This window comes from Halichoerus grypus, chromosome 8, assembly GCF_964656455.1.
Source record: "Halichoerus grypus chromosome 8, mHalGry1.hap1.1, whole genome shotgun sequence".
Classification (NCBI taxonomy): domain Eukaryota; kingdom Metazoa; phylum Chordata; class Mammalia; order Carnivora; family Phocidae; genus Halichoerus; species Halichoerus grypus.
Window position 1 is genome coordinate 4,345,089 of NC_135719.1, and position 122,490 is coordinate 4,467,578.

Consider the following 122,490-nt stretch of genomic DNA (forward strand, 5'->3'; position numbering starts at 1 on the left):
TTTTAATTTGAATTGGTGACCAGATTTAAAATGAGGAAGATTTCACATTTAAAAAACCTAAGACAACCCAGGTTGTGTTGAAAGATCTGGCTGGGCTGCGGCCTCGTTTCGGCATGGTCTGTATCTGCTAATGGCCCTTTTCCACGCACCCGGGCCTTCTCCATGCTCTCACCCTCACGGGGCTCCCGTGCTATCGGTATCCAGGTTGCACCCCCAAGAAGACAAGCAAGATACATCACCTCGGGGCGGCTGTCCTATGCTGTCTGTGGGCCAGAGTAAGCCTTGGGGGTGGGCTGCTCCCCAAGAAGGAAAGGCCCCAGGAAGGACCCCCTGAAGGAGGGTCCCAGTGAAGCTAAACCATGAGGTATGGTTTTCTGGATGGCTGGAATAGGCCAGCAAGAGGAGGAAGGCAGATGGCTAGGCAGGAAGAGGGTAGAATAGTTGATGGGTAGGAGGTGCCAGGACCCCCTTTTGCCCAGTCCCTGAAGCCATCACCCTCTCTGCCCATGACCCCAGCAACCCAAGGAAGCTCCCTGCATGAGGACATACCTGTGAATGGAGAGTGGCCAACTTTCATTATCACTTTGAGTCCTCCTGTGGACTTCTACTCCCATCTGTTCTTACCCTGGCCACCTTCTCCTATTAATCCTCCTGAAACAGTAGGTTAGATCACTGACTTCCTCTCCTTCCACAGAAACCTGCAGTTACCTGCCCACTCCCGCCTTAGCCATTAGATCCAGGCCAGCCTCACCAGCCTGCCAGGAAGGCAGCAGTGCTGTTTTCCCAACTGCCAGGACGAGCCTTGTGCATAATAAATGCATTATAAGTAGCGTTATGATGATGAGCTAACACATGTAAAACACTTAGTAATGCTGTGCAAACGCTGGTCCCTCTCCTTCTCGCTCCCGTCCCTTGCTTCTGCTCAGCCTCTACGAAGTCTCCAGTAACATCTTATGAGACCTGATACTGCCATTCTCCTGTTTACAATTCTTAATAGTTCCTGCTGTCTGCAATATAAAGGCCCTTCACAAATTGGGCCCAGGCTTCCCTCCCGCGGTATCAGCACACATTATCCTCGTCCTGGTCAGATTGAGCCGCTCTGTTCAATCCTCCCTCCCCGCCTTTGCTTGGTCTGCCGCCTGGAATGCCATCCCCGCCTCTGCGCTTGCCTGGGGCTTCCGGTCCGCTCCTGCACCAGCCAGCCCAGGTCGCCTTTCCTGACAACAGCCCGGACCACGGCGGCCTTTCTTGTCCCGTGGCCCCCGCCCTGTCCCTTGTCCCTGAAGCTTCCTATTACAGTACGGCAGGAGCGTCGGAAGCGGTTTCCCCAGGAAACTGCGGTCCAAAGAGGACCCCTGGTGTCTTTGGAACTTTCCGGAATCCCCCGACGCGTCCCCCTTTCCAGCATACGGAGCAGCCGATCTAGGAGTCCCGGGGGCAGGGGCAGGGGCTAGGGCACCGGCGTGCAGGGCTGGCTCCCGCCCTGGAGGGGTCCCTGGAAGAACAGGAGCATGGACACGGGGCTCTACTGACAAAGCACCTCGCCGCCGCGTCGCAGGGGCTTGTAAGTCGCGCCCTAGGCGTACGGGGCGGGGAAAGTGAGGTCCCGAGGAGATAAGTGACTTGAACAGGGTCACTAGGTGAGCAGCGCGCTCGGCCGTGGGCCTCTGGCCTCCCAGGCGCTGGCTGCGGCCGCCCCCGTCCCGGAGCCCGGCTCCGGGTGGGCGGCCGAGCCCTCGGCCCGGCCTGCCGGGAGGGGCGGGGCGGGCGGGGGCGGGGGCCCGGGCGGGGCCGACACAGGTGCTTCGCATCCGGCCCGGGGGGGGGGGGTGCGGCGGCTCCGCGGGGGCTTTATAAGCGGCCAGGGGCGCAGCACTCTGCGCTGCTCGCTGCAAAAATAGTGCCCACGTGTCTGCGCGTCCCTCCCCGCGCCGGCCCGCCGCCCGCCGGCCGTCCCGCCCGTCCCGCAGGGCCACGCCGGCCCCATGGCGTTCCCGCTGGTAAGAGCCGCCCGCCGCCTGCCGCCCGCCGGGGCGGGGCTGGGCGGGGCGCGGTCCCGGCCGCGGCAGCTAACGGTCCGCGCGCAGCCTCGGCCGGCTCGGCGGTCCCCTCCTTCCCGCTCCCCTCCCCGTGAGCGCGAGTCCCGGGCGGGGCGCGGGTCACGTGCCCGCGGGCGTGGGGCCTCGTGGAGGGGCGTGTGGCGAGGGGGGCAGGGAGCCTCCTCGTGACTCAGGGCCTTTGGGCTTAAAGGCGCCGCGGCCCTCCGGGGGCGGCCGGTGGGGCCTCCAGGCTGCGCTGCGGACTCCGGTGGCCTCGAGTGTATGTCCAGACGGGAGCCCACGGGTCGGAGGGGCGCCTCGGCGCCGGGAATACTTCCTTCTCCCGCAGCCGTCGCACGTGAGACCCGAAGCCGCCGGCGCAGGGAGCTCACGCGCTTCGCAGCGCCCCCCGCGAGTCTCGTTCGTATCCAGTGGGCGGCGGGGGTGGGTGGCCCGGGTGGGGCGGGGCTGCGGGCGGCGGAGACCCCCGCGCCGGGGCTAAGTTGCCTGGAGAGCGCCACGACGGCAGCGGGCGCGGCTCCTTTAAGGCGGAGGGATCAGGCCCCTCGTGCGGGGGCCGTGCTTGCCCGGCCCGGGAGGTCACGTGGCTTCACACGTTCGACTGTGCTGGAGCCGCGTTCTGGGGGCGGGGTCGGCTAGGTAGGGTCGCACGCGGGTGGGTGCTCGGCACGTGCGCCGGGGCTTCGCGCGGGGGAGGCCTGAGGCCGCGGCTCTGAGGTGGGTCCTGCGGGCCGTGGCGGGCGGACGTGCAGCCGTGGACGGAGGGGAGACCGCACCTGCCCTTGCTTTCCTGACCCCGCCGCCTGGCGAGAGGACAGTCGTGCATGTGGCCCTGGCTTTGTCATTGTCTCGTCAGTGCAGCTCCTGGCCAGGTGCACCGACTTGGGAGGAAGGGCTGCGGACTCTGCTCCGGCCTCCGGTTTGGCGGAGCTGCAGCTGGGGGGCAGCTGGCCAGAAAGGCCTGGGCCAGTCCTGAGCCCCGCTGGGGCGGTGGGGACCCTGACCAGGGGCAGGTCACTCACCTTCGGCTGCGTCACTCGGGTCGCTGCCTGGAGCGGGTGCCGTCTGTCGTTCAGTTGGCCCTGACTTTGGAGCCGCGTGGCAGGGGGTCCCCCGGGCCAGGCCAGAGGCCTCTGAGGGGCGCAGAGCTGCCCAGGGCCGTGCGGGAGGCCGAGCACACCTGGCGCTGGCGGCTGGCCAGGTGCACCCTGCAGGCCTCGGCCCTCCGCACGTGCCCGCCGCAGCCTCCGCGACAGCGCTGAGAAGCCGGGGGCCCCTCCCCTCCCCCACGCGCACCCCCTTCCGGCCCGCAGCCTCGGCGCTCAGCGCCGCATTTCTCTGGCAACTGCCTCTGGTCTCCCTGGCTACCGCTCCGCAGCCTCGCTCCCTGTTCTGGCACCTGAGTAAGCTGCTGCTCTGCGTCATTGTCGGGGCGAGGGGCGAGTGGGCCAGTGGGCTCTCGGGGAGGCCCAGGTGTGCCGCCTGCCTCGCATCTGCGCCCCCCCAGGTGACCGAGCGTGCCAGCTGGAAGTGCGGCTGGTGAGGGGAGTTTGCACCCTCAGGCTCCGTTTGATCCTGGGGACGCTCGCTGGCTTAAAAGTAAGAGTAAATCCAAACAGGCAGCACAAAACCCTGGAAACCTCGGGTTGGTGATTGTTTCCCTGCTTGGTTGGGTTTTGTCGTAGGTGGGAGAGGAGTGAAGAAGTTCTGCTTCTGGAGCTCAGGGGAGCTCTGGCCTGCGGGGAGCCCCTCGGCATAGTGATGCCAAGGGGCTCCCCCCTGGTCTTCTGTGGTTCCTGGTGGAGCTGGCTTTGAGCTGCCCTGTGTTCCCAGAGCACGTTGCTGTAGAGTTTGGCGTTTGTCACAGCGATTGAATTGAAACTTGAGTGGCCTGGCCATGCACGTTCGGTTTGTAGGACTGGCATTGGAAGTTGGCCACCCTGTGTGTAAGTCAGTCACGGTCATATAAAAATGCTTGCCTTCCCCCCTCCCAGCGCTTCTCTGCACAGCAGAGCTGGTGCAGGTGGTCAACGATCACGGAAACATTTGCAGTTGGGGTTGGGCCAGAGGCACCTGATCCAGGGTGGGTCTTGTGCCGTGGTACACCTCCCATGGCAGTGATCTTGAGGCAGAAAGCAGAGGAAGATGGTGAAAGCAGGAAGAGCCCAGGCTTCACACCAGGCTGGTTAGCAAGTAAGCTCGTGATACTAGCTGTCTCAGTAAGTATTTTCGTGAGTCATCAAGCTATTTATTTTGTTTTTAATCCTTAAAACTGGTTGTGTGCTCAGATCCCTGCAGGGAACTGAGGTGACATAAATGAGGGAAGCAGGGAGAGAAGAGTAGTGCCTACTGAGCTATAGAGTTTGTGTCTAAAGGGAGCAGCAAGGAGCTGGTTGTTGCCACACCAAAATGTGGGCCCAGAGTTGATGGATCTTTGACTTTTTTCCTAGTTAAGCTACCAGTCTCGGTTATAAATGTAGCGCTTAAAAAATTATGAACAGTTTAAGGATCAAAGGTAACATGTCTCTGAAGATGAGAGTCAAGCTGAGGGCTAGTTTGGGATCTCAGTCTTCAAATCATCCTTTTAGATTTTCCCCCTATTTTGCAAATGAGACCAGGCTCAGAAATCAAGTTACGAGGCTGTTAAGGGATAAAACCCATTGTGAACCTAGGTCTTTCCGGTGCCATAGCTCAAGGTATGATATTGCGTGTGTTCTGGTAGGTCAGAGGGGTCAAGGAGTTATTGGTGATGTACATTGTCTAGGAAATGCAATGCTTTATGGGCTGGTCCCATTTATAGGCACAGTAAACCTTAACTGCACTGGAGGGAATCTCTGGTTGTTGTGGAAGTCAGTGTGGGTCTTCTGAGCGTTAGTGCAGCGGTGTTGATGTCAGGAGGAATGTGCTGTGTCTATCATTCCTCGATGTGTGTCAGAGCAGTGAGCTGATCCTGAGAGCCAGAGGTCTGGAGAAATCAGGCTCCTCCCACTGCGGGGGGTGACCCTCCCAACTCTGCACAGAAGCCTTTCCTTTTTCAGGACGGTTAAAATTTCAATAACTTTCTTCTTCTGAGATTAGGCAAATTTGAAATTACATAATTGTTTTAAGACCTCTCAAAGTAGAATGTGGCTTATTAAATCTCACCTTTTCTCTCTTAGCTAAAGTTCCCATAATCATGCCTCTTAGATTTCCAGGAAGAATTAATAAGGGTTTTAGCAGTATGTGCTAAGATCTTCTGGAATAAGCTTCCAGGACCTAAAATAGCCCTATGCCAGGAATGAGAGACTGGGTTTTCATTCTGGCTGAAAGAAACTTAGACTCACAGCAGTTTACAGAGCCTCACTTGCAGATGTAAAGGGTTATGTACCTTTATTTCTGTATTTTATTTCCAAAAGATTTAAAGCATAAAGCAGTAAGAACCATATTCAGAGCCTTTGCCAAAGGGATTTTTCTGTGAAAATGCAGACTCAAATACAAACTAGATAATTTTTTTTTTTTTTAAATAAATCTCTGGGAAGTTTTTGGAAAGATGCAAACTTTAGAATGTTACTTGGGTCTCCAGCTGCTTCTCTAGCAAACGTTTTTAGTTCAAGCACTCAGTTATGAGTTAAGTATTTGTGAATTTGGGGTAGGGAGGAAGGGTGAAGTGACCAGCCTCTTGCTGGTATTTTAGTGTTTACGTGGTAGGCAATATCTGAGTAGACTTTCTCATTCAGTGGTTTCAGGTCCCTTGGCTAAATGACCATTCCTTAAAGTAATGTGTTTGTTTAAAGTGGAAATTAATTAGTGGGTTTGTACTTCTGGCTTGAAGTTTGGGACAGGACGGCATCCCAAACCTGGATATTAATGTGTAGGCTGTTGTCTTCAGTAGGTAGTGGTGGAGTCAGTAAAAGAACCCTAGGATCAAATGACAAATTATTTTCTTTCCTATGGAAGAGCTGTGCTAATCCCATCCTGTTCTGCAAATCTGCTTTTCCTAGGCAGTATCTAAGCTGTACTGACTCTGGGTAGAGCTTGCCAGAAAGCCTGGGGACAGGGTGAGGAGTAGGAAGGGGTTGGACCCAGAGGTTGGAGGAGAGGAGGTTAAAGAGTTTTTGCTTCTATCTGTTGTTTGGTTTAAAGCCAGGAAGTGTTGATTGCACCCTTTCTGTGTTGATTAAGTCTTCTGGGTACTGCCGACCCCGCCTCCTTGGCCCCCCACATTGCAGCTTTGGAAATGCTCATTGTTTTCTTTCCTGCTTTTGTTGCTGCCTGGTTTGGTTATACCTGCTCATGAGAGCTCATCCCCTTCTGTAACAGCAGATTCCAAGTGCTGAAAGTTTTTATGTTCAAGATAGGACCTCCAAAACAAGGCATATCTCAATTACAGTAAACTGCTGAAAGTATGGAATGAAAAGATACACCAAGTTTGTAATATTTTGTATTTTTCATGGGAAAATTATCTGACTTTCCATAAAAAGTCAGTATCCAAATTTCAGTGATAAATTTGCATTGTAAACATAATTTTCACTGTTTTGTTATTGGGATTTAAAAAGTCTCCTGTCAGGGATTATTTCGCTGCTTTAATGTATAATGGGAGTATTTTTAAATAACAGGCGTGGGGGGAAAATTCCTGACTAAATGGGGTTGAGCTTTGCGTTCAGTAGTACAGAAGAACACTTAGACATGGACAACCTTTGATTTCCACTTTGTTTTTAGTATTCCTGTATGGTTGGAGCACCCTTTAGATTACAGTGAGTTAACACTCTTTTGTTTTGATTTTTTTGAAGGCATTTTGTGATGACAATTGTAGACTCCCCAGAGGACAGGTCTAAAGATTGATTTGTGTTTTAAAAATGGGTCACGGTTGCACCTAGCTGTTGATTCTGGGAGTAATTTAACTATAATAGTGTTACTGGTTTCTTTATTCTTGGCCAGCATTATATGCAGATATATGTACCATCCTGATGGTTCAGCATCATGGCCCAGAGTCTCCTTGGATAAAGGTGTGGGAGTAGCTCTCTGTTGGAGGAAGGCAGTTACCTTGAACGGCTGGTTGGGTTTTTTTGTCTTTTGACAGAACACTTAATCTCTTACTACTTAACACCTGTGTTCTCTGGTTCTGGCTTTGTGTTTCTGGCTTCTGGCTCTGACACCATTGGTCTCCTGAGTCTGTCCTTTCTCTTGAGACTTTCCTTTTTGTTTGTTTAAGCTGTAATTTTGGAATTGTTATGAAGCTTGAAAGCTATCAGAGACCTCTTTGTCTCCCAGACACAACTCAGAGTTGACAACAAACGCAGATTCTAATGTTTATTTTCTCAGACAAGAGAACTAAGCTTAGCATGAGAAGTGACTGTTTTAAGTTAATACAGTGAGTGGATGGTAGAGCCAGAACTGGAACACAGATCTCTTCATTTTGTAGAATTTGTAGGTATTTTGTAGGTATTTGTAGAATTCATGTACCTCATCCTTTGCTATATTGGTCTCGGATTATCTCATTCTACTTAAAATTTCCACTTGTCTCGAAAGACTCTATAGCTCCCCCCTCCTTCTGTCTGATAGGTCTTTCTTGTCCTGGTACTTACAGGCCTCCTCCCCCAGAATGCCACATTCCCTGTGGTTCATTCTGTTGGCTCATCTGTCCCCTTATACAGAGGGCCTGTGTATTCCTGCTGCACTAGCTCTCTCTCTTTCTGGGACCAAGTTTTAGGTTGAGCTCTAGCCCTGCTTGTTCTTAGAACCCATGGTTCTGATTGGCCTACTGAAGGAGTTCTGTCTGTCGGAGGCATATTAAACCCAGCAGGTTTAAACACAGAACCAATTTCTTCCCTCTACTCATCTCTTGAGGCTAATCTAATTCTATCCCCTCCACCCAATTAGTCTTTTTTCCCCAACTATAGTGTTCTCTTGGGGGAGAGAACTGTGTTTGGGGTGTTTCGGTTTTTTTTTATTTTTTCAGTCACTGGAGGCCCCAGTACAGAAGGACGCTAGGTGAATGCATACTTGTAGCTTTTCTTTTGAAACCTCTTCGCAATATCTGTAACTATAAAGCCTTGATATGGTTTTGTGTGTCTCCCTTGGCCCCTGCATCCTTTCATTGCTTCTTTCTTACATTGCTACTGCTAGGTCAGGTCTCCCTTGGAGGAGTCTTTTCAGTCTGCTCTTTCTACCTTCTTCCTCAGTTGTTTTTGCCTGTTCACACCTATTACTCTGTGCAGAGCTCTATCCTACTAGTGGTCCTGTTGTTCCTCAGACCTATCCTTCTGATCCTTGGTCCTTGGTTGGGTGTGTCTCCCTAGCTCATCCCTCTGTGCCCCTTGCCTCCAGAAATGACTACTGAGGGTATTGCTTAAGTCCAGGAGGTTTTGTTTTTGTTTTTTAAGTAGGCTTCACGCCCAGCGCAGAGCCCAACGTGGGTCTCAAACTCATGATGGTGAGATTAAGACCTGAGCGGAGATCAAGAGTCGGATGCTCAACTGACTGAGCCACCCAGGTGCCCGTTAGTCTAGGAAATTTAAGATGAAACTCAAACTTGCCTTGGATTTTGGACTTCACAAAGCTGAATTTAGCTCTGCTGGTCAGGAGGTTATGTTTGTTCCACCATCATGCTGCTTTTCCTGCATATGTTGCCCTACCTGAGTTTGGGGAGGTCTCTCAATGCCAAGGCTTGCAAACGTTTCAGGTGAAACAGAAAACCATATTTCCCTGTCCTTGTGAGAGCCTCCCATACAGCTTCAGAGTTGCCACAGAGTGGTTCGCTGTCCTGCTCTATCCCCTCTCCTGCTGTTTCTCATGCTGCCTGAGGCAGAGGCAGAGGAGGAGATTTGGAGTCTGGGATCCTGATTTGAGTCCTTGTGCTCTGTTAACTGGTTGATTTTTGAGCAAGATTTTCTATTTCTCTAAGTTTATCTTCTTTGCAATGTGAGACTGACACAGGCTCATACATTCTTGTGTGGACCAAAAGCTACTCTGGGTTCTGCACAGTTGGTCATCTAGGTCCTATTCTTTCCCTCTCCAATTGGACTTGGCTCCAATTACATTCTTTATTTTGGGCTTTTGCAGGAGTGGCCTCCTCCCTATTCAGAGAGCAGTTTTGTGCGTTGGAGTCCATCTTTCTCACACCCTCAGGACCTTGTGGTACGTTGTTCCTGCCACACCTTTCACCTCTGTCTGTAAACACGATCATCTCTCTCCCATGTTTAGACCTATCTTAGTATAGCACTCCCCTCAAGCAGCCAGCCTCACTGGCTTTGCTTAGCTTTTTCTCATCAAGCTTTTGTACAGAGTAGCTCCCTCCCCATATGGACTGGCCCACCCTTTGCTCATCTCTTAAATCCTTGAGATCTGACATCAGAGCTCCTCTCCCTTCTCACACGTGCATTTCTGAGACTCTTTTTCCCAAGTTCACTGTGCCCTTAGGAGCATTTCTTCAATCTTTCAGGATGTTTGCATTTCTGCCTGGATGTTCCTATAAGATCTTTGAAAAGTGCCAGTTTGATCACCTACTCCATAGGGCAGAGGTTCTCAGACATTTTCATCTCAGGACTCCGTTACTGAGGACCTCAAGAGCTTTAGTGTATGTGGATCGTATCTATCGATATTTGCTCATTAGAAATTAAAACTGGAAAAATAAATTAATCATTTAAAGTTACAAATCCATTACATATTAACACAATTAGATTTTTGAAAACAAAGGAAAATGAGAAGGGTGAGCATTCTTTTACATTTTTGCAAATCTCTTTAGTATCGGATTTATTAGAAGGTAGTAGCTTTTCTTTTGAAACCTCTTCACAATATATTTTCCGTCTGTTCCTATATTTAATCTGTTGCCACATGTTGTTTCTGTTGAAATATATGAAGAAAATATGGCCTCGCATGGATATGTAGTTGGAAAGAGGAGGAATATTTGAATAGCCTTTTCATTTAATTGTGGCTCTCCCTCTTTGATACTACACCAAAACTTGACAAGTGTTAACTTCTTAAAGGTCAGTTGCAACATGGAATCTGAAGCCATATGGGTGTACTGTTCTTACTGTTACATTAAAACACATTGATCCCTCTTGTACTTTGGATAGATCATTCACCCATGCCTGATTTTGTAACACTGTACTTCAGTCATTTGACAAATACTGGTTCACTGTTGTGCAATATTGCATAGTGAATGTATTATATATACACATATGCACACTATGCTGACATGCTAGTTAATAACACCACCAGTCTCATCAGAAAAGTCTTATTAAAGTATTGATGAAGGGGGCAGATGGAGGTTTCCCAGAGTTCTGTTTTTTCCTTCGAAGCTCAAATTTTAATATATGGCAACAAATACTGTTAGTAGTTTATTTGAAGCATCTAGCTTACCTTGTTTTCAGGAGAATGTTTGCCAAATACCCAGTTTGATAACCATAGTAGGTCAGTTCTTTCAAGTAAAAAAGATGTTTCAAAAAAAAAAAAAAAAGGCTAATTCTTTCTGAAACTCAGTCACATAAACACTTTTCCTTGAGACAACTATTATACATCAGTATGCTGCAAGTGGGCTTCATGCTAACTTCCCATTTGTCTCACAGAATATTGAAGGCCTGTACTCAAGGGTCAAGATGTAATACGTTTTTACTGCTTTCTCAAGGACCTCGGTAAGAGGTCCTGGCTGTTTCTGGGATTGCAGAGCTTGAGGAGTACAGTAGCTGCTTACTGTAGTGGATTGGCGTTGCCTTGCTTCCTGCTAAGGTGCCAGTTTTACCCACTCATTATTTTTGTACCATCACTGCAAACGTCAGCATAGTGAAAAAAGAAATTGGTGTCTTAGAATTATGGAAGTAGTTTTGGCTTTGTGGACCTCTGAAAGGGTCTTGCAGACCTTCGTGGGTCCACAACCCTCCCTGGAGAACTACCACCACACAGTAAAGGCCAGGTCCCTTAGTGGTAGCACACGAAGCCCATCAGGATCTGGCTTCAGTTTAGTGGCCGAGTTTAATCCCTACTGGTCTCCTCTTTAAACTTTTTTAAAATTGAGAAAGGGGGGCGCCTGGGTGGCTCCAATCGGTTGAGCATCTGCCTTTGGCTCGGGTCAGGATCCCAGGGTCCTGGGATTGAGTCCCGCATTGGGCTCCCCACTCAGCGGGAGTCTGCTTCTGCCTCTGTGTCTGCCCCCACCCTGCTCCTGCACTCGCGCACTCTCTGTCTCTTTCTCAAATAAATAAAATCTTTAAAAAAAAAACGATAAAAATAAAATTGAGAGAGAACATCCATATAGTAAAAGACACTAATTTTAAGTGTATAATGTGGTCAATTTTTACATATTTATATTATTTTTATACACCTAAGTAACTACCACACTGGTGAAGATACAGAACATTTCCAGTACTCACTAAGGTTCCCTTGTGCCCTTTCTCACTCAGTATCTCTGCCCCCCCCCCGCTACCCCCCTCCCCCCCCAGGATTAACTCCTACTCTGACTTCTGTTGTCCTCAATTGGTTTTGCCTATTTTTGAACCTAAAATGAAATCCTGTAGCGTGTACTCTTCTGAGTCTGACGTTTCCCCCCAACTTAATTTAGTATCTGAGATTTCTACAAGTTGCAGTGAAGTCCAAGTTTATTGCTGTAGTCCCACCATTCCCAGAACCAATAGAGTGACTTACACCTAAACTGTGCAAACAGTGTGATTGATGCTGAACACCTGCTCTCCTCCTGGAGTTTGGAATTTGGGCATATTCCAGGCAGAGGCTACCTGTGTGACCACCCCTCCATAAAAACCCCGGGTGCCAAGTCTCTAGCAAGCTTCCCTGGTTGGTAACAATTCCTGTGTGTAGCCCCAGCTTATTGCTGGGGGAGCTAAGCAGTAAAGCTTAATCTTGTGTGACTCCCTTGGAAGAGGACCCTTGGAAGTTTGTACCTGGTTTCCCCCACACTTTGTCCCATATACCTTTTCCCTTTGCTGGTTTTCCTCTGTATCTTCTGGCTGTGATAAATGTTAGCCGAATGCGCTCAGTACAACTATATGCTGAGTCCTGTGATTCCTCCTAGTGAATCATCAAACCTGGGGGTGGTCTTGGGGACCACTAACACAATGGGCATGGTTTTTGTTTCTCTTCAGAGTTTGAGTATAACCAAATCTGCTGTGACTGTTCTTGTACGTGCCTTTTTATAGTCCCGTCTTTTCTCTTGCATGCAGGAGCAATGCTGCGTCATAGGATAGTGTCCCTTGTGCTTAAAATCCTAGCAGTAGTGTACCTCTAGTTGCCTAAAAGCATCCCTGTTTCATACCTCCTTGCCTTTTGTACATGTTGTTCTTTTTGCCTAGAATGCCCTCCCCACTCCTACTATGACTGTTTGGTAAAACCTTTTAATCTTCTCACCTTCCTACTACTCTTGTTATTTCTGTTTATTGTTGGGCTTATAGTACAGCATATGCTTGTTTATGTGCTTGTGTTCCCATTAGACTCACTCCTGGGGTGCAGGGATTGTCTTACTTATCCTCTGTCTCCAGAATGGCTCCTAGCATATGATGCAAATACAGTCAGTAAATGTAATTATAACCTTTGGGTCTGCGATCACCAGGTTATGTTGTTTATGAGTTCTTTGTTTATTGTTCATGTGAATTGTCTCTGGTCCAAGGGGTTTAAAACCCCAGATCCTGAAATGACTGTGAGTGGCTTAGAGCTTTGACAGAAGGGATAGACTTGGTGACTGAATATGGATTTTGATCTTAGCATTGAAGAAAGGAGTCACTGCCGTTGGTGGAGGTTGTGATCGAGGTGGTAAAACATACCCATGAAAGCGGTGTGATATGGGTTTGCCTCTCCTGTGGTGTCTGTGTTGGGTCCCTGCAAATGCTGCAGGTAGTTCGCTGAGTGCTGCTTAGAGACCTTGGGGGACCTTACCATTTATCAGACGCAGCGCTAACAGCGCATACAGCTAACAGTTTGACAGGTAAGTGTGACGAGAGCTACGGCTGCAGTGACCAGGTGTTCTGGATATTCTTGAGCAGTCAAGGTATTAAATATTCCCTTAATGTTCTCATAAGCCTGTCTTGGAAATTGTAGTATTTCCTTTTCCAGAGAGAGAGAGAGTGTGTGTGTGTCTGTATTGCATTGGATGTACCCTGTAGAAACTGAAAACTAACCAGAAAAGTAAAGAGAGATCCGTGAGAAGGGGGTTCCTGAATTCAGTGAGTGGAGAATAGTTAAGGATCAGATCCCCAAAGATACCAAGTAAGATAAACCTGAAATATTGTTTGGGTTTGGCAATTGTGAAGTCATTAATTTAGCAGCAGTTCTGTAGTGGGTTTGTGTGTGTGTGTGTGTATGGGGAGGGGGTCATGCTAGCAGGATATCATGGGTTGAGAGGACAACAGGAGGTTAAGAAGTAAGTATAGCATATTTTCTAGAAGGTTGATAGTAGAGCAAGAGAAAGAAGGCAGTGGCTTGGGAGGAGTTTTAAGTCAAGGAAGGTGTGTTTAGGTTTTTAGGGTGAGAGCGCCTTGGGCATACTTACAGACTGATGGGAAGGAACCAGTGGAGAGGAAAGAGGAAGGTCAGATCATGAAGGAAGAGAAAGAAGGGGTGGCATCTTGAGTCTTGTATCTGGTGATGGATTCACTTTGTCTTTCTGCAAGTAAGGACCTGCAGCCATTTCTCCTTTATTCCTGGTGACCCTCCCTGTCCAGCCCTGTTCTGCCACTTCCTTTTTTTGAGTTTACTGTGTTCTGTATCCACTCTGTGCATGTTCTCTGCTTGTCTGTCCTTTCCCACACTTAGAGAAATTCTGACTTTTCATTCTCTAGCTTAAAAGTCTGAGTTGTCAAGCCATTCCAGATACTTTAATTTACTCCTCTCTTGTATATGTAGCATTTTGTACTTACTTGATCTCCACTTACCTAACTAGATTTACTTCTCCTGCTTGAGTAATTCTCCTTAGGTCAAAGATTATGTTTTATCTATCTGTAATCTCAACATCTAACCAAACAGGTTTTTAGTAGTTATGAAATATTAGATTGAACTGTGTGAAATTGCTGTTTTGTTGGTTGCAACATGTAGAATGTTGACAGTTTTGTATGGACCAACCTAATAAATTTTAAGTTCTTACAGTGTTGCACAGAAGACTTGAGGTGGAAGTTCAGTTCAGAATGGTCAAGGGTCAAGGAGAAAATTAAATAGAGAAGCATTTCTTTTTTTTTTTTTTAAAGATTTATTTATTTATTTATTTGAGAGAGAGAGAATGAGAGAGAGAGCACATGAGAGGGGGGAGGGTCAGAGGGAGAAGCAGGCTCTCTGCTGAGCAGGGAGCCCGATGCGGGACTCGATCCAGGGACTCCAGGATCATGACCTGAGCCGAAGGCAGTCGCTTAACCAACTGAGCCCCCCAGGCGCCCAATAGAGAAGCATTTCTTAACAATTGTAGAGTCAGTAAAGTTCCAACCACAAACTGACTTTGAATGACCAGGTGACACACGGGTATTTGGCTAGATGATTTACATTCTTCCATAAAGAAAACCTACCAGTTCCTCAGGTGAAACTGTAGCATTTCCTAGTCTTTGGTCTGAATGACATTTTTCTAAGTGGGTGTTCATAGAAGGGCTGTTCAAAGTTGTAGTTAAGTAGTATTTTCAAAATCATGAGTATAAATGCTATAGACGTTTTGTTCAGCTTTATTACTTACTATAAAAATAAAGGCAAATTGCCAAAGTACACCTCCGAAACCAGTTCTTTGGGGGCATCTAAGTATTGCTTTCTGTTGATGTGTCTTGTCTTTCTTTCTTTCTTTCTTTTTTTTTTTTTGCGTAATCTTTACACCCAGGGTGGGGCTTGAACTCACAACCCCAAGATCAAGAGTCAAGTGCTCTCCTGACTGAGCTAGTCAGATGCCCCTCTGTTGGTGTGTCTTAACTAAAAAACAAAATCTAAATGTTCAAGATTAATGCTTTCATCTAAAAAACCTCTAATTAGAAAATCTTATTCTAAGAAAATTTTTTAGTGTGAACACTGTTTTGCTGGAGGCTTAGTAGATTCCAGTCTATGTACCCCAGGTTAAAACTCCCATCTGGAAGAATAAACTGTGTGTCCTTCAGACAGTCTTCCATAAATCTCTCAACTGGCTTTTCATGAAGCCATAGTAAATGATTAGCAGGAATAGTCTTGAAGGGGCCTGTGATCTAGGTATTGTGTTTTTGATTAATGGCAAACTGAATTATAGTCAACCTAGAGATTGTAGAGTTGGCATTCATTTATGACCATTAAATATTCCCAGACCAGGATTTTGACCTAAAGAATGGCCATCCCATCACCATGTTGTTGCTGGATTGTATGGTCTCCAAAGGCCTTGCCAGAGTTTCCAAGTTAGGCAATTCTAGCATACAAATAAGTATAAAATTTGGGGATCTTAGTCTTTAAGTAGAAAACATAGCTAGGTGGTATGGTTTCAGATTTTTAAAAGAGTTAAGAGTGATCGTTTCAAATCACAAATGCAGAAAAACCTCCAGTTAGAAGTGCTAAACAAGTGAGTGAGCTTCTTGGTGAACTTGACTGGGATGAGCCTATCCATGCACTTTATAGATTTCTCATTACTACAAAGTCTGCAAAGTGGATGGTACTCCATTTTATACCCGAGGCAACCAAGGCTCATAGAAGATGCTTAAACGGTAGAGTTAGTATTTATACTCCAAGGCCTGTGCTCATTCTGCTTTGTGAAACAGTGATTCAGTTTTGGGAAAGATTCTTCCCTTGTGGAAAAGGGGAACGCTTTTTTCTGACTGTTGTCTCCCTCCCCCTCCCAGCTGAGAATTATTGCTGTAGGAGACCAGTGTGTCATGATGGGAATGTCAGCTTTTACCTGTTGAAGAGGAGAACATTGAGACCTGCTATAAAATAGCTGTATTAGCAGAGATTCCTCATGAACTGTTCTTTCTGACAAGAAGGAGGTATAACTAGTTTTTTGTTTTTTTTTTTAAGATTTTATTTATTTATTTGACAGAGAGAGAGGGAACACAAGCAGGGGGAGTGAGAGAGGGAGAAGCAGGCCTCCCGCCGAGCAAGGAGCCCAATGCGGGGCTCGATGCAGGGCTCAATCCCAGGACCCTGGGATCATGACCTGAGCCGAAGGCAGACGCTAAACGACTGAGCCACCCCGGCGCCCCGGTACAACTAGTTTTATCTCGACACCATTCTTAGCCAGTGACAGTTAGAATTACTGTTTCTCTTTTCTAGCATTGCCAAGTAATTTGCTCTTTTGATCCATGGTTCTCAATAGTATTACGATTTGCATTCCAAGTCTCTGATCCTCTTAAAGCCTCCTTTCCTGCCCATTGTGAAAGACCAAATAAAGATTTAAATAAAAACCTGCAAATGATCTCACTTTAAGGCAAAATATGCCAAAAATAACCATGAAAATTATCAGACAACAGTGGTATAACCAAGGGGGTGGGGACTTTTTCTTTATGGTGAAACATACGAACTCAGACCTATACATTGATCAGTTAAGATAGAATATAGAGTAATGGGTGTGGATAAAAGGTCTGTGTTTTGAAAATGAGAAACTGAATTCATTTAGCTGGAGAGTTTGAAGGATCACTAAATTGTGTTGTTAGGTACACGTTTTAGGCAGTTCAATTTGTATCCTATCTTTAGTCCTTTTAATTAAGCTTTCTAAATGAAAGGATTAGGAAAATTGAGCATGGAAGGGCCTGGGGTCTTCAAAAGAATAGTTGGCTTGTGTCCTCAGTACTTTTTCTCCTTTAATGAGCAAATAGTCTTTTCTTCAGGGATCCTTGTGGTAACCTCTGACCCCTTGCTGCAATAGTAATGATCCTACCCATAGCCAGCATTCATCTGCTCAGCGTGTGATTATGGGCCAGGTACTGTGCCAAGCACGTTATGTGTATTAATTCACAAAAAGTCATATGAGGCCATAGTATTACTTTTATCCCTATTGTGCACATAAGCAAAGTGGTAGATCTGTTTCCCCTCGGGCATTGCTAGCTTTGATCTTTTTCTCCCCTGCCTTCCAAATTGGTTATTCAAGGCAAACAATTGGGACTTAGTGATGTGATTAAGCAGTTTGGGATATTAATCAAACACTCCATTTCCTTTTGTTCTAATTACCCAAAGTCTTCTAGATAACTGGTTTGGTATACCTGAGAGGAAGGGAGAGAGGGAGGGAGGCATTCTAGATCTCATTTGCCTTGAGGTTCCAAGTTATGGTATATGTTCCTAGTGGGATTTGCAGTGGGATAGCATTGGCCAGGTGTATTTCTAAATTGGGTTTTTTTCAGGCTGCTTGAGATGGTAAGATTCTTAGACCTTGCCCTTCTCCTGGGGAAGCAGGTTTCTCCCAGAGGGCCTCTGGGCCTGTGTCTTCCCCGGATGTCTGTGACACTTCCCTCGGTGGTTCTTCCTGTGCTCTTTCATGGTCTCCTGAGACTCACATACAGTATTTACTCCTTGCCAGGATCTGGGAATCCATAGATCTATAGCACATCTGTACTAGTAAATAAAAATCAAATTAGTATTTGTGTATTAAGAGGGGCCTTTTAAAATTTGGAAACCTCTGATGTAGGAGATAATTCTAACTCCTTAACCTAGCACGAAGCCTTCTTTCCAGTTTGCTCTCTTGTATACCCTGTGCCCTGCACATTGGACCACTTTGGATAATGCCCCTCTGTTCTCTTTGTGCTTCAGACTTTCTTCCTACCTTTACTTTCAGGTACGTTGTCTTCCTCTGAGCCCCCTTGGCTGAGAGGACAGTGTATGATCACAGCAAATTGTAGCTTGTGTGGTGGCTGTTTACAGCATGATCAGATCTTAGTTCCCTTTCTGGACTTCAGAAATCTCTTTTGGCTGAGTCTGTCTAATCTGCCTACCCTTTGGGGCTCACTGTACACAGCAGGCAGTTGGTTAATGTTGATGGGGCAGCGAACGAGTGAGGGAGCTTGCAGCCTTAAGATCTGCAGTTTGATTGTAAATGCTTGCATCTTAGCCTTTGTGATGTTGCCTTAGTGAGGTTGAGAATCATCTTAGAAATCTACAGTTGTGAAAAGGGCCTTGTGTGTGTGGGTTTAACTGCTCTCAATGGTGGCTCTCTGGAGGGCTTGGGAAAACGACCTTGCAGGACTGTGTATTCTGGTCCTCCTCACAGCTTGCAAAGGATACCAGTCTTTTCAAGAGCTTGAGAATGATATGGGACTCAGGTTGTTCCTTTAAGGCCATCCTGCAGAATTGATAAAACTGCAAGTGCTTCTGGTCATTCTCATGCTTACCTGATTTTTAATAGGCTAAACATAAACACGCAGCTTTTTAAAGTTGTTTTGAGGTGACCAGCTGTAAGATCCTAGGTGCTAGTTTCCTTACTTGGTGTGATTTTTGTTTCTTTTCCTCAAGGTAATTGGGAATTGTAGAGCTGATGAGTCAGACTCCCCTTAGAAATGACTCTGTCGGGGCGCCTGGGTGGCTCAGTTGGTTAAGCGACTGCCTTCGGCTCAGGTCATGATCCCAGGGTCCTGGGATCGAGTCCCAGCATCCGGCTCCCTGCTCCTCAGGGAGCCTGCTTCTCCTGGAGCCTGTTTCTCCCTCTCCCTCTGCCTGCCGCTCCACCTGCTTGTGCTTTCTCTCTCTCTCTCTCTCTCATGTCAAATAAATAAATAAAATCTTTAAAAAAAAAAAAAAGGAAATGACTCTGTCAGCCACTATGTCCTTGCTTACTGTGCCAGGCATCGGATGGGATGTGCTGAGTGAGGGAGAGTGAAGAATGGTACCACATTTCTGTCTGGACACCTGGTGGATGGTGGTGTTGTCTACTGAGCTAGAGAATACCAAGAGAATCACTCTGATTGGGGGGGGGGGGCCTCAGGTCGTGATCGTATATCTGGCAGTGCAAGTTCAGAGTCTTAGACGAGTTGTCTGTACTTTTAATGACTATGTTGAGTTGTACACTGGAACAGTTCCTTTGGGGGGTGGTGTACCGCTCTTGGTGCTCACCATGTCTTCTGCTGTAATGGTGCCTTCTGGTGTAGAAAGAGCGGCTGCCATATGCCAGGCACCATGTTAAGTGCTTTATTACATCTCGTCAAAAGGGTGGTAGGTACTCTTCCCATTTCACAAATGGGGAAACTGAGGCAAAGAGGTTAAGTAACTGACAATAAAGGGCAGAAACAAACTTTCTAAACAACTGTATAGAGCTATAATTCACATTACTATAAAATTCAGTGATTTTTAGTGTGGTTACAGTTTTGCGATCATCACCATAATCTAATTTTAGAATATTTTCATTATCTCAGAAAGGAACCTTGTACCCCTTAGCCACCATCTCCACACCTCCTCCTCTCTCCACCCCAGATGAAGGCAACTCCTCTAAATTAGATGAGATTTGCCTGGTTTGGGCATTTCCTGTAAATGGGCTCATAATAGGTGGTCTTTTGTGACTGGCTTCTTTCACTTAGCATCGAGTACGTGAGGTTTATCCGCTTGAGGCACATATCAGTGCTTCATTAAAAAAAAAAAAGATTTATCGATTTGAGAGAGAGAGAGCAGGGCGAAGGGCAGAGGGAGAGTGAGAAGCAGGCTCTCTGCTGAGTGGGGAGCCTGACGTGGGACTCGATCCCAGGACCCTGAGATCATGACCTGAACCAAAACCCAGAGTCAGACACTCAACCAACAGAGCCACCCACGCGCCCCAAGTGCTTCATTTTTTAAAAATTTCCAGATAATATCCTGTTACATAGATCTACCTCCAAAATTTGAATCAGGGATTTCTGGTTCTAAAACTCCTGCTGCTGCCACACCATGCGAATTCCTATACATGTCTCATTAGATTAGAAGGTTCTTGGGGCAATATCTTGTGGTTCTGTGTTTTTCTTTCTCCCTCTTACAGTTCTCTCAGGAAACCTTGCTCATAATAGCACTCATTAAGTATTTTCATATATAGGCAAGAAATTGAACTCCTTGTTACTTTATCTAACTCACAGTGTTGGATTGGGAGAAGGGGGGTTATTTATCATAAAGGACTGTAGAAAAACCTAAGTATCTTTTTTTTTTTTTTTTCCCTAGGACGAAAACCTAAATATCTTTTTTCTATGTCTAGGAAGAAGAAGCCGGGAGGATAAAAGATAGCTGGGACAGCCAGGAAGCACCTGCACTCTCCACGTGTAGCAATGCCAATATCTTTCGAAGGATAAATGCCATATTGGATAATTCTCTGGATTTCAGTAGAGTCTGCACTACACCCATAAACCGAGGAATTCATGATCATTTGCCAGGTGACTTAGATTTGAAACCTTTAGTGTATGTTTTTGTACATACACTATGTATGTACGTAGACCTGTTTCTAGGCAGCTTTCTTGTGAAGCCTACGAAAAATGACCCTGAATCTCTGGTAATACTAGCCCCTTTTTGTAGCTTACTTTGTGGATTGGGTTCCCCTCTGGATGAAGACTGCCTTCAATTTATAATGTACAAATCTATCTTATGACCTATAAAAAGGCTGGATAAAAAAGGATAGGTCAGAGGTAGCAGGACTACTTATATAGAGAATTATAATGTGAGTCATAATGTAATTACAGGTTTTCTGGTAGTCACATTTAAAATGTTTTTTTTTTAAAGGGATATTAATATTTTATGTAACCTAATGTATACAAAATATGCTAACCATAGAGTCAATATAAAAACTATTAATGACATAGCGTATTCTTAGTGTATTTCACATTTACAGTGCAGCTCAGTTGGAACTAGCTGCATTTCAGGAGCTTGGTGGCCATGAGACTAGTGGTTGCTATATTGGACAGTGCATCTCTTGAATATTTTAATCGCTTTTAACCGTGAATGCAAGTCAACAAGCATTTAGTTCTGATGATATGTAGGCTATCCCATAGGATAGTGGAGGGGAGAGGGTAGCATACCCAAAGATGGCACTTCACAAGGAGGCTTGGAAGTCCTAAAATGTGTTTCATAATCTTCTGTGGAAGTTGCAACATGTTGTAAGAATGTTGATGGAATGTTTCTTGTTCGAGTTACTTTAGTTGAAAGTGAACATGTTTTTAATTTTTTAAATGTGCCTTGAAGAAATTCAAGTAGTGGGGTTTGCAGAACAAGGACCGGTAATTGCTGTTTTTTCATCATAAATTCTTTGATTTACTTCCGACCTTGACATTGGAAATAATTCCCATAAAGATGCAGGCCTCCGTGAACATATGTGTAGCTAGACGTCTGAAGGAGAGATTTCATTACAAACAAGACTGACTTGTGGTAACTGTAGAATTTATTTCTATTAAATTTTTCTAACTGGAGGGCAGATGGGAGAAGGGCATAGGGGAACTAAGAATGCTGATCGGGCTTGTCTCTTCAAACTTCCAAGAAAGTACATGTGTATGATTTTCTGTTAGTTGGTGTATGTCATGAGCTAATAACCCTTATTGTCCTTTAGCTTATGCCAAGTTTTTAAAAACTCAGAAAATCTGCTTGGTTCAACATATGTGTTCTGTTTTTCTTTGAGAAAACTGCATGAATTTTATTCCAGTATGAATGACAATCAACGATGGCTTAAATCTCACTGGGTTGCCTCATACACGCTGGGAACTTACTCAGGCACACCTCGGAGAAATTGTGGGTTGGCTCCCAGACCGCCGCAGCAAGGTGGATATTGCAATGAAGCGAGCCAAAGGAATTTTTTGGTTTCCCAGTGCATATGAAAGTTATGTTACATCATCCTGTAGTCTGTTAAGTGTGCAATAGCATTATGTCTGAAAAATGGTACATACTTCAGTTAAAAACTACTTTATTGCTAAAAAACGCTAGCCATCATATGAGCTTTCAGCAAGCCCTAGTCTTTTCGCTGGTGTGGGGTCTTGTCTTGATGCCGCTTGATGGCTGCTGACTGTCGAGGGTGGTGGTTGCTGAAGGTGGGGTGGCCGTGGCAGTTTGTTAAAATAAGACAACAGTGAAGTTTGCTGCATCGATCGACCCTTTCAGGAATGAGTTCTCTGTAGTGGCCAGTGTGACTTGATAGCATTTTTACTCACAGAACTTCTTTTAAAATTGGAGTCAATCCCGTGTTACAGATGAGGAAACCAGATTTCCTCTGGTTGGAGGACTTGTGTGAGGCTACGTAGTCAGTCAGGAAGTGGCTAATCTCAGACTCAGACCAGAGTCTGCTGTCACAGTGCATGTTGTTTGGCACCAGGCCACTTCCTAACGCTCGGCTCCCACTAACAGAGCATCTTCAGGTGCATGCAGGTGTACATCCAGCTTCAACTTCTGTGTCCGTTCCGGTCTTGGTTTTATTTGGGCTCCAGTGGATGCTGTGGCTACTGAAGGTCACATTTCCGCTGAGCCAGGTGCTTCCTACATAGAGCCCTGGCCTTTGCGCCTAGATCACACTGCCCCAGCCTTGGGATGGCTTGGTTGGCTGTTGGGCCAAGCATACATCAGTATTTCATTCTGAGACATACACAGGTTCCAAGGATGAAGACATGGACATCTTTGGAGACATCATTCAGCTACCTTATCAAGTAATGCAGATCAACTCAACCTTGGACCTGTAGTTCAGGTCCATCCCTGCAAAATCTGGCTTCAGATTCCACATCTCTTACTACACACTTGGTTCCACTGCCACAATTGGCCAAATTCACCAGAAATTCAACAGCAAATAGGGAATGCCTACTTCATGCCAATCACTGTTGTTAGGCTCCAAGGATTCCTGACTTTATGTGGTATCTTCAGAACCTGCTCTCCCAACATGGATGGGAAACAGAAAGAAGAAAACTAAACAGAGAAATAAATAAAATAATTGCAAGTTTTAGTAAGTGCTATGAAGTAGTAACATTTTGAGTGACCTAGGCAGGAACTCTCTAAGGAGGTATGTTTAAAAATGGAGTCCAAAGGAAGAGAAAGCGCTAGATCACATAAAGAGTGTGGGGAAACATTTCAGACAGAAAAGGTTGGACTAAGGCTTTTGAAAGAGCTTGGCAGGTTTGGGGCACTGAAGGAAGAGTAGGGAAGGGGGAGTCCCGCACAATGGCTGCAGGGGTGGTGGGGGGCTTGGGTGGGCGGGTACTGTGGGCTGCGCAAAGCCCCTGGGTGTTCTTGAGAGTTGTCGGAGGTCTGTGGCCAGTGATATTAAAGGAGTGATTTGTCCTCCAAACTTACCCATGTCTCCAACAAAAAGGTGGAGGACAAAATGGAAGCCACACCTCTGAGCGGGCTGCCTTCCCATGATGGAGAAAATGAGTGTCGACTCGGTTTTTTTTTGTTTTTTTGTTTTTTTTTTTTTGGTGCTTGGGAGAGGTTCCTGGCATTGCTCCTGCTCCTGTGTTTGCTGGTGCAGCCTCTTTACAACTTGGCCTCAGTGATCACTTTTTTTGCTTTAAAAATCATCATGCTCTTTGACTCATTATGTCCAGATCTGAGATGCTCTCCTAAGGAGTAATAATCAGTGCAAATAAGGATTTATGTAGAAGGATACTTAGAGCATCATTAGGGTGGTGAAAATTTGGGAAAGAAAAAAACCCCAAAAAACCTGAGTGTCTCCTAAGAGGAAAATATTTATTTGTATGTTAAAGTGATGGAGTATTTTGTAGTTATTAGAATAATACCTTTCGAGAATAATAGTTTTCTACATGTTCAGTTACATAAAAATCTTCATAATATAGCATGAAATTAAGATAGAATACTAATCCATATATACACATTCTCAATTTTGAGACATAAAATTAATATAAAAATATAAATACAGTGGAAAAAAATTGGAGTCTGTCCTCTCAAACCCTGCCTCTGCCTTATTGGCAACTAAGTGTATGTAATATTCTAAACCTTTGTTGTCATCCCAGCAATCTCCACAGCCTCTCCACCAGGAGTCGATCCCATCTCAAGAAACCACTTTCTTTGCTCTTCCACGAGAAGCAGCTCCTCATCCGTTCAGGTTTGATCATGAGATCACAGCAGTTCAGTCCTATCTTGAGGCTCCACGTCTATTCCTAGTTCTCTTGCTGTTTCCACCACATCTGCAGTGACTTCCTCCACGGACGTCATGAACCCCTCAAAGTCATCCACGAGGGTTGGAATCAACTTCTTCCAAACTCCCGTTAATATTGATACATTGATATTTTGACCTCTTTCTATAAATCACGAATGTTCTTAATGGCATCCAGAATGGTGAATCCTTTCCAGAAGGTTTTCAGTTTACTCTGTCCAGATCCATCAGAGGAATCACTATCTATGGCAGTTATAGTCTTATGAAATATATTCAGTAATAAGACTTGAAAGTCGAAATTACTTCTAGATCCATGGGCTGCAGAATGAATGTTGTATCAGCAGGTGTGCAAAGAACATCTGTCTCCTCATGCATCTCCGTCAGAGCTCTTGGGGGACCAGGTGCATTGTCAATGAGCAGTAATATCTTGACAGGAATCTTCTGAGCAGTAGGCCTCAACAGTGAGCTTGAAATATTTATACCATGTTGTAAATATAGGTACTGTCCGGGCTTTGTTGTTCCATTGATAGAGCACAGGCAGAGTGGATTTAGCATAATTCTTCGGGTCCCTAGGATTTTCAGAATGGTACACGAGCACAGGCTTCAGCTTAAAGTCAGCATCTGCATTAGCCCCTAACGGTAGAGTCAACCCGTCCTTTGAAGCTTTGTAGCCAGGCCCTGACCTCCCCTCTCTGGCTGTGAAAGTCCTAGATGGCATCATCTGATAGAAGACTGGTCCACACTGAAAATCCATTGTGTAGTGGAAGCACCTTCATGAATGGTCTCCGCTAGATCTTCTGGAGACCTCGCTGCGGCTTCTCCATCAGCCCTTGCTGCTTCACCTCGCAGTTTGGTGTTATGGAGACGGCGTCTTTCCTTAAACCTCATGAACCAACTCTGCTAGCTTCAGACTTGTCTTCTGCAGCCTCGTGCCCTCTCTCTGCCTTCACAGAATTGAAGAGAGTGAGGCCTTGCTCCGGATTAGGCTTTGGCTTAAGGGAATGTTGTGGCTGTTGGAGCTTCTGTCCAGACCGCTAAGTCTTTGTCCATATCAGCAGTAAGGCTGTTTCACTTTGTTATCATTCGTGCGCTCACTGGCGTGGCACTTGTCATGTCCTTCCAGAACTCTTCCTTTGCATTCACAACTTGTCTGTTTGGGACAGGTGGCCTGGCTTTCAGCTTATCTAGACTTTCAACACACCTTCCTCTCACTGAGCCTACTCGTTTCTAGCTTTTGAAAGTGAGAGATGTGTGACTCTTCTTTCACTTGGACACTTAGATACTTAAAGGATATTGTCGGGTTATTAATTGGCCTAATTTTGATATTACTGTATCTTAGAATGGGGAGGCCCAAGGAGAGGGGGGAACAAAAGGGGAATAGCTAGTTGGTGGAACAGTCAGCACACACATAACATTTAGCAATTAAGTTTGCCATCCTGTGTGGGCATGGTTTGTGGTGCCGCAAAACAATTACAGTAGTAACATCAAAGATCACAGATCATCATAACAAATACGATAATAATGAAAAGGTTGGAAAATATTGCAAGAATTACCAAAATGTGACTCAGAGACACGAAGTGAGCAAATGCTGTTGGAAAAATGGCACTGATAGACTTGCTAGATGGGGTCACCATAAATCTTCAGTTTATAAAAAATCAGTATCTGCAAAACGCAATAAAACAAGGTATGCCTATATTTGCCTTTTTCTATGTATCATATTTACAGTGTGTTCATATTGATATTTTTAAGTCAAATCAGTATGTTTTAATTGCTGTTTAGTAGTAATATTCTACATAAATATCTACAATATTTGATCCTCTATTGGTAAATGATTTTTGCTATTATAAACAGTATTTTGGTGAACATCCTTGTATATATCTCCTTGTGTGCATGTAACAAGCACTTCTCTAGCCTACATACCTAGAAGTGAATTGCAGAGTGATTGGGTATATAATCTTCAAACTGTTAGGTTGCTAACTTCTTTCTTAAAGTGAATTTATCAGTTTGCAATCCTGCCAGGATTTCATGAGAGTTTTTTTCCTACATCTTTGTAGACCTTACTTATTGTCATAATTCAAAATTTCAGTCAGCCTTGGGTGTAAAGCTTACTTGTTTTTGTCTATATTGTGAAATATTTTCTACAGTTAAAAGAACACAGGTAGCATGTATGATCTGGCATCAACCCAGGAAAGCTCTCTAGAACCGGGCCTCAGTGTTCTTTTCCTTTATGCTGGTGTGTTTCTTGAGATTCCATTATATATAATTAAAAATCACTGGCTTAGATGAAATCATGCAGGAAATGCTGTTCTGCTACATAGCTGAACTGTTAAGCAGAATACTAAATTGAATGTTCTCTGCCTAGAAAAATCCTTCTCTTTTTCACGAACAGCTTCATTATCACCTCTGAGAACTTTTTCTCACATTCCCCTGCCTCTGTTAGATGTGATGAGATCATTCTTGGCTATTTCAGATTGTTCATTGACCCCACTGTGTGGTGTTCTAAATGTAAATATATGTAGTCTCAAAACAGGGAAGATAAGGTATAGTCTTGAAGAAAGCATGTTCAGTTTGCCCATGTCATAATAAACCTGCACGAAAGCGCAGGCTCTGGATGCAGATTAACTTGAGAACAGACCCTGGTTGTGCTGCTGACTTGCTCTAATCATGGCTAACTCTCTGAGATTACGTTTCCTGAACTGTAACACGGGAGTAATAGCCACACCCGTCTACAGGATTTGGAGGAGGTTGAATAAGCTATGTGTGTTGAATTTGTAGAATAACGCCCATAAGTGCACTTACACACTGTGTGGTGGTGTGGATATATAGACAGTGCAGTTGTGAGAGAGCTTTGCGTAGGATCGTGATGTTGCAAAGTTGATTTCCTGGTTTCCGGTTTAGACTGTCAAAGACCAGGCATTAGACACCCTTGGGTTCCCTGACCCTCAGTACTGCGTCTGGCACAGGGTGGGTGTCCTTATACAATTGCTTGATGTATACATTCTCACAAACTGGGTACTGAAACTGAAAGAGGCCCTAATTTTATGTTCAGATAAGTTCTACTCTCCCCACATTCTATACTGATTAATGTCTAGGATTTTTCTTCTTTTTTATTGTGGTAAAATAAATTTACCGTCTTAACCATTTTTAAATGCGCAGTTCAGTGACATTAAATACATGCACATTGTTGAGCAACCATTACCACCATTCATCCCTATAATTCTTCATCCTGTAAAGCTGAAACTCTGTACATGTTGAACAACAACTCCCCATTCTTCCCTCCCCGCCACCCCCTGGCACCCGCCATTACATCTTAGGTCTTCATGATTCTGACTATTCTAAGTACCTCATGTAAGTGGAGGCATACAGTGTTTGTCATTTGTGACTGGCTTATGTCCCTCCCTTTTGCATGATGTCCTCAAGGTTCATCCATGTTGTAGCATTTGTCAGAATTTTCTTTCTTTTTAAGTCTGAATAACATTCCGTTATCGTATATATCTCATTTTGCTTATCCATTCATACATTGATGGATACTCGGTTGCTTCCACATTTTAGCAGTTTGAATAATGCTACTATAAACATGCGTGTACAAATCTCTTCAAGACTGTGCTTTCGATTCTTTCAGGTATATATCAAGAGAGGTAATTGCTGGATCACATGGTAGTTCTATTTTTAATTTTTTGAGGAATCACCATACTGTTTTCCACAGTAGCTGCACCATTTACATTCCCACCAAGAGTGCACAAGGGTTCCAGTTTCTCCACACCCTCACAAATCCTTGTTGTTTGTAGTACCATCCTAATGGGCATGAGGGTTATCTTAATTTTGATTTGTGTTTCCCTAATCATTTGAGATGTTTAGCACCTTTTCACATGCTTATTGCCTATTTGTGTATCTTCTTTGGAGAAACATCTACTCAAATTCCTTTGTACATTTTTGAATCAGGTTGTTTGTTTTTTGTTCTTGTTGCTGAATTTTAGCTGTTCTATGTTCTAGATATTAATCCCTCATCTGATATGTGATTTACAAACTTTCTCCTATTCTGTGGGATGCCTTTTTAACAACTTTATTTTTTTTTAAGATTTTATTTATTTGAGAGAAAGAGTATGAGCAGGAGGAGGGGCAGAGGGAGAAGGAGAGGTAGAAACAGACTGACTCCCCACTGAGCCGGGAGCCCGATGCGGGGCTCAATCCCAGGACCCTGAGACCATGACCTGAGCCAAAGGGAGCCACTTAACCAACTAAGCCACCCAGGCACCCCTGTGGGCTGCCTTTTTACTCAGGAGAGTGCCTTTTGATGTACAGAACTTTAAAATTTTAATGAGATCTAATTTGTCTGTTTTTTTGTTTACTTGTGCCTTTGGTATTGTATCCAAGAAAACATTGCCAAATTCAGTGTCATGAAGCTTTTATCCTGTGTTTTCTTCTAAGATCTTACATTTAGGTCCTTACTCCATTTTTGAGTTAATTTTTGTATGTGGTTTTAGATAAACATCCAACTTTATTTGTATGTGTACATCCAGTTTTCCCAGCACCATTTGTTGAAGAGACTGTCCTTTCCCTCATTGAGTAGTCCTGGCACCCTTGTCAAAAAATCATTTGAACATATATGTAAGAATTTTTCTGGGCTTTCTGTTCTCCATCAGTTTATATGTGTCTTTATGCCAGTATCACACTGTTTGGTTACTGTAGCTTTATAATAGGTTTTGAAATCAGGAAGTGTGAGTCTTCCAACTTTGTTCTTTTTTTTCCAAGATGCTTTGGTTATTCAGGGTCACCTGAGATTCCATATGAATTTTAGGATGGATTTTTCTTTATGTATTTTGGTTATTAATTCCTTATCAGACATGATTTTCAAATATTCTCCCATTTGGTAGGTTACCTTTTCATTTTGTTGATAGTTAGAAGGTTTTAGTAATGTATTCCCATGTGTTTATTTTTGCTTTTGTTGCCTTTGCTTTTGGTGTCAGGGTTTTTTCTATTTCTGCAACACTGTCATTGGGATTTTGATATGAATTGCATTGAATCTGTGGTTTGCTTTGGGTAGTATTGACATTTTAACAGTATTAAGTCCTCTAATCCATGTAATGGACATGGGATGTGTTACCATTTATTTGTTGTCTTTAACTTATTTTATCACTGTTTCTTAGTTTTCATTGCACAAGTCTTTCACTTTCTTGGTTAAGTCCGTTCCTAAGTATTTTATTCTTTTTGATGCTATTGTAGATGGAATAGTTTTTGTAATTTCCTTTTCAGATTGTTCATTGTGTCTAGAAATGCAACTGATTTTTTTGTGTTGACTTTGTATCCTGATACTTAGCTGAATTTATTCTAATAGGAGTTTTTTGTGGACTCCTTAGGGGTTTCAACATATATCATTTACAAACAGGGATAATTGTACTTCTTCCTTTCCAATTTGGATGCCTTTTATTTTCCTTGACTAAATACTCTTGACAGAACTTTCATTGTGTTGAATAGAAGTGGTGAAAGTGGGCATCCTTATTTTTTTTCCTGATCTTAGAGGAAAAGCTTATAGTCTCCCACCATTGAGTATTATATTTGCTATGGGTTTTTTTAATACAAGGCTTTTATTATGTGAGGGTATGTTTCCTTTTATTCCTATTTTGTTGAGTGCTTTTATCGTGAAAGTATCTTAGATACTTTCTCTGCATCAAGTGAAATGGTCATGTGGTCATGTGGTTGTTTTTTTTTTTTCCCCTCTTTTTGTTGATGGAGCATATGGGTTTTTTTGTATGTTGAACCATCCTTACATTCCAGGAACAAATCCAGTTTGGCCACAGTGTGTAATCCTTTCAGCACACTGTGGAATTCTGTTTGCTAGTATTTTGTTGAGTGTTTTTGTCCAATTTTTGGTTTTGATCAGTGTTCACACAGGATGTTGGTCTATAGTTTGCTTGTAGTGTCTTTGGTATCAGGATTATGCTGCTTTCACAGAATGAGTTGAGAAGTGTTCCCTGCTCTTCAGTTTTTTTGGAAAGTTTGAGAAGGGTTGGTATTAGTTCTTCTTTAAATGTTTGATAGAGTTCACCAGTGAAGCCATCAGGTCCAGGGCTTTCCTTTGTTGGGAGATTTTTATTGATTGATTCAATATCCTTACTAGTTATAGGTCTATTCAGATTGTCTATTTCTTTGTGATTTAGTCTTGGTAAGTTTTGTGTTTCTAGGAATTTGCCCATTTCATCTAGATTATTCAATTTTTTGAAGTACAGTTCATAGTACTCTCCTACAATCCTTTTTATTTCTGTAGGGTAAGTAGTACTGTCCCCACATTTGTTACTGATGTTAGTAATTCAGTCTTCTCTCTTTTAGTTCATTTAGCTAAAGATTTGTCCATTTTGTTGATCTTTTCAAAGAACTAACATCTGGTTTTATTGATTTTATTTTTTTCCTGTATTTTTTTTTTTTTTGTCTTTTATGTTGTTTATCTCTGCTCTTATTTCCCTTCTTCTGCTAGCTTTGGGCTTAGTTTATTCTTCTAGTTCCTTACCTTGTAAAGTTAGGTATTTGATCTGAGATTTGTTTTTTTGATGAAAGCATTTATAGCTGTAAATTTCCCTCTTAGCACCACCTTTGCTGTGTCCCATAGTTTGGGTATGTTGTGCTTTCATTTTCATTTGTCTCTAAGTATTTCCTAATTTCTTTGTGATTTCTACTTTGATCCGTTGGTTGTTTAAAATAGGTTTAAAAAAATAGGTTTAATTTCCACAGTTTAGTGAATTTCCCAGTTTTACTTTTATTATTGACTTCTAGCGCCATCTGTTGTAGTTAGAAGATACTTTGTATGATATATATCTTTTTAAATCTATTGAGGCTTGATTTGTGGTCTAACATATGGTCTGTCAAAGAAAATGTCGTATGTGCACTTGAGGAGAATGTGTATTTGTTGTTGTTGGGTAGAATGTTCTGTATATATCTGTCAGATCTGGTTGGTTTATTGTGTTAAGTCTTGTATTTCCTTCTTTAAATTCTTCTTTTTGTTTTTTCTATCTGTTATTGTGATTTGGGGTATTGAAGTGTTGAACTCCTGTAGACTGTTTCTCCTCAATCCTGTCAGTATTTGTTTCATACATTTTGATGGTCTGTCACTAGGTATGTAAATGTTTATAATTTTTGTATTTTGATGTATTAAACCTTGTATTAATATATAACATTCTTCTTTGTCTCTTATAACCTTTTTTGGCTTAAATCTGTTTTGTCTGGTATTAGTATAGCCACCCTGCTCTCTTTTGATTACTATTTGCATGGATACATTTTTCTATCATTTCACTTTCAACCTGTCTTTGTGTCTTTGGATCTTGAGTCTTTTGTAGACATCATGGAGGTGGGTCATGTTTTTTTATCCATTCTGCCAGTGTCGCTCTCTCTCTTTTTCTGAGTAGGCTCCATGTGCAGTGTGGAGCCCAGCATGAGGCTTAAACTCAGAACCCTAGGATCAAGACCTGAGCTGAGATCAAGAGTTGGACACCTAACTGACTGAGCCACTCAGGAACCCCCAATCTGTCTTTTGATTAGAGAGTTTAATCTATTTACATTTAATTACTTACAAGGAGGGACTTCTGTCATTGTGTTGTTTTCTATATGCCTTACAGCTTTTTTTTGCTTCTCATTTTTTATATTAATGTCTTCTTTTATGTTTAGTTTTTTTTTTGGTAGTGAAATGTTTAAATCTCTTGTTTCCTTGGTGTGTATCCTATAGCTTTTTTCTTTTTGGTTACTGTGGGGTGGTTACATTTGACATCATAAAGTTATAACACTCTAATAAGGATTTATACTAGCATTTTTCAATAACATATGAAACCTTTGCTGCTTTACAAGTCTTTACTCACCCCTTTCAGTTGTTGTGACAAGATTACATCTTTATGGAGAAAACAAGATTTCAAATTACAAACCAAAGTTAGTCATACTAACTTTTACAGTAATAATTATTTTGTTTCTTTAAATGTGGTAGTCTTTGAAATCATGTGGGAAAAAGGGTTATAAACCATTATTACAGTGATCCCTGCTTTTTTTTAAATTCCAATATAGTTAACTTACAGTGTTATAGTAGTTTCAGGTGTACAATATAGTGATTTAGCACTTCAATGCATTACTCAGAACTCATCATGATAAAGGTGGTATTAATCCCCTTTTATCTCTTCCATTTTCCCACTACCTCCCATTGGACAACCAATGGGAGGTAACTCTGGAGTTAAATGTCTGTTTTCTTGTTAGTCTTCCATTGTTTCTTAAATTCCACATATGAGTTGAATCATAGGGTATTTGTCTTTCTCTGACTGACTTCTTTTGCTTACCATTATACCCTCTAGTTCCATCAATGTCATTGCAAATGGCAAGATTTCATTCTTTTTTATGGCTGAGTAGTATTCCATTGCAGTGACACTTTTGTAATTGCCCACGTGATTACTCTTATGGAGATGTTCACTTCTCCACAAAGCTTCAGGTTATAGTTGAGTGTCCTTTCGTTTCACTGTGCAGAACACCCTTGAGCATGTTTGCAGGTCATACCTAATGGTCATGAACTTCCTCAGCTTTTGTTTGTCTGGATATGTCTTAATTTCTCCCTCACTTTTGAAGGACACTGTTTGTGGATATAGGATTCTTAGCTGGTATTTTTTTTCCTCTTAGCACTTTGAACATATGGGCCCATAGTTTTCTGGCCTCAAAAGTTTTTGATGAGACACTGCTGACAGTCTTACTGAGCATCCTTGAATATGGTGATTGGTTTCTCTCTGCCACTTTCAAGATTCTCTTTGTCTTTTTTTTTTTTTAAGATTTTTTTTATTTGACAGAGCACAAGCAGGGGGAGCAGCAGGCAGAGGGGGAGGGAGAAGCAGACTCTCCGCTGAGCAGGGAACTCGAACAGAACTCGATCCCAGGACCCCAGGATCATGACCTGAGCCGAAGGCAGATGCTTAACCAACTGAGCCACCCAAGTGCCCCCTCTTTGTCTTTTGAAAGTATGATTATACCGTACCTCAATGTGGGTCTCTAAATTCATCCGACTTGGGGTTATTTTGTGCTCCTTCAGGGTTCATGCTCATTTTCATCATATTTCATAAGTTTTAGGCCATTATTTCTTCAGATATTCTCTCTGCCCCTTTTACTCTGTTCTCCTGGGACTCCCATGATATGCATAAGTTAGTCTCCCTGATGGTGTCCCACGTCAGTCCCTGAGGAGCTGTTCTCTGAAATCTTTCTTCAGCCTCGATCATTTCTGTTGTCCTGTCTTAAAGTTCACTGATTCTTTCTTCTGCCTGCTTGAATCTGCCTTTGAATCCCTTTAGTGAAATCTTCAATTTCAGGTATTGCACTAAGCTCCAGATTTTTTTTTTTTTTTTTTTGGTTTCTTTGTAGGTTTCCTGTCTCTTTATTGACATTTCCATTTTGTTCACACATTGTTTTCTTGACTTACTCCACATCTTCTTTTTATTCCTTTATCATCTTTAAAGCCACTGTTTTAAAGTCTTTGTGTAACATATTTTCCAGGGTCTTTTCAGGGACAGTCTTGTTGATTTCTTTCTTTTCCTTTGAATAGGCCATACTAGTTTCTTTGTGTGCCTTTCAATTTTGTTGAACACTGGATTATAATGTGGTAACTCTGGAAAACAGACTCTTTGCCTTTCCCAGCGTTTTCTTTTGTTTTTGTTTTTTGTTTTTTCTTGTTACTGTTTTTGCTGGGTTCGGTTTTTGTTCTGTGGTTTGTGGTTTTATTGTTTTTGTTTTTGTTTTTTTTTGGTTGTCGTAGGCAGTCTCTGTATTGAGGATCAGCCTGAGGCATGTTTATACTTAGGTGTTTTCTCAGATCTTTCCTAAGCCTTTACCTGGGCATGTGCAAGCACTTTGTAATTTTCTCCATATAGGTGGTTATCTTAGAGTGTCCTAGCCAGTGTCTGGCTCCTGTAGGGGGAAAAAGTGGAAAATGAAGGGGGGAAATGACACCTGCCCTTTAAATCCCCTGGAAGCTATTTCAGCTGGAGGGAGAGGGGCTAGGGCTTGCCATGCTGGGGCAGGGGCAGCAGCAATGGCTGACTGTCTCTGTGTCGGCACCTCTGTGATCAGTGTTCAGAGCACATATCCCCAGTATTTGGATGACTGGTCCTTTTTGCCTGCCTTAACTCTTCCAGACCATATACAGGCTGCTCCAGGAACATGTGCACAGATAGCTGGTGGCTGGGGTGAGTGTAGCTGCTGTGCTGGGAGCTGAAATTGGTAAAAATTGAGGCAGTTTACCCTCAGGTTTTCCCTTGGAAGTTGTAAGGCTTCATCAGACTCCGGAGTTGTGAAAGAGTTACATAGGGGCCTGGGTGGCTCAGTCAGTTAAGTGGCTGACTCTTGGTTTTGGCTCAGGTCACGATCTGAGGGTCGTGAGATCAAGCCCCGAGTTTGGCTCTGGGCTGGGTGTGGAACCTGCTCAAGATTCTTTCTCTCCCTCTCCGCGCTGTCCCCCCACCCCCTGCTAGCACGCACATGTATTCTCTCTCTCTCAAAAAAAAAAATTAAAAAAATTAAAATTACATCACATGGATTGTGTTAGTATAAATAATGGTGCTTTCTATACCTCCATTTTCTGAAAATCCTCCTAGCATGTAGGGTTTTAGTTTTGTATGTTTACACATCATCACTTATTTTGACTTTATTTTTACTGGTTTCTTAGATTACTGTTGTTGTTGTTCATTTTTGGACTAGTTTTCTTGACTTTTCAAATCACTAAGCATAGCATACATGTATAGGAAATTGCTAAACCATTGTTTTACTCTAATAAATTATACAGTAAACACCCACATAGCCCTTACCTAGGTCAAGAAATAGAGCATTATTGGGGCGCCTGGGTGGCTCAGTTGCTTAAGCAGCTGACTGTCAATTTCAATTTGGGTCATGATTTCAGGGTCCTGGGATGGAGCCCTGTGTCAGGCTCTGTGCTCAGCAGGAAGTCTGTTCTTGAGGGCTCTCCCTCTGCCTCTCCCCTTGCTTGCTTGAGTGCTCTCCTTCACGTGCGCTCTCTCTCTCTCTAATAAATCCTTAAAAAACAGAACATTACCAATACTCCAGAAGTTCCCCATGTTTTCTTTCTTTATTTTTTTAAAAGATTTAATTTATTTGACAGAGAGACAGCGAGAGAGGGAACACAAGCAGGGGGAGCGGGAGAGGGAGAAGCAAGCTTCCCGCTGAGCAGGGAGCCTAATGCAGGGCTCGATCCCAGGACCCTGGGATCATGACCTGAGCTGAAGGCAGACGCTTAACGACTGAGCCACCCAGGCACCCCCCATGTTTTCTTTAATGATCATGTCTCCATTTCCCCAGATAGAACCATTGTCTTCCTATGGTTTTTCTCTTAATATTTCATCCCCATGCATATGTCCCTAAAAGGTATTTACATTTTGAACTTTATTCCATACTGTATTCTTTTATGACTGCCTTGTTTATGAAACTAATCTATGTTGTGTGCAACGGTAGTTAAAATTGATGGGTATATATATAGCATTATAAAATACCTCATAACTTATCAATTCTAGTGTTTAACATTAGTGTTGTTGCTGAGCGTTCTTGTGGGTGAGTCCTGGTACCCAAATTCTCTAATATTTAGGAATGAGTATCTTCAAAATTAATAAGCAGTGCTCAGCCTTTCCCAAAGAGGTTGTACCAGTTTACTTCCCCACTAGCAGAGAATATGTCCGTGCAGCTCCTTCACACCCTAACCAACTACTGATACGGTCACTCTTTTCCATGGGGCTTTCTTACTGAGTGTAATACCTCAGGTGGTTTTAACTTTTGTATCTTCCTGATTTCAGTGAGGTGTTCAGCATTTTCAAGATCTTTATTGGTGATTTTGAATATTATTCTGCACTGTGCTTGTGCAGGTATTCTTTTCTCAGGTGGTAGAATCAGACTTGTAGGGCATTATTTATTGTGCATTGGAGACCTTTGTCAGATCTGTGCACTGCCAATCTCCAACTTTCTGGCTTTTGTTTTAGTCTTCCAGTGTTGTCTTTTGATGAACGTAAGTTCTTCGTTTTAAGATAGTTCCAATTTCTTGAGCTTTTTCTTTACTGTCAGCATTTTCATGCTGTATTTAAGAAATCTTTTTTGAGGAAGTGATATTTTTTGTGTTATCTTTGAGAAGGTGTCTTGGTTGATTTTTTTTTTTTTTTGGATAATATCAAAAATTATAAATTTTTATTTTTTTAAAATTTTATTTCTTAATTGTTTGCTAGCACATAGAAAGAATAGCTTTTTGTATATTGATAATGTATTCAGTGACCTTGCTGAATTTACTTTAAAATACTAGTCATTTTAGAGTCCTGTGGATTTTCTACATACGCAGTTGTCTGCAAATTATGAATGTTTTGTTCTTTCCAGTCCTTCTGCCTTTTTTTTCCATAGCTTATTTCAGTGGTTTAGATTACACAGAAGAGTATTGAATAGAAATGATAATAACAAGCCTGTGTGTATTATTGCTAGTTTTGTGGAAGGGGTTACAGGAATGGAAATCTTCAGCATTTCATTAATTGTTTCAGCTGAAATTTTTGAGATATTTTTGAGACTTATTTTTTATCTGATTAAGGAGATTTCAGAGTGGTGGAGGATATCTGTGTGTGTGTTTTTTTAAATCATGAATGGATCTTTAGTTTTCTTCAGTATTCATTTGACTTTTCTCATTTATTATACAAACATAGGGAGAACATTCAGGAAAGAGTACCAAAATAAAACCAACTTGACATTCCCAGAATAAACCCAATTTGGTCATAATATATTTTATTTAGTATATTGCTGAATTTGGTTTGCAAAAAAAAAAAGCTCAATAAATTGGAACTATCTTAAAATAAAGAACTTAACGTTCATCAAAAGACAACACTAGAAGACTAAAACAAAAGCCAGAAAGTCGGAGAGATTAGCAGTGCACAGATCTGACAAAGGACTCCAATGCACTTTAGGGTTTTTGTATCCATGCAGGTAAGAGATTAGCTTGTAGTTTTCCTTCCTTAAAATATGTTCGGTAACAAGGTTATGCTAGCCTCTTGAAACTGGGAAGTTTTTTTTTTTTTTTTTTTCTGTTCTTTGGAAGGGCTTGTATAAAATGTACAGTGGGCCTCCTTAAATTTTGGTATAATTTAGTAGTTAAGCCACCTGGGCTTGGAGTGTTTGTATTGTTTTGTTTTTTGAGGAAAGGGTTTAAATTATGGGTTTAGTTTCTTTAATAGATACAGAATTATTCATACTTTGTTTCTTTTGAGTTTTTCTAAGAATTTCTCCATTTTCATTTAAAATTTGAAATTCGTTGGCATAAACTTACGTATAATAGCCTCTTAATGTTTTAGAATTATCAATATTCTTTCCTTTTTTATTGAGATGCAGTTGATGTACAGCATACTAGTTTCAGGCATACAACATAATGATTTGGTATTTGAACATACTGCAAAATGATCACAGTAAGTCTAGTTAACTAACCTCCATTATCATACATAATTTTTTTCTAGTGAAGAGAATTTTTAAGATTTACTCAGCAGCTTTCAAATATGCAATACAGTATTAACTCTAGTCATTATGCTGTACATTATATCCCCATGACATAATTGTTTTATAACTGGAAGTTGGTACCTTTGGACTCCCTTCACCCATTTAACCCTTTCTGCCGCCTCTGGCAACCACTGTTCTATTCTCTGAATTTATGAGTTTTGTTTTGTTTTTGTTTTTGTTTCTTAGATTTGACATATAAGTGAGATCACACAATATTTGTCTTTCTCTCTCTGACTTACTTGACATAATGCTCTCACATTCCATTCAGGTTATTGCAAATAGCTAGATTTCATTACTTTTTATGGCTAGATAATATTCCATTATATTTGTGTAGCCTGTTTTCTTTATCCCTTCATCCACTGATGGACACTTAGATTGTTTCCATGTCTTGGCTCTTGTAGATAGTGCTGCAGTGAACATGGGAGCATATATCTTTTCGAGTTAGTGTTTTCCTTTTCTTCGGGTAAATACCCACAAGTGGAATTGCTGGATCATATGGTATTTCTACCTTTAATTTTTTGAGGAACTTTCATAGCATTTTCCATAGTGGCTGCATCAGTTTGCATTCCCACCAACAGTGCACAGGGGTTCCCTTTTCTTCACATCCTTGCTAGCAATTGTTATTTCTTTTTCTTTCTTTCTTTCTTTTTTTTTTGACAATAGTCATTTTAACTGCTATGGGGTTAGAATGGGGTTAGATAATCTGATTGTGGTTTTGATTTGCATTTTCCCAATGATTTAGTGATGGTTGAGTATCTTTTTCATGACCTATTGGCCATCTGTATGTCTTTTTTTTTTTTTTTAAATAACTGTTCATATCCTCTGTTTTTAATTGGATTATTTGGTTTTTTGCTGTTGAGTTTTACAAGTTCTTATATATTTTGGATATTAACCCCTTACAGATATATGATTTTCAAATACTTTCTCCCATTTAATAGGTTGCCTTTTCATTTTGTTGATGATAGAATTATTGACATCTCTTGACATTGGTAATTTGTGTTTTTTTCCTTTTTCAGGTTTATTAATTTTTTTAAAAGATGAACTTTTGACTTTGATTATTCCCCCCACTCTATTATATTTTGCTTTTATATGTCGTTGATTTTTTTTCTTCCTATAGTTTTATTTGGTTTAATATACAGTTCTTTTTCTAACTTCTTGAAATAGAAGTGCTTTGATAATTTATTTGGAGATAAAATTTGTATATAATATATCCATCATTTAAAATTTTTACAATTTAGTGGTTTCAGTATATTCACAAAATTGTGAAAGCATCACCACTAATTCCAGGATCTTTTCATCATCACAAAAAGAAAACAACCCATTAGTCATGACTCCCCTCCATTATTTCCCCATTCCCTGTCAGTTACTAATCTTTTGGTCTCTATGGATTTGCCTACTTTAGATATTTCAAGTAAGTGGAATGATGTAATATGCAGTCTTTTATGTTTGGCTTTCTTCACTTAGCATAGTATTTTCAACATGCATCCATATTTACCATGAATCAGTGCATAATTCCTTTTTCTGGCTGAATAATATTCCATTATATAGTTATGTCACATTTTCTTTATCCATTCATCAGTTGGTGGACATTTGGGTTGTTTACATTTTTTTGGCTATTATGAATAATACTCTTAAGAACATTTATTATGGAAGTTATATACCTAGGAATGAATTTTTGGATCATGTGTTTTAACTTCTTGAGAAATTGCTGAACTGTTTTCCAAAGCAGCTGCAACCATTTTACATTACCACCAGCAATGTATGAGGGTTTGGATTTTTTCCATATTCTTATCAGTACTTTTTATTTTTTAGATGATAGCCAAACTCGTGGGTGGTAAAGTTGTATTTCATTGTGGTTTTAATTTCTCTAATGATGATTAACCTTTGGCCATGTATATTTTCTTTGGACAAATGTCTCTTTAAATCCTTTGCTCATCTAAAAATTGGGAATTTTTTTTTTTTTTTTTTACTGTTGAACTATAAGAGTTCTTTTTATATATTCTACATGTTAGACCCTTATCAGATATATGATTTGCAAATATTTTGTACATTCTGTGGGTTGTCTATTAGCTTTTTTGATAGTGTCCTCCCTGTAGCACAAGGTTTTCTTGCTTCAGTTATTACGTTTAGCTCTAATATTAATTTTGAATTAATTTTTGCATATGGTGTAAGGTATGGGTTTAAATTCATTTTTTTTCCATGTAGATATTCAGTTGTCCAAGAACTATTTGTTGAAAAGAATATTATATCATCCTTGAATGGTCTTAACATCCTTATAGAAAATCAGTTGGTCGTAAATGTAATGATTTATTTCTGAATTCAGTTCTGTTCCATTGATCTATGTCTATCCTTTAGCCTGTACCACACAGTCTTGATTATTGTAGCTTTGTGTAGTAAGTCTTGAAATTAGGGAGTGTGAGTCTTCTAACACAAATCATTTTAGGTATTCATGGTCACTCGCAATTCCATATGAATTTTAAGATCGGCTTGTTGGTTTATGCAAAGAAGACAGTTGGGCCTTTGAATCTGTAGATCAATTTAGAAACTATTGCCATCTTAATACTAAGTCTTTGAATCCATGAACATGAGGTGTCTGTTTTCTTTCAAAAATGTTTTGTAGTTTTCTTTGTACAAATCTTGCCCTGTATTTGTAAGTATGTTTATTCTTTCTTGATTCTGTTGTAAATTGTTAATTTCATTTTCAGATTATTCTTTGCTAGTATATAAAAATACTGATTTTTGTTTGTTGATCTTGTACCCTGCCACTTTACTGAACTCCTTTAGCCCTAATTGTTTTGTGTGTGTGGATTCCTTGGGATTTTTTTATGTCCAAGATCATGTCTTACTTGAGTAGCATTTAACTTTTTCTTTTCAATCTGATGTTTTTTGTTTCTTTTCCCTGCTAGTTTCCCTGGCTATAATCTTTGTACAGTTTTGAGTAAAAGCGACAAGAGTAACATTCTTGTCTTGTTCCAGCCTTATGGGGAAAGCTTTCAATCTTTGACCATTAAGTATGATGTTAGCTACGGGGTTTTGTAGAAACCCTTTATCAGGTTGAGGTTGTTCCCTTCTGTTGCTAGTTTATTGAATTTTATTTTGATCGTGAAAGGGTGTTCAATTTTGTCAAATACTTTTTATGTGTCTTAAGATAATCATGTAATTTTTGTTCTTTATTAATATGGTGTATTTCACTGAGTGTTCTTTTTTTTTTTTTTTTTAATTTTTATTTACTTGACAGAGAGACAGAGCAGGAACACAAGCAGGGGTGTGGGAGAGGGAGAAGCGGGCTTCTTGCTGAGCAGGGAGCCCGATGTGGGGCTTGATCCCAGGACTCTGGGATCATGGCCTGAGCCGAAGGCAGACGCTTAACGACTAAGCCACCCAGGTGCCCGAGTTTTATATGTTGAACCAACCTTGCATTCTTGGGAAAAGTCTCATTTGGTCATGGTGTGTGCAGTTCTTTTTATGCACCATTGCATTTGGTTTGCTAGTATTTTGTTGAGAATTTTTATTTATATTGATAAGGTCTATATGTCTATGATTTTCTTGTATGTCTTTGTCTGCTTTTGGTATCAGGGCAGTACTGGCCTTGTGACTGAGTTGTAAAGTGTTGTCTCTTGCATTTTTTTGTAGGACTTTATGAAGAATTGGTATCGGTTCCTTTTTTAAGCCTTTGGTGGAATTCAGCGGTGAAGCCACCTGGTCATGGACTTTCTTTGTGGAAAGTTTTTGATCACTAGTTCAGTTTCTTTCCTCATTATACGTCTACTCAGATTGTTCTTTTTGTGTCAGTTTTGACAGTTTGTTTTTGTAGGAATTTGTTCATTTCACCTAAGTTTTCTAATTTGTAGGTAGTTTTCCCCTTTTTATTTCTATAAGGTTGGTAGTAGTAATGTCCACACTTTCATTTCTGATTTTAGGAATTTGAGTGTTTGATCTTTTCCATGGTCAGTCTAGTTCCAGATTTGATAATTTTGCAGATGTTTTCAAAGAACCAGCTTTGGGTTTTGTTGATTTTTTTTTTTTTTTTTTTAAGATTTATTTATTTGAGAGAAAGCACAAGCAGGAGGGGCAGAGAGAGAGGGAAGGAGAATCCAAAGCAAGCTCCCTGCTGAGCAGGTAGCTCCATGTGGGGCTCGATCCCAGGACCCTGAGACCATGACCTGAGCTGAAATTAAGAGCTGGATGCTCAACCGACTGCACCACTCAGGGGCCCCATTGTTGATTTTTTTCCTCTATAGTTTTTCTAGTCTTTATTTCATTTATTTCTCCTTTAATCTTTTTTTTACTTTTTCCTGCTTTTTGTTTTTGCTTTTTTTCTAGTTCCTTAAGGCAGAATGCTTAGATTATTGATTTAAGGTCGTCTTTTTTAATACAGCTGTAACTTTCCTTCCAAGTACTACCTTCACTGCATGTGATATATTTTAGTATGTTGTCTTTTCCTTCATCTCCCATCCAAGTACTAACCAGGCCCGACCCTGCTTAGCTTCCAAGATCAGATGAGATCGGGCATGTTCAGGGTGGTATGGCCGTAGATGTATTTTCATTCATCTCAAAGTATTTTCGAATTCTTGTGTGATTTCTTCTTTGATCCATTGATTGTTACTTCATTTCCACATATTTGTGAATTTTCCAGTTTTTCTTCTGTATTGATTGCTGATTGCATCATGGTCAGAGAACATACTTTGATTTCAGTCTTTTCAAACTTATTTAGACTTACTTTGTGGCATTACATATGTTCTGGCTTGTAGAATATTCAGTACGCACTTAAGATTGTGTATTCTGCTTTTGTTGGATAGAGTGTTCTACAGATATTTTTAGTTCTAGTTGGCTTATAGTGTTCAAATCTTCAGTTTTGTTGGTCTTCTGTCTTTTTGTTCTGTCCATTATCGAAAATGAAGTATTTATGTTTCCAGCTATTGTTGAAATATGTTTTATCCCATCAATTATCTTTTTTTTTTTTTTTAAGATTTTATTTATTTATTTGACAGCGAAAGAGACAGCGAGAGAGGGGACACAAGCAGGGGGAGTGGGAGAGGGAGATGCAGGCTTCCCGCCGAGCAGGGAGCTTGATGCGGGGCTCGATACCAGGACCCTGGGATCATGACCTGAGCTGAAGGCAGATGCTTAACCGACTGAGCCACGCAGGCGCCCCCCCGTCAATTATCTTTTTACTTCATATATTTTGGTACTTTTTTCTTAGATTCACCTATGTTTATAATTGTTACATCTGCTTCATGGATTAATCTTTTTTCATTATAAAACTCCCTTCTTTGTCTCTAGGGACATTTTTTAGAGGGGGGAGGGGCAAAGGGGGGGAGAGAGAATCTTAAGCAGGCTCTGCACTGGGTGTGCCCTATGTGGGGCTTGATCTCATAACCCTGAGATCATGATCTGAGCCAAAATTAAGAGTTGGACACTGAACCAACTGAGCCACCCAGGTGCCTCACCAGGGACAATTTTTGTTTTAAGATTTATTTCATCTGATGTTAGTATAGCCACTCCATCTCTTTTGATTACTGCTTTCAGGGTATATCTTCTTATATCTTTTTACTTTAAACCTATTTGTGTCTTTGTATCTCAAGTGTATCTTTTATATAGTGTATATTAGGTTCATGGGTCTTAAAAATCCATTTTGCCAATCTCTGCCTTTTTAGTTGGAGAGTTTAGTACATTTATATTTAATGTAATTACTGGTAAGGTAGAATACACGTCTGTCATTTTATTATTTACCATATTTCTTATGTCCTTTTTTTGTTCATTAATTGCCTTCTTTTGTGTCAAGTATATATTTATTGTACCATTTTAATTTCCTTGTCTTCTTTTACTATATTTTTTGAGTTTCTTGATGGCTGCCCTGGAGATTACAAAAAGCATTTTAATTTATAAAAATATAGTGCATATTAATACCAATTTAATTTCAGTAGTCTACAAAAACATGGCTCCAGTATTGCTGCATTCCCTCCCTCTTCTGTACTGATAGTGTCATACAGATTACATATTTATACATTGTATGCTCATCAGCCCAGATTTATAATTACTGCTTTTATTCAGTTATCTTTTAATAAGATAGAAAAAATGTAAACAAAGACACAGTTGTAGTCTATTTTTTTTACCTGTGTACTTTTTTGGTGTCTTTGTTACTTTGTGTGTATTAAAGTAACTGTCCAGTGTCCTTTCATTTTAGCCTGAAGGACTACCTTTTGTATTTATGTAGGGCAGGTCTGCTAATGATAAATGCTTAGTTTTTGTTTAATTGGGGAATGTCTTAAATTCTTCCATTTTTCTTTTTTAAGATTTTTTATTTATTTAACAGGGAGAGACACAGCAAGAGAGGGGACACAAGCAGGGGGAGTGGGAGAGGGAGAAGCAGGCTTCCCGCCGAGCAGGGAGCCCAGTGTGGGGCTCGATCCCAGGACCCTGGGACCATGACCTGAGCCAAAGGCAGACGCTTAATGACTGAGCCACCCAGGCACTTCAAATTCTTCCATTTTTGAAAGGATTGTTTTCTTGTCCATAGAATTCTTGGTTGAGTTATTTCTTTCAACCCAGATGAAACCCTGAATGTTTCATCTCACTGCTTTTGGTTTCCATGGGGTTGCTGATGAGAAATAAGCACTGCCTTAATCTTTTTTTTTTTTTTTAAGATTTTATTTATGTATTTGAGAGAGAGAGAGAGATCACAAATAGGCAGACAGGCAGCAAGAGGGAGAGGGAAAAGCAGACTCCCCCAGCTGAGCAGGGAGCCCGATGTGGGGCTCGATCCCAGGACCCTGAGACCATGACCTGAGCCGAAGGCAGATGCTCAACCGACTGAGCCACCCAGGTGCCCCAGCACTGCCTTAATCTTTTTGAGGATCCCTTGTACATGATTTGTGAGGAGTTGCTTTTGTCTCGCACATTCCAAGATTCTCTTTACTTCTGGCTTTGACAGTTTGATTCTGATGTCTCTGTGTGACTTCCTTTGTATTTATTCTACCTAGACTTTATTGAGTTTCTTGAGGGTGTAGATTGATATTTTAAATCAAATTTGGGAAGTTTTTTGTCATTTTTTCTTTATATAATCTCTCTTCCCCTTTTTTCTCTCCTTCTGGGACTTTTAATGTATGTCTGTTAGTACACTTAATTATATCCCATGGGTATCCAAGACTCCCTTCACTTTATTTCATTATTTTTTCTTTCTCTCTCTCGAACTGGATAACCTTAATGTACCTATCTCTTGGTTTGCTCATTCTTTCTTCTATTTAAATCCTGAAATGCTGTACTTAATTTTTCATTTGTTATTGTACTTTTCAGCCACAGAATTTCTAATTGGTTCCTTCTTATAATATTAACTCTTTATTGTTTGGTGAGACATTGTTCTCATACTTGCCTTTAATCTCTTAGATGTGGTTTCCTTTTAGCTATGTAACCATACTTAAATTGCTGAATGAAGTCTTTGTCTAGTGCTTGGAATATCTAATCTTTGTAAGGTAATTTCTTTTGATTTCCTTTTTTCCCCTGTGGATGGACCATATTTTCTTGTTTCTTTGTAGATCTTGTAAACATTTTGTCAAAAAGCGGATACTTAATTTAATATGACAAGTCTAGAAATCAGATTACCCCTCTTCCCAGGGCTTGTTGTTCTGTTTGTTGTTCAGTGGCTTTCCTCAACTTCTTCTGTAGAATCTCTACTTAGTTATCTTATTGGTCAACTAATGACTACAAAGAGATTTCCTTACATGCTTGGAACCAATAAGTCTCCAGCCTTTGCTAAGGCGCTCAGCATACCTTCCATGCTGAGCCATATAGCCTATGACACTGTTGTAGCCTTCACTTGCCTGCTTGTGCAGAGCTTTAACCTTAACCAGAAGTGAGCTCTCAGGGCTCTCTTAGGTCTTAGCATGCATGTGGCCCTCTAGATGCCCAGAACTATGTTGAGCTTTTTAAATCCCCCTATAGATATCTCATTCCCTAGCTTTTCCTTGTAAGAATTTTTTGGCAATCTGTTGTTTGCCCAAATTATTATTTACTACTTGAGGCACCAGATGTTTAACAGTTGCCTTTGATTGTTGAACAAACTTCCTCTGGAGAGAGGCTATTAATACTAGATGAGAGCTGGGGCAGGTCAAGCAAAGACAGCCTTAATAAAAATGAGAACTTGCAGGGAACTACCAGAAAGGTCAAGAAATGGCAATCTCTGAGGATGGGATTTGAGCTCTGACCTTGTTCTGTCCCTTACAGTGGTTGCCAGGCTGCTAATTTTCACTGTGATTGTGGGCTGTTTATTTTCAAGGTGACTGCAGAGCCGAGGAGGAGGAGATGGAGTATTGTAAGTTAAAAGGCCACAAAGCATACTGATTTTACCAGGATCCAGCTGATGTTCCTCAATTACTGTTAAGCCTTTGTTTCATTTCCAGAGTTCTGAAAAAGTTCATTCTAACAGTTTTTGCCAGTGTTTTCTTTTTTCTTTTTATTTTTTTTTAGATTTTATTTATTTGAGAGAGAGAATGAGAGAGAGAGAGCACGTGAGAGGGGGGAGGGTCAGAGGGAGAAGCAGACTCCCTGCTGAGCAGGGAGCCCGATGCGGGACTCGATCCTGGGACTCCAGGATCGTGACCTGAACCGAAGGCAGTCGCTTAACCAACTGAGCCACCCAGGCGCCCTTTGCCAGTGTTTTCACTGCTTTTATAGAGGAAAGAATTTTTGGAGGTACTTGGCCATTTACCTGACATCATCCTGATCATCGATTTTTTTTTTTTTTTTTTTTAATATTTCCAGTATGTGCATCAAAGGCTCTAAGTTTCCTTCCAAGTATGGGTTTAAGTGCATTCTGTGACTTGTGGTGTCTTTTTAATTATCACTTAAAAATCTTTTCTGATTTCCATTGGATGTCTTGTTAACCCCTGAAGAAGTGTGTGGTTTATTTTCAAAATACTGGGGACTTCTTGTTGTCTTTTTGTAATGGAGTTGTTCTGTAATCATAATGGAATGAAGATGAAAATCTTCCATATGATTTCATCTTGAAATTTGTTGAGGCTTTCTTTATGGTCTAGCATATGCCTTAGTTTGTTAAATGCTCTGTGTACATTTGTAAAGAAATTGTATGGGGCACATGTTCATGCCTTGTTCTTTTTATGTCTGGAAGGTCCGGTTTGTTGATTTGACATTTCACATCTTCTGTGTTTTTTTATTTTTGGTCTGCTTATCTGACCAGTTTCCAAGAGAAATGTATTTTTTGTTGTTATGGACTTTTGTAGATAAAGTTTTAGAATTATAGCCTCCTTATGGATTGATTTCTTTATACTTACGAAATGTCCTGTTTTTATCTCTTATTTTTGCCTTAAAGTTTACTTTGAGGGGTGCCTGGGTGGCTCAGTTGGTTTAGCGGCTGATTTTGGCTCAGGTCATGGTCTCAGAGTCCTGGGACTGAGCTCCACATCAGGCTCCCTGCTCAGCTCTGGGAGTCTGCTTTTCTCTCTCCCTCTGCCTGCCCCTCCCTCCTGCTCGTGCTCTCTACCTCTCTTTCTCTCAAATTAATAAAATAAAATCCTAAAAAAAAAAGTTTACTTTGACAGTAGTTTAGTTACACCAGCTTTCTTTGCTTAGCTTTGGCATGGCCTGCCTTGTACTGTGTATTTCAGCCTGTCATTGACCTTATATTTTTAAGAACTGATTCTGTTAAGCAGCAGATAATGGAAATTTTGAATTTTTTTTTAAGTCAGTTCTTCCAATAAGTGTCTTAATTGCAGTTTGGGGGTTTTTAAACATCTGTTAATATACTTAGGCTTTAATCTGTCAACTTTATTAGATCTTCTCTTTGTCCTTCATATCCTGTGTGACTGTCTTTTAGATTAATCAGGTATTCTTTATTCAGACTTCCCTTTTCTGTTGTTTGATTAAACATTCTTCCACTGTTCTACCCTAGTTTTTTCATCCCTTCCTGGAAAATGCCGGAAATTTCTAGAACTCCGATTACCTTGTCCCCACAGTTTTTGTGGTATTGTTACTATGCATTTTAACTACATGTATGTATATTTTTAAACTCAAGAAAGAATTACTTTATATAACTATTTACTTAGTTTAGCTCACATAACACTCTTTTTTTAATTCTTTTCTGAATATATGTGGGTTCACTTTCCTGCTGCCAGAGGAACATCTTCAGTGTTCTCTTCAGTGCGAGTCTACCAGCAATCAATTTTTTAAAATTTTCTCTGAAAATGTCTTTATTTAACTTTCATTTCTTAGGACATACTTATCGGTTATAGAATTCTTGGTTGCCATTTATCATTCCACTCCATATATGTTCATTATTTTTAGGCTTTTAAGGTTTTGTTGAGAAATCTGTTGCTCTTTTTTGAAATCTCTTGTTATTTAATGTTTTGCGGTTTGTTTTCATTGTCCCCATGTTTTCTCTGCTGTTTCACTCTGAGTCTGCATACGATATATTTTTTTTAATTTTTCTTGCTTGTGGGTTCTTGGGCTTCTTATATGTATGGATGGGTGTTTTCTCTGCTCAATTCACAATCATTGTCTATTCACGTATGTCCTCTGCTTCATTTTTCTTTTCCCTGTGACTGCAATTAAACATTGAGTCCTGTTACTCATTTGATCCTTGGTCTCTCATCCTCTTTCTAGTATTTTCTTTTTTTTTTTTTTTTTTTTCTCTCCCCCTTGTTTTGGACATTTTGGCCCTGTGTGGTAGTCACTTCTTGTCCTGTACTGTATCTCATTTACTGTTAAGCTCTACCTGAGAGTTTCCAATTTCTGGTATTTTGGTGAGAGGTTTTGGTCTCTGGCTTCATTCTGGTTCATTTTTACCCCGAGGTGCCCTTGGGGTCCTAGCCTAGTGGACAGGGTGTCCTGTTAGACTCCCTGCTGGGCAGGGCCATCTTAACCTCTTTCCCTTTGTTCCTTCAGGTCTTAGACCCAAACCCCAGCGTCCCTGAGCAGTGATACCGTCAGAGGGTCAGTGACTTGGGTGCTCTTGTGTTTGGCTTTCTCTTCTGGGTTCCTGCTTTCTTGCAGAACTGAAGTTGTAGTTCTCTACTGTCTTCTGTGATCTCAGATGCTTTTCAGATAATGTTTGTCTTAATCAGCATTTTTTTATTTTCTGGAAAGTTAGTCTGAATAACCTTGTCAGCCATAACCGGAAATGAAACTTGAATGGTTTTAAATTTTGATTTAACCTTTGTTTTAATTCTTCTCTAGTACTGGTACCTATTGTGAATGGTTGCTGTAAAGAAATGTATAAGAGATGGCACATGTAAAGAGCCTAGCAGGCATCCGTTGCATGGTAGTGAGTAATTTTTCCAATTTTCTTTCATTTTTCAACATTTTTTTGTCCTCCTGCTTCATATAATTCTTGGAAAACCACTTTGTCTTTCCACTTAAGTTTTTTAGCTTTTATACCAACCAGACCATTCACTGGTTTTAGTTACATAATCAGATTTTAACTTTTAAGGTTTCCTATGGATCTTGTAGTTTCTGGGCATATTTATTTCAAAATTGCTTGTTCTTGGCTTTATTAGCCTTTATTTCCTTAGGTGTAGGTTTCATGTTAAGCTTGCTGCCTCATGATTCTGTTGGTCTTCTGAAAATATTTGGTCAATATTGGTTGTAACTTGTATTTTAAAATGGCCTTTGCATTTGAGATTGCCTGAAAGTGGGTGTGCACATACCATCTAAGTTTACTCCAGCCTACCCTCAGGATGGGAGAGCACTTCATAGGTGACAGTGAGCACTGCTAGAAAGTGGCCGTAGCAGCCACTTTCCTCTTTACCTGGATGCAGTAAGGCATTAGGGCTGCCAAAGACAACTTTTCTTAGTTTATTTTTATTAGCGATAGATTTTTATAAAAGTAAACTTCACTCATCAACTATTTGATTAAGTGGAAGAATAAAACACTTAGTAAAGCCATATAAATGCTTGATTATTTTTCATTTACTTTCTTTCATAATATTGAGCTGAGTCTCTAGCATTCTCGGAAGCTGACCAGTAAATTGTTTCCCACTATCATTGTGAGCTCATGGATGTGATGTGTTTGATGTGTCTTGATCCACTGCAGTTATCTGTTTTTGTTCAGATTGTCCAATCTTTGAACAGTTGAGCTCTCACACCCAGTAGGGTGGCTATAAGAAAAAAAAAACAGGCAATAACAGCTGTAGAAAAAACAGAGCCCTCAGACATTGCTACTGCAAAATATTACAGCTGATTTGTAAACAGTTTAGCAGTTTTGAAGGATAAACATAGAGTTTACTATATGACTCAGAAATGTGCTCCTGGGTGTTGACCTAAGAGAAATGGAAACGTGTCCCCACAAAAACTTGAATATGAACCTTTATCACTTATTATTCATAATATCCCAAACATGGAAACGATTCAGATGTCAACTGATGAGTGGATAAACTAGTGTGTGGTATATTCATACAGTGAAATATCATTCGGCGATAGACAGGAATGAAGGCCTAATTCATGCTAAAATACTGATGAACTTTGAAAACAATATGCTAAAGTGAGAAAAGCTAAAGACCCTGTGTTACATCATTTCGTTTCTGTGAAATGCCCAGAATGAGCAAATAATGTAGGTATAGAAAGTGGATTATTGGGCTTTTTTTTTTTTTTTTTTTTAAGATTTATTTAGAGAGTGTGTGTGTGGTGGGGAGGGGTAAAGGGGGAGGGGGAGAGAGAATCTTAAGCAGACTCCCTGCTGAGCACAGAGCCCGACATGGGTCTCTATCCCATGACCCTGAAATCATGACCAGAGCCAAAACCAAGAGTTGGACACCTAACTGACTGAGCCACCCAGGCACCCCAGTTATTGGATTTCTTTGGACTGGGAGAAGTTGGAGGGAAATGGGGGTTGAGTGCTAAAGGGTACTCATTTCTTTTTGCAGTGATGGGATATTCTAAAATTGGTTGTGATCATGATTGCACAACTCTGTGGAAATACAAAAACCATTGAACTGCATGTTTTTAGTGGGTGAATATGTGACTAAGGAGAAAGGAATATTTGCATTATGTAACAGGATTAACTTTCTTAAAGTGTTCTTTTTTTTTTTTTTTTTTTTTTAAAGATTTTATTTATTTATTTGACAGAAAGAGAGACAGCGAGAGAGGGAACACAAGCAGGGGGAGTGGGAAAGGGAGAAGCAGGCTTCCCGCCGAGCCGGGAGCCCGATGTGGGACTCGATCCCGGGACTCCAGGATCATGACCTGAGCCGAAGGCAGTCGCTTAACCAACTGAGCCACCCAGGCGCCCCTCTTAAAGTGTTCTTATGAATTAGACTAAATCCTGTTTTAAAATGGTCTGAACACACATGAAGAGCCTGTCCTTTTAGTCATCAGACAATAAACTGTCGGTGCTGGGAATACGGATGTGAGCAGATGTGTCTGCAGAGAAGATGTAGAGGAGAGCTGTGAACTGTATGCGTGTAACCGCAGGAGTGTTGTGGGGAACGGGGACACACAGTTCAGTTATGCTAAGTTACACGGAAGCATCTGGACTGAGGGGGCATGATAGAGAATGGCAGTGTGGGGGGGTTCGTGATTGCATGAATGACTTCCTACATACCGGTAAGGGAGATCCTCTCTCTGAAGAAGTGGCATTTATGCTGAAGACCCCAGTGAAGAAGAGCCAGCCATATAGAGGAAGTGATTTAATACCAGGGCAGAACAAACAGGAATGTCCTGGGGTAGGTGGGATGGGTCTGAAGTTAGTATAGTTGGGGGGTGGGAAGGCCCTTAGTGGGGTGGGAAGTGTGTTAAGTGGTAAAGCAGAGTTAAAAGGAAGCGATTTCAGTAGTCCAGCTGAGGAGTGTGTTGGCTTGGACTAGTATGGTAACAATGGAGACAGGGGTAAGTGGACAGATTTAGTGTGGATTTCAGAAGTAGATTTAACAGGACTTGCTGATTATGGCGGATGAGGGAGAGTAGAATCAAATTTGTCTGGCAAACTTAGGTGGATCCATTTTCTGAATACTAGGAGGAAAAAGGGTACAATTAACAACTCTGTGGAAATGAAAGAATGCAATGAAAGAATGCTAAATCTTATAAAAGTTAAAGAGATTAAGTAGACCCTTGCCATCCAGTCCGAGAATTTCACCACAGATTTAAACAATTGGATTCTATTTTTTACCTATTAGATTCATGCAAAGTAAAGTTTGGTAAGGGTGTGGAGAAATAGTCCACATATAGTTGGGAATTCAGACTGGAATTACTCTTGGGGCAATTTTGGCCAACACCTATCAGCTTTAAACATAGTGGTCATGAGAAATATGCACTTGTCAAGAATGTTTCCCTGAGAAAGTGAAAGTAAATGTAGAGGGATGTATATTGCCTTACTGTTTGTAGAACAAAAAATAACTACTAGGAAAGACCTGAATGTCCATCAGTGAAGATGTGGCGAAAGCTCCCGGGATGGACTACCATGCTGCCACAAAACAATGACTCCAAAATACAGTATTTGAAAAAAGATGTGAAATATTACATTTGACCCTTTGTTTATGTTTTTTTAAAAGCTGTGCATTTATGTGCTTTGTGCACATGAAAGAATCTTCTAACAGTACCTCCAGGCTGGGGAATTTGAGGAAGGAGATAATTCTCACTTTTATTTTCCTTTCCTATTTGAAGTCATGCACATCACTTCTCGGCCTTTTGGCTAAGATCAGGGGAAGTTGTGCACACTACTGTCATTAGCTCTGAACGTGACAGTGAACCTCCTGGAGGACAGTCTTTGACCGTGTCTCATTCTCATGATAGAATTCTAGAAATACTGGACCGCTAACACCTGTGCAGGATGTGAGCACAAAGAGACTCAAACCTATGACCAAGAGCATCCCAGAAGGGTTACCAAGTTCTTTTCTTAAAAGATCACTCATTTTTATTTAAATATACTGTTTTTTAATATATCATGAGTTCCAGGGTGCCTGGGTGGCTCAGTCGGTTGAGCATCGACTCTTGATTTCAGCTCAGGTCATGATCTCAGGATTGTGCGATCGAGCCCCACACGGGCTCTGCACTGGGTGTGGAGTCTGCTTGAGATTCTCTCTCTCTCTCTCCCTCTGCCCCGTGCATGCGTGCATGCGCTCTCTCAAAATAAATAAAATTTAATATATCATAAATTCCTTTGTCAGAGAGCTTACCCAGATTTTAAATTCTTAAAACAATTTTCTGAATTTTTTTGTGATTTATGTTTGCTATAGATGAATTGGAAAATTCAGTACCAATTTATACATCCTCCTGCCTATAGTCTACTTCGGTTGTTTGGAAGACTGTTAGTCCCTTTCTGTGTACTTCTGGACATTTTCATGCAGTTGTAATCCTGCTTTCCATGGTTTATTCTCCTTCCCCAGCTACTTAAGCATTCTCCTCCATCATGTGTGGAGACAGGAATATTATTAATGGCTAAGTTCCTACCTCTTAATGAGCGAAATAGTTATTTTCAGCTTCTCACCATTAATAGCTTTGTGACAAACATCTCTATAGGTAGGCATTTCTCTGCATTTATGAGTATTTACTTAGAGATTCTTAGCAATACAATTACTGAGTTGAACGGTTTTAATTTTTTAAGCTCTTTATGATTTATGGAAATGCTGTCCTTTTATAGTCCCTCCAGCAATTTGAGAGTGCTTGTCTTATGTATTATGCAGAGAAGAAAATTACCAAAATGACTCCTCACCACTGCATATTATACCTTTAATTTTTCTGGTTTGGTAAGCAGAATTCTTAGTTGAATTCCCATTTGTTTTAAAGTGGAACGACTTCTTTTTTTTTTTTTTTTTTTTTAAACAGCATTAGTGTTTTATCTTCTCCCTTGTTGAATTTCCTACTGACCTTCTTTTTCTCTTTGATTGGGAACGCCACCAGACACTCTGGAAAAACCAAACTGCTTGAAAGACCATTGTATTCCTTCCTTTGTTGTGAAGTTAAAAGAAAATATGTAGCTTTTTAATTCATTGTTACCTAGTTCCTGTGAATAAAATCCTGTGAGGAAAATGTGTTAAAATGGGCTTAGACGGGCAAACACTCCTCACAGGCAGTTTTGACTCTTTGGGATGTTAATGATGGCCAGGAATAGTGCTTGTCCTGAGTCACACCTGTGTAGCTCCGTGTCCCTGTGGAGGAAGGTTGTATGTGTGTGCGTGTGCGTGTGTGTTTGTGTGCGCGCAGCTGTGAATCCAGATTTGGAATAGCTGTGACTCCACCTTGAACCTCGGTCCTTCGATTCTTTCCCAGTGAATATGGGATATGGACTAACTTTTTATTTTTTTATTTTTTTTTATTTTTTAAGATTTTATTTATTTATTTCACAGAGAGAGACACAGCGAGAGAGGGAACACAAGCAGGGGGAGTGGGAGAGGGAGAAGCAGGCTTCCCGCCGAGCAGGGAGCCCGATGCGGGGCTCGATCCCAGGACCCTGGGATCATGACCTGAGCCGAAGGCAGACGCTTATCCACTGAGCCACCCAGGCGCCCCGGGATATGGACTAACTTTTAAGTGTTCATTCTTAGGCACATCAGTTGAGTTTCTGGTTTTTACCAGCAGTCCGTCTGTTTCAGACAAAATATTACTTAGGTAACTTTTTGTTCTGACCAAAATTCAGAGAGCAGGAGAGAGATCAAATTTGTTTAATGTGCTTTTTTTTTTTTTTAAAGGAAATTAATATTTAAAAGTAGGGGTCTTTACAAACAGTGCTATAGTTTAAAGTGCTTTAAATCTTAACCAAATGCTTAGGAAAATGTAGTCAAAATTTTTTAGAGATTTATTTATTTATCTCTTTATCTATCTATCTGTCTATCTATTTATTTATTTATTTGACACAGAGAGACACAGCGAGAAAGGGAACACAAGCAGGGAGAGTGGGAGAGGGAGAAGCAGGCTTCCCGCGGAGCAGGGAGCCCGATGTGGGGCTCGATCCCAGGACTCTGGGATGATGACCTGAGCCGAAGGCAGATGCTTAACGACTGAGCCACCCAGACCCCCATTGTTTTTGTTTTTTATTTTAACCTTGTAGAAGAAAATAATACCATCTTATTAATGGAAAGGCCACCTGATAAGATCTCATCCTCACAGAAAGTAAGGCAGGGGTTATGAACTGAAAATTGATAGCTACTGGTTGTTTTTAATTCTTCTGTTAGGAAAAAAATGCTTCAACTATCTAATAGTCAAAGATGTTGTAAACCAGACAAGATATTTGGAAAGCAGACTTCCTCAGGGAAATCCTAACCTACCTTCCCCCATGGGGCCAGGAACCTCTTTTTTTTTTAAAAAAAAAAACATTTATTTTTAAGTAGTCTCTACACCCAGTGTGGGACTCGAACTCACAACCGCGAGATCAGGAGCAGCATGCTCCACTGACTGAGCCAGCCAGGTGCCCCAGGGCCAAGAACTTCCGTTATGTACTGTGCTGTTTGTCTCTTCACTCACATGGTGGCTCTTCATCAGTGTGATTCTTTGGACTGCTGCACACTGCGGTCACTGACTTGCAAATCTATAAAGGCAAGAGCTATAGCTGTTTTTCCTCCCTTATCATATTAGCTGCTGCCTGACACATAAGAATCTCACTCAAGTACTTTTTTTAAACCTAACACATTGGCAGAACTTAGAGTTGGATAACACCAGCGTTGGTAAAGGTGTTCACAAATGCATAGAAAATGATGTAAGAGAAATTTATTTTAAACTATTAGAGGAGATTAGAAGTGAGGATGAGCAATGTTGCAGGAATGAAAGTGAGCTTTTAGTTTCTACCCTGTGCTTGTGTATTGTCTTGAGGTCCTACCTTTTTTGTCTTCCACGTGAAGTGTACGTCCACCCCGAGTGCCAGTGTGTCACTTTGACATCTAAGCCGGCCCAGCCACCGTGGTCACATGGCTTCACCTCGTCTGAGCTTCGGTGTCAGCACTCACAAAATGGATCTAATGCCTTCTCCATGTGTTCTTAGTTTTTTCATTTTTAATAATTTTATTCCAAAATACTCAACATGTGATTTATATAAACATGAGGAGGTATTTTATTATTTTTTTTCATACTAAGTCTTCAAAATGCAGTGAATACGTAGTTTAAAATTTTTCACTGAGATATACTTGACGTATAACATTGTGTTAGTATTAGGTGTATAACATGATTTGATACATGAATTTATTGCAAGATTATATGCAGTTTATTCTAATGACCTACATTATATTTCACATTCACAGCCTATCTTGATTTGAACTGTAAATTTTCATCCAAAATAGTTGATATGTATTTAAGTCTTATAAAATACAAAGTTGAAAATGTAGATTCACATTGTTGTGAACCATACTAAAAGTGTTCCAATAACAGACCCAAGTTGCCATTTTTTAATTCAAATGTTAATTCACTTCCCTAGTTGGAATAGCTACTTTTTAAGTCCCAGTGGCCCCATGTAGCTAGTGTGTTCTGAATGGGACACGGCAGTCCCAGAGGAATGTGGGACACAGTCTGGCAGGCCAGGGGGTGGCATCCATCCTCTTTGGTTCACCTTAGGATTCTTGAGCCTGGCAGCCAATCCAAATTTGCTTATGTCCTTGGCTCTCGAAGTGAAATTTCTGGCTGTCCTGTTTACTGTGGGGATGATTTCGTTGCTCCATATGCTGTCCCCTTATGAGACAGTCTCAGAGTTTGACCAGGAAGCAGAACGACGGTGGTTATTATGGACTCTAAGGACTTATTTATTAGAGGACTTAGATATTATAGGACTTAGATTACGTTGTTGAGGGGAGGTGGGGGGGGAAGGTGAAAGGTCACAGAAGCATCACTAAATAGCCCTCTTGAAGTACTGGTGTAGGTGGACAGTCGGGGCTCACAGGGCACCCTAGGCGAGACCGATCTGGCTGCTAGGGTCAGGCCTGCAGGGGAGCCGGTGGAGAATCTGTAGAAAGCTGTTGCCACTGCCCCCAGAGGTGGGTCTGGGCTTGCTCTTTTCTCCAGGGCCTGTTGTAGGGCGGAATCACAGATGTGGAGTGCAGGAGAGCAAGCACGAAGCTGGATGCCGGCATCTTTGTGTCTGTCCCTCGCTGTGTCCAACTCTGCCGACCTCATGCTCTTTGACTTTCTCAGCCCAGCTCCACATGAGGTTGTCTGTAGAGAGGGGGACAGAAAACACTTGGACTTGAGGAGGAGAGTACAGTATAGAGGGGCTGTGGTAGAAAGTGGGAGGGGGGCCAACCCTGAGACTCCAGTCTGTGAAAGGAATGCATCTTACCAGATTGTTCTAGAGCCTGTCCAAGGACTCTGCTCTTTTTCTTGCTTTATAAAGCAGGGAATGTGATGTTTAATTTCTAAAATCCTTGGTCTGTGTGGTACCATCCCCATCTGCTGGAATGTCAGGGCTTTGCCACTCAAAGCTAAGGCTTGATGATGTTTTGATCACAGGTAGGGTTACTCCCACTGCGGTGTGTGCCTTCCAACTTCTGAACGCAGGTGTTTTTATTTTTGACTAAAGAAGAAACGAGTACAATTATGGGAAGAGAAGGAACTGTGCAGAGGTCAAGGGTTAAAGCCGGAATCCATAAGTAAGGGGCCTGGACTAAGTGGACTCCAAAGTCCCCTCTATTTTTTTTTTTTTTAAGATTTTATTTATTTGACAGAGACACAGTGAGAGACAGAACACAAGCAGGGGGAGTGGGAGAGGGAGAAGCAGGCTTCCCGCCGAGCAGGGAGCCCGATGCGGGGCTTGATTCCAGGACCCTGGGATCATGACCTGAGCCGAAGGCAGACGCTTAACGACTGAGCCACCCAGGCGCCCCATAAAGTCCCTTCTATTTTTAATATTCTGTGGTTTATTGTATTTAAATTATAATCCTAATTTTGTATTGTTATTGAACTCCTAATGTCAAATTTAAAATCTTTTAATACGGATTTTTCTTTGTAAAAATTTTTAGAAATTTTTTCGAGTTTATTTAGGGGATATTAAATCTTAGTTACCTTACCCTGTTTAATAACCTGTATGTTTTTCTTGTTTCAATATGTTCATTGTAAAACAGACAAAAGGAAAAGAATCTTATGTAGTCCCACTACTCAGGGATAACTAACATTTTAGCATATCCAGTATTTTTCTAACATATATATATCCATATTTATTAAAGTGAAAGCTTTCTGAACACACTACATAGTGATGTGCCTCTTTCTCTTCCTTTTATCTTTTAGAGTCCTTGATTTTCTGTGTCTCTGTCAAAGTTACATAGCATTTTACTGTGTAAATAGACACAATATGGGATTCTTAACCCGGATCCATGGATAGAATTCAGGGAGTCTAGGAACTTGGACAGGTGAATAGATCTTTATTTTCACCAATGTTTACCTGAAATGTAACATTTCTTTCTATTATAAATGTTGGCAACAAGTCGCAATAATTGCAGGGTCTAATACTTTGGCAATAATCCTCATCATCAGTAGGATGGTCAGACATTTTGTATCTGATTTCTTTACAGTCATTGCACATATTTTGAAATGTTGTCTATACTCATCTTTACTTCAAAATTATCACTGGGCTGCCTGGGTGCCTCAGTCCATTAAGTGTCTGCCTTCAGCTCAGGTCATGATCCCTGGAGTCCTGGGATTGAGTCCCACATCGGGCTCCCTGCTCAGCAGGGACCTCCTTCTCCCTCTCTCTCTGCACCACCCACCCCCGCCCCGAGTCACATGCTCTCTCTCAAATAAAATCTTTAAAAAAAAATACCCAAATTATCACTATTTTATATATTTAACAACATTATTCTTAGAAGGTATCAATAGGCTTTAGCAGACTGCCAAATTGTTCATGGTTTAAAAAGTTAAGAATTTCAAACTATTGGATATCACTTGCTTACATATGTATCTGTTTTAAACACTAGTAGAAAGTACCTAAAGTTAAAAGTTTTGGCTACATATGTGGTTATTTAGATATAGAATAAATCTCTAGAAGTAAAACTATCAAATAAGTATCTTTCAAAGCTTTGAGTGATGGACATGTCAGATCACCTTCCAGATATGTACAAGATTCGTCTTTCCATAGGATATGAAAGCACCGAGTCCTTTTAAAAATCACTGGCTTCTATATTCTCTAGATCTGCTGTGGTTTGGCACTGTAAGGGGTCTCCAGTTTGGTGTCATGTTTAAGGAACTTGTGCGAACCCCAAATTTGAACAGTAGAGCATCACACTTCATTGTGTTTAGATCACACTAGTTTTACATGCAACTCAGGCTCCGCCTCTGGCAGTATATTGTAGTCCAGGACCCTGGACCAGAGTCTTCAAGAACTTCTGTTCCAGATGCTGCCATGCCGGGAGCCATAGATCGGGTGGAGCTGGCCTCGAATCAGCAGTCCTCTCTTGTGTTCCATGGGGAAGAAGAAATTGTCACTTTCAAAAATAATGCACGCACATGGCAGTGGAGTCTTGGAAACACCAGAATGTGAACTTCACATTTTGCTGAAGAAGTGGGAGACGGGGGGGAGGATAATAAGAGGGGAGAGAAGTGAGTGTTAAGAATTGAACTCTTGAGGCACCTGGGTGGCTCAGTCTGTTAACCATCTGCCTTCGGCTCGGGTCATGATCCCAGGGTCCTGGGATTGAGCCCCACATCGGGCTCTCTGCTTGGGGAGCCTGCTTCTCCCTCTGCCTGCCACTCCCCCTACTTGTGCTCTCTCTCTCTCTCTCTGTCAAATAAATACATAAAATCTTTAAAAAAAAAAAAAAAAAAAAAAAAAGAATTGAACTCTTGATGGGTTGGTTTCAGTACAATGCTGCATGGGGACCTAAGTGGAAAAAAGAGAATCCACTAATAATTTACGGATAAAACCACCCTGAGTTGGGACATGTATGAGGCAGACCTGGCCTGAGAAAGTGCCCCAGGGTAGGAGAGAGGCAGAATAGCTTGGTCCCTGGATTTGGATCCCACCTCTGCCACCTAGTAGCTTTGTCGTTTTGGGCCTCTCTGGGCCTTGTTTGCTCTCTAGTGGGGGGGAAAAGATTTAACCAAGTGGTCTTTGAGATCCTTTCCTGCTTCTCTTTGTGGCTCTCATCTGGTGGGCGGGGCATTAGGGACTTTTGTCCCAAAGATTCTCTTCCGGTAGTGATTACTTGTTTGGTCAGTCCTTGCTAAAGAGCCTGAATTATGCAGAACACTCTTATTGGCAAATGATCAAACACCTGATTAGAACTAATCTTACCAAAATGTGAGATGTGTTGGAAGGCTCTTGGTATATACCTCACAGAATAGGAAGAAATGGCCAGAAAACTAAGCAAGGATGCTGAATCCAAGGCCTTCAGTTTTGTCAAGATCTTGTCTCTTTGCAGCCTCTCCACAAGTGTGGGTTTCATTTTCTCCTTTTGCACGGTTGCCCTGTTACCTGAGGAAGGGGATATGTTCACATTCTCTAGCATCATGAAGCCAGGAAATTGTTCCTCCTCTGCTTTATCTAATTAGAAAAATCCCAAAAAGGACTCCCAGTTAGCTTGGTGTGAGTTGTGCCCATACGTGGACTGGTCTCTGTAGTCCTAGGAATGGTTATTCTGGCCCACGTTGGGTCACATGTTCACCTGTGGACTGTCACTGTGATCAGAGAAGCAGAATCCTATGGGAAGATGGCATTTGCCTTTAGGGACGACTTGGATGCCATAGGAAGAAAAACAGTTCAAATGAAGTCCTGGTGTGTGGGAAATTTATAAAAACATGGTCTAGGGGGGCGCCTGGGTGGCTCAGTTGTTAGGCATCTGTCTTCGGCTCAGGTCATGATCCCAGAGTCCTGGGATCGAGCCCCGCATCAGGCTCCCTGCTCCACGGGAAGCCTGCTTCTCCCTCTCCCACTCCCCCTGCTTGTGTTCCCTCTCTCGCTGTGTCTGTCTCTGTCAAATAAATAAATAAAATCTTAAAAAAAAAAAAAAAATGGTCTAGGAGATTCATGAATGAGGCAGCAGCAGTCTTCAAACATCTGTTTGTATACATCTCATTGATTAAAAAAACAACCACCAACATACCCCACAATGAGGTATCAATTCACACCCATTAGGATGGTCAATGTCAAAACAATAGAAAGGCGTGTGGGTGAGGATGTGGAGGATTTGAAACACATGTGCATTGCTGAATGTAAAATGGCGCTGCCACTGTGGAAAGCTGTGTGGTGTTTCCCAAAAATAAAACATTAAATGTAGAATTACCATCAGTTCCACTTCTAGGTATATACATGAAGGAATTGAACCCATATTTGTACACCAGTGTTCACAGCAGTACTATTCACAATAGCCAACAGGGAAATAACCCAAATGTCCATTGACAGTTGAGTGGATAAACAAAATGTGGTGAATACATATAGTGGAATATTATTCAGCCTTAGAAAGGAAGGACATTCCAGTACAAGCTACAACATGGATGAACCTGGAACCTTGGACACAAAGGACAGAATGTATGATTTCACTTCTATGAGGTTCCTGAAGTAGTTGAATCCAGAGGGACAGAAAGTGGTTACCAGGGACTGGAGATGGGGCTTGTGGGGAGTTGTTAGTGTTTAATAGGCACAGAGTTTCAATTTGAGATGAGAAAGTTCTGGCAATACGCAGTGACAATAGGCGCACAAAAATGTAAATGTACTTAATGCCTCTATGTTGTATATTTAAAAATGGCCAGAATGGTAAAATTTTGTGTATAGTTTACCACAGTAAAAAATTTAAAAAAATACAACATACTTCTTGCATATGTAATTTGATATCTAATCATAAGTGAAAATGTATCCGGTAGAATAAAAATAGACCTGTTCAATACCTATTATCTATTTGAAAAATATGTAAACCCATTCTTTAACAGTAGGACCCTTTTCATTGTTCCTCTTCTCCTTTCCTCATATTTCTAGTCTACTTCTCCCATGGAATTTTATTCTCATGTAATATTTTACAATTATGGGTCTTTTGTTGATAATATGTTATACTTCTCAGCAACAAAAACAGTACATAAATTGAAGTTTTAAATTATTTTCTGTGACTAAAAGGCTGTAAGTGTTCTGGATTGCTGTGGCCTTTGATCGCTAGGACAATTGGTTTAAGACAATCTCAATGTTACAAATTTTCATAAAATTTTCTTTAATAATTGTTTATTGGAAGTGCTTCTTAATGAGATGAGACATTTAAAAAACCCATGTAATTTTGGATGACTCACTTACTGCTGGAATGACACAGGGTTTTCAACACCAAATATATTCCTATTTTTTGTTTTTATAGGTCTGTGCTCTGAGTAAACTTATTCAAATAAATACATAGATGGGAAATGAAGGAGTTGTTAGAGCAGTGTCTCTCAGTTGTTCGAACTCCTCGAGTTCTATGCAAAAAATCAGACATCTGTCATTATTTTTAGTCTTGTACTTGCTGACAGTTCCATTCACTCCTTCATATTTGTGACGAAGAAGGAACTGGAAACCATCTAATTTGCGAAAAGATTTGTTACCTAAGTCATCAGTTACTGAATTTCTCAGTTTTTTTGTAAGTATACCAACAGTGCTTGATGAAGGTTTTAGATAACTACTATGTCTATCATTCTTTGACTTAGAGACCTTGTTTATCTCTGTTTACCTAAAGGGTTGAGAAAATTACTCTCAATTTGAAAATACATCTTTGCCAAGAAAGTATCTTAAAATGCTTTTTATCTTACCACTTTAAGTATGTACTGTCAAAACCGTGGGTCTCTAGATTCTAACTTGCTGTACTTACGGAAAATGTCAACCATAAAATCTCATGAAGTCAGTTCTTACCGTCAAACCAATTAGTTCAACCAGACGTGCCTTTTGTCAGAAAAAGTCTGACTTAATTTTCCCCTAACATTTTATTATGAACGTTTTCCAACATACAGAAAAGCTGAATGAATTATGAAGTGAACAGCCATCATACCCACCACCTAGATTCTACAGTCACCTTTTGGTCAGGTTGCTTTACCATGTACCCATTTATATATCCCCTTAACCATTTAGAAGTACATCTTACTTTCATAATACACTTCAAAGTAAGTTGCAGACGTGGATATGATTCACTCCTAAATACTTCAGTATGCATGTCATTAACTAATGTTTAGTATTTGTTTACAATTTTTTGAGGTAAGATTTCTACACAGTGAAATGAATAAATCCTATATGGATCACTAGATGCATCCTGAAAAATGCACACACCTGACCCCAGTTCCCATCAGAATGTAGTGTATTACCATCCCCTCATAAAGGTTCCTCCTACCTCTTCCAGTTAGCTCCCTCCACTCCCCACCCTGTCTCCTGCAGAGGCAACCACCAGATTTCACCACATACTAGTTTTGCCTGTTTTCTAGAACTTCAAACGAGAGTGTGTATATATATGTGATTCCATTTATGTAAAGCTTCTTTCAGTAATTACTCTGAGATTCCTCCATGTTGCCTCTATCCGTTTATTCCTTTTGACTGCTGAGTCATATTCCAGTCAATACATATGCCACATTTTATTCCTCTGTTGATGGTCACTTGGGCTGTCTCCAGAATTTGGTGATCATGAATAAAGCTACTGTCGCCATTCACATACAGACCTGTTTGTAAACCCGTACTTTCATTCCTCTTGGTTGAGTACTGAGGAGTGGGATTGCTGGGTCATAGGATAGTGTTCTGTTTAGTTGTGTAAGAAATCTGCAGACTTTTTCAAAAGTGATCGTACCGCATATAATAATGCATGGAAGTTCTGATGGGCAACACTAAATGTTGGCAAAATGTGGAGCCAGTCTTTCTAATTTTAGCCGTCTTGTGGGTGTGTACATAGTTCCTTGTGGTCCAGTTTGCGTTTTTTTGACTAATGCTGTTGAGTTCTTTTTCAAGTGCTTACTGACCAATTATATATTTTTGTGAAATATCTTTTCAATATTTTGTGCTCTTTTGAAAAATACTTTTTTACTTTTGAGTTAAGGTTTCTTTATACATTTTACATACTAGCCATTTATCAGATATGGTTGCGGATATTTTCTCCCACTTTGTAGCTGTCCCGATTATTTTCTCAATGGTGTCTTGATGAACAGAAGTTTTTAACTTCGGTAAGTTCAGTTTATCAAAAGTTATTTTTTTCAGTATTTTTTAAAGATTTTATTGACTTGAGAGAGAGCATGAATGGGGTATAGGGCAGAGGGAGAAGCCGACTTCCCACTGGGCATGGAGCCCAATGAAGGGACTCAATCCCAGGACCCTGGGATCATGACCTGGGCTGAAGGCAGATGCTTAACTGACTGAACCACCCAGGTGCCCCCCAAATTTTTTCTAATGATGATTACTTTCTCTGTCCTCCATAGGAAACCTTTGTGTCTGTCCATTCCCCTGCCCCAAGTCACAGAGAGTCTGTTTTCTTAGAGAAACTTTAGTTTTAACTTTTTAAGGTCTCTTTGATCCATATTGAATTAATGTTCGTATATGGTGTGAGGTCAGGGTGCATTTTTTTCCCCATGTGGATATGTGGTGGTTCCAGCACCATGTGTTAAAGGGTCTGTCCCCACTGAATTACTCAAAAACCAGGTATATTATTGGGCTTGCATTGACCACGTGGATCAATTGGGTGGGAATTAACTTTTTTAACAATATTTAATCTTTCAGTATATGAACATGGTACATGACACTTTAGAATCTAAACGTTGTTAATACTCATTTAAGAAATATTATAAAAATCACTTTTTGTTATCATGGAAATAATTTGTGGACTTTATTTGAAGATTATTTAAAAGCGGTCAAGGCTAAAATAAGCCAAGGATCCCATTTTTATGGTGGGACATAGAAAGTAAATCAGTTGTTGTCTCTCCTACCTTAATCTGTAATGTGATGTATAATGATGTATAACAAAAATCATATGTAAGCTTTCCCTGAATGTCTTAGCCATCATGTATGCTCTCTCATCTAAACTGTTGTTTCACTTATTAGCATGCAGGTTAACAATAAATTATTCTCTGGAGTGTGAACTTCTGGGGAGTTGTGATTAACTCAAGCTTAACCTTTAATGTTTGGTGACTAGTGTAAGAGAAAGTTAATAAGTAAACTGGGGCCTGGAGATTGGCTTTGATCTGAGAGGCAACAGAGAGCTGTTGAAGGTACTTGTTTAGTGGAGTGAACACCATGAAGAAAGTAGTGTTGAGTAAGAATGGGGTGAGTTACCTGGAAGAGACAATCTGGGGTAGAAAAACCCTTTTAAACTTGTACTCCTCAGAGTGTGGCCAGCATCCCAGGAGTGTTGACATCATTTGGGAGTTTGTTAGGATTGCAAGTTCTGGGCTTGACCCAGACCCACTGAATCTGAATCCGTGATTCAGAAAGATTGCCTAGTCATTTTTATGCCCATTAAAGTTTGAGGAGTCCTGCTCTGGAGAAGCTTGCAGTCTCCCTGGCTTGAGGGGTTAAGGGCCGTACTGCAAACAGAGGAGTTGAAATGATCTTGACAGATGTCTGACTCCTTGCATGTTTGTTCTTTCTCTTTAAGTTGCCGAAGTGGATTTTCAAAATCATCATTTTGGTTTTCTGGATTTTTGGAGAAAATTATCTTTCAGACAGTCTTTTTAGAAATACATTATTAGAAATGCTACTTTATAGGCTTGTTAAAACCTTAAGAACCATAAATCATTGACTAAGTAGACTCGGCTGACTATAAAGTTAGTCATTTGAAAGAATCTAATGGGGACAAATGATCCAATGTCCTTCTCTGCTTTTCCCAGGGACTGGAATCTGGGGATGAAGTTGAGATTTTTGTAAAAGAGCTCAAGTGTGGTTGCTAAACAAACTATAATAGTGTGCTGCTTTAAGGTCAAAAGAGGGAAAAGAAAGGAGAGGACAGATCTTATTTTTGTATTGTTATAATTGTGCAGTTACTAAAGGAACATCCATTAGCAGCCCGCTAACCTCACACATACACTGTTTGTATTTTTCTGTTCCTTTACCAAAATTTCCATCAGCACACAGAATCATCACATTGTTCTAGTCATGGTAGAGATGCAACTTTGTAGTCTGCTTATGCCCTTTAGTGTATTTTCCTCCTCTCCAGCTTCTTCCTCCTCCTCCTCCTCTCCCTCTCATCCCTGGCCTCCCTAGCTCTGATGTCTGGTTCATCTTGGGCCCATGGTTGGGCTCATGCAGACACACCTTGCTTACCTTCTTCCCTGTTACCTCCTCAAAATCAGGTCTCCTTTTTCCTAGGATCACCTTGTGATGTATCTGTTCTCTGAAGCCAACCAACTTTTTGCAGTCACCATCTGCCTTTGTAGAATGCCTTCATGGTTTCAAAAGTGATGGCCTCCTGGCACTGTTCTCATCTTACTTCCCCTACTCCCCAGATGCTCAGGAATGGTGGCTGCGGTGGACCCCGAGCAGTTTTGTGCTAAGTTCTGCCGGCAGAGGAGTCATCAGAGGACAGACAGGTTCCGAAAAAGATGGAAAAGATCAGAGTTGAGGCCACTCCAAGCCCCTGAGCCAGAGTCCCTGGTTCACCTCTGCATTTTGAGTCTGCCAGGGGATGCTGTATTTTAGATTGTGGCAAACTTTGAACTTTGGGTCAGTTTACTTATCTCCCTGAGTTGTATGGCTACTAAGAAATTTGGGAGATTAACTGTAAAGAAGATAACTGATATTTTTTCAAAGGGAAATGATTTTAAAATTTTGAACCAAATTAAGAAACTTAGAAGCTTTGTATAGGTATTTGTATAGGTATGGATAAAGGAAACTTGTAGGAAAAAGCATTTAAGAGAGATTGTTCAATAGACTGCCTTTGAATGAGAATTTTCACTTCATCTTGCGCTGGTTACCAGCTTTTAATACTTCAGAGTGCTTAGTTGGTGCTTGGCAACAGATGATGAAAATAGCGTCCAGTGAAAAGGGGCAGGTTCCTGTCCAGCATCCGCAGTGAGTTTGAGAAGCAAAGAAAAGCTTTTGCTCAGTGAAATTACCCTTTGCCTTTCAGACCTCTTCCCTCACTGCACGTCAGCTTGGTTGACAGTGTGCTCCTCAAACTTTCTTTCAGTACAGAGGAAAGAGGTGGAGCAGAATGGTAAATTTGGAGAGAGAGGATTAGGCAGCCATTGGAAAAGAGGCTTTTTGAGTAAAAGGTTTCTGGAGGGACACCTGGCTGGTACCGTCAGTAGAGCGTGTGACTCTGGATCTCGGGGTCGTGAGTTTGAACTCCACATTGGGTATAGGGATTACTTTAAAAAAAAAAAAAAAACGTTCCTTGAGTAAAACGTTTCTGAACACAACTGGCTGTGGATAGAGTGACCGTGCCTACCAGTTCACCTCCGGTCTCTGTTTAAGCTTGCTGTCCTGGTACGATTTTGTTTTAATTGAAGTATCATTAACATAGAGCGTGACGTTAGTTTCAGGTGTACGGCCTAGTGATTGGACAGTTCTGTTTGTTACTCAGTGCACAGGAAATAATGTCGCCGTCTGTCCCCATATGTTACTACAGCATTATTAACTATTTATCTAGTGTTGTACTTTTCGTCTCTGTGACTGACTGACTTTAAAACCGGATGTTTGTTCTGGTATGATTATCAAAATTTGCCCCCTTTCTCTCTCAAAAATGCCTTGGTTTGGATGATAAATTATATGGTCACCCTACTGAAAATAAAACACTGATGAAATACTTTGTGTCAGGCAGCGTACGAGACACTTTATGTGATCCTGAAAGGTAGCTGCATTTGCCACCCTACAGATAAAAAGATGCTCAGCAAGGCTAAGTAACTTGGCCGAGATCAGCCAGTGGCAGACCTGGTGAGCAAAGCAAGATCTATCAGACTTTTAAAGCTATTTAATTTTTCCCAGCCTGCTACATTAAGCATTTAATGGGTACGGGCTCCATTGATTTTTAGGATCTAGTGAAGGAATCCTGCAGTGGTAGTGAAAGCCTTTTTCTGGAAGAAACCGTGGAATGGAGAATATCTGGATAAGGACAGCGGTGATGCTTGTAGTGGGGACGCTGGCCGTGAAGGTCAGGTTGTATTTAGATCCCGGAGCTTCTGGATGTGCGTGGCCATCAATGTCCTGAAACAACCCTGCTGCTCGGGCCTGGGTCGGTCAGCTTGGGGTGGGAAGGCTGTGGAAGTTGTATAGATATATCGCTAAAACTTTCATGTGCATACACAGCAACTGGGAATCTTGTTAAAATGTAGATCGTTTCTGTAGGCCTCAGGGGGGCCTGAGATTCTGCACGTGTAACAAGCTCCCAGTGACACTGATACTGCTGGTCGGCCACACGGACTCTGGGCAGCAGGAATATGGTTAGTGATTAGGTTCTCTTTGCCAGGGTCATGGGGGTAGTCATGTACACAAAACCCTCATTTTAGAGGTTGGGAGGGACAGTTGCTTCTAGGCCTAGGTGGCCTCACTGTGGGTAGAAGGGACTATATGGAAAGATGGTTTGGGGAGGGGAATGGGTACTTAAATATGGATGTTTTTAAAGGTAGCATTACATTTTTGTAGTTAGTACATACAGATTATTTTTAAAGTATACCCTTAGCTTGTGTGAAGTGGGGACATAGAGAAGCAGGAGGGAGTGTTCTGGGGTGAGGACAGCACAGCATGGTGCGGTGGTGAGCAGGGCTTTAACAAACACAGAGAGCAAGCAGAGTACCTACAGCCAGACAGGAATAACGTGGATGGATGACACAGCAGCAAAGCTCTGGGGAAAAGAAAAAAGAAAAGAAAAAGAAAAAGCCACCTCCAAGGGTAGGAGTCCCTCCCACGGACTGGTCACGTCTCCCCTCTCGGCTATGCCTGAATGCCTCGGGGCACGAGGGGACGTAGTGAGGTGGCTCTGGCTAGCTTCTCCTGCGGCCAACAGCATTATCCCCACCTCTGCCACCTGGGACCCTGTCATGGGCAGTCTCAGGTGGGCCTGCTTCCTGTGTCTGGTTCCTCCTCGTGGAACACAGGAGAGCAAGCGTGGTGGCGTGCTTCCAGCCTGGTCTAGATGTGAGCAGCCCGCCTGCTGGGGCTGGGACTTGGCTCTACCTTCTTTTCTGAGGGGGGAGCCTTGTGACTAGAGGTCATGATGGAAAAGGACTGATGGGGGAGAGCACGTTGGCAAAGAGGAAATGGTGGAGGTTCCACAATCTCTGGGCAGAGCTGGACTTCGTTGCTGGAGCCGTGCGTGTCACAGAAGTAGGGCCTGGGTCGCGGGCAGCACCCCTGACTGAGGCATCTGTGAGCCTCCTGGCTGGCCAGTGTAGCTCTGAGTGCTCCTGGAAGGCCAGAGAAAGAGTATCAACAGAGCGGGTGGGGGAAGCTCCTGATCTCTGACGAGGCAGAATACAACTGGGACCGTTTCTCCTCTTTCCGTCTCTCTGACAGTGTTCTAGCAGGGTCGCCCCAGTCTGTCCCTGTGGTTGCTGGAGGGTAGGGGAGCTGGACCTGACCTTTCTGCTCATGACTCACTGCCCATCCTGTTGGGGACGGGGATTGTCCTGGTCAGGGCAGAGCTTACCCTGGCGTGTGGGCTGTGGGACACACCTGAGCAGCCCACTGAGTCCCTTCCCTCTGCCACAGCTGACCCCTTTTCTCTGTGATAAACGGCTCGAGACAAGCCTGGAGCACCAGGTGGTGTTCCCCAGGGTCCAAGTGTGCCGTGTTTTTCTGAAGGTGATTCTCTCCCTCCGTGGTAAACACTGCTGTGTCAGGGTGCTGCTCAGGGCCACTTGGAGCACATAGATTTTTGCTAGCAGGATTGTGAAGCTTTGCATTGGGCTGCAAAACCAGGGCTTGAGCAAGCAGCTGGAGAGAGTCCAGGACTAGAGTGTTTTTGGGTTTGGGGGTGGAGAGCAGAGGGAGGGGAAGGGAGGGGCAGGAGGGCAGAGCTCCACAAGCAGGCAGTCGGCTGCTTTGGCTTTGCTGTCAGCAGAGAGGACTTCAGTCGTGCCTGAGGGCCGCTTGGCCACCATTGCTGGAGACCGGAGGGCGCTGCCTCGGAACCCTGACTTACCGGCACTGCACCCGGACTGTTCCAAGTAGCTGTTGTGCTGTCTTTTCCCGGGGAGGCAAGTCTCCTCCCTGTCGTCCCCTCCCGCTCCTCCCCCATCCTGTGAGGGATGATGCCGCTCTCTGTTGCACGGCTCAGCCGGCTGATGTCACTGGCAGCGGGAAGCATCAGCAGCCTGATCACATGCTGGCCCAGTCTGTAATGCAGACGGGATAGGGGTGTGTATGTGGGGAGGGGGGCTGTATGGCAACTGCTCTTGCTCTAACGCCCCCAAAAGTGCAGAGGCAGCAGCCGCAGCATCCAGCCAGCTTGGATGTCTGCTCCTTGGGCTTGGGGAAACTACTATTAATAATACTTATTGTTGGTAATACTGGGGAAAACAGCCCTTAACTCTGGGGTTTCTGCTGTCGTCCTGTCCAAAGCAGACTTCCAGGACTCTGAAGAAACAGTTGCAAGCAGGATGCTTTTCCCCACCTCTGCGCAAGATTCTTCCCGGGGCCTCCCAGATGCAAATGACTTGTGCCTTGGCCTGCAGTCCCTCAGTCTCACAGGCTGGGACCGACCCTGGAGCACCCAGGACTCAGATTCCTCAGCCCAGAGCAGCACACACTCGGGTGAGTGCCAGGAAATGAGTTGGCTGGGGGAGGGGGACGCATGGGTGGCGATCGAAGACATCCACAGCAACAGTTGTTCTCTTCCCCTTTGCATCACTCCCCCCCCACCCCAATACAACATGGAGCTGTTTTGCAAGAGATGGAAATGCTGGCTGTGAGTGTGGCAGGACAGATGGTTGCTCGTAAAGGCAGGCATGGCTTTTCCACTTACCCTGATAAATTCCCTGGAGTTGTTAGTCTGCACCTGGGGTGGCCCTGAGAAGAGTCCCCAAGGTGACAGTCTTATGCAGAAAAGATCCAGCTAACCCCCTAGCGCCCAGGCCTGTCTTGGAGATGATGAAGCAAAACACTTTTAGGTGGGGGAGGGGACCTAAGGGGCTGATCACTGGATGTCCAGATTCTGTTTCTCAGTGGTTTTTAAAACTAGGGACTTGTATATGAGGATGGGTGGTCCCTGAATCATGGCAAGGGAATAATTTTAACCTCAGGTGAGGCTGGGTGACATTAAGATATTGGAATTGGCTTAACATATGGGTAAGAGCATTGAACCCTGGCAAGGGGTAGGCAGGGTCATTGGGGTGGAGTAACTCTAAGCTGCGGAGGCTTTGTTTTTCTTTGTGTGAAGGGTAACCAAATGGATGGAGAAGAGCCACTCCTCTTTAGGACCCCTTGTTGCCTTGGGAGGATTTGGTGGGGACAGATTGAAGGGGCTTCTTGGCAACCCCTTGAGCTGCTTCTGGTGAGACCTTCCCAGTGCCTGTTTATTTCCCTCTTGTGGTACATGGGGCGGGGGGTGGGGGGGGTGCGTAGGGTTGGCCGGACCCAAGTCTTGGAGTATTCAGGAAGAATTGGGAACTTAGGAAATATGATAGGGAACTTAAAATCCATGTGTTTTTCTTTATGTAAATTGTGTCTTAATAAAAAGAGTATCAGCTGCAGATACTTTGGGAAGATGGAAAGGTAGTGGGGGTGGGGCAGCCATTTGCTGTTGGTGCTGACCATGAGATGCACTGAGCCTGCCATCCTTCCCTCGCCTCCCCTGCTCCAGAAACTGACAGTCAAGGCAGCAAGGTGCTGTCTTGTTGATCTCTCTGGCCTCCACCCTGTTTGGCGCAGGTCTTTTTTTAGAATGCTTTGCAGAGCCTGGGACTGTTGTGTCTGTTGGCATTTTAATGGCCAGTTGTTTCAGCAAAATCCCATTTGATTGGGGGTAGGGGGCTGGCTTTTTTTTTTTTTTTTCTTTAATTTGATTGAGGATGGGGAAGAGCTTTGCCCTAAGTAACTACCTCCGGTTAAGGTAGAATTTCTTGAAGTACTGGCCTTGAGCTGACTCAGGTTTGTCCAGAAATGTTGGTAGGTGCCTTGTTCCCCTGGGCAAGCAAGTATGTATCCTGTGCCTGGAGATCTTGGCTCGGAGGCCGTGGTCACTTCTCTTATGTGGTACTCTGAGGTCGACCTGGATGGCCTATGAAGCTGGCCTTGTCTTCAGTCCCACGGTATCTGAGCAAAAGACAGAAGAGCTCACAGAGGAGGTGGGCACCTGTCTGTGTGATCCCTGTTGGACTAAGGCACTATTTCACCGACACCAGGTTGGGGCGTGGCCCTTCTTTGGCTCTGGTCTGTCTTAGCTACAGGGGTCCTTTTGAAAAGTATTATAGCGCATAGAATTGCAGGAGGACCCAGATGGGCCTTGGAGAACATGGCCTGAAAGTTACTGTGAAATTGGGCTGTAAAAAACAGCTTGGACACAACCAAAATTTCTCTGGCTTCCCTGCTACCGAATGTCCTGTGCTTACGGCTATTTGTCTCCAAAGTGGGGATTGATTTATTTCTCCACCTTTCATCTCAGGCACTTTAGTGATAAATATTACATGATTCTGTGGATCAGGGAGGGACTGCAGTCTGTGGCCCTAGCATTCACAGGGACCAGAGGGCTGCCCCAGTGGTATGATCTGGCTATGGGCAGGGTTGGTGTGGCTCTGTCTTCCTTTCTGAGGGTTAAGGACACACTCATCCCTGACATCCATGATGTCCTTGAATTCTGAAGCTTTGGTGATGGCCACCCTCTTCTTCGTCTGAGCTCGGGGCCTTCTCGGAAAGCCCACATGAGGGTACCGCCTGCTGGAGTAGGATGTAGGCCTCCCACCAGCCAGCTGCAGGGCCAGATTGGGCACCCTTGCCAGCAATGCGGGAACATGCAGCCCACATTCCAATGCCTACACTGCCTTCCCATCTGAAGACCAACTAGCTCACTTTCTTCAGGGGGGAGGAGGTATTTCAACAGCTCTGGACAGTCTGGGAGTTATCCTCACAGCATCGTACTGGGCTGTCTGTGTGGAGCTCAAGGTGCACGCTTATTCCTTGGGCTCTGCTTTGTGATACATTGCACCAGGTAGCTATGGCTTTACGTTTGACCATCTTCTGCCACTTTTAAGTATTTAGCAATGTTGGGGGCAAGGGTAGAGATGGCAGGGCTTTTGCTTGAATAAATTTAGCCAAGACTATCAGTCATTGAGCCCTAGCTGTGTGCCAGGTACTAGGTTATTCATCAGTGAATAAAATCCCCATGACTCTCAAGGGAAAAGCGGTGAGAAGGCATATCAAACGCAGCATGGTATTTGCTATGATGGGTGCTTCCATTTTCTCCCCTAAGGGTTTTGGGGTGTTTTTTTTGTTTGTTTTTGTTTGTTTGTTTTGGTGTAGGGACAACCTTTCATTGGGTTTTCAGCATGAGGCTGGAACATGGAGACCTTTCTGAAGGGACTAGGGTCCTTCTGCTGCATGGGTTCCATTGGCCTCAGAGGCCTGTTTGAAGACACTGGAGTGGAATCTGGTTTTGAGATTTGTGCCCACAAGGCCAGTATTCGTTTGGATATGGTACTTTGTGGGGTCCCGCTCTCTAGACTCTGCCTGCCCTGAGGCCTCACCTCTTGCTGGGAAGGAAGCCCTTTTACTGTTAGAAGTGGGTGTTTCCCTTAGACCTCAGGTCTTGTGTCCAGCACTACCTTTGTCTCCCTGGCAGTGTCTTAAGTCCTGTAATGGAACAGCAGGGCTCTGAAAGCTGTCCTCAATAGCTCAGGATGGGGGATGGAATGACAAAAACCACTAGTTACTGACTGCTTCCTACGTGAAGTCCATCACGTGATTTTAATGCTTGCACAGTCCTGTGAAGTGTGTACATTTGTTGTAAAGATGAGGAGGTAGGCTCACAAAGGTTGTGAAGTACCAGAAATCCCACAACTGCCAGAATTCTACCCAGGTCTCTTTGTTCCAAAACTCTTGTGCTTTCTGTTACATCTGTGTTCCTGTAAGCAGAACTCTAACATGTTGGACAAGAACACTTCTGTTAAGGTGTCTCTACATACAGCCCCGGGGCTGTCCGACCAGAGGTGGTGTGTTCCCTTGCTGAGGCCCCTCAAGGACAGGGTGTGCAGTGGACCATTCTGACTCCCCTCCACCTGAGTCTGCTCATCAGCAGCACCACCGGATGGATCGGTCTTCCTGACTCCCCCCTGGGGACTCTTGCATACAGCATTACTCAGCAGGAAGGGGGGTGACTGAGAATCTACTTTCGGGGGGCCTGGAAGCCAGGGACTCCTAATGAATGCCTTGTACTGAAGCCCAGCGGGTAGACCAGATGCTCAGTCTGAGGATGCCAGAGGCCATGTCTTGTTTTCTCCCACTGTCCTATAGAAGTTCCTCAGGGATTAACCTGTCAACCTTCTCTGGTTTGTTCCCTGACTGCTAACAGACCAGTCAGGTTATGTGTTACTTGTAGGCTCCCCGTTGGTGGGCAGGCTGGATCAGCTTTTGCTTCTGCTACTGCTGCCCTTCCAAACAGCCTTTCTGAGGTGACATTCAAAACACAGTTGGGCTCTCGTCTGTAGAACATGGACTTACTTCCTGGACCCGATCAAGTTGTGCAGATCTGACTCCGTTATCCAGGTTGTCCTGCTCTATCCCCAGCATGCAGCACAGTGCCTGGCTCATGGCTTTTTATAAGGATCTGTTGAATGAACGATGAATGCCAAGCCCCCGTGTTGTTAATCCTGGGTAGTTTTAACTGTAGAATTCTGTCAAGGTCTCTCTCATTCTTCTGCCTCCTACTTGTTTTGATCAGCTGGATGGATAGATTTCTTCAAAGATCAGTATCTCTGAACCTCCATAGCTTCTAAGGCATGAAGACGCATTTACAGAAAATTTTGTCATACACTGGAACGTGAATTCTGTCATGGAGTCAGGTAGCCTACTGAGGGATAGTTTTCTGTGCAGAGAGGAGGGAGGGCCTGGGAAGCAGTAAACAATAGGGTGCCTCCTAGGTGAGAAATAAGTTGGGTAGGAGAGCATGTGTGCCGACCTTACATAGGACTTGGGTATGTCATTTTTTCAGGTAAGGGAATTTGTCCAGTGAGCAGGACAGGGGAGAAGGGCTATATTGGGTACCACCTTGGACCTGTGGGATCCACAGTCGACGGAGGCAGTTGACACTCAGAAGACTGCCACCTGAGTTGAGGTGTGGTGGACAGTTGAGGTATGGTGGAGAGTTGAGGTATGGTGGAGAGTCGGGGTGCGGTGGGGAGTCGAGGTAGGGTGCAGAGTTGGGGTGTGGTGGAGAGTTGGGGTGTGGTGGAGAGTTGGGGTGCAGTGGGGAGTCGAGGTAGGGTGCAGAGTTGGGATGTGGTGGAGAGTTGGGGTGCAGTGGAGAGTTGGGGTAGGGTGCAGAGTTGGGGTACAGTGGAGAGGTGGGATAGGGTGCAGAGTTGGGGTGTGGTGGAGAGTTGGGGTAGGGTGCAGAGTTGGGGTGCGGTGGAGAGGTGGGGTAGGGTGCAGAGTTGGGGTGCGGTGGAGAGGTGGGGTAGGGTGCAGAGTTGGGGTGTGGTGGAGAGTTGGGGTAGGGTGCAGAGTTGGGGTGTGGAGAGTTGGGGTGCAGTGGAGAGTTGCAGTGTTGGAGTTCTAGGCAAAGAGCAGTCTGTTACACCTGGAGTGAGTGCTGCCCTGCCCCTTCCTACCTCTATGCCTTCAGATGGGTTTTGAGCAAGCAGCCTAGAACCAAGGGTTGGGATAGGGAAGGAAGGGTTCCAGTTGTGTGGCCCTAAATCTCAGGCTAGAAATAATGGCCCCTGGTTTGGGTTTTTTCCATGACTACTCCCAGTAGATAGCAGGCATCTGACTCTGATGTGTTGGGCCTAGTCTCTCCCCAAGCTGAGCTCAAACTCAGACAGTGTCTTGCAATACCCACATCCAGTGCCAAGCTCTTGCTGCCATTATTGCTGCCACCATCAGACTCTGGGTGACTTTGTACTCTTGGGGAAGGCTTCAGAAAATTCGAACAGTGACTCAGCTGTAAAACCCACAGGAGCTGGCATAGAAGGGTGAAAGTGGAGAAAGTTAACAATCGGTCTAAAAATATTACTGCTGATTTGGTCGCCTGTACCCTCTGAGGAAGCATTAATGAGATGGAACCCTCTGCCAGGTCCTCTCCCCCCGCCCCCCCCGCCCCCGCCCCGTGACTTCCCTGAGAGCTGTCTGTAGCTGATGCTGATTCTTGCCAGCATGTGAGTGGGGATGAGTGCCTCTGCCCCAGGAAGAGCACACTGCTTTTCTTAGTCACTTTTGGAAGATACAAGTGCCATGCGCTTGGCCACCGGGGCTGGAGGGACTTGGTAAATCTCAGGCTTCCTATGGTCCCCGAATTGTGGAGTTGAGGAATACAGCGCAGAGGTCAGGGCCTTGGCTCCCATTGAAGGGTGACTATGGACTTCTCTCCCACACTTCCCACCCCCCAAGCCATCTGGGTTAATACTTGACATCTGGCCTTGGTGAAGCTCTGTGCCCTGTGATGGGAAGTGGACTTCGAGATAAGTTACTGGCCTGCAGCATAAGTGACCTATCACTTCCACTGTTTTAGGTTATGAAGCTTTTCCAGTAGATACACTTCCTACTTCAGGTTAGGAAGAGGGAAACGTTATCAATTGCTAGCTGTTTGGCTCCTTCCCTCCTGATTCTCAGCTGCTAAGGATCGGTGCTGGCCACCCAGCAACCTTACGCCAAGGGAAGTAGGGTCTCAGGGCCTGAGCCGAGAGCAAGACCGGTTCCATCTCTTGAAATGAGGTCCTACCTTCCCCAGAAGCTTTTCCTTTGGTCTGTAGACATTCAAAGAACTGCCTGGCCAGGTCTTGTGTGAGTTGACAATTTAGGGGCAGTCGGGTCACTCCAGGGCATTCTGACCGCGGGTGGCAGTTTCCAGAAACCTGGCTCTTTCTGTGGGTTGAAGGAAATATCAAAATACCTGGAAAATCCTAGACCTGTTTATACTAGATTTTCTTATCTTCCCTGTATCTTCTAGACCAACTCCTGCTATATTCTTGGCCCCTTCCACTGTAATATTTGCAGGAAACTGCATGGAGGTGCTGATGTGACCTAGGTGGTATTAATCCCGGGGCACCCAGACCTTATGTCTGCTAGATGGCATTGTCCCTTTCTGAGCCATCAGAATAGCCTTTCCCCTGTTCTTCTATGTGGCTGGGATGGTGTTCAGCGAAGCACTCTTTCCTGCTCTTCGTACTTGAATGTGGAAGTGTGTATCCATGGCTGCAAGGATCCCAACAGATGGCAGGGAGGTGCCTCTTTCATCTTGCCCTTCCTCAAGCAGAGTAGCTGTCTTCCGCCTGTACCTATATATGTTTAGTTCTCTTTGAAAAAAGTATTGGAAGCCAGCGGAAGGAGCATTGTCACAAATTGGATGTGGCAAGTAACCACCTCTCTCAACCTCTGTTTTGGTGATGGGCTGGGTTGGGATGAACTGAAATTTTTTCCCCTAGTTCCAAGTTGCCTCTAAGTCAGTATTGCGTCCTTAAGTTGAATAACCCTGGTGGAAGGGGTGTAGCCTTGGGGAGCATACTGGCTGCAAGCGATGTGATGCCCCCTTCCTTCCAGTACTACTTAGCAGACACTGATCACCCGCTCTCTGCCAGATGTTGAGCTGATTACTGTTGGAGTGGGTTGGCATGCTTGGCTGAGAAGGCAGAACTTTGTCCACATATGTGCCTGCAGATATTCATACAAATGTTTTTGAGGTTTTAAAAAGCTTGTTTAAAAGAAGATTATTTCTTCTTCTAGGCAGAGGCTCGAAAGGTACTTAATTATCATCCCCCTCCCCTCCCCTGCCACCCCCGCTGGGGATTCTAGGCCCTATTACTTGTACTTGATTCTCCTTTTCAGGCTAGATCCAGTTACCTTTAAAGAGGCAGAGAAAGTCCAGTGGGAATTGACTAGTTTTCCTTCGTGTCATTTAAAAAAAAACTTTCTGTTTGGGAATAACTTCAGATTTACTAAAGTTATAAAGTTATACAAGGAATGCTTGTATTTCTTTTATCTGGATTCTCCTATTGTTGACATTCACCTTTATCATTTGCATGTTCTCTTTCTCTCTCTGTCTCTACATAAGTTTTTCCTGAACCATTGAGAATAGAGATGTTCTTACATAACAAAGCCGTTCTCAATTCCAATCAACATAAAGTTGATCTAATACTTTCATTAAACTGTTGTTTGTAGTCCAGTTTTGTCACCTGACCCAGTAGTGTCCTTCGTGGCACTTTTCCTTCTCTCTTAACAGGTGTCTGCTCCAAGCAGTAGGTCCTAGCTCCCTTTGTTTTTGCCCAGTGTGAGCTTACAAAGTATTTTGGTTGTCTTGAATATTTTTCTCAACATTCAGCTTGCTCCGGTCAACATTTTTCCCAAAACTGTTACCACAGTCTGTACCACGCTTTTTTTTTTTTTTTTAAGATTTTTATTTATTTATTTATTTATTTGACAGAGAGAGAGAGAGAGAGAGAGAGACAGCGAGAGAGGGAACACAAGCAGGGGGAGCGGGAGAGGGAGAAGCAGGCTTCCCACGGAGCAGGGAGCCCGATGTGGGACTCGGTCCCAGGACCCCGGGATCATGACCTGAGCCGAAGGCAGACGCCTAACGACTGAGCCACCCAGGCGCCCCGGTCTGTACCGCCCTTATATATTCTTTGCTCCTTGTTACTATCACCCTCCCTCTCCCCACCCTGCTCCCCTCTGCGCACCCCACCGATGTTTTCAGAGATCAGACTCTTTGGAAAATGTCCTGGATAGCCACCGTGCTTTTGTTATTTTCGGTATTAGTTGCCATTATGCTCTACTAGAGCTGTGTTTAACCTACAGTTTTTAAGTCAACGGAAATAATGACATGAAACGTTTTTGGGGTGTGGTGAGGGGAACTGGTGAGAAGCTTGATGTAGCAAGCCTCAGGTTTTTCTAGATGAGTGCTTCTCAAACTTTAATGTGCACACAAACCTCCTGGGGATCTTGTTCAAAATGCAGGTTCTGATCCAGTAGGTCTGGAGTGGGGCCCATGATGCATTTTTAATGAGTTCCTACAGTGGCAAGGCCCTAGAGAAGTTTCAAGGCCTGGATGATTTAGATCCCAAGGCACTGACCTTTGGTAGGCTCAAGAGCTTTGTCAGTCAGTGGCTGATGGTCTTAAAGGAATTTGAACAAAAGAGAGGTGTTGAGAACAGGAAGACAAAAAGATGTAAAGTCCTGAGTATTAAAAAAAAAAATAAAAGTAGCTAGTGAAAGGTGCATTTCAGAAGATACAGCTCAGAATCAGAAAGAATTGGGTCCCATCCTGTCACTCACTAGCTTTTACTTACACCAATGCTTGCCCTTTGAGCCTTGGGTTCTCTTTTGTTAAGATGGGGTAATAGGACTTACTGCTTAGGGTTTAGTGAAGATTACTTACCTAAAGTGCTTCTAACAAAGCATCTGGCACATACTCTATGTGCAGTAAGTGGAAGTTGGTGTTAGTGAATGGTAGGAGCTTGACTGAACCTGGTCCGGACTGTAGAACAGATGATTGACCATGAACCATGGGCACTTAAGGAAGTGAGTTCATTAGTGGCCAATGTGGGTTGTCATGCCATTTTCTTTTTAGACAGGCTTATTATCACATTGAGAGGAGTGCTGTAGACGTAATTCCTCGCTTTTGCACAGGAATTTGACAGAGTCTCAAGATACCTTTGTGGGCATGGTAAAAAAAAAAAATTGCATGTTAGTTGAGGTGGATGGATTTGTGGCTGGTAGAACAGAAGTACCAGCAACGGTAGTGAACAGAAACTGATGGGAATGAGAAAAGTAGTTTGCAATGGCACCCAAGTTGCTTTTTGACTCTTCCAAATATGCTTTTTTTTTCAAAACCTTGGGTGAAGACAGTTACTGTAGCCCATATTTATTGTCCTTGACACCCCCAGACACAAGCCCTTTGGGCCAGCCATCCTCTCTTGAGCTTTTTTCTGCTGCTTTATGCTGTGTTTCCCTTGAGAACTCGTGGGGCTCCCTACAGTGCCGTACCTTTTTCTAGGACTGACACACAGCTCTGTGTCTTGTCTTTTCCTGGGGAATGCCCCCTCTGACCTGTGCATTTGCTGGGGGCTTCTCTTCAATGGTGCTGCTTTGTCAAGCGGGAGATGAGGTAGCCTCATCTACCACTTACCTCAGGGCCATTCCTTTTGTTGTTCCTTCCAATTTCTCAGTTCTTTCCTTCTCTGAGGATCTCAGTGTTTGTTGGTTTTAACCGCAGGCCCAGTTATCACCATGAGTCCCTTTCATCTCCTTATGGATGTCCTGTCCAGCCTCTCATACATTCTATGTCAGCCCACCGCTGGTCACAGTCCTGCGTCTTGCCATCCTCAAAGCTCAGTGTTCACCGTCCCACCACCTCCTGTTTCTTCTGTCTGTCCCTTATCCCGCTTGCAGCTCTCAGCACACTGAAATGGCTGGTTTGCGTCTGCATCCACTGTGTTGACCCGTTTCTGTCTTTCACCTGCACTGCGTGACCCATCCTTCCCCTCCCCTGCAGCTGTTTCCATCAGCTCTTGTTCCACTTCCTCCTTCACAGCCCTGTATGGGTCCCGTGTGGTGAGAGTGGCCCATCGAGTGTAGACATAGTCTCTCAGCTGGGCCCCGGGTTCAGGGGGGGCCTTCCTGTCAGCCGCCTCGGCCACCCCCACAGCAGATCTTCAGTGTCTGCCTGGTACCTTCACGGTGAGGTCTGTGCGCCCAAACTTGGTTTTCAAAGCTCTGTATGATACCCTGTTATTCGGCACCCTACACTTCTGTAAAATGTGAAGGAAGATGAGGCCCTCTAGGGCATTAGTACCATTTTAAGGCCAATATGTATGATCCACTAGTTTTCACAGCACTTTTATGCCAGGTTTTGCAGCACCAAGAAGCAGCCTTGAATAAATCTTCACACCTCCTGCCTTCTCAGGGCACGAGCTCAGGGCCTTGGATTTTGTGCGTCACCGAGGCAGCGGCTTGTCAGGAGTATTTGAGAAGTTTAACAAGGATTATTTCTGCTGGACGTCGGAATCCAAGCATTGAGAGACGCTTACTTTGAGCATAGGGTTACCGGCCCGTGCTTAGAAAATTGCTTTCAAAGGCCTAGTTAAAAGAATGTTTTCTTAAAAAACAAAGTAATTTTGCCGTAGGTGGTGCAGCCCCCCCCCCACCGCCCCCCAGCACACACGCGTATCAGACTGGCTAGAATGAAAAAGACTGAGCGTACCAGGTGGGGGCCAGGATGTGGAGGGGACGGAGACTCTCTTCAGTGCCAGGAGGAATGTAAAGTGGTACATCCCTTTGGGAAACCAGTGTGACCGTTTCTTTAAGAATCCAGGATATATTTACCAGAATAAAATAAACACACACATCCACAGTATCCCCTGCACTTAAAAAGTTAAAGGTACACCCGCCTTATCTTCATCTTTGGGTCACAGGAGACGCACTGGTCTCCTCTGGCACGTGCGCTCTGTCGTGAACGGCGTGTGTGTGTGCCCCCCGAAGCCTGCTTTCACTGTGACTGCGTGTGAGGCCTGGAGGGGTTCATTCCTGCCACTTCGGACCGAGCACAGGGACACACACATGCACACGCACAGTACTTTGCACAGTACTTTGGTTTCACCTCACAGCCATTTTGAGGTGGACATTTTCCCCTGTCTTCTGGTGAAAACATTATCTGGTGAACGCTTCTTCCCTAGCCTTCGTGCTGCCATGCTTCATGGCAAAGCCCTTTTATTCTTCATCCTCGTGGATGAAAGGCATGTTTTCCTTTGGATTCCTTATGTCTTCAAGGCCAGGGGTGGAAAGATGTTGTCCCCTTCTTCCACTTTTACCTCCCTTATGTCTTCTGGCCTTTGCTTCACTTTTTTTTTTTTAAGATTTTATTTATTTGACAGAGAGAGACAGCACAAGCAGGGGGAGCGGCAGAGGGAGAAGCAGGCTCCCCACTGCACAGGGAGCCCAGTGCGGGGCTCCATCCCAGGATCCTGGGATCATGACCTGCCAGGCGTCCCCTTTGCTTCATTCTTTTTTGCCGTTTGGTATTTAAATATTTATTGTGTGCTGGGCACTGCTCTGCTGAGCACTTTCCATCTGCTGTCTTAGTTATTGAACCCTGCCGACGAAGCTATGAAATAGTTGCTATTCCACTTGAGACCTTATGGAAAATGAGGACTCCACGAGCTTAGCAGGGCACACAGCCACAGCGGGGTGGTGTCGGACCTAGGGTTCCAGCCCAGGTTCGTCTTGAGCCAGAGTGGGCTTAACCACACTGTCCTTCTGCTTGCACCCTCAGTGTCTGCAGTTCAGGAGTGAATAGCAGAGTCTGACCTGCAAGCACTTTGTGTGAGGGAGCTTTGCAGAGGAGACGGCCTGCTCGTGTTGAACCAGACTGGTGGGGCGTGGCATGAGATTCTGTCACGGAGCTCTAGGTGGTGTTAGAAAGGTGGGAATTCTTTGAACAAAGACGTTGGCAGGCGGTAAGGAAGGAGTGTGGTTTGGGCTTCCTAACTGTGCTGAAGGTATTTCTCAGGGAGCACGGCGTGCGCGTCCAGACGTTGATAGTAGCCGTGACCAGCGTTCCTGCTGGCACAGTTTCCCCAAATACTGGCCCTGAGCCTTGAGTCTGGGTGGCGGAGAGCAGTTCTGCTGCTGCGGCAGGAACTCTGGCCTTCAGAAAGCCATCCTGGACCTGCCCCTCGCGGGCCCTGGTGTCTGCCCGTTACCCTCTCCCTGTGGTTCTGTCGTGCTTCAGTGATGTGCCTGCGTGTGTCTTCTCGGGCAGCCGTGGGAGGAAAGGGAGGGACTGCTGTTTGGGAAGGAGACGAAGAGGTCGTGAGACTTCTTTATTTTTTTTTTTTCTTTCTTCCTAGTACTGAGCATGCTTCACAACCCACTGGGCAATGTCCTGGGGAAACCCCCCTTGAGCTTCCTGCCTCTGGACCCCCTTGGATCTGACTTGGTGGACAAGTTTCCAGCACCCTCAGTTAGAGGATCCCGCCTGGACACCCGGCCCATCTTGGACTCCCGTTCTAGCAGCCCCTCTGACTCCGACACCAGTGGCTTCAGTTCTGGATCGGATCATCTCTCAGATTTGATTGTATGTAACTTGTCGGGCAGTGAGGTGGGCAGGGCGAGTGAGCGTGCCGTGGGAAGCGTGTCCGTCAGAGTGCTGGCGGGAGGTGGGATGATGGAATCGGTGTAGAGAACCTTCACCTACCACAGAGGAGACGATGCCTTATACACACACTGAGCAGTACCTTTCAGGACTCAGGCAGCGGACTCTCCTCTTACAAGTTACTTCAAGGGCTTTGAGAAATAATTTGAAGAGTTAATATGGGAGTCCTGCATTGTTCTCTTTCTTGATCTGTTTGGTTGTTTCCTTGAGCCTTGAAACAGTACTGTTCATGTACCTCTACGTGTGTTATCTCAAGATTTCTAAGTGAAGATTTTAAAAATCACACGTTAGTCATTATCAGAACTAGGATTTTAATCCAGATCAGACTGACTGTAGCTCCTCTCTTCTCTTTACTGACCCATGCCACCTCTCTGCGTGAGGCCACGATGAATGTATGAACTCAGTTAATTTACGTACCACATGCTCCTTCTCCACAGCCATGTGTGACAGGAGGGGCACCTGCGCTGAGTAGGATTGGTGGGTGGATTAGAATAGACGAGGGACAGGGGACGGGAGAAGTAAATACATGGGAATGGCAGTGAGAAACCATCCTGAGATAAAATACAATTTCAGGTGCCTTCTGAGCCTGACTTTCTGCACTGCCAAACCCCCTCAGCCGACTGTTGAGTGAATACGATGGCTTCTTTTCCTACCCTCCTCTCTTCTGTATCCAGGACTGGTAGCGTTGGATGTGGTTCGTTTCTCATCCATTGCATGACCTTTTAGGACCCACCTGGTCTCCTGTCAGCCTGTCCTAGAATACGAAACTTGGCGTTGGTGTTCCCACTGCTTGTTGGTTTTATCTGTTCAGGCCATGTTTCCAGAAGGGTGACCACAAGCAGGTCCCTTTGATTCTCTGGACTTCAGTTTACTCCCCTATAAAATGCTTCTGGTTCTACTTATGTTATTCAGATGGGGCTCAGTCTTGGAAATTTACCGCATAACTAGCTTTGATATTTTGGGATTTTGTTGAAAGAATTTTCTCAGATACCCAACCTCAAGGGTTAATTGAAGGGTTGTGGGCACACAGCTCACAGAAGAGGGAAATAGAGGCAGTATTTGAACTTATAGGAAATATTCTGAGTAGTTTGTGTTTTTTTGATAATGTGGAATCATTTTTACGCACTTAAGTTAGTAAAAATTTAGAGCTTTGACATAAGCTTATAGTGAAAGCCGCACTCTCCTATGTTTCTGATAGAAAGCAGAACCCTCCTAGAAAGCATTTTGACATTTTACATCTAGGAATTGGACCCAAAAAAAACCACACAAAGTAAGAAGAAGCTATACCTTAAAGTTTGTTATTTATAATCCTGAAAACTTGGAATGTGTCTAAATGTTTAACAGTAGGGGAATAGGTTAGTGAAATGTAGCCTGTTCCCTAAATAGATTATCATAAATTAATTAAAAATGATCATGAAGACTGGGAAATATGAAAAAAAATGTTGAGTTGGGGAGAAAAGGATTTGTTTAAATTTTAGTATAAGAACAGCTAATAAAAATGCATCGGAAGAAAATACATAGAAGAAAATATCAGAGCTAAATGGTATAATTTCTATATAGAATGTGATTATTACTTTTATAACAAAACTGTCATTTAAAAACCCGTATCTTCCTTTTTCCTCCCCTAGTCCAGCCTTCGCATTTCCCCTCCCCTGCCCTTCCTGTCTCTGACGGGGGGTGGTCCCAGAGACCCTTTAAAGATGGGGGTTGGGTCCCGGATGGACCAAGAGCAAGCTGCTCTTGCTGCGGTCAGCCCCTCCCCAACCAGTGCATCCAAGAGATGGCCGGGAGCTTCTGTGTGGCCGTCCTGGGACCTCCTCGAAGCTCCCAAAGACCCCTTCAGCATCGAGAGAGAGGCCAGGCTGCACCGGCAGGCTGCAGGTGAGTGTGGCCGTGGCCTTGCCTGGGGCCTGAGGCCTCCTTCTGGGCACAGGAAGTAAGTGACCTTAGTTCACAGACTGGTGAACTGTCCAGAGGGGACTTGGTTGTGTGGTGAAGTCTGTGGTCTGTTCTGTGTGCTAACGGGACAAACTCAGGAACTTCTCTGAGGCTGAGCAGAGAGGAAAGAGGCTGTGCCCGTATGGGGTTGGACCCACCTCTCTGTTGTGCTCTTCCATGGAAATCGGCTATGTATGAGTGTTGCTTTTGGTTCTTTCACGGGTGGGTGTATTCAGGAGAAACCCTGGAAGTGATGCCCAGGATTTTGTCTGCCTCTCCCCTTTCTAATTCAGAGACCTGTCAGACATAACCCATGCTGGAGCTTTCTTCCCCGAGGCTTTCTGATTGGTCTACTCAGGGATGCGCTGTGGGGTAGGTGGTCCCTGTGTCAGCCTCTAAGGTAAGGGATGTCCTGGCCTCTCAGGAACCCTTAGGTTCTGTCATTTAAGTTCTCCTAAACACGTATTGAATCTGTTCCTCATCTTATACCGGTACTTGGAAGTAAAGAAGTCTTAGTAAGTTGTTCACCGACGCTTCAGGGAGATGCTTCCTGACAGCTCTTCAAGGTTCTGGAGTTGATGACTAAGTGAATGTTCAGTTTCTCCATCCATTTGTTTCTATGGGCTTCAGTTTGTCTGTCTTTCCCGTCATAGAGCTGGACCTGATCTCATTCTCCTGATATTTCTGCCACCCTGTTCACGTAATGGTTTTGGCAACCCGTGTTTGTACTAGTGCCATTGTTTGCCTAAGAAATGACATTACCTTGCTTTTGGATGAGGCCCTTATATTGATTTATGTTTTTGTTTGCAAAATATTGCTGATGGTCCCCAAGTTCTTGGCACAGCAATACATTGGGCCTGTGCCTTTTAAGGAATGAGCTTCCACGTCATTGTCCTGGATGGACGTGATGGTTGGTTTCGTTGGCTCTCTGCCCCAGTGCTGAAGGACTAAAATGGGCAAGGACCAGTCAGTCCCCACTGATCTGGAAAGGTACAGACTGAGATGGGCCGAAGGCCAAACTGGACGCCAAGAACAGAGAGGCCTCTAGAAGTTTTCAGAATGGCCAAACGGAAGATGGTTTCTACTCTGTACAGCAGAAGGGGTTTCCTAATGAGGTGTTTGAGTCAGAGAAACTTCACAGTAGGTTTAGACAAACATGCATTTGGTATAAATAGGAAGCAGGGTGGTTGGGGGGAAATCTGCTCTCTAACAGGGTTGGCATCAAGGAAGGCCCAGTGTCTGTTCAGGTGCTATAAAGCTTGCTCTGGCAGTGATGGGACATGGTTCTGAGTAGGGGAGCAGTGGAGACATTCTTGTCTTGTTGGGTTGCTCTTGCTGGTTCTTACTGGCAGTGTCCTGACTTCTGAGACGGAGTTCAGAGTGAAGACCAGGAAACAGTAGAATGTTCCTCGTTGGAACATTTGGGGAGAAGGCCAGTTTGGACCAGTAAGCCTGTCGGACATTGTATACAAAATTGCTTTGTTGATTTTAAAGTAATTAGAAATTTAAATTAATTAGTATTGTAAGCCATGACTAGATAAAGCTGCTTTGTGGTTAGCTTATTGATCACATGTTTGAAAATAGCTTGGGTTGTGATCATTTTTACCCTACACATCTGCTTTGCTCTTCCTCTCTGTTTTAGTGGAGACAGAATTAGTGATTTAGAATTGTCACACTGGGCTGACTGGTTTGATGAGGGGTAAGGTTTCTTGCCTTTCAGAATATTCATGGATGTCCTCCCAGGCAGCCAGGCTGGGACCATGTCCTGTCTAGTTCTTCCTGGATAAGTTCATCCCAGAAAAGATCAGTGACTTTGTTGATCCTCTGACCCATTTCTCTCTCTCTCGTCCACCAAAGCTGTGAATGAAGCCACCTGTACCTGGAGTGGCCAGCTTCCTCCCCGGAACTACAAGAACCCCATCTACTCTTGCAAGGTGTTCCTAGGAGGTGTTCCTTGGGATATTACGGAAGGTGAGCAGCCTCTGAGACCTGCTGCTTCAAGCACTGAAGGTGGGCGTGTCTCTCAAGAGCATTAAACTTGGACTTGAAGCCAGGGCTGAAGCTGGGCCCAGGCATAGGGTGTTGCAGGAGTGGGGGGCAGGGGTGCATTTCATAAACGCCCATATTGCTTCTGTAACTGGTGCTCACGCTTGTCACCAGGCCCAAGGTCAACTCTGAGTTGTTTGTCAAGGGAGAGAAGTCTGGGAGAAGAGTGGTCCTGCGCTTGCGCCTTCCTGGGCGGGGCGGGAGGGTGTCCCTCAGTTTCCACCATTCTTTTCCATCTCCCTGCAGCTGGATTGGTTAACACCTTCCGTGTTTTTGGCTCTCTGAGTGTGGAGTGGCCTGGTAAGGATGGCAAGCACCCCCGGTGTCCTCCCAAAGGTAATATGCCTAAAGGTAATACAGACATGGTAGGAGCTTTTTTTTTCCCCTCCCTAGTACGTAATTGCACTGAGGGATGCTGGGCTGTCCCAGCTGCATGCTGGTAATGTGGTTTGGGCACTCCAGAGCACAGAAGTTTGAGCTGTCGGCACTCCTCTCCAACCCAGCACATCCCTCTGCTTCCTTGAGCTAATGTTCCCTCTGTCCACACTTACGCTGCAGCCAGCTGCCTGTGAATCCTGCTGTGTGCAGCTTCCTTGTGCACTTCCCTCCAAACCCAAACCCCGGCAGCACTTCCCTCCAAACCCAAACCCCGGCAGCTACTTTCCTCTCAAAATGAGGCGATCAGAAAGCTTTCCTTTTCCTGCCTTTCTTGCCCAGTTATATTGTTGCCTGACCTAATTCTGAGATCCCTTTGGAGTTGGCAGGAATGAGGACCAAGCATCTGATTCCTCACTGGTCTGAAATGAGATCCCCTCCCTGTAGAAAGGAGCAGGTGCTATTTTCACTCTGCCCCATCTTCACTGAAAATGTTCCGATGAACTGAACCAGTGGTCTAACTAGGCTTTTAAAGCAATACCTCCGTGCCCCAGCAGACCGGCCACAGACCTGCTGTCCTCCCTGCCCCACAACAGCCTGGCTCTGCTGCCCAGAACATGCTGTGTGTTCTGGGATGAAGAGCTGTGTGGTTAGGATGGGATCCTGTGTCCCACCTTGTCCTTTCCCTCCCTTGGGTGGGAGATGGTATGCTTCTCCCTTGCTTGGCCCGGCCATCTGACCCAGCAAGTGCTTCCATTCAGAAAGACATTCCAGGAGTAGGACAAACATGTATCTTACACATGAGGCCATTTTTCTTGGAAGAAACTCCCTACTGCAAAACCAAGGCTGAGGAGTAACCACCCCAGGGATGTTAATGCTGTTTCTCCTTTTATCCGGAAATAGGGTATGTGTATCTGGTCTTCGAACTAGAGAAGTCTGTCCGGGCCTTGCTTCAGGCTTGCTCTCATGACCCGCTGAGCCCAGACGGTCTGAGTGAATATTATTTCAAGATGTCCAGCCGAAGGATGCGCTGCAAGGAGGTGGGTTAGCACGATGTCCTCTCTGGGTCAGGGTGCTTAGTGCATGAGGCAGTGGATTTCCTGGGGTGGGTGAATACGTGGGCCGCGGGCGAGCATTCCTCCTGAGACAAGAAGGCTGCGCCTCCCATGTTACAGTAAGGACAATAAAATCCTCAGTTACAGTAGAAAAACAAAAAACCTTGCGGCCTTACTGGTATATGTGTGCTCCTGCCTGTGAAGATCAGACCATGTCCCAGCCCTTACTCTAGCCAACGTCTCTGTCCCAAACGTCTGGTTTTCAAAATAAAATTGAAAATAGCAGCTTTCTCTACTTGGAATTAACTGATAATCTACAGCTGTTTCTCCCTAGTCCTGCCCTCAGGCTGTGCCTCCCGATCTCCCAGTCTGTGGTGGGTAAATCCCTCCTTAGCCTACACCATCCACAGAGCACCTCTTGGCTCCCATCCAGGGCTTCGTCAGTGATGTGCGTTCCTCCATATGCTTCTCTGTGTTTACGCCTTTCCTGCTCACGGCCTTGTGTGCCCGTGCCCTCAGCATCATGGGTCTCTAGCAGTGTCACTCCACCTGTGACCCTCACTGCTGGGGCTGCCAGGGCCCTTCCTGGGTCCTCTCTCAGACTTACTGAGTCAGTTTGGGAGGAGCGTCAGAACCTCCACTTTGGACCAAGCTCCACAAATGGTCCTAGAGGGTGATGTCTGAGAACCAATTGTCAAAGGAAGTTTTACGCTCAGGAATCAGTGTTGTTTTTTTTAAAAATCTGGTTCCAGAGAACATCACTTCTGATTTAATATATCTGAACCTTCGTTTCCTCATCTATAAAATGGGGACTTGCAATGCTTATTGTAGTAAAAAGGTCAGCAGTTGCCAGGGGTTATGGAGGAGGGATGGACGCATAGGTGGAGCTCGTGATTTCTAGGGCCGAGAAACTACTCTGTGTGATGCTCTAGTGGTGGCATCATGTCATTACACATTTGTCAAAACTCAGAATGTACAACAGACACCAAGATTAAACCCTAAGGTGAACCATGGACTCTGGGTGCTGACGATGTCTGGCGTAGGTTCCCCGATTGCAGCGCGGGCCCCACTCTGGTCAGGGCTGCTCGTCGTGGGGGAGGCCGTGCATGCACTGGAGCAGGGAAAAGGTGGGAGCTCTGTGCTCGCAGCTCAGTTTCTCTGTGAACTTAAAACTGCTCTAGGAAGTAAAGTCCGTTAAAATCTGTAGGGTAAAGGCGAAAAAAAAACTGAGATGGTCACATTGGATTTACAATTAAATAATCCAAGTAACAAAGCTGGCTCATTATTTTATAGATGTTTCCTGATGTTAATTCATATTCTGTCTTAGTGGCAGGGTAAGTTGGTCTTGCGGCTGCCCTTTCTCGCTGCGTGGGGCTCATGCAGCTCTCCCACCTCATTACACTCTAGGACTTGGTTAACCTGCTCCATCGTCCCTGTCCCCTGCTTTCACGGTGAGAGGCTGCCACGGCCATACCCCAGACCCCTGGCCCTCCTCAGTGCCCCCTGCCGGCACCTCCCTGTCTCCTGTCCCCGGCTCGTCACCCTGCAGTGATTCCCTGCCTGACTCTGGTGCGCTGACTCTAGGCTGTCCTGGTTCTCCTTCCTCTCAGACTCTTCTCTCCGTGTGTCCCCTCCCTGCCACCAGTGCCGTCAGTATTGGACTCTCTTCTCTCCCTGACACTTCGGTCACTCACTCCTGTGGCTCTGCTCTCACTTTCAGACCCACACTCCCCTCTCCAGCTTCATGTCCTCCTTGAGCCCCACCTTCCTGTGGGGCCTTTCTTGGGGATGTCCTGTAATCCTGGACTCTTGTGCTTAGGGTAAGAAAAAGCTTGGAAAGCTTGCTGGCCCCTGGGATGTAGACCAAGATGGTGGTAATTCTCCCCATGGGGGTGGAAAAGCAAAGTGGACTTTTTCATCTTCCCGTGAAATGAGTTTTTCTTGGTAACTGCCATCAGGCGCTCATCCCAGGGTCTTCTAGGCCTGGACCCTCTCAGCCCCGACTCTTCATTCTTCCGCCAGGCCCAGGTGGTCTGACTTGTGCAGCCTCCTCTGCCGAAGAATCTTCTTGGTCTTGGCCTGTTCTGTGCCCAGCGCCACCTGGACCTCCAGGTCCTCATCACCTGTCCTCTCAGCTGTGGCTTCTGCCTCAGATCTCTTCCTGCTTCGAGACTTTGCTGTTGTCGGATCTTCACAGATTAACTTTCCAAAAACACCAGGCATCTGTCAGCTCACTTCCTCATGGAGTCTTCTGCCTGCTATGCCAGATTTGGTTCTAGGTCCAGGGGACTCAGGGGCAAAGGACACGGTGAGGCCCTGCCCTGCTGCGACACTGCCCTGTGAGCCATCCGCCCTGCGTGTCTCCAGTTACTCCCACCGTCCCTGGCACACGCCCACTCGTGCGCACACTGGGCCAGTAACGGTCTCATTGGGGGACCTCGAGCAATGCCCCCCTCTGTCCTTGCAGTTCTTACCCTTCAGGTTCTGAGTCCTTCCTGCCCCGGGGACGCCATGGTCTCTGTGGCTCTGTGGTCTGCTGGAATGGCACAGCTGACGGTCATACAGAGTGCTGGCTTCCTGGGTGTGACGGTCGGGACTGTTCCGCTTGCTCTCCAGGAGGAGAGGCTGCTGTTCGACTTGTTCTCCCCATTTCGGACACACAGACTCAGTGAAACCCAGCTCTGGTTGGGGTGAGATGGCTGCTGAGTACCTGTGTGCCTGGGACTGGGCAATACACCCGCGCCCCCACTGGGTGGGCCTTGGTAGCCCCAGTTGGAGCGCCTCCCGGGCATGCGCCTCGCGATACAAGAGCCTGGCTCTCTCTGGCTCCCTGCCGGGGCTCACACACCTTTGGGTGGTTTCCAGGTGCAGGTGATCCCCTGGGTCTTGGCTGACAGCAACTTTGTCCGGAGCCCATCTCAGAGACTCGACCCTAGCAGGACGGTGTTCGTCGGTGCTCTGCACGGGATGCTCAACGCCGAGGCCCTGGCAGCCATCTTGAACGACCTATTTGGTGGAGTGGTGTACGCTGGGATTGACACAGATAAGCACAAGTATCCCATTGGTAAGTGTCCCACTTCTGTGGGAAAGCTTGGTGGCCCCTGGGACCTTGCTAGACCGAGATTCTAATACTTCCCACGGGAGTGGAGAGGGAGGCCTGACCCAAGTCTGCAGATCAGCATAGCATCGTTTTCTAGATAAGCCTTGCACCCACCCCTCTCCCACCACCTCCCACGAAGGGGAGAAAGTGATAGGAGATCATGGGAGGTGATAGGAGGTGAACGGAACTTTGGTTGGAAGCTCAGAGTTCATAGCCAAACCAGTCTGCAACGACAACAGATAATACTTCATTAAAAGGCCAGGACCTCCCTGAACTTGCCTGTTTTTTAATTAAGAGTTCTTGAAAAGTGGCCCTGTCTAGGACCAGAGACCAGGTAAGGCTGAAGGATGACGCCGGGTGACTCTGGCAAGAGAGTGTAGTCATGGCCTGTGCCCTCATCCTCGCTGAGAGGGGTCAGCGGCCCTAACTGCTGGGCTTTTGGTCAGCCCCCCTGAGAAAGGAGGTTCATTCCTCAGCCATAGCAGAATAATCTTGGTGGTGGGGTTTGGAGGTGGAGCAGAGCCTGAACTGTGTGATCAAGGCATGGCTAACCCACCTCCCCAAAGGCTTACTCTGCCCACCCACACTGAATCTGGTCGGGAAGGAGCACCATGTGCTCATCGGTGCTGCACCGCAGGCTGGGAACAGGGACTGGAGGCTGGGGGCAGAGGGAGCGTTTGGCAGGATGAGTCTTCTTCTGGCTTCCTCGCTAGATCTCTGGAGTGCCTCCAGGCCAGGAGGGGTTTGCCTGCTGCCCTCCCTTCAGAGAGGGGTTCTCTGTGCATCTTGGTTCCCACTCTTAACCCTGCCTGTGCACCAGAGGAGTCTGTGCCTGCCCCCATCTCACTCCGCAGATCCTTCTCCCACTCCTGAGTGGTCTGTGCCACCGCAGTCTACGTAACTACATTGTTTAATAAATGGGGTGGCTGAATGCTTAAAACATGGCTAGTGCCATGTGTTCAAATGGTAATATTTGGGATATATTGGGTTAAGTAAATTATATTATAAAAATTCCACCACTTTCTTTTCACTTAAATGTGGCTACTTGAAGACTTAAAATTACATAAGTATCTCACATGATATTTCCATCTGACAGCCCTGGTCTAGAAACAGGGTTTCCTGAGCGTTGACAGTAGCATTTGGGAGAATTTGGCTAGAGCGTAAGTTTGTTCTCTTGTTCCCAGGGTCTGGTCGTGTGACTTTCAATAACCAACGTAGTTACCTGAAAGCAGTCAGTGCTGCTTTTGTGGAGATCAAAACCACCAAGTTCACCAAGAAGGTGAGTGCACTGGTCTGTACCCTTACTCTGGGTCTTCACTCCCCAGGGCAGGCCTGAGGTTGGAGCCATTGTGGGCCAAGTGAGGTTGGGGTTGGGCGTGGCCTGGCCGTGGCAGGCTCAGGAGGGAGGGGAGCTGGGACCGCAGAGCCTCTTCAACATGTGAGGGGTCTGCTCACTGGGTGTTTGACCAGCATTGCTTGGGCAGCCTGGATTCCCATTCTCCAACCTGACCTGCGTCCTCTGAACACTTACCTTTTGCTGGGTGATCGAATGCTGGCATCTAATTTGCTGAGAAACCCATGCGGATGCAGTGATGTGTGTTGTTGCCTGCCAGTCTGGCCTTTCGTGGTGTGTGCATCTCTCCTCCAGGGGCTCTGTGCTCTGCCCGTAATCTTCTCCTTTACAGCGAGACACCCTGCACTCCTGTGTATATCTCAGTAATGTCCCTTCTCTCTGGCCCATTTGGCCTCCTCGTGGGGAGAGCCACTCATTCTCTTGTTTTTGCCTTTGTGTAGGTTCAGATTGACCCCTACCTGGAAGATTCTCTGTGTCATATCTGCAGTTCTCAGCCTGGTCCTTTCTTCTGTCGAGATCAGGTAAGTCCCCTGGGCACTTGAGATGTCTAGGAAGTCCCTGCCCTCGATTTAAAATTGTCATGCCACATTTGTCCCTAGGTTGGTGCTCCTGGGGTTGTCTAAGAAAGCACAAAGGAAGCAGCAGTCATGTTCCCTGATGGTCAGACCAGGGGAAACAAGCCCTTGGGAAAGCTTGTTAAGTCCTGATACCTTGGCCTTGCCCTTGCTTGTGGCATGACCACCAACAGGATGTCTTTGTGGATGGAAGGAACCTGGGTGGGTGTGGTCAGCAGCACCCGAGCCTGGCACAGTGGTTCTAACTCAGGCCTTTCTCCACTGATCTTTCCCCACTCAAGGACCCCTTCTTCACTTGTGAGCCTCTGGACTCTTCATATTTATACCTGGTTTCTATCCACAGTTGTCAGAAGTGGGCAGCTTTCTCTTGAATGTTCCTGGGTGGTGGGAGCAGGGCTCTGGGTGTGTTTGGGCAGTGTTTCTTTTTTTTTTTTTTTTTAAAGATTTTATTTATTTAATTGACACAGAGAGAGAGAGAGAGAGACAGCGTGAGAGGGAACACAAGCAGGGGGAGTGGGAGAGGGAGAAGCAGGCTTCCAGCCGAGCAGGGAGCCCGATGCGGGGTTCGATCCCAGGACCCCAGGATCATGACCTGAGCTGAAGGCAGTCGCTTAACCAACTGAGCCACCCAGGCGCCCCTGGGCAGTGTTTCTCATATGTTAAAACACACATTTGAGGATGTTGTTTAAATGCAGATTCTGACTCCATGGGTTTGGAGTGGAACCTGAGATTCCTTATTTTTGACAAGTTTCCAAGTGGTGTCATGTGGCTGGCCTGGTACCACACTTGGACAAGAGTTAGGGGAGGTTTGGGGCCTGTTCAGACACTAGCAGTCAACCATGCTTGGTTTTTTTGCAGTGGTGCTTATTGCTCAGGGTCAGAGGCTCCAGGTAGGTAAAAGTTAAACCGGAGGCTCCAAAGGGAGGAGGGTGTGAGTAAATTTGGTTGTTGGGCAAAGCCCAGAACAAGTATCTCTCTGCTGAGCCTCTTCTAGCAGACTTCTGGGTGTCCCTGTTGTTCACAGATGAACCCCATGTTCAGGTAATTGTTCAAAGGCTAGTGGGCTGGCTGAGGTTGCACGGCTAGCCAGAGGTAGGACCAGACTGGTGCATACCCCATCGCCTGTCCTCACTTAGTGTGAAGAGGAAGGCATGTTGCCCAGCATTAGGACGTGCAGCCGCTATCTTTGAATGTTCTCCTAAATTAGCAGCCATCTGATGCAGCTGCTCTGTAGGAGGTGAGAAGGGCCGGGACCTGACGAGCAGCCCTGGCGGTAGGAGAGCGTGCGGGCAGCTGGCCCCGTCTCTGCACAGTAGGAACCCCGCACGTTTGCTTGAGTTGGGCACTTAGTGGGTTTGCCACGGTTGGTCAGGCCTCCATCAGCAGGGAGAACGTTCCCTAAGACATGCTTTCTGACTGCATGGAGGCCGCCGGGAACCCTGCTCCCTCTGCAGCAGAGCAGGCAGCTCATGCCGGCCCCCTCCCCTCCGGTCTGACGCGCACATGGCTTCTCTCCTCCCCCCCCCCCAACCAGGTGTGCTTCAAATACTTCTGCCGGAGCTGCTGGCACTGGCGGCACAGCATGGAGGGCCTGCGCCACCACAGCCCCCTGATGCGGAACCAGAAGAACCGAGACGCCAGCTAGAGGGGCAGGCGTGCCCGGTGGCCTGTGGCGCCCAAGGCTGGCAGGTCAGGCAGCCGCCTGCACCCTCCTGCCCATGGCTACCAGGGAGCTGGCTTCCCAAGGACAAGGGAAAATCGTAGTCACCTTTGCACTTGCTGAATCTGTCTTTGTTTCTGCACTAATTAATGCACAATGAGTTCTGTCGGGTTTTGTTTTCAGGGGGTGCGCCAGGGCAAGGACCCTCTGGCTCACCCTCCAAGCGACTCTGTAGTTTTCCCAGATTTTAGTTCCTCATTTTGCCGATGAAAAGCAAAAAAGAACTACGTGTCTGGAAGGTATTGACACGATGCCTACATCTAGGTTTATTTATTAAAAGCGCTTTTTTACATTCCTTGCAATACTGATGGTGGTGATGCGCAGGTCTCGTTGGTTTCATTCTTGCAGTTGCCATACAGTGCCTTTCCATTTATTTAACCCCCACCTGAACGGCATAAACTGAGTGTTCAGCTGGTGTTTTTTACTGTAAACAACAAGGAGACTTTGCTCTTCATTTAAACCAAAATCATATTTCATATTTTACGCTCGAGGGTTTTTACCGGTTCCTTTTTACACTCCTTAAAACAGTTTTTAAGTCGTTTGGAACAAGAGATTTTTTTTCTTTCCTGGCAGCTTTTAACATTATAGCAAATTTGTGTCTGGGGGACTGCTGGTCACTGTTTCTCACAGTTGCAAATCAAGGCATTTGCAACCAAGAATAAAAAAATTTTTTTGGATTTGAAACTGGACCGGATAAACGGTATTTGAGCGGCTGCTGTATATAGTTTTAAATGGTTTATTGCACCTTCTTAAGTTGCACTTATGTGGGGGGGAGGGTTGATAGAAGTTTTTAATCACAAAGTCACAGGACTTTTTTTTCTTTTGTAACTGAGCTAAAAAAGGGCTGCTTTTTGGTGGGGGCAGATGAAGGCTCACAGGAGCCCTTTCTCTCAGAGGGGACAAGTACCCTTCCCTTATTTCTTTCATTTGAGAAGTGTATGAAGCAACAGTTGCAGTCACTGAAATGCTACTGGAATTTGAAAACTTGACTTTTTCTTTCTTCTTTTTTTAAAAAAAAAACAAAACAAAAAACCTACTTGCCCCTCTTTGGGAAGCTGTGTGCCAAAGAACCAGTGTCATAACCCGCCCTCCCTCCTGCTGAGCTGACGTTGCATTGTTGCATATCCCAGCTACTCTGTGGGTTTTGTGAAGCTGTGTGTGAAGTCTCTACCTCATTGTAGTATATGCGGGCAAGACTGCACTCTCCTACAGATGTGTGGAGTAAGCTGTGGTGTAGTTTTTTTGGCACATAATAAACACGTTGCAGCAGAGTTCTCGTGTGTCTCTCTGTGTCTGCGGTGTGGGAGCCGAGGGGCAGTAGGGGAATAAGACTTGAGAGTAAAAGTTCGTGTTGCCTTGGATTTTCTGTGATGGGATTCCAGCCCAGGTGGATGGTGGGGCCGTGGGGCGATCTGCCCTGTCAGTGCTTGCTGGTCGCTGCTGTGGTCAGATGCACCTCGGAGACGCCTCCCCAGGGCTGGGTAGCTTTGCTCCAAGCGTGAAGGGCCGTCGTGCTTACACTTCTCAAAGCTCCAGACCCAGCCTGGAGACCCTGGAGGCACAGCGCCTCAGGCACTTGTTCTCAGGCTCTGCCAGGCCTTCCTGGAACTTCCCGTGGTCTTGGACTCACCTGTGCTCGACCCAGTTCCTTTCTGAGGCGGGGAATTTACCTGCCGCTCTTCAGAGAGCCCTGTTAATTTGGGTTCTGTCACAGGCCCCCAGGATTTGAGGGGGGGTCCGCTGACGCTCTTCCAGGTGGGCTGTGCCTGGGCTGAGCCTCTGGATTCCGCTTCGGTCTGAGGTAGGGGGAAGCCGGCACAGCAGAGCATCCGCCTGGGGAGCGGGGTAAGAGCCCACGGGGGGGTGGGCAGTCCTGCGGCCGCGGCGGAGCGGCCTCGTCTTCTACTCGAGGTCCGGCTGGCAGATGGACGGGGAGCTTGCTGGTGGAGTAAGTCCTGCAGCTCCCTCAGGAGCGTGGGCGTCCCTTTCCGTCTCTGCTTTTTCTCCTTCCTGCAGAGGCCTCTCTCCCCTCCGTCCCCCATCTTGTCCAGGGCCCACTTCCGGGCAGAGGGCTTCCCGTCCTCCCCCCATTCCCAGGCCGAAGCCTGACGACGCTGGCGAAGGTGACCAGAGGGAGCTGAGGGAGGAGGCCCAGCCCCGTGCCCCTGAAGCCCTGCCGCCTGGCCAGTGCGGCCCTGCCTGGGGAGGGGCGCGGCGGCCGCAGCCGGAAGCCTGCACTGGCCGGAGGGGGCGCCCCGTGGCTGGGCTGCCGGCGAACTGGGCCCTCCGCCTCCGCGTCCGAGCGCTTGCTTCGTGGGGGGCGCTGGGACTAGCTCAGCAAAACGGCCCTTCCTGCCGTAGCGCTCACCCCTAGTTGGGGAAACTAAGACGAGTCACCATGACAAGCAGCTTAAAAAGGATGGCGATGCTAAGGACAGAAGGGGGAAGCCCCTCCGATGAGGTGATGCTTGAGCAAAGCCTTGGAAGCAACAGGATAACGTCTCCCGGTGGCGCCCTTCTCCCCAAGGCTAGAAAAGCAAGTCCCTGAGGCTGGGGGTCCTGGCGGGGCACCATCCTACCTCCTTACCTTTCCTCGCTCCCGAACCGCCGTCCTCAGGACTCTAAAGCCTCCCTCCGTCTCGCTGGCGTGTGCACAATACACGCACCCCTTCTAGTCTAGGGCACATCGAACGATCCTGCCTCAGAACCAAGAAGCAGAAGAAGCGGGCCGACACAACGCTGGGAGGGGCGGCAGCGGGGGCGGAAGCGGGCGCTGCGCCCACCGGGGGGCGGAGGCGGGCCAGGAGTTCGCCCCGCCCGCCGGGTGACGGCGGGCCCCCTGCACTTCCGCCCCGCCGCGCCGGGGGTCGCTGTGGAGCACCCGCGTCGGCTCTGCGTGTCCCGGGTAGCCGGAAGCGCCTTTCTGGCCGCGCTTTATAGGCCTCGCTTGTGCTTCCTGTTTCCTCTTTTACTATACCCGCCGACATGGTAGGTATCTTGGCCCGAAGCCCCGGTCTCCTACAATCGTCCTCCATCCTCTGCTTTCCGCGGCCCCCAGCCCTCGAGGAGGGGCGCGGGACCCCCGCGCCGCCGGCCTCCGCGGGCCGCTGGCCTCCGCGCTGAGCCCCGCGCTCCGGCGCTGCCCGGCCGGCCCTCCTCCCGTCCCGGGCTCAGCTCCAGCCCGCGAACCCCGCCGCCGTCGGAGGGCTGACCCGGCTCGCGGGTGACGCTGTGTTCTCCCGCCCGCAGGGCCGCGTCCGCACCAAAACCGTGAAGAAGGCGGCCCGGGTCATCATTGAGAAGTACTACACGCGCCTGGGCAACGACTTCCACACCAACAAGCGCGTGTGCGAGGAGATCGCCATCATCCCCAGCAAGAAGCTCCGCAACAAGATCGCAGGGTGAGCTGGCGGGCCTGGCGCGGAGGGGCGCGCTGCGGGCTTCGCTGCGGCCACGTCGGGGGCTTGGGCAGGCGGCGGGGCGGCGCGGGGGTTCGAGGCTTGGGCGGGCTGCGGTGAGCCGCGCTGTGCGCCCGGGCGCGGAGCCCCGGCCTTGTCCCTGCGGCGTCTGCGGCCTCACGGTGCTCGTGGCCGTGTGTCCTTCGCAGCTATGTCACACACCTGATGAAGCGGATTCAGAGGGGCCCGGTGCGCGGCATCTCCATCAAGCTGCAGGAGGAGGAGAGAGAAAGGAGGGATAACTACGTGCCCGAGGTAAACGTGCGGGGTCTGGCCGGTCCTCAGAGGTGGAGCAGGTTGCTGAGAGCCTTGAGAGGTCCCTCCGGCGAGTCCGAGGAAGGGGGTCTCATGCACAGAGCCCCCCGGCCAGCTGTAGTGCCCCAAATCATCTGCCTGTGTGATCGCCCCTTCTGCCCTGCTGGGGCCCTTGAGGTCCCTTCTGGCTCTTCCCAGCAGAGCCCCTGATGCTGTGCGTTGCATGGTTTGCCTTTGCGTGGCATTCCTGAGTCGTTCGCCTCCTGCCGAGGTTTTCTGCAAACTGGTTGGATGTGAACGAGGAGTTACAAAGGTGGAAGCAGAAGAGCAGATCCCTGGGACCTGGAATTCTTAAGCAGACTGCTCAGCTTGGGGGATGGCGGCCCCCACCCCCTGTTACTCTCCTTGAAGAATCTTGGAGAAGCGTGCAGAGAGTGAGAGATGACCCACTGATTGTTTGGGGGCCTGCCCTGTTCCTTCTAGGTCTCAGCCCTGGATCAGGAGATCATTGAAGTAGACCCTGACACTAAGGAAATGTTGAAACTCTTGGTAAGTGTTGGCCGAGTTCCTAAAGGAGGACTTTATCCCAGGTCGAGGACCATCGTACTTCTCTCCTCTCTGTAGTAGCAGGAGCTACGTTCTTCATACATTTCCTTTGTCCTCGCTGTGTCCCGAGAGGCACATCCTATTAGCTACTTTTCCTACCTGAGGAAATGTAACTTGAAGATTAATGGGTGGCAGGGTTGGGAACTCCGTCTACACTGATAACCACTGGACAGGCTGCCTCCAAAATGCGGTTAGCTAGTCGAAGGTGGAGATGGCCCTCCACAGAAGAGAGTTCCCGAAGCCATGACCATCCCCCCATGGCTTCCAGGACAACCCTCCTCCCTTCTCTCCTCCTGTTCGCTTCTTGCCTCTGTGGCTGCTCCTCACATTCGCCTCCTCCGTTCCAGCTCTGGTTGTCTTTTCATTTCACTCTCCGTGCCTCGCTCGGGGACTTCACTCCTTGTGCGTCTGTCTGCTGACCACTCCAAGGAACTGTGCTCTGCCTTCCCCATGCTTCCCAGATAGTTGAGCTGTGTTCCTGGGGCTTCTCTCTGCAGGGGTACGTAGTTGGGTGAAGGCAGCGTGGCTTCAGAGGCCAGTACACAGGGACTTGAAGCAGCTTCATTTTTTCTTCTTTATGATCATGAAATGTTTAAGACATTCAGAGAGGTAATGAACAAAATGAGCTTCAGTGTACTCACCAGCCAGTTTCAGAAAAACATTACCAGCATAGCTAAAGTCTGTTGTGGATAATTTTCTCCAGAAGTAATCAGTTCTCAATGCAACTTTTCAGTTTCAACTATAAAATTGGTCTTTGAGGATAAAATGGGAGGGACATTAAGTTCCAGGTATGTGCAGGCCCTTGGCAGTGGCATTAGTGATGCTTCCTACTTGTGTCAGGCCCTGGAAAGGAAGTGGAACTGTATGTGACCTAGAGCAGTGATTCTCAAAGGAAAAGATTTTGACCTTCAGGACGTTTGGTTGTCAGAGCTGTGGCACACTAGCAGACATTAATGGGTAGAGGCCAGGGATGCTGCTAAAAATCCTACAGTGTACAGGACAGCAGCCTTGTCTGGGGTTTGGGGTGCGTGTGCCTTCAGACTCCAGCAGGCTCCCTTGTGAGTTTGTTGCTCTGGGGCGGGGAGAAGGCCTCTGTTGGGTTTCTGCAGGTCCTGCCAGCCTGACCCCAAGCTAGTGGAAGCAGACAGGCATGGCCTGGCGGTGCTCCTGGGACTGACAGCACAGATCTCCCCAGTATAGCCACACTGAACCTGTTTTGTTGTTTTTCCAGGACTTTGGCAGTCTGTCCAACCTGCAGGTCACTCAGCCTACAGTTGGGATGAATTTCAAAACACCACGTGGAGCCGTTTGAATCTTTCTGCTGTGCTGTAATATCTTCAATAAACCTTGGACAACAACCTTGCCTGTGTCCTGTGTGGGTTGGGTGCCAGTAGTGCTCAGGGCAGGAGTTCTTTCTCAGGGAGAAATCCTGAAGAGCGCTCTGCAGTGCGAGCATCTGTAAGTGGCCTCTGGGCAGTGCCGGAGACAGCCACCCGGCCTCGTCCTGGCGGGCGCTGAGCACTAACCCTTGACTTCAGGTGGAAGTCGGGAGATGCTTTTCTCCTAGCCCTGCATGCCCTGAGTGTTTGATCCTCAGCCTCTCCCAGATACACACAATCTGGGCTAATGAGCCTGTCCTGAAAGGGGTGACACTCCTCACGTGTTTGAGGGTTGGGCTTTGCAGGTGGGAGATAGGATGGGTGGTGTCTGCCCAGTACCTGGCACATAGGAGATCAAGTGTGAGTGGAGGTGGAGGAGGGTCAGTGTAACTGGGATGCTCACTGGGTGGATCCTTGATGGGTCGCTCTGAGTTTAGGGGTCTGCTGAGGCTCTGAGTCAAAGAGAGGGCAGGGCTGGTGCCTGCTCTTTAGTGAGGAGAAGGAGCTGTTGTTCAGTTGGCGATCCACACATTTATCTGCTTTTCTGTCCAGGGCGGAGCTGGGCGTGTTTGCAAGCGTGGGTGTCGAGATCTCTGCAAGGAGGTGGGAGAACCCTTGCCCATCTGCTTCTGTGAGGCAGATAGATACAGCAAACAATGTAAAAATGTGTAACAATTTTGATAGGATTTCAGACTTGGAGAAAGGTTGCAAATAAATACAAGGAACTTCAAATACTCAGATCTACCAATTGTTCATTTTGCCCCAGTTGCTTTATACTGTGTGTGTGTGTGTGCGCATATATATTCGTATGCACTTTTTTCTGGTCTATTGAGGTAACTTAGAGTCATGTCCTCTTGCCCCAAATATTTCAGTGTCTGTTTCCCAGGAGCAAGGACATTCTTTTACAAAACCACAGTACAATGTTCAAAATCAGGAAATTTAACATTGATACAACCATATCAATTTTTGCCGATTTCCCAATGTCTTTTATAGTTCTTTTTCCCTGGTCCAGGATCCGACCCAGAATCACTGCACCTAGTGTTCATGTCCCTCCAGCCTCCTTTCCATGTCTTTTCATGACATTTTTGAAAAGCATTGTCTGACATTGTAGAATGTCCTTCAGTTTGGGTGGTTTCATGTTTCCTTAGATTTAATTTACCTTTTTCTGTAGGAAGACCCCAGAAGTGACACTGTTCTTGGCGCATCGAATTGAGAGGCGCAGGATCAGCTTGTCACATTTGTGATGTTTACTTCGAGCTCTTGAATTAAGGCACACCTGTCAAGTTTCTCCATTGTGAACTTTTCCACTTTGTAATTATAAACTTGTGGGGAGATTAATGATATTTTAAGTCCATGAGGAAGCTTTGTCTCATTTACTCACAGCAAACTTTTGTTTCCATCTTTTGGTGTGGGGTCTGGCGTTCCCAGCAAATACTCTTGCCTTCTCAACACGACCGGGCCTGAAGCCGGCCCCCCACCCCTTGGGTTTTGGTCCGCGGGGAGGAAAGGGTTGGCCTCTGCGTGGGCGGTGGTTAAGGAAAGGGTCAGACGTGAAGCTGGTTACCGGGGCAGCTCGCAGTGACGTTTGAGGTGCCGTTGCTCCTGGCCTGGGACCAGACTAGGTAACTAGGTCGGGGCTCGTACGGGAGCTGGGCGGCCCGCAGAAGCTGCTTTAGGCTCCGGCAGCGCCGAGGAGCTTCTCTAGGCCTGAGTACCTCTCTCTGTGGGGGAGGACAGGTGCTCCTCCCAACTTCGTGCGGCGTCTGTGGGCAACAGGTGGCCAGGCCCCGCCCCCGGGGGCTGGGATTGGCGCTTCCGGAGGTGGGCGGGGCCGACGCAGGTGCATCCCGCGAGCTCCGGGGGCAGCGGGGGTCCCCTCGGGGGCTTGGGTCCGACGATGCTGTCGGCATAAACACACTGGACAGCCTTTCGCCTCCCGTGTCAGGGAGACTCTGCTCCTTCACGATTGGACAGTGCTCCAGAAACCTTTGAAGGTAATTTTTTCCTATTTTTCTGTATCATCCTTGGCTATTTGGGTTAAGGGATAATGTACAGCACACACAAAAAAGGGAAATGACTGTCCTACAGATATCAAATGAACACAAGTTTTTTGTTTGTTTTTTAACTCAGTGAGGGAACAGAACATGTCACTATCAGTTCAAAGGAGAAGTCACAGAAGGACGAATGTGGAGTCAAGGAGTGTTGAAATGAATTTATAAATGGACACGAAACTGATTTTTTCCACAGGAATTAAGTCAACTGACTTCCTACCCAACAGAATTTATGTATTTGCACGTCTATAGATAAAGGATTCTTGGCTTGCTTTCAGGTATTTGCAAGTTACAGAGCTGTAAGTAGCAGGGCCAGGAAGGAGAAGGGCAGCGGCCCTGGAACCCCAAGCAGAAGCCAAACGGTTGTTGCTCCTCACAATCCGTGGCTGTGCATTGAAACAGAAATTTCCCCTCTCTTTCTGAAAATTCATACTTGTTCTGTATCGTCTCTGCCATCAGGATTCTCCACTTCATTAGTATATAGTCCGTAGTTCTCTCTCAAAATTAGAAAAAAACCCATCTGTTATTTGTCATTTTAAATGTTGTGTTTTCTTTCTTTGCTAACTAAGTTAAACTTGTCAGATGTTTGACTATTTTATCGATTGTTTCGAAAAACCAGCACTTGAAGTTTTACCCTTCTTTCTACTTTATCTGAGGTGCCTCTGTTTCTCATTAGATATTGGAGAAAAACAACCCAATTCAGTTGTGAAGGATGTGACCAAAGCTCATTTTCTCTTTTTCCACAGCAGGGGTCAGCAAACTGTGGCCGGCGGCCTGTGTGTGAGCCTGGAATGGTTAGGAGTGGTTTTTACATTTTGAAGTGGCTTAAAATAACCACAGGAGGACAATAATGTGAGCTGTGAAAACTGTATGAAATTCATGTGTCCGTATGTTTTACTGGGACACAGCCACGTTCCTTTACATATTATATATGCCTATTTCCCTGCTATAATGGCTGAATTTAAATTGTTGCAACACAGACAGTACGGACACTCACCACTTCGCACAACAAATCACAGTTACATGTTTATAACTCTGTAGTGTTTCAAGGGTCATACCTAATCACCATGTTGAGACATCTTATTTTCTGAAAATTATTAGTGCATACTCAACCTTGAAAAGAGAAAACTGGGCTTTGAGTGTTGTACTTTCAAGGTAGGAGTAGCTCATTTGTGAGCCAAGCAAGGAAAGCTTATCAATGGTGAGTGAATTTCTCTGGAAGAAATATGTCCAGAGAGTATAAACTTACTTTTTAAGACTATCAGCCTTTGAGTTGCAAATGGTAGCTTGAAGAGGTGAGAACATTGGGAGTGACAGAGAATTTAAAAACAAGGCAAATGATTTTGAATGGTTTTCCTTGGATCTTGATGAGTCAGAAAATGTTATCAATACCACTCAGGTGTTTATGCAGGAGTTGATGCTGAGTTTGAAGAGACTGAGGAATTAGCCTCTGAATAGTCCACTTAGAAGGACTACAGGTGAGAATATTTTTAAGGATGAGAAGTAACTAATTCAATATAACCTGAGCTAATGTTACAACTGGTGGTGGTAGAAATCTATATGGGGCAGAAAAAGGCTTCTTTGGACAAATTTCAAAGCTTGCATGTTTAAAATGTTTAAAACCTTATTCATTAGTAGGTATTGCAGAAAGTATCTCACAGTACTTGAACCAGTACTGTTAACAATACATTTCATTTGCTCTCAGACTTAACCATCATTAGTTCCATGAATTTTGTTTTGAATTACGGTAACACGTAGATATCATTTATCATTTTAACCACTCGTAAGTGTACAAATCAGTGGCATAAATAACTTTTGCAGTGTTACCTTGACCACCATCACTGTCTAAATTTTTTCATCGATCCTAACAAGAATTCTTTTTTTTTTTTAATTTTATTTATTTATTTATTTATTAGAGAGTGAGCAGGAGAGAAACAGCATGAGAGGGGAGAGGGTCAGAGGGAGAAGCAGGCTCCCCGCTGAGCCGGGAGCCCGATGTGGGACTCGATCCCAGGACCCTGGGATCATGACCTGAGCTGAAGGCAGTTGCTTAACCAACTGAGCCACCCAGGCGCCCCGATCCTAACAAGAATTCTACCCATTAAACAATAACTTCCCATTTTCCGAACCCCAGCCCTTGGTAACCTTTATTCTGCTTTCTGTCTCTATGAATTTGTGTATTCTAGGTGCCTCACATAAGCAGATTCATATAGTATTTGTCTTTTTGGTGACTGGCTTATCGTACTAAGCATGGTCTACCCATGCTGCTTTTGTTGTTGTTTTTTGAGGATGGCCTGTGAACCAGCTGAAACATTTGATGATTTGGCAAATGTTTGTGCCTTAAAAGGCTGTGCTTGAAACACGACCTCTGCGAAGGGTCTGAGGATCAAACCACAGGGTTTGATTGCAGTATTGTTTCGGTATGTCACCTAGGTATGGCTAATGAGAACTAGCTCTGTTTTCTACTGATATCTTTACCTGAGCAAGGGACAGTCCTTGAGTTTCCATAAAGGTTTCTCTGAGCCCAGTGGACTCATCTCAAGGAGAAGTAGAATGAACTTGTTCTTCTGGTCATGGATATCCTACGCTTTCATCCGTCTTCTGCTCGTCCACCAAGTGTTCACGTTGGCAACGATAAATACTAGCTCAGGTTCTTTAATGCTATTGAGGCGTTGACATAACCAGCAGTCTTTCAGTAAACAGCAAGAAAGGTGAGGTTAATTTAAATGATTTTTCCCCCCTTCAGGGAGAACAGACACTTAAAAGGAGGAAAATGTAGGTGGAGGCAAAGGTTTTCGAGACGTGATCTTGGGATGTATCTATTTTGCGGTGCTTTTTCCGGGGACTGGGAATTGGCTCTGGAAATCCTTACTTTGAGATCATCTACTTGTCCTGAGAAGAGTGATCTGGGTCTTGCTTGGAGTGGCTCACAAGAATCCCAGATTTTCCTTTAATTTTGATGGCAGGGTAGGTCAGCAAGTATTTTGCAAGTTCTTTCCCAGTATGGTGACAGCTCATGCTTCTAAAAATCTTCACGTATACCCAGTCTCCCGGTTGAAAGGGGTAGGAAGGCTTGTCAGTGGAGGCCATGTCTTTTTTACCTGTAGATGACTTTTTAGCTCTTGCGTATAGCTAATCACAGCATTAAATTGTCCCTATGATGTTCCCTCAATCTAGGAACAGAAATTTTAGAGATACCAGTAGGCGTAGGATGATGAAAAACTATTTCAAAAGGGGTTAATCCATGTCTCCTATTGAGAGTATTCTGGATTTTGACAGAGGACAGAGGTCATGCTTCTGACTATTTAAGTCCTTTCTTCACAGATTTTTCTAACGCCCTAGATTTTTACATTATACTTGCCTTTATGATTGAGAATGCTGTGAGGTATGAAATTGCAATGAGTGCCTCAGAGTTCTTGTAAGCAAGTAGTTTGTTTCTGCTATAAAATGAGTTCTGTGGTCTGATTCAGTCCATAAAGGAAGGCTAAGACAAAAAAGTGTTATTAATTTCTTTACCAATGTTGTGGCATCAGGATGTCTAGTTGGATAGCATTCCATCCATTCACTAATCATGCAGACAATAACCACACAGTAGAAATAGCCTGAAGCTGGTGGGAAAACTTAAAATCCATTTGGAGTGCTGCTGGGTCCAGGGTGAGCCCCGGAGGACAAACTGTCTTTGGGTTCCTTAATGTTCTCTCATCTGTACAGATGTCCCATCTGATTGATGGGAGGTAAGAGCAAGCAAAGAGGGGAGGACAGGATGTCCATTTGGCCCAGTGCACACTCTATCTGGTACATAACACTCTTTTATATCACTTTGTCTTTTTCAGATTGCAGGATATTTGCCTGATAGTCAATAACATCGGGGATAAAAGCAGGTTTATAAATTACTAGAGAAAGGATAGTGGGCCCATTTCGAGCTGAGCAGTTATCAGTCCTGTTCCCAGCGATATAGTATCAGTCTCCTTAGTATGGGCTGGACCATGAGCAATAGTAATTTGGTAGCAAGATGAATGGACCGTAAGAGAGTAACAATCAGATGTTCATCAGCAATAGTAGCGTCAAGAGAGGTTAAGAATCCACAGGATTTCCAGATTGTGCCAACAACGTGGTAGGCTCCAAAGGCATACCTGGCGTCGTTGTAAATGGGGGCATTGTTCCCTTTTGCCAATGTGCAAACTCTCGTGGAAGCTGTGGACTCAGTGGATGCAGAGTATGCCTTCAGTAGGTCAAGTGGGGAAACTATGGTATAACAATTACATTTTCCTGGGATTTTGTCTAAAGGAGCCATCAAGGGTGCCTTGTGACTCAGTCGGTTGTCTGCGGTCGGCTCAGGTCATGATCCCAGGATCTGCCCCTCCCCCTGCTCACTCGTTTTCTCTCTCTCTCTCTCTCTCTCTCTCAAATAAAAGCAATCAGGGGCACCTGGGTGGCTCTGTCAGTTGAGCATCCTACTCTTGGTTTCGGCTCAAGTCATGATCTCGCTTCATGGGATGGAGCCCATCCCCACCCCCCAGTGATAGAGGGACTGGTGAATAGGGCTTGTTTATAGGTGCTCTGCCTCCATGTAGAGAGGGCCTGTGTCTTAGGAACCTTTCCCTGGCTTTTTTCAAGTGTCCCCAAGATCTCAGCTGCAGCCTCCGAAGTGAGCAGGGTGTCCCAGCCAGCAATACCCTATCCTCCTCATGATAACTGTGGGGGAGATGAAATTTTCTCTGCCTTCTTAGGTTCTGTGGTTGCAGCCTGCAGGGTGAGCGGTCTGGCTCTTGCAGCTTGTGCTGATCCTCTGCGTGGCGGCTGCAGGTCATGCTTTTGTATGCTCCGCTCGGTGGTATTTACAGCTTACGGCTTCAGGTCAGTCATCCTCTTTGTTCCTTTTCTGGCGCTCCAGTCTTACGGAGATTGTTTGCCTGGTAGTTAGCAGCTACAAACATGCATTTAAAGATTTTGAGAGACTATAATAAGGCAGCGGGGAGATTATTATGATTAGTCTAAACAGAATAATGTCCAGTGTTTGGAGTGCACTTTGAAGCCATGGTCCCCAAGACCCAAATCAATCAAAATCAAGTAAGTCAAAGAAAGTCCATGTGGAAGGAGTCACCTTTTTAAGCCAAGCGGCTTGTTTTGTAATCTTATATAATTGGGTTTCAACATCCCCGGCAGTGTTAATCCAGGTACAGCAGGGGGTGTCGGCCACAGCACAGATGCCTTCTTGCACAGCTGAAGGATGAGCAAGGACTATTCTATTCTCAAAAACACCTTTGGCCAGAGAGTCAAAGCAGATTATGCAGTAACTAAGAATTAAGGAGAAGTTCCTGATCATAGACTCATTTACTTTTATCCCTAACCAGGTAAGTAGGAACCTACCAAAAGAGTGAATCCTCAATTACGAAAGCCTTTTAGCAGTTTTTTTTTTTTCTTTAAGTTTTTAATTCCAGTTAGTTCACATACAGTGTTATATTAGTTTCAGGTGAGCACTAGAGTGATTCAACACTTCCATACCTCACCCGGTGCTCATCACGACAAGTGCCCTCCTTCATCCCCATCCCCTATTTCCCCCATCCCCCCACCCACCTCCCCTCTGGTCACCATCAGTTTGTTCTCTAGAGTTGAGAGTCTGATTTTTGGTTTGTCTTTTCTTTCCTTCTGCTTGTTTGTTTTGTTTCTTAAAGTCCACATATGAGTGAAATCATAGAGTATTAATCTTTCTCTAATTTCACTTAGCATTATACTCGCTAGATCCATCCATGTTGCAAATGGCAAGATTTCATTTTTTATGGCTCAGTAATATTCCATTGTATATATACACCACATCTTCTTTATCCATTCATCAATCGATGGTCCATCCATGTTGTAGCATATACGAAATTACATTCCTTTTTATGGCTAAATGATGTATTTATATGGATAAACAAAATGTGTATATGTATTTTTTAATCTATTGATGGACAGTTGGGTTGCTTCTGTTTTTTGGTTATTGTGAATAATGCTACTGTGAACATGGGTGTACAGATATCTGTTTAAACGCCTGCTTTCGATTCTTTTGAGTATTTACCAAAGATTGGAATTGCTAGATCATATGGTAATTCTATGTTTAATCTGTTGAGGAAATGCATGACTGTTTTCTGCAGCCACTCCTTCATTTTACATTCTCACCAGCAATGCGTATGAGTTCTAATTTCTCCACGTCCTTGCCAATACGTGTGATTTTCTGTGTTGTTGCTGTTGTTGTTTTTATAATAACCATCCTCGTGGGTGTGAAGTGGTATCTCATTATAGTGTTTTTTTGTTTTTTTTTTTTAAGATTTATTTGTTTATTTGAGAGAGAGCAAGCCAGGGGAGGGGCAGAGCGGGGAGAGAGAATCTCCAGCAGACTCTCTAAGTGGGGGGCCTGATGCAGGGCTGGATCCCAGGACCCTGAGATCATGACCTGAGCTGAAATCAAGAGTGGGCTGCTCAACTGACTGAGCCACCCAGGTGCCCCTCATTATAGTCTTGATTTGCATTTCTCTGATTAGTGATGTCAAACATCTTATGTGTCTGTTTTCCATTTGTGTATCTTCTTTGGAGAAACGTCTGTTCAAGTCTTTTCCATTTTTTTAGAAACTGGATTGTTGGGTTTTTTTGTTGTTGTTATAGGAGTTGTTTGTACATTCTGGTTAGTCCTTTATCAGATACGATTTACAAATATCTTCACCCATTCTGTGGGTGGCTTTTTCTCTCAGTTGATTGTGTCCTTTAACACACAAAAGTTTTAAATTTCACTGAAGTCCAATTTATTTTTTCCTTTTGTCATCTGTGCTTTTGGTGTCACATCTAAGAATCCTTTGCCAAATCCAAGGTCATGAAGAAGCATCCCTATGTTTTCTTTCAGGAGTTTGATGGTTTTTAGCTCTTATATTTTGGTCTTTGGTCATTTGGTGTTAATTTTTGTATATGAGGTAGGGGGTCAATTTAATTCTTTTACGTGTGGAAATCTAGTTGTGTCAGCATCATCTGTTAAACTATGCTTTCCCCATTGAATGGGGTTGGCACCCTTGTCAAAAATCACTTGGCCATAAATGTATGGGTTTCCAGGACCCCAGGATCATGACCTGAGCCGAAGGCAGACGCTTAACTGACTGAGCCACCCAGGCGCCCCAACACTGATTTCTAAATGTTGGGCAAACCTGCCTGACTGGAAGAATTCCCACTTGGTCATGATGTATTATTTTTTAATATGTTGTCTAATACAGTGTGTTAATGTTTACATCTAAAAAAAATAAAAATAAAAATAAATGTATGGGTTTATTTCGGAACTCTCAGTTCTATTCCATTGGTCTATAAGTCTGTCCTTAGGCCAGTACCACAGTATTTTGATTACTGTAGCCTTGTAGTAAGTTTTGAAGTATGAGTCTTCCAGCTTTGTTCTTTTTTAGATTTTTTTTTTTTTTTTTTTAGCTGCTTGGGTTGTATTACTTTGCTAGGGCTGCCATAACAAAATACCCAAGACCGGGGAGGGGCTGGTTAAACAGATACTTATTTCCTTGCATATCTGGGGGCTGGAAGTCCAAGATCCAAGTGTTAACAGGTTTGGTTTCTCCTAAGACCTCTCTCCTTGGCTTGCAGAGGACAGTTCTCACACAGTCTTCCTCTGAGCATGTGCATCCCTGGTGTCCTGGCATGTGTCCAAACCTCTTCTTATAAGGACACCAGCCCAAGTAGACTAGGGCCCACACTAATGGCCTCATTGTAACTTAATTACCTTTTTAAAATTATTTTTAAGTATTTATTTATTTGAGAGAGAGAGAGCATGAGAGAGAGAGAGTGCACAAGCGGGGGCAGGGGGAGGGGTAGAGGCAGAGGGAGAAGCAGGCTCCCCACTGAGCAGAGAGCCTGATGCGGGACTCATTTTTTTTTTTTTTTAAGATTTTACTTATTTGACAGAGAGAGACACAGTGAGAGAGGGAACACAAGCAGGGGGAGTGGGAGAGGGAGAAGCAGGCTTCCCGCAGAGCAGGGAGCCTGATGCGGGGCTCGATCCCAGGACCCTGGGACCATGACCTGAGCCGAAGGCAGACGCTCAACGACTGAGCCACCCAGGCGCCCCCTGATGCAGGACTCAATCCCAGGACCCTGTGATCACGACCTGAGCCGAAGGCAGACGCTGAATTGACTGAGCCACCCAGGTGCCCCTTAATTACCTTTTTAAAGACCCTATCTCCAAATATGGTCACATTTTGAGGTACTGGGGGTTCAGGACTTCAATATATGAATTCTGGGGAACACAGTTGAGCCCAAGACATGGACCATATGCAATTCCATATGAGTTTGAGATCAGCTTTTCTATTTCTGAAAAAAAAAATTGCCATTGGAATTTTAATAGGAGTTGCACTGAATTTGTAGATAGCTTTGGGTAGTACTGACATTAAGTCTTCCAATCGATGAGCATGGGATTTCTTTCCATTTATTTAAGTCTTTAAATTTTTTCAGAAATGTTTTTAATTTTCAGACGATAAATCTTTTACTCATTGATTAAATTTATTCCCAGGTATTTTAGATTGTGATATTGTGATGTGATAAGAAATATATATTTGGTTTTTGTCCCCAGTTCTTGGCACAAAAGTTTCTAAAACCTTTGAAATTTCTTGTTAGGGGTGGGAGGACCATCATTTGGTATTCATTATAAGCCTCTTTCAACCTTACTTGAGTTTATGCTAATGAGGTCACCCTTGGGCTCATAGGTAGTTTGGGGGCTGGTTGTTAGAGGAACCAATCATGTGATTCGGAAGTTGGAGCTTTCAGCCCCACCCCTGGGGAGGGGAGAGGGACTGGAGATTGTGTTCATCACCAACAGTCAATGATTTGATCAACTGTGCCTACATAATTGAATGTCCATAGAAACTAAGTGATGTGGTTGGAAGAGCTTGGTGAATGTGTGCTGGAAGGCTGGCACATAACAAACTACGGAACAGAAACTCCTGTACTCAGGACCCTACCAGACCTCACTATATGTACCTCTTCATCTGGCTGTTCATTTGTATCCTTTATAATAAACCAATAATAGTAAAGATTTTTCTGCCCAGTTATATGAATCATTATGGCAAATTATTGAACCTAAGGAGGGGATCATGGGAGGCCCCAGTTGATAGCCAAGTCAGACAGAAGTGTGGGTAACCTGGGGCCCCACTACTTGTGATTGGCATCTGAAGTCGGGGAAACCTTGTGGGACTGAGCTCTTCACCTGTGGTGTCCATGCTAATTCTGAGTGGTTCGTGTGAGGATTGAGTTAAATTGTACGACACCCAGTTGTTACCTGCAGAGAATTGGAGAATTGTTCAGTGTGGAAAACCCACACATGGATGTTACTATAAATGGAACTGCTTAATTTCTTTTAAAAAACTGTTCATAAATGGTGTATAGAAATGCAACTGATTTTGTGTGATGATCTTTTACTCCACAATTTTCCTGAATTTATGAGCTCTCGTAGCTTTCTTGTGCATTCCTTGAGATTTTCTATGTATAGGATTATGTCACCTGCAAATAGAGATATTTTTCCTTTTTCATTTCCAATTTGGATGCCTTCTATTTCTTGTCTAGTTCTTCTGGCTAGAACACCATGCTATGTTAAATAGCAGTGGTGAAAGCACGGATTTTTTTTTAAGTATTTTTATTTATTTTTACATGCATGCACGCGCGTGCGCGAGAGAGAACACGAGTGCGGTGGGGGGAGGAAGGGCAGAGAGAGAAGCAGGCTCCCCAGTGAGCAGGGAGTCCAGTGCGGGACTCAATCCCAAGACCCTGGGATCATGACCTGAGCTGAAAGCAGACGGTTCACCAACTGAGCCACCCAGGTGCCCGAAAGCAGGCATTCTTGTCTCATTTGTGAAATTATAGGAAGAATTTTCAATCTTTTTTTAAAGATTTTATTCATTTATTTGAGAGAGAGAAAAAAAAATGGGAGAGGGGCAGAGGAAGAGGGAGAAGCAGACTCCCTTCTAAGCAGGGACTTGGTCCCAGGACCCCAGGATCATGACCTGAGCCGAAGGCAGGTGCTTAACCAACTGAGCCACCCATGTGCCCTTCTCTTGTTTATTTTAATAATTTTATTTTCAGTTGAAAACCTCTGGGGCATTCTTCAGGTTTCAGGACCTATGGTTTAAATATTTTAAATACAATCTAAACATGATGAATACTTTGTAAACAGAAGTTAAAGTTTCTTCATTCTGTATGAATAATTGAATAATGACATGTAATCTGTTGGGGTTAGCGCAAAATAGATTTTTTTTCTTTCTCTGTTCATTGTAGCCAGCAAGTTCTCATTTGGAGGAGGAGAGTAACTAGTTTTTTGAAATTCTAGCTTCCAGGGTGCAGTGTTTCTTTGGGTTGATAGAATCTTTGCAAAGCATTCCTTTCTGCCCACTGTCCTTGGACCCCATGATCATCCTGTGCAACAGGGGCCTCACAGCATCTCTGAACCTTCCAGAATTGTGTTGTTTTCATCTGCTTCAGCGCTGACAGTGTTTTCAGAAAGTCAGCTATGGGGTGGTCCTCAAGCAGGAGTGATTGCCTGAAAGACTGCAGTACACACAGCGAAGGGAACATGGGCCTTTTAATGTAGCTAAAGGGCCAGGGAACGGGCCGCACAGATTGTCACACAGGATGCAAGGGCCAGAGCAGCTGAGCACACCCAGGTGCCTGATGAGTGAAGCTCTCCTTGTTGCTCACTCCCCTCCAGGGATCTCTTTCACTCCACAACCCCTAGTACTTTCCTGGAGATTTACTGGGAGACTGAGTCAAAGGCCCGTTTCTCAGGGATGTCTGACTTCGCAGGTGGGACTCTGCAGCGGCCGGGGGGCTCATCACGTCTCAGCCAAAGGCAGGTCTCTCCGATGACGATGTTTTCATTTTACCTAAAGCTGTGATGATTCCTTCAACTCTTGTTTCTTAAGTACGAGGCCCTGGGACTACAGTGTGACTGATGATGATGAGCATGGATTTATTGAGTGGGTACTACGTGCTGGGCATGCAACTGTGTGCCCTGCACCTCATTTCATCTGATCCTCACAACAAACCTATGAGTATTTATTATTTATTGAAGTATAGTTGACACACAATGTTACATTAGTTTCAGGCGCACGACATAGTGATTCCAGAAGTGTTTGGTGACACTGTGATCACCTCAAGTGTAGCCACCGTCTGTCGCCACGCCAACACTATGCCAATACCCTTGACTGTAGTCCCTCTGCTGTCCCGTCCATCCCGTGATGTACTCATCCCATACCTGCAAGCCTGGACCTCCCACTCCCCTTCACCCATTTGCTCTCCCCCTGCCCCCTTCCCTCTGGCAACCCCCAGTTTGTTCTCTGTATTTATTTTTCTTTGTTTCTTTTCTTTCTGTGTTCATTCATTTTGTTTCTTTAGATTCCACATATAAGTGAAATCACATGGTATTTGTCTTTCTCTGTCTGACTTCTCTCACTTAGCATAATACTCTCTAGGTCCATCCATGTTGTCGCAAATGTCAAGATCTCATCATGGCTGAGAAAATTTCATTGTATATATACACCACGTTTTCTTTATCCATTCAACTATTGATGGACACTCAGATTGCCTCCATATCTTGGCTGTTGTAATGATGCTGCAGTAAACATAAGGGTGCATATATCTTTTCAAATTAGTGTTTTTGATTTTCTTTGGGTAAATAAATGCCCAGTACCAGAATTACTGGATTAGGTGGTAGTTCTCTTTTTAATTTTTAGAGGGGCCTCCATACTGTTTGTCACAGTGGCTGCACCAACTTAGACTCCCACCAGCAGTGCACGGGGGTCGCCTTTTCTCCACATCCTCACCAACACTTGTTTCTTGTGTTTATGATTCTAGCCATTCTGACAGGTGTGAGGTGATATCTCATTGTAGTTTTGATTTGCATTTCCCTGATGATGAATGATGTTGAGCATCTTTTGATGTGTCTGTTGGCTGTCTGTCTTCTTTGGAAAAATGTCTATTCAGGTCCTCTGCCCATTTTTAATTAATTATTTGTTTTTTTGGTGTTGAGTTGTATAAGTTCTTTATATATATTAGATATTAACCCCTTATCAGATATATCATTTACACATATCTTCTCCCATTCAGTAGGTTGTCTTTTCATTTTGTTGATGGTTTCCTTCACTGTGAAAAGCTTCTTATTTTCATGTAGCCCCAATAATTTATTTTTGCTTTTTTTTTTCCCTTGTCTGAGGAGACCTATCCATAAATATGTTGCTAAGGCTGATGTCAAAGAAATTACTGCCTATGTTTTTTTGGTTTTGTTTTTGTTTTTTTTAGAAGTTTTATGGTTTCAGGTCTCACATTTAGATCTTTCATCCATTTTGAGTTTATTTTTGTGTATGGTGTAAGAAAGTAGTCCAGTCTCATTTTGCAGGTAGCCGTCCAGTTTTCCCAACACCATGTATTGAAGAGCATGTCTTTTCCCCATTATATATTATTTCTTCCTTTGTCATGGACTAATTGACCTTATAAGCATGGTTTATTTCTGGGCTCTCTATTCTCCACGGATCTATATTTTTGTGCCAGCACTGTACCGTTTTGATCTATTATCATGATTTATCTTTCCATTTGTTTGTGTCATCTTTAATTTCTTTCATCAATGTTTTATATATATTTTTAAAGATTTTATTTATTTGACAGAGAGAGACACAGCGAGAGAGGGAACACAAGCAGGGGAAGTGGGAGAGGGAGAAGCAGGCTTCCTGCCGAGCAGGGAGCCCGATGCGGGGCTCGATCCCAGGACCCTGGGATCGTGACCTGAGCCGAAGGCAGACGCTGAACGACTGAGCCACCCAGGCGCCCCTGTTTTATATTTTTTAGAGTACAAGTTTATTACATCCTTGGTTAAGTTTATTCCTAGGTATTCTTTTTGATGCAGCTATAAATGGGATTGTTTTCTTAATTTCTCTTTCTGCTACTTTGTTATTGTATAGAAACGCAACAAATTTCTGTATATTAATTTCATATCCTGCAAATTTACGGAATTCACTTATTAGTTCTATTAGTTTTTTTGGTGGAGTCTTTAGGATTTCTAGTATCATATCATCTGCAAATAGTGACAGTTTTACTTCTTTCTTACCAATTTGGATGCCTTTTCTTTTTCTTTCTTTTTTTTTTTTAAAGATTTTTATTTATTTGTCAGAGAGAGAAAGAGCACAAGCAGAGAGAGCGGCAGGCAGAGCAGGCAGAGGGAGAAGCAGACTCCCCACTGAGCAGGGAGCCCAATGTGGGACTCGATCCCAGGACCCTGGGCTCATGACCTGAGCTGAGGGCAGACACTTAACCAACTGAACTACCCAGATGTCCCTGCCTTTTCTTTTTCTTGACTGATTTCTGTGGCTAGGACTTCCAGTACAAGTTGAATAAAAGTGGTAAGAATGAACATTCTTGTTTTCCTATTCTTAGAGGAAAATTTTGTTTTTCACCACTGAGTATGATGGTAGCTGTGGGTTTTTATATATGGCCTTTATCATATTCAGGTATGTTTCCTCTAGAAACACTTTGTTGAGAGTTTTCATCATGAACAGATGTTGAATTTTGTCCAGTGCTTATTCTGCATCTATTGAGATGATCATGGTTTTTATTTTTTATTTTATGTATGTATGTAGTCTCTATGCCCAATGTGGGGCTCGAACTCACAATCCCAAGATCAAGAGTCACATGCTCTACCACTGAGCCAGTCAGGCACCCTGAGAATGACTTTTTAACGTACTGTTGAATTAGCTTGCTTTTCTTGAGGATTTTCGCATCTATGTTCATCAGAGATATTGACCAGTAATTGTCTATACTGTGCTGTCTTTGGTTTTGGTATCAGGGTGATGCTGATCTCATAGAATGTATTTGGAAGTTTTCCTTCTATTTTTGGAATAGTTTGAGAAGAATAGCTATTAACTCTTCTTTAAATGTTTGGTAGATATCACCTCACATCTGTCAGAATGGCTAAAATCAAAATACAAGAAACAATAGGTGCTGGCGAGGATGTGGAGAAAGGGGAACCCTCCTACGCTGTTGGTGGGAATGCAAACTGTGCAGTCACTGTAAAAACAGTACGGAGGTTCCTCAAAAAGTTAAAAATCGAACTACCCTAGGATCCAGCATTCACAGTGGGTATTACCCAAAGAATACAAAAACACTAATTCAAAGGGATACATGCACCCCTACATTTATAGTAGCATTATCTACAATAGCCAAATTATGGAAATAGCCCAAGTATACATTGATTGACGGATGGATGAATGTCTGTTCAGAATTTCTATTTCTTGATTCAGTTTTGGGAGACTGTATGTTTCTGGGAAGTTACCCATTTCTTCTAGGTTGTCCAATTTGTTGGCATATAATTTTCATAGTAGTCTCTTTTAATCCTTTGTATTTCTGTGGTGTTGGTGGTTACTTCTCTTTAATTTCAGATTTTATTTAGATCCTCTCTCTTTTTCTTGACAAATCTTGCTGAAGGTTTATCAGTTGTATTTACTGAGTCTTGTTTTGTGCCCTAACATGTGATTTACCATCTGATCTAACGTGTCATTCAAAGCCACTATTTCTTTTTTAAGTTTTTATTCATTTATTAGGGAGAGAGAGTGTGCATGTGCAAGTGGGGGTGGGTTGGGGGAGAGGCAGAGGGGAGGGAGAGGAAGAAGGAAAGAATCCCAAGCAGACTCTGTGCTCAGCCTGAGCCAATGCAGGGCTGGATCCCATGACCCTGAGGTCATTACCTGAGCTGAAACCAAGAATCAGATGCTTAACTGACTGAGTCACCCACATGCCCCTCAAAGCCACTATTTTTTTTTTTTTTAATGATTTTTGTCTGGATGATTTCTCCCTTGATGCATGTGTGGTATTAAATTCTACTATTATTGTATTACTGTCAGTTTCTCATTTTATGTTTGTTAATATTTACTTTTATGTATTTAGATGCTCCTATGTTGGGTGCATAGCTATTTGCAATTGTTATATCCTCTTGTTGGGTTGACCCCTTCATCATTATCTAATGCCCTTCTTTGTTTCTTGCTACAGTCCGTTTTAAAGTAGATATTGTTGGGTATAAGTATTGCTACCGAAGCTTTTTTTTTTCTTCCACTTCCATTTGCATGGAATATCTTTCTCCATCCCTTCACTTTGAGTCTATACATGTCTTTAGGTCTGAAGTGAGTCTCTTGTATGCAACATACAGATGGGTGTTATGTTCTTGTTTGTTTTTTTTTTTTTAAAGATTTTATTTATTTATTCATTTGAGAGAGAGAGAGAGAGAAACAGCATGAGAGGGGATAGGGTCAGAGGGAGAAGCAGGCTCCCCGCCGAGCCGGGAGCCCGATGCGGGACTCGACCCCAGGACTCCGGGATCATGACCTGAGCCGAAGGCAGTCGCTTAACCAACTGAGCCACCCAGGCGCCCATGTTCTTGTTGTTTTTAATCCATTCAGTTACCCTATATTTTGATTGGAGCATTTAGATGATTTACATTTAAAGTAATGATTAAATGGTATGCATTTATTGCTATTTTGTTGTTTTTTGGTTGTTTTTGTAGCTTTTCTCTGTTCCTTCTCTTGCTTTCTTTCCTTGTGATTGATGACTTTCTTTAGTGTTATGCTTGGCTTACTTTCTCTATTTTTTGTGTTTCTATTATAGGTTTTTGGCTTGTGCTTACCATGAGGTTCATATATAACATCCTAAGTATGTAGCAGTCTATATTAAGTTGATGGTCATTTAAATTTGAACACATTGTAAAGGAACTACTCCACATTTTATGTATATGTTCTCATAATTTACATCTTTTTACCTTGAGGCCCCGTAACTAAGGTTTTGGATATAATTGATTTTACTGCTTTTGTATTTTATCCTTTTCTTTAGCTTTATAAGTGATTGGTCTGCTCCCTTTACCATATGTTTGCTTTTACTCACAAAGTATTTTCCTTTCATAATTTTCATCTAATTATGGCCTTTTCTTTTCCTTTTAAAGAAGTCACTTTCACATTTCTTACAAGGCTGGCTTAAGGGTGATGAACTCTTCTAACTTTTGTCTGGGAAGCTCTTTATCTCTCCTTCTGTTCTGACTGATAGCCTTGTCAGGTTGAGTATTCTTGGTTGTAGGTTTTTTCCTTTCAGCACCTTGAATATATCATGCCACTTCTGTCTGGCCTTTCTGTGTTGAAAATCAGGTGATGACTTTATGCAGTTTCCCTTGTATATAACTAGTTGTTCTCTCCTGGTGTTTTAAAATTCTTTTTTATCTTTAATCTTTGGCAGTTTAATTATTAGGTGTCATGGCGAGACCTCCTTGGGTTCATCTTGTTTGGAGCTCTCTGTGCTTCCTGGATCTGGATGTCTGTTTCCTTCCCCAGGGTGGGGAAATTTTCAGCTATTATTTTTTTGAATAATTTTTCTGTCCCCCCACTCCTCTCTGAATATTTGCTTGCTTTATGTTGTCAAAGAGATCTCTTAACCTATTCTCATTTTAAAATTCTTTTTAATTTTTGCTGTTCAGCTTGGGTGCTTTTCATTACCCTCTCCTTCATATTGCTGGTCTGTTCTTCTGTGTCCTCTAATCTATTGTCGATTCCCTCTAGCGTATTTTTCATTTCTTCTACTCTTTTTAAAAATATTTGCTCTTGGGCACCTGGGTGGTTCAGATGGTTAAGCGTCTGCCTTTGGCTCAGGTCATGATCCCAGGGTCCTGGGATCGAGTCCCGCATCGGGCTCCCTGCTCCTTGGGAGCCTGCTTCTCCCTCTGCTTCTCTCTCTCTCTGTCTCTCTCTGTCTCTCATGAATAAATAAATAAAATCTTTAAAAAAAAATTTGCTCTTTGTTGAAGTTCTTACTGAGTTCATCCACTCTTCTCTCCAGTGAGCATCTTAATGACCATGATTTTGAATTCTTTATCACGTAGATTGCTTATCTCCATCTCATGTAGTCTTTCTCTGAGGTTTTGTCATGTTCTTTTGTTTGGAACATATTCCTCTGTCTCCTCATTTTGCTTGATTTTCTGTATTGTGTCTATGAATTAGGCAGAACAGCTACTTCCTCTAAACTTGAAGATAAGATTTTGTGTAAGGTTGTCCCCTGTATGGGCTGTGTGTGCCTGGTGACTTTGGCTGGCTTGCTAATGCGTAGCTGGTATGGACTGGAGGTCCCAGGGAATTCTGTGCTGGGGCTGCCTGGTGGGACAACCGGAGCTGAAGGTGGGCATGGTCCAGGTTGATTCCAGGGCTCTTTATACAGAGGGCACCCTGGCAGGCCAGCTGAAGCTGAAGTGGGTTGTTCCAGGGTTCTCTGCCTTGGGGGTCTCTGGCAAGTCATCTGGAGCTGAAGTAGTGCGGGCCTGGCGTGTTCTGGGGTGCTTGTGCTGTGTGACCTTGGTGAGATATTTGGAGTGAGCCCTGACCAGGGACTTCCCGTTGTGTACAATGCTGGGGCTAGTGTGGGCTAGGTGTCTCGGGCTCACTGAGGCAGTAAGCCAGTTGGGGTTCCCAGACCCTGCTCCTGTCTGTGCTGTCAAGGTGGAGGGGGACATAAACCATGGTGCTCCCCAGCCCCTCCAGCCAGGGGAGAGTTCGAGCAGCTCCCTGGCCATTTGGTAGAATATTGAAGTTTGATTATTTATATTCTAGTTCTTTTATTTATTTTTTTAAGGATTTTATTTATTTATTAGTGAGAGAGAGCACACAAGAGGGAGTGGGGCCGAGGAAGAAGCAGACTCCCTGCTGACCTGGGAGCCCGATGTGGGACTCAATCCCAGGACCCTGAGATCATGATCTGAGCTGAAGGCAGATGCTTCACCGACTGAGCCACCCAGGCACCCCTTCTAGTTCTTTTAAACCATAGCTTTTTTTTCTGTGCCTCAGGACGGATGAAACTGCTCACAGTCCCTCAGCTCCATCCCTCCCACTGCAGCTGATGGTGTCAGAGGTGGGGTTCCTTTCGTTACCGTGTCTCTGTCTCTCTTGCCCTTCTCTGGGAGGTCTCTCTGTTGTTGTATGGAAGCTGTTCCATCAGCCCACAGTTCTGCAGGAGAAATTGCTCTGTAAGTGTAGATTTGGTGTGTCCGTGCAGGAGGTGAGTTCAGGGTTTTCCTACGTTGCTGTATCATCGGTGTTTGAACTGAGGCAAACTTCCAGCCCCTGCTTAACCCGTGGGCACTATTACCTCTAAGGCGGAGCGGAGCAGAAAATTTCAGCAGCAAATAACAGTCAAAGAAAAGACAAAGTGGTTTCGCATTGTATTTAGGGTGCAGGAATCTAGTGGACGGGTTTTGTCAATGAAACTTAATGATGAAATGATGTTCTCCCCCAGGAGTTACAAGGAGAGTTAACAGCTGTAGGAACACATCAGGTCCAAGAAAGGAGACTGGGGAGCTTAGTACTGAATCTATTTACTCAGTGATAAAATTTGTGATCTCTCCTTAATTTTCATGCTTGCTAGAGTTTGGGGTATTTTTGTAATTTTCTTTATTTTTTTATTTTTTATATTTTTGTAATTTTCTATCACAAACCTTGAAACTAAAGCATAATGGGTACATAAGAATATACAAAAACAGATTTCAGAGCCCAAAGAAGAGTCCAGTTTTTTTCTTTTGTTAAAAATTGGCTGTTAGGGGGCTCCTGGGTGGCTCAGTTGTTAAGCATCTGCCTTCAGCTCAGGTCATGATCCCAGGGTCCTGGGATCGAGCCCCGCATCGGGCTCCCTGCTCAGCGGGAAGCCTGCTTCTCCCTCTCCCACTCCCCCTGCTTGTGTTCCCTCTCTCGCTGTGTCTCTCTCTGTCAAATAAATAAATAAAATCTTTAAAAAAAAAAATTGGCTGTTCAGAGCTAAGGAGTGAGAAAGTATGTATGTATGGATGAATATAAATATTTAAAACTTTTATGTATTCATTAGGTACAATTTAGGACTTTCACCTAACAAATTCAGCTAGCAAAGCATGTTACAGGTTAAAACTATTTTCCTTCTTAAAGGAATACAAATTTACTTCTTGTTTTTAGCTTTCAAAAGTTGTTTTGAATCATTCGGACAGGCGGCACATTCGCATGGTTCACCATTCCAACTGTGCAAATGAGTTTACGGTGTGTGCCCTCCATCCAGCTCCTGACCTTGAGCCCCCTGGTTCCCCTTTCCACATGGAGGAGCCCTGTTGTCAGTTTCTTGTGTGTCTTGGAGATGTTACATGTATGTGTCGTGGGTTTGAAAGCGTGTCCATGCATTATGTCCTACCCCCTTCTTTTAAGAGCTTGAGCTTGCTTCCTTCTCCTTGAGAATGGGCTGGACTTGGTGGCTTACTTAGAACTCCTAGAACCTGACATAAGTGACCGTCATAACTTCTAAGCCAAGGTCGTAAAAAAAAATTTGTGACTTTCTCCTTTCTCTCTCAAATTACTGGTTCTGATAGAAGTGAACTGCTCTGTTGCTAAGACACTTGAGCAGTGTTTTGAGAGGTCCATCTGGTGAGGAGCTGAGGCCTCCTGGTAGAGCAATGTGAGAAAAAGTCATCTTGGAAGTGCACCCTCCAGCCCCAGTCAGGCTTTTGGCTGACTGCACCCCAACACAACATCTTTTTTTTTAATGTAGATATAATTCAGATACCATAAAATGTGTCCTTTTAAAATTTAAATACAGTTTTGTATTTACAACTCAGGTTTGAACAGTGTGGGTCCCCTTATATGCAGATCTTTTACCATACAGAACTGTAAATGTATTTTCTTAGGATTGTCTTAATATTTTCTCTAGCTTGCTTTATTTTAAGAATACAATATATACAATACATATACATATAAAACATGTGTTAACTGTTGATGTTATCAGTAAGGCTTCCAGTTGGCAATAGGCAATAAGTAAAGTTTTGGGGGGAGTTAAGGGTTATATGTGGATTCTCGATTTCATGGAGTGTTGGCACCCCTAACCCTCCCATGGCTCAAGGGTCAGCCATATAGTGGTTTTAGTCTATCCACAAGGGTGTGAATCTGAAGA

At 44.2% G+C, this 122,490-nt stretch overlaps 2 protein-coding genes across 12 annotated transcripts; both read left to right on the top strand.

The window, feature by feature from the left end:
- Positions 1-2,175: 2,175 nt before the first annotated feature.
- CPEB1 (cytoplasmic polyadenylation element binding protein 1) lies at positions 2,176-96,026 on the top strand. Of its 11 annotated transcripts, none has more exons than XM_078078837.1 (12): positions 2,176-2,397; positions 20,110-20,284; positions 69,857-70,048; positions 82,288-82,514; positions 84,221-84,473; positions 86,388-86,501; positions 86,823-86,927; positions 87,855-87,991; positions 90,872-91,070; positions 92,291-92,385; positions 92,901-92,981; positions 94,570-96,026. In XM_078078837.1, exons 3-12 carry the CDS (start codon positions 69,895-69,897, stop codon positions 94,678-94,680), a joined length of 1,476 nt encoding a protein of 491 aa, XP_077934963.1. In that variant the 5' UTR covers positions 2,176-2,397; positions 20,110-20,284; positions 69,857-69,894; the 3' UTR covers positions 94,681-96,026. The 11 variants fall into 11 exon arrangements, with proteins under 11 accessions (XP_077934963.1, XP_077934958.1, XP_077934959.1 ...); XM_078078832.1 differs by having other exon boundaries at positions 2,206-2,459; XM_078078833.1 differs by having other exon boundaries at positions 2,206-2,459; positions 69,860-70,048.
- Positions 96,027-97,599: 1,573 nt separating this feature from the next.
- On the top strand, positions 97,600-100,432 carry RPS17 (ribosomal protein S17). Its single transcript, XM_036068735.2, has 5 exons — positions 97,600-97,743; positions 98,005-98,156; positions 98,363-98,468; positions 98,952-99,017; positions 100,306-100,432. The coding sequence occupies exons 1-5, from the start codon at positions 97,741-97,743 to the stop codon at positions 100,384-100,386; spliced, it is 408 nt and encodes a 135-aa protein (XP_035924628.1). The 5' UTR covers positions 97,600-97,740; the 3' UTR covers positions 100,387-100,432.
- The last annotated feature ends 22,058 nt before the right edge of the window (positions 100,433-122,490 follow it).

What these genes read in the sequence shown, in the direction of transcription:
- CPEB1 (XM_078078832.1), top strand. Translation starts at nt 2,322, where the DNA reads ATGTCCAGACGGGAGCCCACGGGTCGGAGGGGCGCCTCGGCGCCGGGA. An exon ending in CAGCGCCCCCCGCGAGTCTC is followed by an intron (nt 2,460 to 20,109) that starts GTTCGTATCCAG and finishes TTCTATGTCTAG; the next exon opens with GAAGAAGAAGCCGGGAGGAT. An exon ending in GCTGCACCGGCAGGCTGCAG is followed by an intron (nt 84,474 to 86,387) that starts GTGAGTGTGGCC and finishes CGTCCACCAAAG; the next exon opens with CTGTGAATGAAGCCACCTGT.
- RPS17 (XM_036068735.2), top strand. An exon ending in GGGATAACTACGTGCCCGAG is followed by an intron (nt 98,469 to 98,951) that starts GTAAACGTGCGG and finishes TGTTCCTTCTAG; the next exon opens with GTCTCAGCCCTGGATCAGGA. An exon ending in AGGAAATGTTGAAACTCTTG is followed by an intron (nt 99,018 to 100,305) that starts GTAAGTGTTGGC and finishes TTGTTTTTCCAG; the next exon opens with GACTTTGGCAGTCTGTCCAA.